At 50.0% G+C, this 135,287-nt stretch overlaps 85 non-coding genes across 85 annotated transcripts; 63 read left to right on the forward strand and 22 right to left on the reverse strand.

The window, feature by feature from the left end:
- Positions 1-383: 383 nt before the first annotated feature.
- Trnai-aau (transfer RNA isoleucine (anticodon AAU)) lies at positions 384-457 on the forward strand. The gene has a single exon. It is a non-coding gene; the product is annotated as a tRNA-Ile (tRNA).
- A 594-nt stretch (positions 458-1,051) lies between these two features.
- Trnag-ucc (transfer RNA glycine (anticodon UCC)) lies at positions 1,052-1,123 on the reverse strand. Its single transcript has one exon. It is a non-coding gene; the product is annotated as a tRNA-Gly (tRNA).
- A 345-nt stretch (positions 1,124-1,468) lies between these two features.
- On the forward strand, positions 1,469-1,539 carry Trnag-gcc (transfer RNA glycine (anticodon GCC)). The gene has a single exon. It is a non-coding gene; the product is annotated as a tRNA-Gly (tRNA).
- A 380-nt stretch (positions 1,540-1,919) lies between these two features.
- Trnam-cau (transfer RNA methionine (anticodon CAU)) lies at positions 1,920-1,992 on the forward strand. The gene has a single exon. It is a non-coding gene; the product is annotated as a tRNA-Met (tRNA).
- A 2,324-nt stretch (positions 1,993-4,316) lies between these two features.
- Positions 4,317-4,390, forward strand: Trnai-aau (transfer RNA isoleucine (anticodon AAU)). Its single transcript has one exon. It is a non-coding gene; the product is annotated as a tRNA-Ile (tRNA).
- Positions 4,391-4,984: 594 nt separating this feature from the next.
- On the reverse strand, positions 4,985-5,056 carry Trnag-ucc (transfer RNA glycine (anticodon UCC)). Its single transcript has one exon. It is a non-coding gene; the product is annotated as a tRNA-Gly (tRNA).
- A 345-nt stretch (positions 5,057-5,401) lies between these two features.
- Positions 5,402-5,472, forward strand: Trnag-gcc (transfer RNA glycine (anticodon GCC)). Its single transcript has one exon. It is a non-coding gene; the product is annotated as a tRNA-Gly (tRNA).
- A 6,540-nt stretch (positions 5,473-12,012) lies between these two features.
- Trnam-cau (transfer RNA methionine (anticodon CAU)) lies at positions 12,013-12,085 on the forward strand. Its single transcript has one exon. It is a non-coding gene; the product is annotated as a tRNA-Met (tRNA).
- Positions 12,086-14,414: 2,329 nt separating this feature from the next.
- On the forward strand, positions 14,415-14,488 carry Trnai-aau (transfer RNA isoleucine (anticodon AAU)). The gene has a single exon. It is a non-coding gene; the product is annotated as a tRNA-Ile (tRNA).
- Positions 14,489-15,082: 594 nt separating this feature from the next.
- Positions 15,083-15,154, reverse strand: Trnag-ucc (transfer RNA glycine (anticodon UCC)). Its single transcript has one exon. It is a non-coding gene; the product is annotated as a tRNA-Gly (tRNA).
- Positions 15,155-15,499: 345 nt separating this feature from the next.
- On the forward strand, positions 15,500-15,570 carry Trnag-gcc (transfer RNA glycine (anticodon GCC)). Its single transcript has one exon. It is a non-coding gene; the product is annotated as a tRNA-Gly (tRNA).
- Positions 15,571-15,950: 380 nt separating this feature from the next.
- On the forward strand, positions 15,951-16,023 carry Trnam-cau (transfer RNA methionine (anticodon CAU)). Its single transcript has one exon. It is a non-coding gene; the product is annotated as a tRNA-Met (tRNA).
- A 2,327-nt stretch (positions 16,024-18,350) lies between these two features.
- On the forward strand, positions 18,351-18,425 carry Trnai-aau (transfer RNA isoleucine (anticodon AAU)). The gene has a single exon. It is a non-coding gene; the product is annotated as a tRNA-Ile (tRNA).
- Positions 18,426-19,019: 594 nt separating this feature from the next.
- Positions 19,020-19,091, reverse strand: Trnag-ucc (transfer RNA glycine (anticodon UCC)). The gene has a single exon. It is a non-coding gene; the product is annotated as a tRNA-Gly (tRNA).
- A 350-nt stretch (positions 19,092-19,441) lies between these two features.
- Positions 19,442-19,512, forward strand: Trnag-gcc (transfer RNA glycine (anticodon GCC)). Its single transcript has one exon. It is a non-coding gene; the product is annotated as a tRNA-Gly (tRNA).
- Positions 19,513-19,892: 380 nt separating this feature from the next.
- On the forward strand, positions 19,893-19,965 carry Trnam-cau (transfer RNA methionine (anticodon CAU)). The gene has a single exon. It is a non-coding gene; the product is annotated as a tRNA-Met (tRNA).
- A 2,326-nt stretch (positions 19,966-22,291) lies between these two features.
- Trnai-aau (transfer RNA isoleucine (anticodon AAU)) lies at positions 22,292-22,366 on the forward strand. Its single transcript has one exon. It is a non-coding gene; the product is annotated as a tRNA-Ile (tRNA).
- A 594-nt stretch (positions 22,367-22,960) lies between these two features.
- Trnag-ucc (transfer RNA glycine (anticodon UCC)) lies at positions 22,961-23,032 on the reverse strand. Its single transcript has one exon. It is a non-coding gene; the product is annotated as a tRNA-Gly (tRNA).
- A 350-nt stretch (positions 23,033-23,382) lies between these two features.
- Positions 23,383-23,453, forward strand: Trnag-gcc (transfer RNA glycine (anticodon GCC)). Its single transcript has one exon. It is a non-coding gene; the product is annotated as a tRNA-Gly (tRNA).
- Positions 23,454-23,833: 380 nt separating this feature from the next.
- On the forward strand, positions 23,834-23,906 carry Trnam-cau (transfer RNA methionine (anticodon CAU)). The gene has a single exon. It is a non-coding gene; the product is annotated as a tRNA-Met (tRNA).
- A 2,330-nt stretch (positions 23,907-26,236) lies between these two features.
- Trnai-aau (transfer RNA isoleucine (anticodon AAU)) lies at positions 26,237-26,310 on the forward strand. Its single transcript has one exon. It is a non-coding gene; the product is annotated as a tRNA-Ile (tRNA).
- A 594-nt stretch (positions 26,311-26,904) lies between these two features.
- Trnag-ucc (transfer RNA glycine (anticodon UCC)) lies at positions 26,905-26,976 on the reverse strand. Its single transcript has one exon. It is a non-coding gene; the product is annotated as a tRNA-Gly (tRNA).
- A 350-nt stretch (positions 26,977-27,326) lies between these two features.
- Trnag-gcc (transfer RNA glycine (anticodon GCC)) lies at positions 27,327-27,397 on the forward strand. The gene has a single exon. It is a non-coding gene; the product is annotated as a tRNA-Gly (tRNA).
- Positions 27,398-27,777: 380 nt separating this feature from the next.
- On the forward strand, positions 27,778-27,850 carry Trnam-cau (transfer RNA methionine (anticodon CAU)). Its single transcript has one exon. It is a non-coding gene; the product is annotated as a tRNA-Met (tRNA).
- Positions 27,851-30,180: 2,330 nt separating this feature from the next.
- On the forward strand, positions 30,181-30,254 carry Trnai-aau (transfer RNA isoleucine (anticodon AAU)). Its single transcript has one exon. It is a non-coding gene; the product is annotated as a tRNA-Ile (tRNA).
- A 594-nt stretch (positions 30,255-30,848) lies between these two features.
- Positions 30,849-30,920, reverse strand: Trnag-ucc (transfer RNA glycine (anticodon UCC)). Its single transcript has one exon. It is a non-coding gene; the product is annotated as a tRNA-Gly (tRNA).
- Positions 30,921-31,270: 350 nt separating this feature from the next.
- On the forward strand, positions 31,271-31,341 carry Trnag-gcc (transfer RNA glycine (anticodon GCC)). The gene has a single exon. It is a non-coding gene; the product is annotated as a tRNA-Gly (tRNA).
- A 380-nt stretch (positions 31,342-31,721) lies between these two features.
- Positions 31,722-31,794, forward strand: Trnam-cau (transfer RNA methionine (anticodon CAU)). Its single transcript has one exon. It is a non-coding gene; the product is annotated as a tRNA-Met (tRNA).
- A 2,331-nt stretch (positions 31,795-34,125) lies between these two features.
- On the forward strand, positions 34,126-34,199 carry Trnai-aau (transfer RNA isoleucine (anticodon AAU)). The gene has a single exon. It is a non-coding gene; the product is annotated as a tRNA-Ile (tRNA).
- A 609-nt stretch (positions 34,200-34,808) lies between these two features.
- Positions 34,809-34,880, reverse strand: Trnag-ucc (transfer RNA glycine (anticodon UCC)). Its single transcript has one exon. It is a non-coding gene; the product is annotated as a tRNA-Gly (tRNA).
- Positions 34,881-35,230: 350 nt separating this feature from the next.
- On the forward strand, positions 35,231-35,301 carry Trnag-gcc (transfer RNA glycine (anticodon GCC)). Its single transcript has one exon. It is a non-coding gene; the product is annotated as a tRNA-Gly (tRNA).
- Positions 35,302-35,681: 380 nt separating this feature from the next.
- Trnam-cau (transfer RNA methionine (anticodon CAU)) lies at positions 35,682-35,754 on the forward strand. The gene has a single exon. It is a non-coding gene; the product is annotated as a tRNA-Met (tRNA).
- A 2,331-nt stretch (positions 35,755-38,085) lies between these two features.
- Trnai-aau (transfer RNA isoleucine (anticodon AAU)) lies at positions 38,086-38,159 on the forward strand. The gene has a single exon. It is a non-coding gene; the product is annotated as a tRNA-Ile (tRNA).
- A 592-nt stretch (positions 38,160-38,751) lies between these two features.
- On the reverse strand, positions 38,752-38,823 carry Trnag-ucc (transfer RNA glycine (anticodon UCC)). Its single transcript has one exon. It is a non-coding gene; the product is annotated as a tRNA-Gly (tRNA).
- A 350-nt stretch (positions 38,824-39,173) lies between these two features.
- On the forward strand, positions 39,174-39,244 carry Trnag-gcc (transfer RNA glycine (anticodon GCC)). The gene has a single exon. It is a non-coding gene; the product is annotated as a tRNA-Gly (tRNA).
- Positions 39,245-39,624: 380 nt separating this feature from the next.
- On the forward strand, positions 39,625-39,697 carry Trnam-cau (transfer RNA methionine (anticodon CAU)). The gene has a single exon. It is a non-coding gene; the product is annotated as a tRNA-Met (tRNA).
- A 2,332-nt stretch (positions 39,698-42,029) lies between these two features.
- On the forward strand, positions 42,030-42,103 carry Trnai-aau (transfer RNA isoleucine (anticodon AAU)). The gene has a single exon. It is a non-coding gene; the product is annotated as a tRNA-Ile (tRNA).
- A 594-nt stretch (positions 42,104-42,697) lies between these two features.
- Trnag-ucc (transfer RNA glycine (anticodon UCC)) lies at positions 42,698-42,769 on the reverse strand. Its single transcript has one exon. It is a non-coding gene; the product is annotated as a tRNA-Gly (tRNA).
- A 350-nt stretch (positions 42,770-43,119) lies between these two features.
- Trnag-gcc (transfer RNA glycine (anticodon GCC)) lies at positions 43,120-43,190 on the forward strand. Its single transcript has one exon. It is a non-coding gene; the product is annotated as a tRNA-Gly (tRNA).
- Positions 43,191-43,570: 380 nt separating this feature from the next.
- On the forward strand, positions 43,571-43,643 carry Trnam-cau (transfer RNA methionine (anticodon CAU)). Its single transcript has one exon. It is a non-coding gene; the product is annotated as a tRNA-Met (tRNA).
- Positions 43,644-45,974: 2,331 nt separating this feature from the next.
- Positions 45,975-46,048, forward strand: Trnai-aau (transfer RNA isoleucine (anticodon AAU)). The gene has a single exon. It is a non-coding gene; the product is annotated as a tRNA-Ile (tRNA).
- Positions 46,049-46,627: 579 nt separating this feature from the next.
- On the reverse strand, positions 46,628-46,699 carry Trnag-ucc (transfer RNA glycine (anticodon UCC)). Its single transcript has one exon. It is a non-coding gene; the product is annotated as a tRNA-Gly (tRNA).
- Positions 46,700-47,044: 345 nt separating this feature from the next.
- Positions 47,045-47,115, forward strand: Trnag-gcc (transfer RNA glycine (anticodon GCC)). The gene has a single exon. It is a non-coding gene; the product is annotated as a tRNA-Gly (tRNA).
- A 380-nt stretch (positions 47,116-47,495) lies between these two features.
- Trnam-cau (transfer RNA methionine (anticodon CAU)) lies at positions 47,496-47,568 on the forward strand. The gene has a single exon. It is a non-coding gene; the product is annotated as a tRNA-Met (tRNA).
- A 2,328-nt stretch (positions 47,569-49,896) lies between these two features.
- On the forward strand, positions 49,897-49,970 carry Trnai-aau (transfer RNA isoleucine (anticodon AAU)). Its single transcript has one exon. It is a non-coding gene; the product is annotated as a tRNA-Ile (tRNA).
- Positions 49,971-50,564: 594 nt separating this feature from the next.
- Trnag-ucc (transfer RNA glycine (anticodon UCC)) lies at positions 50,565-50,636 on the reverse strand. Its single transcript has one exon. It is a non-coding gene; the product is annotated as a tRNA-Gly (tRNA).
- A 345-nt stretch (positions 50,637-50,981) lies between these two features.
- Positions 50,982-51,052, forward strand: Trnag-gcc (transfer RNA glycine (anticodon GCC)). Its single transcript has one exon. It is a non-coding gene; the product is annotated as a tRNA-Gly (tRNA).
- Positions 51,053-51,432: 380 nt separating this feature from the next.
- Trnam-cau (transfer RNA methionine (anticodon CAU)) lies at positions 51,433-51,505 on the forward strand. The gene has a single exon. It is a non-coding gene; the product is annotated as a tRNA-Met (tRNA).
- Positions 51,506-53,834: 2,329 nt separating this feature from the next.
- Positions 53,835-53,908, forward strand: Trnai-aau (transfer RNA isoleucine (anticodon AAU)). Its single transcript has one exon. It is a non-coding gene; the product is annotated as a tRNA-Ile (tRNA).
- Positions 53,909-54,502: 594 nt separating this feature from the next.
- On the reverse strand, positions 54,503-54,574 carry Trnag-ucc (transfer RNA glycine (anticodon UCC)). The gene has a single exon. It is a non-coding gene; the product is annotated as a tRNA-Gly (tRNA).
- A 345-nt stretch (positions 54,575-54,919) lies between these two features.
- On the forward strand, positions 54,920-54,990 carry Trnag-gcc (transfer RNA glycine (anticodon GCC)). The gene has a single exon. It is a non-coding gene; the product is annotated as a tRNA-Gly (tRNA).
- A 380-nt stretch (positions 54,991-55,370) lies between these two features.
- On the forward strand, positions 55,371-55,443 carry Trnam-cau (transfer RNA methionine (anticodon CAU)). Its single transcript has one exon. It is a non-coding gene; the product is annotated as a tRNA-Met (tRNA).
- Positions 55,444-57,772: 2,329 nt separating this feature from the next.
- On the forward strand, positions 57,773-57,846 carry Trnai-aau (transfer RNA isoleucine (anticodon AAU)). The gene has a single exon. It is a non-coding gene; the product is annotated as a tRNA-Ile (tRNA).
- Positions 57,847-58,440: 594 nt separating this feature from the next.
- On the reverse strand, positions 58,441-58,512 carry Trnag-ucc (transfer RNA glycine (anticodon UCC)). Its single transcript has one exon. It is a non-coding gene; the product is annotated as a tRNA-Gly (tRNA).
- Positions 58,513-58,857: 345 nt separating this feature from the next.
- Positions 58,858-58,928, forward strand: Trnag-gcc (transfer RNA glycine (anticodon GCC)). The gene has a single exon. It is a non-coding gene; the product is annotated as a tRNA-Gly (tRNA).
- Positions 58,929-59,308: 380 nt separating this feature from the next.
- Trnam-cau (transfer RNA methionine (anticodon CAU)) lies at positions 59,309-59,381 on the forward strand. Its single transcript has one exon. It is a non-coding gene; the product is annotated as a tRNA-Met (tRNA).
- A 2,332-nt stretch (positions 59,382-61,713) lies between these two features.
- Trnai-aau (transfer RNA isoleucine (anticodon AAU)) lies at positions 61,714-61,787 on the forward strand. Its single transcript has one exon. It is a non-coding gene; the product is annotated as a tRNA-Ile (tRNA).
- A 594-nt stretch (positions 61,788-62,381) lies between these two features.
- On the reverse strand, positions 62,382-62,453 carry Trnag-ucc (transfer RNA glycine (anticodon UCC)). The gene has a single exon. It is a non-coding gene; the product is annotated as a tRNA-Gly (tRNA).
- A 345-nt stretch (positions 62,454-62,798) lies between these two features.
- Trnag-gcc (transfer RNA glycine (anticodon GCC)) lies at positions 62,799-62,869 on the forward strand. The gene has a single exon. It is a non-coding gene; the product is annotated as a tRNA-Gly (tRNA).
- Positions 62,870-63,249: 380 nt separating this feature from the next.
- Trnam-cau (transfer RNA methionine (anticodon CAU)) lies at positions 63,250-63,322 on the forward strand. Its single transcript has one exon. It is a non-coding gene; the product is annotated as a tRNA-Met (tRNA).
- Positions 63,323-65,654: 2,332 nt separating this feature from the next.
- Trnai-aau (transfer RNA isoleucine (anticodon AAU)) lies at positions 65,655-65,728 on the forward strand. Its single transcript has one exon. It is a non-coding gene; the product is annotated as a tRNA-Ile (tRNA).
- A 594-nt stretch (positions 65,729-66,322) lies between these two features.
- Positions 66,323-66,394, reverse strand: Trnag-ucc (transfer RNA glycine (anticodon UCC)). Its single transcript has one exon. It is a non-coding gene; the product is annotated as a tRNA-Gly (tRNA).
- Positions 66,395-66,739: 345 nt separating this feature from the next.
- Positions 66,740-66,810, forward strand: Trnag-gcc (transfer RNA glycine (anticodon GCC)). The gene has a single exon. It is a non-coding gene; the product is annotated as a tRNA-Gly (tRNA).
- A 380-nt stretch (positions 66,811-67,190) lies between these two features.
- Trnam-cau (transfer RNA methionine (anticodon CAU)) lies at positions 67,191-67,263 on the forward strand. The gene has a single exon. It is a non-coding gene; the product is annotated as a tRNA-Met (tRNA).
- A 2,330-nt stretch (positions 67,264-69,593) lies between these two features.
- Positions 69,594-69,667, forward strand: Trnai-aau (transfer RNA isoleucine (anticodon AAU)). The gene has a single exon. It is a non-coding gene; the product is annotated as a tRNA-Ile (tRNA).
- A 594-nt stretch (positions 69,668-70,261) lies between these two features.
- Positions 70,262-70,333, reverse strand: Trnag-ucc (transfer RNA glycine (anticodon UCC)). The gene has a single exon. It is a non-coding gene; the product is annotated as a tRNA-Gly (tRNA).
- Positions 70,334-70,678: 345 nt separating this feature from the next.
- Positions 70,679-70,749, forward strand: Trnag-gcc (transfer RNA glycine (anticodon GCC)). Its single transcript has one exon. It is a non-coding gene; the product is annotated as a tRNA-Gly (tRNA).
- A 380-nt stretch (positions 70,750-71,129) lies between these two features.
- On the forward strand, positions 71,130-71,202 carry Trnam-cau (transfer RNA methionine (anticodon CAU)). Its single transcript has one exon. It is a non-coding gene; the product is annotated as a tRNA-Met (tRNA).
- A 2,330-nt stretch (positions 71,203-73,532) lies between these two features.
- Positions 73,533-73,606, forward strand: Trnai-aau (transfer RNA isoleucine (anticodon AAU)). The gene has a single exon. It is a non-coding gene; the product is annotated as a tRNA-Ile (tRNA).
- Positions 73,607-74,192: 586 nt separating this feature from the next.
- Positions 74,193-74,264, reverse strand: Trnag-ucc (transfer RNA glycine (anticodon UCC)). Its single transcript has one exon. It is a non-coding gene; the product is annotated as a tRNA-Gly (tRNA).
- Positions 74,265-74,609: 345 nt separating this feature from the next.
- Trnag-gcc (transfer RNA glycine (anticodon GCC)) lies at positions 74,610-74,680 on the forward strand. Its single transcript has one exon. It is a non-coding gene; the product is annotated as a tRNA-Gly (tRNA).
- A 380-nt stretch (positions 74,681-75,060) lies between these two features.
- On the forward strand, positions 75,061-75,133 carry Trnam-cau (transfer RNA methionine (anticodon CAU)). Its single transcript has one exon. It is a non-coding gene; the product is annotated as a tRNA-Met (tRNA).
- A 2,333-nt stretch (positions 75,134-77,466) lies between these two features.
- Trnai-aau (transfer RNA isoleucine (anticodon AAU)) lies at positions 77,467-77,540 on the forward strand. Its single transcript has one exon. It is a non-coding gene; the product is annotated as a tRNA-Ile (tRNA).
- Positions 77,541-78,134: 594 nt separating this feature from the next.
- Trnag-ucc (transfer RNA glycine (anticodon UCC)) lies at positions 78,135-78,206 on the reverse strand. Its single transcript has one exon. It is a non-coding gene; the product is annotated as a tRNA-Gly (tRNA).
- Positions 78,207-78,551: 345 nt separating this feature from the next.
- Trnag-gcc (transfer RNA glycine (anticodon GCC)) lies at positions 78,552-78,622 on the forward strand. The gene has a single exon. It is a non-coding gene; the product is annotated as a tRNA-Gly (tRNA).
- A 380-nt stretch (positions 78,623-79,002) lies between these two features.
- On the forward strand, positions 79,003-79,075 carry Trnam-cau (transfer RNA methionine (anticodon CAU)). Its single transcript has one exon. It is a non-coding gene; the product is annotated as a tRNA-Met (tRNA).
- A 2,330-nt stretch (positions 79,076-81,405) lies between these two features.
- Trnai-aau (transfer RNA isoleucine (anticodon AAU)) lies at positions 81,406-81,479 on the forward strand. The gene has a single exon. It is a non-coding gene; the product is annotated as a tRNA-Ile (tRNA).
- Positions 81,480-82,073: 594 nt separating this feature from the next.
- Trnag-ucc (transfer RNA glycine (anticodon UCC)) lies at positions 82,074-82,145 on the reverse strand. The gene has a single exon. It is a non-coding gene; the product is annotated as a tRNA-Gly (tRNA).
- Positions 82,146-82,490: 345 nt separating this feature from the next.
- On the forward strand, positions 82,491-82,561 carry Trnag-gcc (transfer RNA glycine (anticodon GCC)). Its single transcript has one exon. It is a non-coding gene; the product is annotated as a tRNA-Gly (tRNA).
- Positions 82,562-82,941: 380 nt separating this feature from the next.
- On the forward strand, positions 82,942-83,014 carry Trnam-cau (transfer RNA methionine (anticodon CAU)). Its single transcript has one exon. It is a non-coding gene; the product is annotated as a tRNA-Met (tRNA).
- Positions 83,015-85,343: 2,329 nt separating this feature from the next.
- Trnai-aau (transfer RNA isoleucine (anticodon AAU)) lies at positions 85,344-85,417 on the forward strand. The gene has a single exon. It is a non-coding gene; the product is annotated as a tRNA-Ile (tRNA).
- Positions 85,418-85,999: 582 nt separating this feature from the next.
- Positions 86,000-86,071, reverse strand: Trnag-ucc (transfer RNA glycine (anticodon UCC)). The gene has a single exon. It is a non-coding gene; the product is annotated as a tRNA-Gly (tRNA).
- A 6,487-nt stretch (positions 86,072-92,558) lies between these two features.
- On the forward strand, positions 92,559-92,631 carry Trnam-cau (transfer RNA methionine (anticodon CAU)). Its single transcript has one exon. It is a non-coding gene; the product is annotated as a tRNA-Met (tRNA).
- Positions 92,632-92,959: 328 nt separating this feature from the next.
- Trnae-uuc (transfer RNA glutamic acid (anticodon UUC)) lies at positions 92,960-93,031 on the forward strand. The gene has a single exon. It is a non-coding gene; the product is annotated as a tRNA-Glu (tRNA).
- A 15,799-nt stretch (positions 93,032-108,830) lies between these two features.
- Trnag-ucc (transfer RNA glycine (anticodon UCC)) lies at positions 108,831-108,902 on the reverse strand. Its single transcript has one exon. It is a non-coding gene; the product is annotated as a tRNA-Gly (tRNA).
- Positions 108,903-135,287: the final 26,385 nt, after the last annotated feature.

Raw genomic sequence — 135,287 nt, forward strand, 5'->3', positions numbered from 1 at the left:
GAACCCCGTCTTTAAAAGCATTTTTAACTTCACCAGCGCTTAAAATGAAGGTTCTGTCTTAGTCTTTGTTTTAGAATTCTGGAGGGAGCCCCCACCATTAACCTATTAAAAAAAAAAAAAAAAAAAAGTGGCTAGGATACCTGGCTTTCACCCAGGAGGCCCGGGTTCGATTCCCGGTACCGGAACGGAATTTTTTCCACACGAATCGTGACAAGTTTGAGCTGTCCGAGCGGCCGTTTCCCGTCCTGCTCGCAATATAGCTACTGTTTCGTGACCGTCAGCAGAATATAGACTAGGGAAGCAGACACACGACGACCATAGAAATGGTGTATGGCTTCATGCCACCTGTTTCCAGCGTAGGGCTGAGCAACTGCATCTGCCGAGGCCCGTTAGCTCAGTTGGTTAGAGCGTCGTGCTAATAACGCGAAGGTCGTGGGTTCGAGCCCCCCACGGGCCACTACTCTTTTACTACTGCGAAAAGGCAGCGCCGATTTCAGCTGGCGAGTGTGATGAGCAAAAGATCATCACCCTGCGTGGAAGTTGACAGAGGATCCGAACCCGACTCGTCGGGAAGCACTACAGCATTCACTCGGCAATGGCCATAATATCTTGAATACACTGGTTCTCAACCGATAAAGAGAAAATAAAAGAAAATGTCCGATTGCCGATGCGTAACAACTTTGGCCCTTGTCAGTACTTGCGCGGGTGAGCGCATGGGAACACAGGGCACTATTGGCAGTTTTACTTCCTATTTTTGTTTCTCCTTTGTTTTCGGAGCTACAGCCCGATTCGGTCAGGGAGACGCCACCGTGAAATGAAGGGGGCGTGCTGTGTGTCCATCGCCTCGCTTCTCCTTAGCCTCTCTCAGTCGTTTCTCGTGCTTGTCGTTTTGATATAGGCCGATTTGAGAGCGTCAGCTCTCGCGTCAGCTGAGCAAAGTCGAGACAAGTCGAGACACACTAAGGGCTGGTATGCAGCGAGTAAGAGGGCGAAAAAACAATAATTTAAGAGCGCGTGGCAAAAGTACTCATACGCCTAATTAAAAGCCTGCTGCGGTGGCCGGGAATCGAACCCGGATCAACTGCTTGGAAGGCAACTATGCTGACCATTACACCACCACCGCACAAGCGAGCGCCCCGCCTCCGCGCTGTGTCGGCTTCCCGCGTGTCGGCAGCGGCCGAAGATGATCGTACCGGCAGGCGCATTTCGAGGCAGGCTAGGGGAGCACATCCAGACGCATTGGGACAGCGTATCCGCGCACATTTCGCATCCTTTGGCAAGAGTCGGCGCCGGCGACGCAAGAGTACGCAGAGGACCGCGTTCTGGCGGCATTTTTAAGCAGTGCAGTGCAGTGCAGGATTCAGCGTCGGCAGCATCTCCTCCACAGAATGCTACGCCGCTTGACGGCAGTCCCACTTTCCCTTGAGACATCTGCTCGGGAAGCAGCGTGAAGTTGCCGCTGGCCCGAGCATCGGGGGTTCAGTGGTAGAATGCTCGCCTGCCACGCGGGCGGCCCGGGTTCGATTCCCGGCCGATGCATCATTTTGCTTTTCCCGCGATAATGCTGCCGCGTGGCTTGCGCGCTTGAGATGCACGATCCACAAGAATGTATAGCTGGATTCCCTTGAGAAGAACCGAGAACGCAGCACTCGCGGGTCCCCACTAGGACGCTCGCATCATGTTCTACAGACTAGCGTCGGCCTGGCCTCACAAGTTGCTGTGTCCGGGTGCCTCCGAGGCACTGAACTTTAACGACAAGGAGTGCTGCCTATCGTTGCAACAGCTGCAGCAACACCGCAATCAACTGGGCCGGCAGTGCACGTGTAGCAACAGAACACGTTATCCAGGAAGTACAGTGTCTCTACGTCTAATATTGGGTACGGTATTTACCCAGTTTCCAGGACAAGCGGTTCACCCGTGCCTCGGTAGCGCAGTAGGCAGCGCGTAAGTCTCATAATCTTAAGGTCGCGAGTTCGATCCTCACCCGGGGCATTTAATTTTCTGTGACTGATGGTGGTGCCGTTGCTAGGGCGCCAACGTATTTCTTGTTTGTTATCTTCAACGCTTCAGCGGGAAAATGTTTACTTGCTGTTATTGCTACTTACAGCTTCCCTTTTCCTCTTCTCCCAGCAGAGCATGAAGCGAAAAGCATTGCTCTGCGACGTTTGAGGTGCGCGCCTTGCCAGTCAGCATGTGCAAAGATGCTCGCAAAGAGAGAGGGGCGCCGACGCGGCACTCGACACGAAATGCGACAAGCGACCGTACGAACGGTCGAATGGAACGGCCACATCCGGTGTGGTCTAGTGGCTTTAGAAGATCCAATACATGATCCTTGTAACCCGATAACACACGTGAGTCTATACCGACGATTACCACTACACCACGATGGCACACTCATCAGATGAGAAGGAAACTAGGCAAGAATTAAATCAACTCTTAGAATCCTTCGCCACTATCAGAGATGAAACCAACCCTACGATATCCAGGTCCACATTCGCCAAAAAGGAAGGATGGAACGATGATAAGTGCAAGGAGATAGCCAAACAACGGAATTTCCCAAGCTCTCTTCGAACCTGTTCTGTTCAGAAACAAGTTTTAATTAGATTCTTCAACTTTTATTGCAAAGGAGAGCGGCAAAGAGGATTTGAAGTATCAGACATCATTCTCGCAGCCATCGGTCAAATGCCTGGATCGGCTTGCTCCACGGCTATGGATGTAATGTGGGATGAGAGTGATTATACTGACAGTCAAGATACCAATCTGTTAACATGTCTCACCTCCCCTCGCTTAGACCCAGGGGAAATGGATGACACACAAGAGTTAGAAGACTCATAGGCTCCCCCTTCTCCAACGGAGATCAAGTTGGTTGAGAAAACAGGGTCCATCCCAACTATTGCTTTATCTTCCGAATCAGAGGCTGGAGCTTCGGGGGTTATGGCATCAGATCCTTCAAGTCCAGCGGAGCCACCACCGAATATTAACAAAGATTTATTGTTTTCATACTCCGACAATAGTCTTCAGGCTTTTCTAGATGGTGTCCGAAAGATCTTAGAGAAAGTCCCTGCAACCAGTGCACAAAGCACTGGGGTCATCATACTAAGACGAGTTGCCGGCTATGTAGCCATGACACTTATGAGAGGCCTTGTTAAAGATACAAATCAGTTGAGTGCCGCCTTCTTGAAGAAACAATACCGTACGAATATTCTAAATCTACTCAGGTTACAAAACATCGAGTATGCTCCACCCTGCTCAGCAGCCATACAGGAAGCCACCGATTACTTGAATAAAAATGATCCAAGAGTAATTACCGTCTTTTGCAAAATTGTAAAACAATGGATGCATTACGCGTCATCCACTGATTCGGGATCTGCCGCCATCTTTGCGGCATCAGTATTAACTCATACAGCATACAACGGAATGCAAATGATACACATGGTGAGTGAACTTTGTAGTATCTTAAGTGTTGGGTGGTATGACCTGTGTGAGTTAACCCTCTGGGACAAGACAAAACAATCATGGACCAACATCTCTCGTTATATGCACCAATACGAAAGGAGAACTCAGCCTCAAAGATCAGCTCCCTGGGCCAGGGTCATCGATGATGGCTATTTTTCTGAACTCAGACCAATTGCCAACGTAGTGCTAGCCAGCGTCATCGTCAATGCATTAGTATATTCTTCAGAAAATAATCAGGGTGCACTAGAGGCCGTCTGGGTTAAAGACAGAAGAGCTCAAGTAGATGCACTCCAGAATTACGGAAGGAGTGTCGTCAATGTCTTGACTACCAGCCCCTCTGACATGATAGGTGTAGGGAAAACATCTCTGGTTGAGAAAGAAGCCAACAGGCTCGAGGAAGCTAGGTATGCAGATAAAGAGGACGCAAGAAGGACAATCCAGAGAGAAGATGACAGCGACGACAGCGACACTAGCGGAGAGAACCCCGTCTTTAAAAGCATTTTTAACTTCACCAGCGCTTAAAATGAAGGTTCTGTCTTAGTCTTTGTTTTAGAATTCTGGAGGGAGCCCCCACCATTAACCTATTAAAAAAAAAAAAAAAAAAGTGGCTAGGATACCTGGCTTTCACCCAGGAGGCCCGGGTTCGATTCCCGGTACCGGAACGGAATTTTTTCCACACGAATCGTGACAAGTTTGAGCTGTCCGAGCGGCCGTTTCCCGTCCTGCTCGCAATATAGCTACTGTTTCGTGACCGTCAGCAGAATATAGACTAGGGAAGCAGACACACGACGACCATAGAAATGGTGTATGGCTTCATGCCACCTGTTTCCAGCGTAGGGCTGAGCAACTGCATCTGCCGAGGCCCGTTAGCTCAGTTGGTTAGAGCGTCGTGCTAATAACGCGAAGGTCGTGGGTTCGAGCCCCCCACGGGCCACTACTCTTTTACTACTGCGAAAAGGCAGCGCCGATTTCAGCTGGCGAGTGTGATGAGCAAAAGATCATCACCCTGCGTGGAAGTTGACAGAGGATCCGAACCCGACTCGTCGGGAAGCACTACAGCATTCACTCGGCAATGGCCATAATATCTTGAATACACTGGTTCTCAACCGATAAAGAGAAAATAAAAGAAAATGTCCGATTGCCGATGCGTAACAACTTTGGCCCTTGTCAGTACTTGCGCGGGTGAGCGCATGGGAACACAGGGCACTATTGGCAGTTTTACTTCCTATTTTTGTTTCTCCTTTGTTTTCGGAGCTACAGCCCGATTCGGTCAGGGAGACGCCACCGTGAAATGAAGGGGGCGTGCTGTGTGTCCATCGCCTCGCTTCTCCTTAGCCTCTCTCAGTCGTTTCTCGTGCTTGTCGTTTTGATATAGGCCGATTTGAGAGCGTCAGCTCTCGCGTCAGCTGAGCAAAGTCGAGACAAGTCGAGACACACTAAGGGCTGGTATGCAGCGAGTAAGAGGGCGAAAAAACAATAATTTAAGAGCGCGTGGCAAAAGTACTCATACGCCTAATTAAAAGCCTGCTGCGGTGGCCGGGAATCGAACCCGGATCAACTGCTTGGAAGGCAACTATGCTGACCATTACACCACCACCGCACAAGCGAGCGCCCCGCCTCCGCGCTGTGTCGGCTTCCCGCGTGTCGGCAGCGGCCGAAGATGATCGTACCGGCAGGCGCATTTCGAGGCAGGCTAGGGGAGCACATCCAGACGCATTGGGACAGCGTATCCGCGCACATTTCGCATCCTTTGGCAAGAGTCGGCGCCGGCGACGCAAGAGTACGCAGAGGACCGCGTTCTGGCGGCATTTTTAAGCAGTGCAGTGCAGTGCAGGATTCAGCGTCGGCAGCATCTCCTCCACAGAATGCTACGCCGCTTGACGGCAGTCCCACTTTCCCTTGAGACATCTGCTCGGGAAGCAGCGTGAAGTTGCCGCTGGCCCGAGCATCGGGGGTTCAGTGGTAGAATGCTCGCCTGCCACGCGGGCGGCCCGGGTTCGATTCCCGGCCGATGCATCATTTTGCTTTTCCCGCGATAATGCTGCCGCGTGGCTTGCGCGCTTGAGATGCACGATCCACAAGAATGTATAGCTGGATTCCCTTGAGAAGAACCGAGAACGCAGCACTCGCGGGTCCCCACTAGGACGCTCGCATCATGTTCTACAGACTAGCGTCGGCCTGGCCTCACAAGTTGCTGTGTCCGGGTGCCTCCGAGGCACTGAACTTTAACGACAAGGAGTGCTGCCTATCGTTGCAACAGCTGCAGCAACACCGCAATCAACTGGGCCGGCAGTGCACGTGTAGCAACAGAACACGTTATCCAGGTTGGTTGGTTGTTGGTATGTTTAAGGGGGACTAAACAGCGAAGGTCATCAGTCCCCCGTTCCAAAATCAGGCGAGCCGAAAATCTACGAAGCAGATAAAAACCAAAGGGGGAGGAGACGTCCCCCCAGGCGCTAAAAGAACACAAATGCAGCAACGAACACTACAGACAAGAACAGGACAGAGGAACACCAGACGGAAAGAAACAGAAGAAAGGAAGAGGGCCGGAGACTGGTTGACTGACCACGAGATCAAAAAAGGGAAAGAGTCAACCATCTCACGGCCTGCCAAAACAGCAACAGACACGAGGACAAAAGACACAGAAAGGGAAAGGCGCAGGACCTCCCTAAATCGAACCATAAAAAGGACTACCACGGATAAAATTTAAAACGTCATTAGCCATGGAGGCATCGTCAGATAAAACCAAACCCAAAGTGCCCGGGAGATTAAAAGATTGCCGGAGTGTGCGCAGTCGAGGACACTCCAGCAAAATGTGGCCGACCGTCAGCCGGGACCCACACCGACACAAGGGGGGATCCTCCTGACGCAAGAGATGGCCGTGCGTCAGGTACGTATGGCCGATGCGCAGCCGACACAGGACTACCGAGTCCCTGCGAGAAGCCCGCAGGGAAGAACGCCACACATCGATCGTCCCCTTGACAGCCCGTAGTTTATTCGGGGCTGTCATGCCACGCCACTCAGCAGCCCACATCCCAAGTACCTTACGGCGCAACACCAGCTGCTGGTCGCGAGCCGGAAGGCCGATCCCCAAAGCCGGGGCGTCGATCGCCCCTTTGGCCAGCCTGTCTACGCGTTCGTTCCCTGGGATGCCAACATGACCGGGCGTCCAAACCAGGACCACTGAACCACCAGAACGGGCAATGGCGGAAACAGCCTCCTGAATGGAGGACACCAGAGGAGAGGAGGGATAGCAGCGGTCGATGGCCTGAAGGCTGCTCAGGGAGTCACTGCAGATGACAACGGACCTACCTGAGCAGAAACGCATGTGCTCAAGAGCGCGCAAGATGGCCACCAGCTCTGCAGTAAAAATACTGCAGCCAGCCGGCAAGGAGCGTTGCTCAACATGGTCAGAGTGAGCAAAGGCGTAGGCAGTGCGACCATCAACCAGGGAACCATCAGTGTAGACAGGCTCACAGCCCGGAAATGATTCGAGGAGCGCAAGAAAACGGCGACGGAGGGCCACAGGCGGAACCGAGTCCTTAGGGCCCTGTGCCAAATCCAGACGGACAGACGGCCGGGACAAACACCAGGGAGGCGTAGGTGTACGGACCCGGAAGGGAGGCAGAAGAGGGAATGACCCCAGTTCTGACAGCAGGGACTGGACACGGACAGCTACGGAAAGCCCAGACCTAGGTCGCCGTTCGGGCAGATGGAGGACCATGGCAGGGAAAAGCAGGCGACGATTGGGATGGCCTGGCGAGCAATGCACGTGGACAGCATAATCGGCGAGCAGTCGATGGCGGCGAAACCGCAGCGGGGGAACCCCGGCCTCCACCAGTAGACTATCCACGGGGCTCGTACGAAAAGCGCCAGTTGCAAGCCGGACCCCACAGTGGTGTATGGGGTCTAACAACTTCAACACTGAGGGTGATGCAGACCCATAGGCCAGGCTCCCATAATCAAGCCGAGACTGCACAAGGGCTCTGTACAACCGCAGCAGCGTGCAGCGATCTGCACCCCAAGACGTGTGGCTAAGGCAGCGGAGGGCGTTGAGGTGCCGCCAGCAGTTTTGCTTCAGCTGAGTAACATGAGGAACCCATGTGAGCCGGGCATCAAACACGAGTCCCAAGAAGCGGCAAGTGTCCACCACTGCAAGCAGGTGGCCGTCGAGGTAAAGGTCAGGATGAGGGTGGACCGTCCGACGCCTGCAGAAGTGCATAACCCGAGTCTTGGCAGCAGAGAACTGAAAACCATGAGCCAGAGCCCATGATGCCGCCTTGCGAACGGCGACTTGCAACCTGCGTTCGGCGACTCCCGTAGTCGTGGAGCTAAATGAGATGCAGAAGTCGTCGGCATACAAAGAAGGAGACACCGACGACCCCACTGCTGCAGCCAGACCATTAATGGCCACTAGAAATAACGAGACGCTCAACACCGAGCCCTGCGGGACCCCATTTTCCTGTATATAAGAGGAACTAGAGGTGGGTCCGACTTGCACCCGGAAAGAGCGGCGCAATAAAAAGCTTTGGAGAAAAGCCGGGAGCCGACCACGAAGACCCCACCCATGCAACGTGGCGAGGATGTGATGCCTCCATGTGGTGTCATACGCCTTCCGCAGATCGAAAAATACAGCAACAAGGTGCTGACGTCGGGCAAAAGCCGTACGGACAGCAGATTCCAGCCGCACCAAATTGTCCACCGCAGACCGGCCCCGATGGAAGCCACCCTGGGACGGAGCGAGGAGACCGCGCGACTCAAGGACCCAACACAAACGCCGCCCCACCATACGTTCGAGCAATTTGCACAAAACGTTGGTGAGGGTAATGGGACGATAGCTGTCCACCGCCAGTGGGTCCGCACCGGGCTTCACGATGGGGACAATAAGACCCTCTCGCCATTGCGACGGGAACACGCCCTCGCTCCAAATACGGTTAAAGATGGTGAGGATGTGTCTCTGGCAGTCCCTGGAGAGATGCTTCAGCATCTGCGCGTGGATGCAGTCAGGTCCTGGTGCTGTATCAGGGCAATCGGCGAGGGCAGCGAGGAGTTCCCTCTCGCTGAAAGGAGCATTGTATGTTTCATAATGACGCGTGTGGAATGAGAACGGCGTCCGCTCGGCTCGCTCCTTTAGAGAGCGAAAGGCGGGGGGATAGGATGCAGTCGCAGAGCTCTGAGCAAAGTGCGCGGCTAGCCGTTCAGCAATGGCGGCAGCGTCCGTGCAGACAGCACCGTCCAAGGAGAGCCCAGGGACACCCACAGGGGTCTGGGAGCCATAAATCCGCCGGATCCGGGACCACACGTGCGAGGACGAGACACGGGAGCCCAGGGAGGAGACGTACCTCTCCCAGCACTCCTGCTTACGCCGTGCAATAAGTCGACGGGCGAAGGCACGGAGCCTCTTAAAGGCGATGAGGGTCTCCAGAGACGGATGCCGCCTATGACGCTGGAGAGCCCGCCTACGGTCGCGAATAGCCTCAGCAATCTCCGGCGACCACCAGGGGACAGCCTTCCGCCGAGGGAGGCCAGAGGAACGGGGGATGGTAGCCTCGGCCGCTGAAATGATGGACGTGGTTAAAACACAGACCACCTCGTCAATGTCACCCTGTGGGGGAGACGCAATGGTTACAGCGGAAGTAAAAGCTGGCCAGTCAGCCCTGTGGAGAGCCCAGCGGGGCAAGCGCCCAGAAGAATGACACTGTGGCAGTGACAAATAGATGGGAAAATGGTCACTACCACACAGGTCAGGATGCACCCTCCAGTGGAGGGATGGGACAAGTCCAGGGCTGCAAATAGAGAGATCGATGGCCGAGAACGAGCCGTGGGCCACACTGAAATGCGTGGGAGCACCGGTGTTCAAGAGGCTAAGGTCGAGCTGAGCCAACACATGCTCCACGGCCCGACCACGATCATCGGAGACACTCCCACCCCATAGAGGGTTGTGGGCATTGAAATCGCCCAGCAGCAAAAAAGGTGGCGGCAGTTGTGCTATCAGAGCAGCCAGGACATGCTGCGCGACAGTACCATCAGGTGGAAGGTAAATACTGCAGACGGTAATGGCCTGGGGCGTCCACACCCGAACAGCGACAGCCTCTAAAGCTGTTTGTAGAGGCACAAACTCGCTGTGAAGAGAGTTCAGGACATAAATACAGACGCCACCAGACACCCTTTCGTAAGTTGCCCGGTTCTTAAAATAACCCCGATAGCCACGGAGGGCGGGGGTTCGCATTGCTGGAAACCAAGTTTCCTGCAGAGCAATGCAAAGGAAAGGATGACGGCTGATAAGGTGGCGGAGCTCAGCTAGATGGTGGAAGAAACCGCTGCAGTTCCACTGGAGGATGTTATCAGCCATGGATGGGAAAGGCGTGAAGGGACTGGGGAGGCAGACTACGCCTCCGGGGCCCCTGCTGCTACAGAGTCACCACCTGGAAAACAGCCATCTACTGCATCCGAGGGACTGGCGAGATCCATGTCCTCAGCGGACGCCAGAATCTCCACCTCATCCTCAGACGCAGAGCTTGTAGGAAGCGGTGGAATGGGTGCCACCGCAATGTCGGTAGCCTTGGGGAGTTTCTTCTTCTGCTGCTTCTCGCGCCGTGCCTTTGGTGGCGCAGGCTGGGAGGGCGCAACTGGGGCGGTCTCAGGGACAGACGATGACCGTGTGTCCCGACGACCAGGGACTGGCGGTTGTTTGAGCCACTTGCGGCCGTCGGCTTTGGAACCGGTCGGAGCGTGCGAAGGAAGGTCCCCAAGGGACCCCTTCCTTACGAGAGGAGCCGAAGAAGTCTTACGCTTCTCCGGCTGGGAAGGGGGGACTGATGTCCCCGATGGTTGGGGGGGTGTTGCTCCTGAAGTAGATGGAGCAGGAGCAACAGGAGGTTTAGTGCCCCCCACCATCAAGGGGGCAGGTGTGGGACTTCGACTCTGGGAGCTGACTGGTGCGGATGGAATTGTAGAAGGAGTGACAGTTGCGGCATATGAAGCTGTCATGCGCACCGGATGAAGTCGATCATATTTTCGCTTCGCCTCAGTGTACGTCAGGCGGTCGAGAGTCTTTATTTCCATGATCTTTCGCTCCTTCTGCAGAATCGGACAGTCTGGCGAGCAAGGCGGATGGTGCGCGCCACAGTTCACACAGATTGGAGGCGGCGCACAGGGATGATCAGGATGGGAAGGTCGACCGCAATCGCGACAGACGAGGTCGGACGCACAGCGGGAAGACATGTGGCCGAACTTCCAACACTTGAAGCACCGCATCGGGGGAGGGATATACGGCTTGACATCACAACGGTACACCATCACCTTGACCTTCTCAGGTAACGTGGCACCCTCGAAGGCCAAGATGAAGGCACCGGTGGCAACTTGACGATCCCTCGGACCCCGGTGGACGCGCCGGACGAAATGGACACCTCGGCGCTCCAAGTTGGCGCGCAGCTCGTCGTCGGACTGTAAAAGCAGATCCCTGTGAAAGATAATGCCCTGGACCATGTTCAGACTCTTATGGGGCGTGATAGTGACAGAGACATCCCCCAGCTTAGTACAAGCGAGCAAGGCCCGTGACTGCGCGGAGGATGCCGTTTTGATCAACACCGATCCGGACCGCATCTTGGACAAGCCCTCCACCTCCCCAAACGTGTCCTCTAAATGCTCCACAAAGAACTGAGGCTTCACGGACATAAAAGATTCCCCGTCAGCTCTGGTACAGACGAGATACCGGGGCGAGTATCTTTCGCTCTCATTCATAGCCCTTCGTTCCTCCCATGGTGTGGCCAGGGAGGGGAACGATTTGGGGTCATACACATTAGCCTTGAAGTGAGCCTTGGAACGCTTAGAGACTGCTGACGGCTGGCCGCCAGCAAGAGATGATGTACCACGCTTCATTGCGGGTCATCCGCCCTGATGCCACCTACTCCGACCAAGGGCCCTCCCCACGGGCGCCACCCAGCCACAGCAAAGGCCACCTGGCAGGATGGCCATTGCCGGGAGTCCCGATGCCCCAGGGAGATGGGCATCTACTCCTTGGCATACGTGGGGAGTGAACGGCGCAGGCATCAGTAGAGCGATCCCTGTGTTGTCAGGGGGCTACAACCAAAAGGGTACATGGCGACCCCACCACAACGGACTGGCTACCGTGCTGGATCTTAGGTGCAAAAACGGCCAAAGTCGTCGTCACAGTTATAAGAAACACTGCAGAGTGCAGCGTGGTAATCGCCCATGAGATCGAAAACGAGCGGGACACCATTGCAACGACGAGAAAGACGGCAATAGGTCTAATTGCACGAAGGATACAGTGCACCATGTAAGGTGCCCTTCCCCAATTGGCTCGCTCTTCGGAATAATTTGGATAGATGGAGGTCAAACCCGAGAGGGGACCATCACATAAGGCCGAAACGTTTGAGACTCCTTTTAGTCGCCTCTTACGACAGGCAGGAATACCGCGGGCCTATTCTAACCCCCGAACCCGCAGGGGGGCACGTTATCCAGGAAGTACAGTGTCTCTACGTCTAATATTGGGTACGGTATTTACCCAGTTTCCAGGACAAGCGGTTCACCCGTGCCTCGGTAGCGCAGTAGGCAGCGCGTAAGTCTCATAATCTTAAGGTCGCGAGTTCGATCCTCACCCGGGGCATTTAATTTTCTGTGACTGATGGTGGTGCCGTTGCTAGGGCGCCAACGTATTTCTTGTTTGTTATCTTCAACGCTTCAGCGGGAAAATGTTTACTTGCTGTTATTGCTACTTACAGCTTCCCTTTTCCTCTTCTCCCAGCAGAGCATGAAGCGAAAAGCATTGCTCTGCGACGTTTGAGGTGCGCGCCTTGCCAGTCAGCATGTGCAAAGATGCTCGCAAAGAGAGAGGGGCGCCGACGCGGCACTCGACACGAAATGCGACAAGCGACCGTACGAACGGTCGAATGGAACGGCCACATCCGGTGTGGTCTAGTGGCTTTAGAAGATCCAATACATGATCCTTGTAACCCGATAACACACGTGAGTCTATACCGACGATTACCACTACACCACGATGGCACACTCATCAGATGAGAAGGAAACTAGGCAAGAATTAAATCAACTCTTAGAATCCTTCGCCACTATCAGAGATGAAACCAACCCTACGATATCCAGGTCCACATTCGCCAAAAAGGAAGGATGGAACGATGATAAGTGCAAGGAGATAGCCAAACAACGGAATTTCCCAAGCTCTCTTCGAACCTGTTCTGTTCAGAAACAAGTTTTAATTAGATTCTTCAACTTTTATTGCAAAGGAGAGCGGCAAAGAGGATTTGAAGTATCAGACATCATTCTCGCAGCCATCGGTCAAATGCCTGGATCGGCTTGCTCCACGGCTATGGATGTAATATGGGATGAGAGTGATTATACTGACAGTCAAGATACCAATCTGTTAACATGTCTCACCTCCCCTCGCTTAGACCCAGGGGAAATGGATGACACACAAGAGTTAGAAGACTCATAGGCTCCCCCTTCTCCAACGGAGATCAAGTTGGTTGAGAAAACAGGGTCCATCCCAACTATTGCTTTATCTTCCGAATCAGAGGCTGGAGCTTCGGGGGTTATGGCATCAGATCCTTCAAGTCCAGCGGAGCCACCACCGAATATTAACAAAGATTTATTGTTTTCATACTCCGACAATAGTCTTCAGGCTTTTCTAGATGGTGTCCGAAAGATCTTAGAGAAAGTCCCTGCAACCAGTGCACAAAGCACTGGGGTCATCATACTAAGACGAGTTGCCGGCTATGTAGCCATGACACTTATGAGAGGCCTTGTTAAAGATACAAATCAGTTGAGTGCCGCCTTCTTGAAGAAACAATACCGTACGAATATTCTAAATCTACTCAGGTTACAAAACATCGAGTATGCTCCACCCTGCTCAGCAGCCATACAGGAAGCCACCGATTACTTGAATAAAAATGATCCAAGAGTAATTACCGTCTTTTGCAAAATTGTAAAACAATGGATGCATTACGCGTCATCCACTGATTCGGGATCTGCCGCCATCTTTGCGGCATCAGTATTAACTCATACAGCATACAACGGAATGCAAATGATACACATGGTGAGTGAACTTTGTAGTATCTTAAATGTTGGGTGGTATGACCTGTGTGAGTTAACCCTCTGGGACAAGACAAAACAATCATGGACCAACATCTCTCGTTATATGCACCAATACGAAAGGAGAACTCAGCCTCAAAGATCAGCTCCCTGGGCCAGGGTCATCGATGATGGCTATTTTTCTGAACTCAGACCAATTGCCAACGTAGTGCTAGCCAGCGTCATCGTCAATGCATTAGTATATTCTTCAGAAAATAATCAGGGTGCACTAGAGGCCGTCTGGGTTAAAGACAGAAGAGCTCAAGTAGATGCACTCCAGAATTACGGAAGGAGTGTCGTCAATGTCTTGACTACCAGCCCCTCTGACATGATAGGTGTAGGGAAAACATCTCTGGTTGAGAAAGAAGCCAACAGGCTCGAGGAAGCTAGGTATGCAGATAAAGAGGACGCAAGAAGGACAATCCAGAGAGAAGATGACAGCGACGACAGCGACACTAGCGGAGAGAACCCCGTCTTTAAAAGCATTTTTAACTTCACCAGCGCTTAAAATGAAGGTTCTGTCTTAGTCTTTGTTTTAGAATTCTGGAGGGAGCCCCCACCATTAACCTATTAAAAAAAAAAAAAAAAAAAAAAAGTGGCTAGGATACCTGGCTTTCACCCAGGAGGCCCGGGTTCGATTCCCGGTACCGGAACGGAATTTTTTCCACACGAATCGTGACAAGTTTGAGCTGTCCGAGCGGCCGTTTCCCGTCCTGCTCGCAATATAGCTACTGTTTCGTGACCGTCAGCAGAATATAGACTAGGGAAGCAGACACACGACGACCATAGAAATGGTGTATGGCTTCATGCCACCTGTTTCCAGCGTAGGGCTGAGCAACTGCATCTGCCGAGGCCCGTTAGCTCAGTTGGTTAGAGCGTCGTGCTAATAACGCGAAGGTCGTGGGTTCGAGCCCCCCACGGGCCACTACTCTTTTACTACTGCGAAAAGGCAGCGCCGATTTCAGCTGGCGAGTGTGATGAGCAAAAGATCATCACCCTGCGTGGAAGTTGACAGAGGATCCGAACCCGACTCGTCGGGAAGCACTACAGCATTCACTCGGCAATGGCCATAATATCTTGAATACACTGGTTCTCAACCGATAAAGAGAAAATAAAAGAAAATGTCCGATTGCCGATGCGTAACAACTTTGGCCCTTGTCAGTACTTGCGCGGGTGAGCGCATGGGAACACAGGGCACTATTGGCAGTTTTACTTCCTATTTTTGTTTCTCCTTTGTTTTCGGAGCTACAGCCCGATTCGGTCAGGGAGACGCCACCGTGAAATGAAGGGGGCGTGCTGTGTGTCCATCGCCTCGCTTCTCCTTAGCCTCTCTCAGTCGTTTCTCGTGCTTGTCGTTTTGATATAGGCCGATTTGAGAGCGTCAGCTCTCGCGTCAGCTGAGCAAAGTCGAGACAAGTCGAGACACACTAAGGGCTGGTATGCAGCGAGTAAGAGGGCGAAAAAACAATAATTTAAGAGCGCGTGGCAAAAGTACTCATACGCCTAATTAAAAGCCTGCTGCGGTGGCCGGGAATCGAACCCGGATCAACTGCTTGGAAGGCAACTATGCTGACCATTACACCACCACCGCACAAGCGAGCGCCCCGCCTCCGCGCTGTGTCGGCTTCCCGCGTGTCGGCAGCGGCCGAAGATGATCGTACCGGCAGGCGCATTTCGAGGCAGGCTAGGGGAGCACATCCAGACGCATTGGGACAGCGTATCCGCGCACATTTCGCATCCTTTGGCAAGAGTCGGCGCCGGCGACGCAAGAGTACGCAGAGGACCGCGTTCTGGCGGCATTTTTAAGCAGTGCAGTGCAGTGCAGGATTCAGCGTCGGCAGCATCTCCTCCACAGAATGCTACGCCGCTTGACGGCAGTCCCACTTTCCCTTGAGACATCTGCTCGGGAAGCAGCGTGAAGTTGCCGCTGGCCCGAGCATCGGGGGTTCAGTGGTAGAATGCTCGCCTGCCACGCGGGCGGCCCGGGTTCGATTCCCGGCCGATGCATCATTTTGCTTTTCCCGCGATAATGCTGCCGCGTGGCTTGCGCGCTTGAGATGCACGATCCACAAGAATGTATAGCTGGATTCCCTTGAGAAGAACCGAGAACGCAGCACTCGCGGGTCCCCACTAGGACGCTCGCATCATGTTCTACAGACTAGCGTCGGCCTGGCCTCACAAGTTGCTGTGTCCGGGTGCCTCCGAGGCACTGAACTTTAACGACAAGGAGTGCTGCCTATCGTTGCAACAGCTGCAGCAACACCGCAATCAACTGGGCCGGCAGTGCACGTGTAGCAACAGAACACGTTATCCAGGAAGTACAGTGTCTCTACGTCTAATATTGGGTACGGTATTTACCCAGTTTCCAGGACAAGCGGTTCACCCGTGCCTCGGTAGCGCAGTAGGCAGCGCGTAAGTCTCATAATCTTAAGGTCGTGAGTTCGATCCTCACCCGGGGCATTTAATTTTCTGTGACTGATGGTGGTGCCGTTGCTAGGGCGCCAACGTATTTCTTGTTTGTTATCTTCAACGCTTCAGCGGGAAAATGTTTACTTGCTGTTATTGCTACTTACAGCTTCCCTTTTCCTCTTCTCCCAGCAGAGCATGAAGCGAAAAGCATTGCTCTGCGACGTTTGAGGTGCGCGCCTTGCCAGTCAGCATGTGCAAAGATGCTCGCAAAGAGAGAGAGGGGCGCCGACGCGGCACTCGACACGAAATGCGACAAGCGACCGTACGAACGGTCGAATGGAACGGCCACATCCGGTGTGGTCTAGTGGCTTTAGAAGATCCAATACATGATCCTTGTAACCCGATAACACACGTGAGTCTATACCGACGATTACCACTACACCACGATGGCACACTCATCAGATGAGAAGGAAACTAGGCAAGAATTAAATCAACTCTTAGAATCCTTCGCCACTATCAGAGATGAAACCAACCCTACGATATCCAGGTCCACATTCGCCAAAAAGGAAGGATGGAACGATGATAAGTGCAAGGAGATAGCCAAACAACGGAATTTCCCAAGCTCTCTTCGAACCTGTTCTGTTCAGAAACAAGTTTTAATTAGATTCTTCAACTTTTATTGCAAAGGAGAGCGGCAAAGAGGATTTGAAGTATCAGACATCATTCTCGCAGCCATCGGTCAAATGCCTGGATCGGCTTGCTCCACGGCTATGGATGTAATATGGGATGAGAGTGATTATACTGACAGTCAAGATACCAATCTTTTAACATGTCTCACCTCCCCTCGCTTAGACCCAGGGGAAATGGATGACACACAAGAGTTAGAAGACTCATAGGCTCCCCCTTCTCCAACGGAGATCAAGTTGGTTGAGAAAACAGGGTCCATCCCAACTATTGCTTTATCTTCCGAATCAGAGGCTGGAGTTTCGGGGGTTATGGCATCAGATCCTTCAAGTCCAGCGGAGCCACCACCGAATATTAACAAAGATTTATTGTTTTCATACTCCGACAATAGTCTTCAGGCTTTTCTAGATGGTGTCCGAAAGATCTTAGAGAAAGTCCCTGCAACCAGTGCACAAAGCACTGGGGTCATCATACTAAGACGAGTTGCCGGCTATGTAGCCATGACACTTATGAGAGGCCTTGTTAAAGATACAAATCAGTTGAGTGCCGCCTTCTTGAAGAAACAATACCGTACGAATATTCTAAATCTACTCAGGTTACAAAACATCGAGTATGCTCCACCCTGCTCAGCAGCCATACAGGAAGCCACCGATTACTTGAATAAAAATGATCCAAGAGTAATTACCGTCTTTTGCAAAATTGTAAAACAATGGATGCATTACGCGTCATCCACTGATTCGGGATCTGCCGCCATCTTTGCGGCATCAGTATTAACTCATACAGCATACAACGGAATGCAAATGATACACATGGTGAGTGAACTTTGTAGTATCTTAAATGTTGGGTGGTATGACCTGTGTGAGTTAACCCTCTGGGACAAGACAAAACAATCATGGACCAACATCTCTCGTTATATGCACCAATACGAAAGGAGAACTCAGCCTCAAAGATCAGCTCCCTGGGCCAGGGTCATCGATGATGGCTATTTTTCTGAACTCAGACCAATTGCCAACGTAGTGCTAGCCAGCGTCATCGTCAATGCATTAGCATATTCTTCAGAAAATAATCAGGGTGCACTAGAGGCCGTCTGGGTTAAAGACAGAAGAGCTCAAGTAGATGCACTCCAGAATTACGGAAGGAGTGTCGTCAATGTCTTGACTACCAGCCCCTCTGACATGATAGGTGTAGGGAAAACATCTCTGGTTGAGAAAGAAGCCAACAGGCTCGAGGAAGCTAGGTATGCAGATAAAGAGGACGCAAGAAGGACAATCCAGAGAGAAGATGACAGCGACGACAGCGACACTAGCGGAGAGAACCCCGTCTTTAAAAGCATTTTTAACTTCACCAGCGCTTAAAATGAAGGTTCTGTCTTAGTCTTTGTTTTAGAATTCTGGAGGGAGCCCCCACCATTAACCTATTAAAAAAAAAAAAAAAAAAAGTGGCTAGGATACCTGGCTTTCACCCAGGAGGCCCGGGTTCGATTCCCGGTACCGGAACGGAATTTTTTCCACACGAATCGTGACAAGTTTGAGCTGTCCGAGCGGCCGTTTCCCGTCCTGCTCGCAATATAGCTACTGTTTCGTGACCGTCAGCAGAATATAGACTAGGGAAGCAGACACACGACGACCATAGAAATGGTGTATGGCTTCATGCCACCTGTTTCCAGCGTAGGGCTGAGCAACTGCATCTGCCGAGGCCCGTTAGCTCAGTTGGTTAGAGCGTCGTGCTAATAACGCGAAGGTCGTGGGTTCGAGCCCCCCCACGGGCCACTACTCTTTTACTACTGCGAAAAGGCAGCGCCGATTTCAGCTGGCGAGTGTGATGAGCAAAAGATCATCACCCTGCGTGGAAGTTGACAGAGGATCCGAACCCGACTCGTCGGGAAGCACTACAGCATTCACTCGGCAATGGCCATAATATCTTGAATACACTGGTTCTCAACCGATAAAGAGAAAATAAAAGAAAATGTCCGATTGCCGATGCGTAACAACTTTGGCCCTTGTCAGTACTTGCGCGGGTGAGCGCATGGGAACACAGGGCACTATTGGCAGTTTTACTTCCTATTTTTGTTTCTCCTTTGTTTTCGGAGCTACAGCCCGATTCGGTCAGGGAGACGCCACCGTGAAATGAAGGGGGCGTGCTGTGTGTCCATCGCCTCGCTTCTCCTTAGCCTCTCTCAGTCGTTTCTCGTGCTTGTCGTTTTGATATAGGCCGATTTGAGAGCGTCAGCTCTCGCGTCAGCTGAGCAAAGTCGAGACAAGTCGAGACACACTAAGGGCTGGTATGCAGCGAGTAAGAGGGCGAAAAAACAATAATTTAAGAGCGCGTGGCAAAAGTACTCATACGCCTAATTAAAAGCCTGCTGCGGTGGCCGGGAATCGAACCCGGATCAACTGCTTGGAAGGCAACTATGCTGACCATTACACCACCACCGCACAAGCGAGCGCCCCGCCTCCGCGCTGTGTCGGCTTCCCGCGTGTCGGCAGCGGCCGAAGATGATCGTACCGGCAGGCGCATTTCGAGGCAGGCTAGGGGAGCACATCCAGACGCATTGGGACAGCGTATCCGCGCACATTTCGCATCCTTTGGCAAGAGTCGGCGCCGGCGACGCAAGAGTACGCAGAGGACCGCGTTCTGGCGGCATTTTTAAGCAGTGCAGTGCAGTGCAGTGCAGGATTCAGCGTCGGCAGCATCTCCTCCACAGAATGCTACGCCGCTTGACGGCAGTCCCACTTTCCCTTGAGACATCTGCTCGGGAAGCAGCGTGAAGTTGCCGCTGGCCCGAGCATCGGGGGTTCAGTGGTAGAATGCTCGCCTGCCACGCGGGCGGCCCGGGTTCGATTCCCGGCCGATGCATCATTTTGCTTTTCCCGCGATAATGCTGCCGCGTGGCTTGCGCGCTTGAGATGCACGATCCACAAGAATGTATAGCTGGATTCCCTTGAGAAGAACCGAGAACGCAGCACTCGCGGGTCCCCACTAGGACGCTCGCATCATGTTCTACAGACTAGCGTCGGCCTGGCCTCACAAGTTGCTGTGTCCGGGTGCCTCCGAGGCACTGAACTTTAACGACAAGGAGTGCTGCCTATCGTTGCAACAGCTGCAGCAACACCGCAATCAACTGGGCCGGCAGTGCACGTGTAGCAACAGAACACGTTATCCAGGAAGTACAGTGTCTCTACGTCTAATATTGGGTACGCTATTTACCCAGTTTCCAGGACAAGCGGTTCACCCGTGCCTCGGTAGCGCAGTAGGCAGCGCGTAAGTCTCATAATCTTAAGGTCGTGAGTTCGATCCTCACCCGGGGCATTTAATTTTCTGTGACTGATGGTGGTGCCGTTGCTAGGGCGCCAACGTATTTCTTGTTTGTTATCTTCAACGCTTCAGCGGGAAAATGTTTACTTGCTGTTATTGCTACTTACAGCTTCCCTTTTCCTCTTCTCCCAGCAGAGCATGAAGCGAAAAGCATTGCTCTGCGACGTTTGAGGTGCGCGCCTTGCCAGTCAGCATGTGCAAAGATGCTCGCAAAGAGAGAGAGGGGCGCCGACGCGGCACTCGACACGAAATGCGACAAGCGACCGTACGAACGGTCGAATGGAACGGCCACATCCGGTGTGGTCTAGTGGCTTTAGAAGATCCAATACATGATCCTTGTAACCCGATAACACACGTGAGTCTATACCGACGATTACCACTACACCACGATGGCACACTCATCAGATGAGAAGGAAACTAGGCAAGAATTAAATCAACTCTTAGAATCCTTCGCCACTATCAGAGATGAAACCAACCCTACGATATCCAGGTCCACATTCGCCAAAAAGGAAGGATGGAACGATGATAAGTGCAAGGAGATAGCCAAACAACGGAATTTCCCAAGCTCTCTTCGAACCTGTTCTGTTCAGAAACAAGTTTTAATTAGATTCTTCAACTTTTATTGCAAAGGAGAGCGGCAAAGAGGATTTGAAGTATCAGACATCATTCTCGCAGCCATCGGTCAAATGCCTGGATCGGCTTGCTCCACGGCTATGGATGTAATATGGGATGAGAGTGATTATACTGACAGTCAAGATACCAATCTTTTAACATGTCTCACCTCCCCTCGCTTAGACCCAGGGGAAATGGATGACACACAAGAGTTAGAAGACTCATAGGCTCCCCCTTCTCCAACGGAGATCAAGTTGGTTGAGAAAACAGGGTCCATCCCAACTATTGCTTTATCTTCCGAATCAGAGGCTGGAGTTTCGGGGGTTATGGCATCAGATCCTTCAAGTCCAGCGGAGCCACCACCGAATATTAACAAAGATTTATTGTTTTCATACTCCGACAATAGTCTTCAGGCTTTTCTAGATGGTGTCCGAAAGATCTTAGAGAAAGTCCCTGCAACCAGTGCACAAAGCACTGGGGTCATCATACTAAGACGAGTTGCCGGCTATGTAGCCATGACACTTATGAGAGGCCTTGTTAAAGATACAAATCAGTTGAGTGCCGCCTTCTTGAAGAAACAATACCGTACGAATATTCTAAATCTACTCAGGTTACAAAACATCGAGTATGCTCCACCCTGCTCAGCAGCCATACAGGAAGCCACCGATTACTTGAATAAAAATGATCCAAGAGTAATTACCGTCTTTTGCAAAATTGTAAAACAATGGATGCATTACGCGTCATCCACTGATTCGGGATCTGCCGCCATCTTTGCGGCATCAGTATTAACTCATACAGCATACAACGGAATGCAAATGATACACATGGTGAGTGAACTTTGTAGTATCTTAAATGTTGGGTGGTATGACCTGTGTGAGTTAACCCTCTGGGACAAGACAAAACAATCATGGACCAACATCTCTCGTTATATGCACCAATACGAAAGGAGAACTCAGCCTCAAAGATCAGCTCCCTGGGCCAGGGTCATCGATGATGGCTATTTTTCTGAACTCAGACCAATTGCCAACGTAGTGCTAGCCAGCGTCATCGTCAATGCATTAGCATATTCTTCAGAAAATAATCAGGGTGCACTAGAGGCCGTCTGGGTTAAAGACAGAAGAGCTCAAGTAGATGCACTCCAGAATTACGGAAGGAGTGTCGTCAATGTCTTGACTACCAGCCCCTCTGACATGATAGGTGTAGGGAAAACATCTCTGGTTGAGAAAGAAGCCAACAGGCTCGAGGAAGCTAGGTATGCAGATAAAGAGGACGCAAGAAGGACAATCCAGAGAGAAGATGACAGCGACGACAGCGACACTAGCGGAGAGAACCCCGTCTTTAAAAGCATTTTTAACTTCACCAGCGCTTAAAATGAAGGTTCTGTCTTAGTCTTTGTTTTAGAATTCTGGAGGGAGCCCCCACCATTAACCTATTAAAAAAAAAAAAAAAAAAGTGGCTAGGATACCTGGCTTTCACCCAGGAGGCCCGGGTTCGATTCCCGGTACCGGAACGGAATTTTTTCCACACGAATCGTGACAAGTTTGAGCTGTCCGAGCGGCCGTTTCCCGTCCTGCTCGCAATATAGCTACTGTTTCGTGACCGTCAGCAGAATATAGACTAGGGAAGCAGACACACGACGACCATAGAAATGGTGTATGGCTTCATGCCACCTGTTTCCAGCGTAGGGCTGAGCAACTGCATCTGCCGAGGCCCGTTAGCTCAGTTGGTTAGAGCGTCGTGCTAATAACGCGAAGGTCGTGGGTTCGAGCCCCCCCACGGGCCACTACTCTTTTACTACTGCGAAAAGGCAGCGCCGATTTCAGCTGGCGAGTGTGATGAGCAAAAGATCATCACCCTGCGTGGAAGTTGACAGAGGATCCGAACCCGACTCGTCGGGAAGCACTACAGCATTCACTCGGCAATGGCCATAATATCTTGAATACACTGGTTCTCAAGCGATAAAGAGAAAATAAAAGAAAATGTCCGATTGCCGATGCGTAACAACTTTGGCCCTTGTCAGTACTTGCGCGGGTGAGCGCATGGGAACACAGGGCACTATTGGCAGTTTTACTTCCTATTTTTGTTTCTCCTTTGTTTTCGGAGCTACAGCCCGATTCGGTCAGGGAGACGCCACCGTGAAATGAAGGGGGCGTGCTGTGTGTCCATCGCCTCGCTTCTCCTTAGCCTCTCTCAGTCGTTTCTCGTGCTTGTCGTTTTGATATAGGCCGATTTGAGAGCGTCAGCTCTCGCGTCAGCTGAGCAAAGTCGAGACAAGTCGAGACACACTAAGGGCTGGTATGCAGCGAGTAAGAGGGCGAAAAAACAATAATTTAAGAGCGCGTGGCAAAAGTACTCATACGCCTAATTAAAAGCCTGCTGCGGTGGCCGGGAATCGAACCCGGATCAACTGCTTGGAAGGCAACTATGCTGACCATTACACCACCACCGCACAAGCGAGCGCCCCGCCTCCGCGCTGTGTCGGCTTCCCGCGTGTCGGCAGCGGCCGAAGATGATCGTACCGGCAGGCGCATTTCGAGGCAGGCTAGGGGAGCACATCCAGACGCATTGGGACAGCGTATCCGCGCACATTTCGCATCCTTTGGCAAGAGTCGGCGCCGGCGACGCAAGAGTACGCAGAGGACCGCGTTCTGGCGGCATTTTTAAGCAGTGCAGTGCAGTGCAGTGCAGGATTCAGCGTCGGCAGCATCTCCTCCACAGAATGCTACGCCGCTTGACGGCAGTCCCACTTTCCCTTGAGACATCTGCTCGGGAAGCAGCGTGAAGTTGCCGCTGGCCCGAGCATCGGGGGTTCAGTGGTAGAATGCTCGCCTGCCACGCGGGCGGCCCGGGTTCGATTCCCGGCCGATGCATCATTTTGCTTTTCCCGCGATAATGCTGCCGCGTGGCTTGCGCGCTTGAGATGCACGATCCACAAGAATGTATAGCTGGATTCCCTTGAGAAGAACCGAGAACGCAGCACTCGCGGGTCCCCACTAGGACGCTCGCATCATGTTCTACAGACTAGCGTCGGCCTGGCCTCACAAGTTGCTGTGTCCGGGTGCCTCCGAGGCACTGAACTTTAACGACAAGGAGTGCTGCCTATCGTTGCAACAGCTGCAGCAACACCGCAATCAACTGGGCCGGCAGTGCACGTGTAGCAACAGAACACGTTATCCAGGAAGTACAGTGTCTCTACGTCTAATATTGGGTACGGTATTTACCCAGTTTCCAGGACAAGCGGTTCACCCGTGCCTCGGTAGCGCAGTAGGCAGCGCGTAAGTCTCATAATCTTAAGGTCGTGAGTTCGATCCTCACCCGGGGCATTTAATTTTCTGTGACTGATGGTGGTGCCGTTGCTAGGGCGCCAACGTATTTCTTGTTTGTTATCTTCAACGCTTCAGCGGGAAAATGTTTACTTGCTGTTATTGCTACTTACAGCTTCCCTTTTCCTCTTCTCCCAGCAGAGCATGAAGCGAAAAGCATTGCTCTGCGACGTTTGAGGTGCGCGCCTTGCCAGTCAGCATGTGCAAAGATGCTCGCAAAGAGAGAGGGGCGCCGACGCGGCACTCGACACGAAATGCGACAAGCGACCGTACGAACGGTCGAATGGAACGGCCACATCCGGTGTGGTCTAGTGGCTTTAGAAGATCCAATACATGATCCTTGTAACCCGATAACACACGTGAGTCTATACCGACGATTACCACTACACCACGATGGCACACTCATCAGATGAGAAGGAAACTAGGCAAGAATTAAATCAACTCTTAGAATCCTTCGCCACTATCAGAGATGAAACCAACCCTACGATATCCAGGTCCACATTCGCCAAAAAGGAAGGATGGAACGATGATAAGTGCAAGGAGATAGCCAAACAACGGAATTTCCCAAGCTCTCTTCGAACCTGTTCTGTTCAGAAACAAGTTTTAATTAGATTCTTCAACTTTTATTGCAAAGGAGAGCGGCAAAGAGGATTTGAAGTATCAGACATCATTCTCGCAGCCATCGGTCAAATGCCTGGATCGGCTTGCTCCACGGCTATGGATGTAATATGGGATGAGAGTGATTATACTGACAGTCAAGATACCAATCTTTTAACATGTCTCACCTCCCCTCGCTTAGACCCAGGGGAAATGGATGACACACAAGAGTTAGAAGACTCATAGGCTCCCCCTTCTCCAACGGAGATCAAGTTGGTTGAGAAAACAGGGTCCATCCCAACTATTGCTTTATCTTCCGAATCAGAGGCTGGAGCTTCGGGGGTTATGGCATCAGATCCTTCAAGTCCAGCGGAGCCACCACCGAATATTAACAAAGATTTATTGTTTTCATACTCCGACAATAGTCTTCAGGCTTTTCTAGATGGTGTCCGAAAGATCTTAGAGAAAGTCCCTGCAACCAGTGCACAAAGCACTGGGGTCATCATACTAAGACGAGTTGCCGGCTATGTAGCCATGACACTTATGAGAGGCCTTGTTAAAGATACAAATCAGTTGAGTGCCGCCTTCTTGAAGAAACAATACCGTACGAATATTCTAAATCTACTCAGGTTACAAAACATCGAGTATGCTCCACCCTGCTCAGCAGCCATACAGGAAGCCACCGATTACTTGAATAAAAATGATCCAAGAGTAATTACCGTCTTTTGCAAAATTGTAAAACAATGGATGCATTACGCGTCATCCACTGATTCGGGATCTGCCGCCATCTTTGCGGCATCAGTATTAACTCATACAGCATACAACGGAATGCAAATGATACACATGGTGAGTGAACTTTGTAGTATCTTAAATGTTGGGTGGTATGACCTGTGTGAGTTAACCCTCTGGGACAAGACAAAACAATCATGGACCAACATCTCTCGTTATATGCACCAATACGAAAGGAGAACTCAGCCTCAAAGATCAGCTCCCTGGGCCAGGGTCATCGATGATGGCTATTTTTCTGAACTCAGACCAATTGCCAACGTAGTGCTAGCCAGCGTCATCGTCAATGCATTAGTATATTCTTCAGAAAATAATCAGGGTGCACTAGAGGCCGTCTGGGTTAAAGACAGAAGAGCTCAAGTAGATGCACTCCAGAATTACGGAAGGAGTGTCGTCAATGTCTTGACTACCAGCCCCTCCGACATGATAGGTGTAGGGAAAACATCTCTGGTTGAGAAAGAAGCCAACAGGCTCGAGGAAGCTAGGTATGCAGATAAAGAGGACGCAAGAAGGACAATCCAGAGAGAAGATGACAGCGACGACAGCGACACTAGCGGAGAGAACCCCGTCTTTAAAAGCATTTTTAACTTCACCAGCGCTTAAAATGAAGGTTCTGTCTTAGTCTTTGTTTTAGAATTCTGGAGGGAGCCCCCACCATTAACCTATTAAAAAAAAAAAAAAAAAAAAAAAAGTGGCTAGGATACCTGACTTTCACCCAGGAGGCCCGGGTTCGATTCCCGGTACCGGAACGGAATTTTTTCCACACGAATCGTGACAAGTTTGAGCTGTCCGAGCGGCCGTTTCCCGTCCTGCTCGCAATATAGCTACTGTTTCGTGACCGTCAGCAGAATATAGACTAGGGAAGCAGACACACGACGACCATAGAAATGGTGTATGGCTTCATGCCACCTGTTTCCAGCGTAGGGCTGAGCAACTGCATCTGCCGAGGCCCGTTAGCTCAGTTGGTTAGAGCGTCGTGCTAATAACGCGAAGGTCGTGGGTTCGAGCCCCCCACGGGCCACTACTCTTTTACTACTGCGAAAAGGCAGCGCCGATTTCAGCTGGCGAGTGTGATGAGCAAAAGATCATCACCCTGCGTGGAAGTTGACAGAGGATCCGAACCCGACTCGTCGGGAAGCACTACAGCATTCACTCGGCAATGGCCATAATATCTTGAATACACTGGTTCTCAACCGATAAAGAGAAAATAAAAGAAAATGTCCGATTGCCGATGCGTAACAACTTTGGCCCTTGTCAGTACTTGCGCGGGTGAGCGCATGGGAACACAGGGCACTATTGGCAGTTTTACTTCCTATTTTTGTTTCTCCTTTGTTTTCGGAGCTACAGCCCGATTCGGTCAGGGAGACGCCACCGTGAAATGAAGGGGGCGTGCTGTGTGTCCATCGCCTCGCTTCTCCTTAGCCTCTCTCAGTCGTTTCTCGTGCTTGTCGTTTTGATATAGGCCGATTTGAGAGCGTCAGCTCTCGCGTCAGCTGAGCAAAGTCGAGACAAGTCGAGACACACTAAGGGCTGGTATGCAGCGAGTAAGAGGGCGAAAAAACAATAATTTAAGAGCGCGTGGCAAAAGTACTCATACGCCTAATTAAAAGCCTGCTGCGGTGGCCGGGAATCGAACCCGGATCAACTGCTTGGAAGGCAACTATGCTGACCATTACACCACCACCGCACAAGCGAGCGCCCCGCCTCCGCGCTGTGTCGGCTTCCCGCGTGTCGGCAGCGGCCGAAGATGATCGTACCGGCAGGCGCATTTCGAGGCAGGCTAGGGGAGCACATCCAGACGCATTGGGACAGCGTATCCGCGCACATTTCGCATCCTTTGGCAAGAGTCGGCGCCGGCGACGCAAGAGTACGCAGAGGACCGCGTTCTGGCGGCATTTTTAAGCAGTGCAGTGCAGTGCAGTGCAGGATTCAGCGTCGGCAGCATCTCCTCCACAGAATGCTACGCCGCTTGACGGCAGTCCCACTTTCCCTTGAGACATCTGCTCGGGAAGCAGCGTGAAGTTGCCGCTGGCCCGAGCATCGGGGGTTCAGTGGTAGAATGCTCGCCTGCCACGCGGGCGGCCCGGGTTCGATTCCCGGCCGATGCATCATTTTGCTTTTCCCGCGATAATGCTGCCGCGTGGCTTGCGCGCTTGAGATGCACGATCCACAAGAATGTATAGCTGGATTCCCTTGAGAAGAACCGAGAACGCAGCACTCGCGGGTCCCCACTAGGACGCTCGCATCATGTTCTACAGACTAGCGTCGGCCTGGCCTCACAAGTTGCTGTGTCCGGGTGCCTCCGAGGCACTGAACTTTAACGACAAGGAGTGCTGCCTATCGTTGCAACAGCTGCAGCAACACCGCAATCAACTGGGCCGGCAGTGCACGTGTAGCAACAGAACACGTTATCCAGGAAGTACAGTGTCTCTACGTCTAATATTGGGTACGGTATTTACCCAGTTTCCAGGACAAGCGGTTCACCCGTGCCTCGGTAGCGCAGTAGGCAGCGCGTAAGTCTCATAATCTTAAGGTCGTGAGTTCGATCCTCACCCGGGGCATTTAATTTTCTGTGACTGATGGTGGTGCCGTTGCTAGGGCGCCAACGTATTTCTTGTTTGTTATCTTCAACGCTTCAGCGGGAAAATGTTTACTTGCTGTTATTGCTACTTACAGCTTCCCTTTTCCTCTTCTCCCAGCAGAGCATGAAGCGAAAAGCATTGCTCTGCGACGTTTGAGGTGCGCGCCTTGCCAGTCAGCATGTGCAAAGATGCTCGCAAAGAGAGAGGGGCGCCGACGCGGCACTCGACACGAAATGCGACAAGCGACCGTACGAACGGTCGAATGGAACGGCCACATCCGGTGTGGTCTAGTGGCTTTAGAAGATCCAATACATGATCCTTGTAACCCGATAACACACGTGAGTCTATACCGACGATTACCACTACACCACGATGGCACACTCATCAGATGAGAAGGAAACTAGGCAAGAATTAAATCAACTCTTAGAATCCTTCGCCACTATCAGAGATGAAACCAACCCTACGATATCCAGGTCCACATTCGCCAAAAAGGAAGGATGGAACGATGATAAGTGCAAGGAGATAGCCAAACAACGGAATTTCCCAAGCTCTCTTCGAACCTGTTCTGTTCAGAAACAAGTTTTAATTAGATTCTTCAACTTTTATTGCAAAGGAGAGCGGCAAAGAGGATTTGAAGTATCAGACATCATTCTCGCAGCCATCGGTCAAATGCCTGGATCGGCTTGCTCCACGGCTATGGATGTAATATGGGATGAGAGTGATTATACTGACAGTCAAGATACCAATCTTTTAACATGTCTCACCTCCCCTCGCTTAGACCCAGGGGAAATGGATGACACACAAGAGTTAGAAGACTCATAGGCTCCCCCTTCTCCAACGGAGATCAAGTTGGTTGAGAAAACAGGGTCCATCCCAACTATTGCTTTATCTTCCGAATCAGAGGCTGGAGCTTCGGGGGTTATGGCATCAGATCCTTCAAGTCCAGCGGAGCCACCACCGAATATTAACAAAGATTTATTGTTTTCATACTCCGACAATAGTCTTCAGGCTTTTCTAGATGGTGTCCGAAAGATCTTAGAGAAAGTCCCTGCAACCAGTGCACAAAGCACTGGGGTCATCATACTAAGACGAGTTGCCGGCTATGTAGCCATGACACTTATGAGAGGCCTTGTTAAAGATACAAATCAGTTGAGTGCCGCCTTCTTGAAGAAACAATACCGTACGAATATTCTAAATCTACTCAGGTTACAAAACATCGAGTATGCTCCACCCTGCTCAGCAGCCATACAGGAAGCCACCGATTACTTGAATAAAAATGATCCAAGAGTAATTACCGTCTTTTGCAAAATTGTAAAACAATGGATGCATTACGCGTCATCCACTGATTCGGGATCTGCCGCCATCTTTGCGGCATCAGTATTAACTCATACAGCATACAACGGAATGCAAATGATACACATGGTGAGTGAACTTTGTAGTATCTTAAATGTTGGGTGGTATGACCTGTGTGAGTTAACCCTCTGGGACAAGACAAAACAATCATGGACCAACATCTCTCGTTATATGCACCAATACGAAAGGAGAACTCAGCCTCAAAGATCAGCTCCCTGGGCCAGGGTCATCGATGATGGCTATTTTTCTGAACTCAGACCAATTGCCAACGTAGTGCTAGCCAGCGTCATCGTCAATGCATTAGTATATTCTTCAGAAAATAATCAGGGTGCACTAGAGGCCGTCTGGGTTAAAGACAGAAGAGCTCAAGTAGATGCACTCCAGAATTACGGAAGGAGTGTCGTCAATGTCTTGACTACCAGCCCCTCCGACATGATAGGTGTAGGGAAAACATCTCTGGTTGAGAAAGAAGCCAACAGGCTCGAGGAAGCTAGGTATGCAGATAAAGAGGACGCAAGAAGGACAATCCAGAGAGAAGATGACAGCGACGACAGCGACACTAGCGGAGAGAACCCCGTCTTTAAAAGCATTTTTAACTTCACCAGCGCTTAAAATGAAGGTTCTGTCTTAGTCTTTGTTTTAGAATTCTGGAGGGAGCCCCCACCATTAACCTATTAAAAAAAAAAAAAAAAAAAAAAAAGTGGCTAGGATACCTGACTTTCACCCAGGAGGCCCGGGTTCGATTCCCGGTACCGGAACGGAATTTTTTCCACACGAATCGTGACAAGTTTGAGCTGTCCGAGCGGCCGTTTCCCGTCCTGCTCGCAATATAGCTACTGTTTCGTGACCGTCAGCAGAATATAGACTAGGGAAGCAGACACACGACGACCATAGAAATGGTGTATGGCTTCATGCCACCTGTTTCCAGCGTAGGGCTGAGCAACTGCATCTGCCGAGGCCCGTTAGCTCAGTTGGTTAGAGCGTCGTGCTAATAACGCGAAGGTCGTGGGTTCGAGCCCCCCACGGGCCACTACTCTTTTACTACTGCGAAAAGGCAGCGCCGATTTCAGCTGGCGAGTGTGATGAGCAAAAGATCATCACCCTGCGTGGAAGTTGACAGAGGATCCGAACCCGACTCGTCGGGAAGCACTACAGCATTCACTCGGCAATGGCCATAATATCTTGAATACACTGGTTCTCAACCGATAAAGAGAAAATAAAAGAAAATGTCCGATTGCCGATGCGTAACAACTTTGGCCCTTGTCAGTACTTGCGCGGGTGAGCGCATGGGAACACAGGGCACTATTGGCAGTTTTACTTCCTATTTTTGTTTCTCCTTTGTTTTCGGAGCTACAGCCCGATTCGGTCAGGGAGACGCCACCGTGAAATGAAGGGGGCGTGCTGTGTGTCCATCGCCTCGCTTCTCCTTAGCCTCTCTCAGTCGTTTCTCGTGCTTGTCGTTTTGATATAGGCCGATTTGAGAGCGTCAGCTCTCGCGTCAGCTGAGCAAAGTCGAGACAAGTCGAGACACACTAAGGGCTGGTATGCAGCGAGTAAGAGGGCGAAAAAACAATAATTTAAGAGCGCGTGGCAAAAGTACTCATACGCCTAATTAAAAGCCTGCTGCGGTGGCCGGGAATCGAACCCGGATCAACTGCTTGGAAGGCAACTATGCTGACCATTACACCACCACCGCACAAGCGAGCGCCCCGCCTCCGCGCTGTGTCGGCTTCCCGCGTGTCGGCAGCGGCCGAAGATGATCGTACCGGCAGGCGCATTTCGAGGCAGGCTAGGGGAGCACATCCAGACGCATTGGGACAGCGTATCCGCGCACATTTCGCATCCTTTGGCAAGAGTCGGCGCCGGCGACGCAAGAGTACGCAGAGGACCGCGTTCTGGCGGCATTTTTAAGCAGTGCAGTGCAGTGCAGTGCAGGATTCAGCGTCGGCAGCATCTCCTCCACAGAATGCTACGCCGCTTGACGGCAGTCCCACTTTCCCTTGAGACATCTGCTCGGGAAGCAGCGTGAAGTTGCCGCTGGCCCGAGCATCGGGGGTTCAGTGGTAGAATGCTCGCCTGCCACGCGGGCGGCCCGGGTTCGATTCCCGGCCGATGCATCATTTTGCTTTTCCCGCGATAATGCTGCCGCGTGGCTTGCGCGCTTGAGATGCACGATCCACAAGAATGTATAGCTGGATTCCCTTGAGAAGAACCGAGAACGCAGCACTCGCGGGTCCCCACTAGGACGCTCGCATCATGTTCTACAGACTAGCGTCGGCCTGGCCTCACAAGTTGCTGTGTCCGGGTGCCTCCGAGGCACTGAACTTTAACGACAAGGAGTGCTGCCTATCGTTGCAACAGCTGCAGCAACACCGCAATCAACTGGGCCGGCAGTGCACGTGTAGCAACAGAACACGTTATCCAGGAAGTACAGTGTCTCTACGTCTAATATTGGGTACGGTATTTACCCAGTTTCCAGGACAAGCGGTTCACCCGTGCCTCGGTAGCGCAGTAGGCAGCGCGTAAGTCTCATAATCTTAAGGTCGTGAGTTCGATCCTCACCCGGGGCATTTAATTTTCTGTGACTGATGGTGGTGCCGTTGCTAGGGCGCCAACGTATTTCTTGTTTGTTATCTTCAACGCTTCAGCGGGAAAATGTTTACTTGCTGTTATTGCTACTTACAGCTTCCCTTTTCCTCTTCTCCCAGCAGAGCATGAAGCGAAAAGCATTGCTCTGCGACGTTTGAGGTGCGCGCCTTGCCAGTCAGCATGTGCAAAGATGCTCGCAAAGAGAGAGGGGCGCCGACGCGGCACTCGACACGAAATGCGACAAGCGACCGTACGAACGGTCGAATGGAACGGCCACATCCGGTGTGGTCTAGTGGCTTTAGAAGATCCAATACATGATCCTTGTAACCCGATAACACACGTGAGTCTATACCGACGATTACCACTACACCACGATGGCACACTCATCAGATGAGAAGGAAACTAGGCAAGAATTAAATCAACTCTTAGAATCCTTCGCCACTATCAGAGATGAAACCAACCCTACGATATCCAGGTCCACATTCGCCAAAAAGGAAGGATGGAACGATGATAAGTGCAAGGAGATAGCCAAACAACGGAATTTCCCAAGCTCTCTTCGAACCTGTTCTGTTCAGAAACAAGTTTTAATTAGATTCTTCAACTTTTATTGCAAAGGAGAGCGGCAAAGAGGATTTGAAGTATCAGACATCATTCTCGCAGCCATCGGTCAAATGCCTGGATCGGCTTGCTCCACGGCTATGGATGTAATATGGGATGAGAGTGATTATACTGACAGTCAAGATACCAATCTTTTAACATGTCTCACCTCCCCTCGCTTAGACCCAGGGGAAATGGATGACACACAAGAGTTAGAAGACTCATAGGCTCCCCCTTCTCCAACGGAGATCAAGTTGGTTGAGAAAACAGGGTCCATCCCAACTATTGCTTTATCTTCCGAATCAGAGGCTGGAGCTTCGGGGGTTATGGCATCAGATCCTTCAAGTCCAGCGGAGCCACCACCGAATATTAACAAAGATTTATTGTTTTCATACTCCGACAATAGTCTTCAGGCTTTTCTAGATGGTGTCCGAAAGATCTTAGAGAAAGTCCCTGCAACCAGTGCACAAAGCACTGGGGTCATCATACTAAGACGAGTTGCCGGCTATGTAGCCATGACACTTATGAGAGGCCTTGTTAAAGATACAAATCAGTTGAGTGCCGCCTTCTTGAAGAAACAATACCGTACGAATATTCTAAATCTACTCAGGTTACAAAACATCGAGTATGCTCCACCCTGCTCAGCAGCCATACAGGAAGCCACCGATTACTTGAATAAAAATGATCCAAGAGTAATTACCGTCTTTTGCAAAATTGTAAAACAATGGATGCATTACGCGTCATCCACTGATTCGGGATCTGCCGCCATCTTTGCGGCATCAGTATTAACTCATACAGCATACAACGGAATGCAAATGATACACATGGTGAGTGAACTTTGTAGTATCTTAAATGTTGGGTGGTATGACCTGTGTGAGTTAACCCTCTGGGACAAGACAAAACAATCATGGACCAACATCTCTCGTTATATGCACCAATACGAAAGGAGAACTCAGCCTCAAAGATCAGCTCCCTGGGCCAGGGTCATCGATGATGGCTATTTTTCTGAACTCAGACCAATTGCCAACGTAGTGCTAGCCAGCGTCATCGTCAATGCATTAGTATATTCTTCAGAAAATAATCAGGGTGCACTAGAGGCCGTCTGGGTTAAAGACAGAAGAGCTCAAGTAGATGCACTCCAGAATTACGGAAGGAGTGTCGTCAATGTCTTGACTACCAGCCCCTCCGACATGATAGGTGTAGGGAAAACATCTCTGGTTGAGAAAGAAGCCAACAGGCTCGAGGAAGCTAGGTATGCAGATAAAGAGGACGCAAGAAGGACAATCCAGAGAGAAGATGACAGCGACGACAGCGACACTAGCGGAGAGAACCCCGTCTTTAAAAGCATTTTTAACTTCACCAGCGCTTAAAATGAAGGTTCTGTCTTAGTCTTTGTTTTAGAATTCTGGAGGGAGCCCCCACCATTAACCTATTAAAAAAAAAAAAAAAAAAAAAAAAAGTGGCTAGGATACCTGACTTTCACCCAGGAGGCCCGGGTTCGATTCCCGGTACCGGAACGGAATTTTTTCCACACGAATCGTGACAAGTTTGAGCTGTCCGAGCGGCCGTTTCCCGTCCTGCTCGCAATATAGCTACTGTTTCGTGACCGTCAGCAGAATATAGACTAGGGAAGCAGACACACGACGACCATAGAAATGGTGTATGGCTTCATGCCACCTGTTTCCAGCGTAGGGCTGAGCAACTGCATCTGCCGAGGCCCGTTAGCTCAGTTGGTTAGAGCGTCGTGCTAATAACGCGAAGGTCGTGGGTTCGAGCCCCCCACGGGCCACTACTCTTTTACTACTGCGAAAAGGCAGCGCCGATTTCAGCTGGCGAGTGTGATGAGCAAAAGATCATCACCCTGCGTGGAAGTTGACAGAGGATCCGAACCCGACTCGTCGGGAAGCACTACAGCATTCACTCGGCAATGGCCATAATATCTTGAATACACTGGTTCTCAACCGATAAAGAGAAAATAAAAGAAAATGTCCGATTGCCGATGCGTAACAACTTTGGCCCTTGTCAGTACTTGCGCGGGTGAGCGCATGGGAACACAGGGCACTATTGGCAGTTTTACTTCCTATTTTTGTTTCTCCTTTGTTTTCGGAGCTACAGCCCGATTCGGTCAGGGAGACGCCACCGTGAAATGAAGGGGGCGTGCTGTGTGTCCATCGCCTCGCTTCTCCTTAGCCTCTCTCAGTCGTTTCTCGTGCTTGTCGTTTTGATATAGGCCGATTTGAGAGCGTCAGCTCTCGCGTCAGCTGAGCAAAGTCGAGACAAGTCGAGACGAGACAAGTCGAGACACACTAAGGGCTGGTATGCAGCGAGTAAGAGGGCGAAAAAACAATAATTTAAGAGCGCGTGGCAAAAGTACTCATACGCCTAATTAAAAGCCTGCTGCGGTGGCCGGGAATCGAACCCGGATCAACTGCTTGGAAGGCAACTATGCTGACCATTACACCACCACCGCACAAGCGAGCGCCCCGCCTCCGCGCTGTGTCGGCTTCCCGCGTGTCGGCAGCGGCCGAAGATGATCGTACCGGCAGGCGCATTTCGAGGCAGGCTAGGGGAGCACATCCAGACGCATTGGGACAGCGTATCCGCGCACATTTCGCATCCTTTGGCAAGAGTCGGCGCCGGCGACGCAAGAGTACGCAGAGGACCGCGTTCTGGCGGCATTTTTAAGCAGTGCAGTGCAGTGCAGTGCAGGATTCAGCGTCGGCAGCATCTCCTCCACAGAATGCTACGCCGCTTGACGGCAGTCCCACTTTCCCTTGAGACATCTGCTCGGGAAGCAGCGTGAAGTTGCCGCTGGCCCGAGCATCGGGGGTTCAGTGGTAGAATGCTCGCCTGCCACGCGGGCGGCCCGGGTTCGATTCCCGGCCGATGCATCATTTTGCTTTTCCCGCGATAATGCTGCCGCGTGGCTTGCGCGCTTGAGATGCACGATCCACAAGAATGTATAGCTGGATTCCCTTGAGAAGAACCGAGAACGCAGCACTCGCGGGTCCCCACTAGGACGCTCGCATCATGTTCTACAGACTAGCGTCGGCCTGGCCTCACAAGTTGCTGTGTCCGGGTGCCTCCGAGGCACTGAACTTTAACGACAAGGAGTGCTGCCTATCGTTGCAACAGCTGCAGCAACACCGCAATCAACTGGGCCGGCAGTGCACGTGTAGCAACAGAACACGTTATCCAGGAAGTACAGTGTCTCTACGTCTAATATTGGGTACGGTATTTACCCAGTTTCCAGGACAAGCGGTTCACCCGTGCCTCGGTAGCGCAGTAGGCAGCGCGTAAGTCTCATAATCTTAAGGTCGTGAGTTCGATCCTCACCCGGGGCATTTAATTTTCTGTGACTGATGGTGGTGCCGTTGCTAGGGCGCCAACGTATTTCTTGTTTGTTATCTTCAACGCTTCAGCGGGAAAATGTTTACTTGCTGTTATTGCTACTTACAGCTTCCCTTTTCCTCTTCTCCCAGCAGAGCATGAAGCGAAAAGCATTGCTCTGCGACGTTTGAGGTGCGCGCCTTGCCAGTCAGCATGTGCAAAGATGCTCGCAAAGAGAGAGGGGCGCCGACGCGGCACTCGACACGAAATGCGACAAGCGACCGTACGAACGGTCGAATGGAACGGCCACATCCGGTGTGGTCTAGTGGCTTTAGAAGATCCAATACATGATCCTTGTAACCCGATAACACACGTGAGTCTATACCGACGATTACCACTACACCACGATGGCACACTCATCAGATGAGAAGGAAACTAGGCAAGAATTAAATCAACTCTTAGAATCCTTCGCCACTATCAGAGATGAAACCAACCCTACGATATCCAGGTCCACATTCGCCAAAAAGGAAGGATGGAACGATGATAAGTGCAAGGAGATAGCCAAACAACGGAATTTCCCAAGCTCTCTTCGAACCTGTTCTGTTCAGAAACAAGTTTTAATTAGATTCTTCAACTTTTATTGCAAAGGAGAGCGGCAAAGAGGATTTGAAGTATCAGACATCATTCTCGCAGCCATCGGTCAAATGCCTGGATCGGCTTGCTCCACGGCTATGGATGTAATATGGGATGAGAGTGATTATACTGACAGTCAAGATACCAATCTTTTAACATGTCTCACCTCCCCTCGCTTAGACCCAGGGGAAATGGATGACACACAAGAGTTAGAAGACTCATAGGCTCCCCCTTCTCCAACGGAGATCAAGTTGGTTGAGAAAACAGGGTCCATCCCAACTATTGCTTTATCTTCCGAATCAGAGGCTGGAGCTTCGGGGGTTATGGCATCAGATCCTTCAAGTCCAGCGGAGCCACCACCGAATATTAACAAAGATTTATTGTTTTCATACTCCGACAATAGTCTTCAGGCTTTTCTAGATGGTGTCCGAAAGATCTTAGAGAAAGTCCCTGCAACCAGTGCACAAAGCACTGGGGTCATCATACTAAGACGAGTTGCCGGCTATGTAGCCATGACACTTATGAGAGGCCTTGTTAAAGATACAAATCAGTTGAGTGCCGCCTTCTTGAAGAAACAATACCGTACGAATATTCTAAATCTACTCAGGTTACAAAACATCGAGTATGCTCCACCCTGCTCAGCAGCCATACAGGAAGCCACCGATTACTTGAATAAAAATGATCCAAGAGTAATTACCGTCTTTTGCAAAATTGTAAAACAATGGATGCATTACGCGTCATCCACTGATTCGGGATCTGCCGCCATCTTTGCGGCATCAGTATTAACTCATACAGCATACAACGGAATGCAAATGATACACATGGTGAGTGAACTTTGTAGTATCTTAAATGTTGGGTGGTATGACCTGTGTGAGTTAACCCTCTGGGACAAGACAAAACAATCATGGACCAACATCTCTCGTTATATGCACCAATACGAAAGGAGAACTCAGCCTCAAAGATCAGCTCCCTGGGCCAGGGTCATCGATGATGGCTATTTTTCTGAACTCAGACCAATTGCCAACGTAGTGCTAGCCAGCGTCATCGTCAATGCATTAGTATATTCTTCAGAAAATAATCAGGGTGCACTAGAGGCCGTCTGGGTTAAAGACAGAAGAGCTCAAGTAGATGCACTCCAGAATTACGGAAGGAGTGTCGTCAATGTCTTGACTACCAGCCCCTCCGACATGATAGGTGTAGGGAAAACATCTCTGGTTGAGAAAGAAGCCAACAGGCTCGAGGAAGCTAGGTATGCAGATAAAGAGGACGCAAGAAGGACAATCCAGAGAGAAGATGACAGCGACGACAGCGACACTAGCGGAGAGAACCCCGTCTTTAAAAGCATTTTTAACTTCACCAGCGCTTAAAATGAAGGTTCTGTCTTAGTCTTTGTTTTAGAATTCTGGAGGGAGCCCCCACCATTAACCTATTAAAAAAAAAAAAAAAAAAAAAAAAAGTGGCTAGGATACCTGACTTTCACCCAGGAGGCCCGGGTTCGATTCCCGGTACCGGAACGGAATTTTTTCCACACGAATCGTGACAAGTTTGAGCTGTCCGAGCGGCCGTTTCCCGTCCTGCTCGCAATATAGCTACTGTTTCGTGACCGTCAGCAGAATATAGACTAGGGAAGCAGACACACGACGACCATAGAAATGGTGTATGGCTTCATGCCACCTGTTTCCAGCGTAGGGCTGAGCAACTGCATCTGCCGAGGCCCGTTAGCTCAGTTGGTTAGAGCGTCGTGCTAATAACGCGAAGGTCGTGGGTTCGAGCCCCCCACGGGCCACTACTCTTACTACTGCGAAAAGGCAGCGCCGATTTCAGCTGGCGAGTGTGATGAGCAAAAGATCATCACCCTGCGTGGAAGTTGACAGAGGATCCGAACCCGACTCGTCGGGAAGCACTACAGCATTCACTCGGCAATGGCCATAATATCTTGAATACACTGGTTCTCAACCGATAAAGAGAAAATAAAAGAAAATGTCCGATTGCCGATGCGTAACAACTTTGGCCCTTGTCAGTACTTGCGCGGGTGAGCGCATGGGAACACAGGGCACTATTGGCAGTTTTACTTCCTATTTTTGTTTCTCCTTTGTTTTCGGAGCTACAGCCCGATTCGGTCAGGGAGACGCCACCGTGAAATGAAGGGGGCGTGCTGTGTGTCCATCGCCTCGCTTCTCCTTAGCCTCTCTCAGTCGTTTCTCGTGCTTGTCGTTTTGATATAGGCCGATTTGAGAGCGTCAGCTCTCGCGTCAGCTGAGCAAAGTCGAGACAAGTCGAGACACACTAAGGGCTGGTATGCAGCGAGTAAGAGGGCGAAAAAACAATAATTTAAGAGCGCGTGGCAAAAGTACTCATACGCCTAATTAAAAGCCTGCTGCGGTGGCCGGGAATCGAACCCGGATCAACTGCTTGGAAGGCAACTATGCTGACCATTACACCACCACCGCACAAGCGAGCGCCCCGCCTCCGCGCTGTGTCGGCTTCCCGCGTGTCGGCAGCGGCCGAAGATGATCGTACCGGCAGGCGCATTTCGAGGCAGGCTAGGGGAGCACATCCAGACGCATTGGGACAGCGTATCCGCGCACATTTCGCATCCTTTGGCAAGAGTCGGCGCCGGCGACGCAAGAGTACGCAGAGGACCGCGTTCTGGCGGCATTTTTAAGCAGTGCAGTGCAGTGCAGTGCAGGATTCAGCGTCGGCAGCATCTCCTCCACAGAATGCTACGCCGCTTGACGGCAGTCCCACTTTCCCTTGAGACATCTGCTCGGGAAGCAGCGTGAAGTTGCCGCTGGCCCGAGCATCGGGGGTTCAGTGGTAGAATGCTCGCCTGCCACGCGGGCGGCCCGGGTTCGATTCCCGGCCGATGCATCATTTTGCTTTTCCCGCGATAATGCTGCCGCGTGGCTTGCGCGCTTGAGATGCACGATCCACAAGAATGTATAGCTGGATTCCCTTGAGAAGAACCGAGAACGCAGCACTCGCGGGTCCCCACTAGGACGCTCGCATCATGTTCTACAGACTAGCGTCGGCCTGGCCTCACAAGTTGCTGTGTCCGGGTGCCTCCGAGGCACTGAACTTTAACGACAAGGAGTGCTGCCTATCGTTGCAACAGCTGCAGCAACACCGCAATCAACTGGGCCGGCAGTGCACGTGTAGCAACAGAACACGTTATCCAGGAAGTACAGTGTCTCTACGTCTAATATTGGGTACGGTATTTACCCAGTTTCCAGGACAAGCGGTTCACCCGTGCCTCGGTAGCGCAGTAGGCAGCGCGTAAGTCTCATAATCTTAAGGTCGTGAGTTCGATCCTCACCCGGGGCATTTAATTTTCTGTGACTGATGGTGGTGCCGTTGCTAGGGCGCCAACGTATTTCTTGTTTGTTATCTTCAACGCTTCAGCGGGAAAATGTTTACTTGCTGTTATTGCTACTTACAGCTTCCCTTTTCCTCTTCTCCCAGCAGAGCATGAAGCGAAAAGCATTGCTCTGCGACGTTTGAGGTGCGCGCCTTGCCAGTCAGCATGTGCAAAGATGCTCGCAAAGAGAGAGGGGCGCCGACGCGGCACTCGACACGAAATGCGACAAGCGACCGTACGAACGGTCGAATGGAACGGCCACATCCGGTGTGGTCTAGTGGCTTTAGAAGATCCAATACATGATCCTTGTAACCCGATAACACACGTGAGTCTATACCGACGATTACCACTACACCACGATGGCACACTCATCAGATGAGAAGGAAACTAGGCAAGAATTAAATCAACTCTTAGAATCCTTCGCCACTATCAGAGATGAAACCAACCCTACGATATCCAGGTCCACATTCGCCAAAAAGGAAGGATGGAACGATGATAAGTGCAAGGAGATAGCCAAACAACGGAATTTCCCAAGCTCTCTTCGAACCTGTTCTGTTCAGAAACAAGTTTTAATTAGATTCTTCAACTTTTATTGCAAAGGAGAGCGGCAAAGAGGATTTGAAGTATCAGACATCATTCTCGCAGCCATCGGTCAAATGCCTGGATCGGCTTGCTCCACGGCTATGGATGTAATATGGGATGAGAGTGATTATACTGACAGTCAAGATACCAATCTTTTAACATGTCTCACCTCCCCTCGCTTAGACCCAGGGGAAATGGATGACACACAAGAGTTAGAAGACTCATAGGCTCCCCCTTCTCCAACGGAGATCAAGTTGGTTGAGAAAACAGGGTCCATCCCAACTATTGCTTTATCTTCCGAATCAGAGGCTGGAGCTTCGGGGGTTATGGCATCAGATCCTTCAAGTCCAGCGGAGCCACCACCGAATATTAACAAAGATTTATTGTTTTCATACTCCGACAATAGTCTTCAGGCTTTTCTAGATGGTGTCCGAAAGATCTTAGAGAAAGTCCCTGCAACCAGTGCACAAAGCACTGGGGTCATCATACTAAGACGAGTTGCCGGCTATGTAGCCATGACACTTATGAGAGGCCTTGTTAAAGATACAAATCAGTTGAGTGCCGCCTTCTTGAAGAAACAATACCGTACGAATATTCTAAATCTACTCAGGTTACAAAACATCGAGTATGCTCCACCCTGCTCAGCAGCCATACAGGAAGCCACCGATTACTTGAATAAAAATGATCCAAGAGTAATTACCGTCTTTTGCAAAATTGTAAAACAATGGATGCATTACGCGTCATCCACTGATTCGGGATCTGCCGCCATCTTTGCGGCATCAGTATTAACTCATACAGCATACAACGGAATGCAAATGATACACATGGTGAGTGAACTTTGTAGTATCTTAAATGTTGGGTGGTATGACCTGTGTGAGTTAACCCTCTGGGACAAGACAAAACAATCATGGACCAACATCTCTCGTTATATGCACCAATACGAAAGGAGAACTCAGCCTCAAAGATCAGCTCCCTGGGCCAGGGTCATCGATGATGGCTATTTTTCTGAACTCAGACCAATTGCCAACGTAGTGCTAGCCAGCGTCATCGTCAATGCATTAGTATATTCTTCAGAAAATAATCAGGGTGCACTAGAGGCCGTCTGGGTTAAAGACAGAAGAGCTCAAGTAGATGCACTCCAGAATTACGGAAGGAGTGTCGTCAATGTCTTGACTACCAGCCCCTCCGACATGATAGGTGTAGGGAAAACATCTCTGGTTGAGAAAGAAGCCAACAGGCTCGAGGAAGCTAGGTATGCAGATAAAGAGGACGCAAGAAGGACAATCCAGAGAGAAGATGACAGCGACGACAGCGACACTAGCGGAGAGAACCCCGTCTTTAAAAGCATTTTTAACTTCACCAGCGCTTAAAATGAAGGTTCTGTCTTAGTCTTTGTTTTAGAATTCTGGAGGGAGCCCCCACCATTAACCTATTAAAAAAAAAAAAAAAAAAAAAAAAAAGTGGCTAGGATACCTGACTTTCACCCAGGAGGCCCGGGTTCGATTCCCGGTACCGGAACGGAATTTTTTCCACACGAATCGTGACAAGTTTGAGCTGTCCGAGCGGCCGTTTCCCGTCCTGCTCGCAATATAGCTACTGTTTCGTGACCGTCAGCAGAATATAGACTAGGGAAGCAGACACACGACGACCATAGAAATGGTGTATGGCTTCATGCCACCTGTTTCCAGCGTAGGGCTGAGCAACTGCATCTGCCGAGGCCCGTTAGCTCAGTTGGTTAGAGCGTCGTGCTAATAACGCGAAGGTCGTGGGTTCGAGCCCCCCACGGGCCACTACTCTTTTACTACTGCGAAAAGGCAGCGCCGATTTCAGCTGGCGAGTGTGATGAGCAAAAGATCATCACCCTGCGTGGAAGTTGACAGAGGATCCGAACCCGACTCGTCGGGAAGCACTACAGCATTCACTCGGCAATGGCCATAATATCTTGAATACACTGGTTCTCAACCGATAAAGAGAAAATAAAAGAAAATGTCCGATTGCCGATGCGTAACAACTTTGGCCCTTGTCAGTACTTGCGCGGGTGAGCGCATGGGAACACAGGGCACTATTGGCAGTTTTACTTCCTATTTTTGTTTCTCCTTTGTTTTCGGAGCTACAGCCCGATTCGGTCAGGGAGACGCCACCGTGAAATGAAGGGGGCGTGCTGTGTGTCCATCGCCTCGCTTCTCCTTAGCCTCTCTCAGTCGTTTCTCGTGCTTGTCGTTTTGATATAGGCCGATTTGAGAGCGTCAGCTCTCGCGTCAGCTGAGCAAAGTCGAGACAAGTCGAGACACACTAAGGGCTGGTATGCAGCGAGTAAGAGGGCGAAAAAACAATAATTTAAGAGCGCGTGGCAAAAGTACTCATACGCCTAATTAAAAGCCTGCTGCGGTGGCCGGGAATCGAACCCGGATCAACTGCTTGGAAGGCAACTATGCTGACCATTACACCACCACCGCACAAGCGAGCGCCCCGCCTCCGCGCTGTGTCGGCTTCCCGCGTGTCGGCAGCGGCCGAAGATGATCGTACCGGCAGGCGCATTTCGAGGCAGGCTAGGGGAGCACATCCAGACGCATTGGGACAGCGTATCCGCGCACATTTCGCATCCTTTGGCAAGAGTCGGCGCCGGCGACGCAAGAGTACGCAGAGGACCGCGTTCTGGCGGCATTTTTAAGCAGTGCAGTGCAGTGCAGTGCAGGATTCAGCGTCGGCAGCATCTCCTCCACAGAATGCTACGCCGCTTGACGGCAGTCCCACTTTCCCTTGAGACATCTGCTCGGGAAGCAGCGTGAAGTTGCCGCTGGCCCGAGCATCGGGGGTTCAGTGGTAGAATGCTCGCCTGCCACGCGGGCGGCCCGGGTTCGATTCCCGGCCGATGCATCATTTTGCTTTTCCCGCGATAATGCTGCCGCGTGGCTTGCGCGCTTGAGATGCACGATCCACAAGAATGTATAGCTGGATTCCCTTGAGAAGAACCGAGAACGCAGCACTCGCGGGTCCCCACTAGGACGCTCGCATCATGTTCTACAGACTAGCGTCGGCCTGGCCTCACAAGTTGCTGTGTCCGGGTGCCTCCGAGGCACTGAACTTTAACGACAAGGAGTGCTGCCTATCGTTGCAACAGCTGCAGCAACACCGCAATCAACTGGGCCGGCAGTGCACGTGTAGCAACAGAACACGTTATCCAGGAAGTACAGTGTCTCTACGTCTAATATTGGGTACGGTATTTACCCAGTTTCCAGGACAAGCGGTTCACCCGTGCCTCGGTAGCGCAGTAGGCAGCGCGTAAGTCTCATAATCTTAAGGTCGTGAGTTCGATCCTCACCCGGGGCATTTAATTTTCTGTGACTGATGGTGGTGCCGTTGCTAGGGCGCCAACGTATTTCTTGTTTGTTATCTTCAACGCTTCAGCGGGAAAATGTTTACTTGCTGTTATTGCTACTTACAGCTTCCCTTTTCCTCTTCTCCCAGCAGAGCATGAAGCGAAAAGCATTGCTCTGCGACGTTTGAGGTGCGCGCCTTGCCAGTCAGCATGTGCAAAGATGCTCGCAAAGAGAGAGGGGCGCCGACGCGGCACTCGACACGAAATGCGACAAGCGACCGTACGAACGGTCGAATGGAACGGCCACATCCGGTGTGGTCTAGTGGCTTTAGAAGATCCAATACATGATCCTTGTAACCCGATAACACACGTGAGTCTATACCGACGATTACCACTACACCACGATGGCACACTCATCAGATGAGAAGGAAACTAGGCAAGAATTAAATCAACTCTTAGAATCCTTCGCCACTATCAGAGATGAAACCAACCCTACGATATCCAGGTCCACATTCGCCAAAAAGGAAGGATGGAACGATGATAAGTGCAAGGAGATAGCCAAACAACGGAATTTCCCAAGCTCTCTTCGAACCTGTTCTGTTCAGAAACAAGTTTTAATTAGATTCTTCAACTTTTATTGCAAAGGAGAGCGGCAAAGAGGATTTGAAGTATCAGACATCATTCTCGCAGCCATCGGTCAAATGCCTGGATCGGCTTGCTCCACGGCTATGGATGTAATATGGGATGAGAGTGATTATACTGACAGTCAAGATACCAATCTTTTAACATGTCTCACCTCCCCTCGCTTAGACCCAGGGGAAATGGATGACACACACAAGAGTTAGAAGACTCATAGGCTCCCCCTTCTCCAACGGAGATCAAGTTGGTTGAGAAAACAGGGTCCATCCCAACTATTGCTTTATCTTCCGAATCAGAGGCTGGAGCTTCGGGGGTTATGGCATCAGATCCTTCAAGTCCAGCGGAGCCACCACCGAATATTAACAAAGATTTATTGTTTTCATACTCCAACAATAGTCTTCAGGCTTTTCTAGATGGTGTCCGAAAGATCTTAGAGAAAGTCCCTGCAACCAGTGCACAAAGCACTGGGGTCATCATACTAAGACGAGTTGCCGGCTATGTAGCCATGACACTTATGAGAGGCCTTGTTAAAGATACAAATCAGTTGAGTGCCGCCTTCTTGAAGAAACAATACCGTACGAATATTCTAAATCTACTCAGGTTACAAAACATCGAGTATGCTCCACCCTGCTCAGCAGCCATACAGGAAGCCACCGATTACTTGAATAAAAATGATCCAAGAGTAATTACCGTCTTTTGCAAAATTGTAAAACAATGGATGCATTACGCGTCATCCACTGATTCGGGATCTGCCGCCATCTTTGCGGCATCAGTATTAACTCATACAGCATACAACGGAATGCAAATGATACACATGGTGAGTGAACTTTGTAGTATCTTAAATGTTGGGTGGTATGACCTGTGTGAGTTAACCCTCTGGGACAAGACAAAACAATCATGGACCAACATCTCTCGTTATATGCACCAATACGAAAGGAGAACTCAGCCTCAAAGATCAGCTCCCTGGGCCAGGGTCATCGATGATGGCTATTTTTCTGAACTCAGACCAATTGCCAACGTAGTGCTAGCCAGCGTCATCGTCAATGCATTAGTATATTCTTCAGAAAATAATCAGGGTGCACTAGAGGCCGTCTGGGTTAAAGACAGAAGAGCTCAAGTAGATGCACTCCAGAATTACGGAAGGAGTGTCGTCAATGTCTTGACTACCAGCCCCTCTGACATGATAGGTGTAGGGAAAACATCTCTGGTTGAGAAAGAAGCCAACAGGCTCGAGGAAGCTAGGTATGCAGATAAAGAGGACGCAAGAAGGACAATCCAGAGAGAAGATGACAGCGACGACAGCGACACTAGCGGAGAGAACCCCGTCTTTAAAAGCATTTTTAACTTCACCAGCGCTTAAAATGAAGGTTCTGTCTTAGTCTTTGTTTTAGAATTCTGGAGGGAGCCCCCACCATTAACCTATTAAAAAAAAAAAAAAAAAAAAAAAGTGGCTAGGATACCTGGCTTTCACCCAGGAGGCCCGGGTTCGATTCCCGGTACCGGAACGGAATTTTTTCCACACGAATCGTGACAAGTTTGAGCTGTCCGAGCGGCCGTTTCCCGTCCTGCTCGCAATATAGCTACTGTTTCGTGACCGTCAGCAGAATATAGACTAGGGAAGCAGACACACGACGACCATAGAAATGGTGTATGGCTTCATGCCACCTGTTTCCAGCGTAGGGCTGAGCAACTGCATCTGCCGAGGCCCGTTAGCTCAGTTGGTTAGAGCGTCGTGCTAATAACGCGAAGGTCGTGGGTTCGAGCCCCCCACGGGCCACTACTCTTTTACTACTGCGAAAAGGCAGCGCCGATTTCAGCTGGCGAGTGTGATGAGCAAAAGATCATCACCCTGCGTGGAAGTTGACAGAGGATCCGAACCCGACTCGTCGGGAAGCACTACAGCATTCACTCGGCAATGGCCATAATATCTTGAATACACTGGTTCTCAACCGATAAAGAGAAAATAAAAGAAAATGTCCGATTGCCGATGCGTAACAACTTTGGCCCTTGTCAGTACTTGCGCGGGTGAGCGCATGGGAACACAGGGCACTATTGGCAGTTTTACTTCCTATTTTTGTTTCTCCTTTGTTTTCGGAGCTACAGCCCGATTCGGTCAGGGAGACGCCACCGTGAAATGAAGGGGGCGTGCTGTGTGTCCATCGCCTCGCTTCTCCTTAGCCTCTCTCAGTCGTTTCTCGTGCTTGTCGTTTTGGTATAGGCCGATTTGAGAGCGTCAGCTCTCGCGTCAGCTGAGCAAAGACACACTAAGGGCTGGTATGCAGCGAGTAAGAGGGCGAAAAAACAATAATTTAAGAGCGCGTGGCAAAAGTACTCATACGCCTAATTAAAAGCCTGCTGCGGTGGCCGGGAATCGAACCCGGATCAACTGCTTGGAAGGCAACTATGCTGACCATTACACCACCACCGCACAAGCGAGCGCCCCGCCTCCGCGCTGTGTCGGCTTCCCGCGTGTCGGCAGCGGCCGAAGATGATCGTACCGGCAGGCGCATTTCGAGGCAGGCTAGGGGAGCACATCCAGACGCATTGGGACAGCGTATCCGCGCACATTTCGCATCCTTTGGCAAGAGTCGGCGCCGGCGACGCAAGAGTACGCAGAGGACCGCGTTCTGGCGGCATTTTTAAGCAGTGCAGTGCAGTGCAGGATTCAGCGTCGGCAGCATCTCCTCCACAGAATGCTACGCCGCTTGACGGCAGTCCCACTTTCCCTTGAGACATCTGCTCGGGAAGCAGCGTGAAGTTGCCGCTGGCCCGAGCATCGGGGGTTCAGTGGTAGAATGCTCGCCTGCCACGCGGGCGGCCCGGGTTCGATTCCCGGCCGATGCATCATTTTGCTTTTCCCGCGATAATGCTGCCGCGTGGCTTGCGCGCTTGAGATGCACGATCCACAAGAATGTATAGCTGGATTCCCTTGAGAAGAACCGAGAACGCAGCACTCGCGGGTCCCCACTAGGACGCTCGCATCATGTTCTACAGACTAGCGTCGGCCTGGCCTCACAAGTTGCTGTGTCCGGGTGCCTCCGAGGCACTGAACTTTAACGACAAGGAGTGCTGCCTATCGTTGCAACAGCTGCAGCAACACCGCAATCAACTGGGCCGGCAGTGCACGTGTAGCAACAGAACACGTTATCCAGGAAGTACAGTGTCTCTACGTCTAATATTGGGTACGGTATTTACCCAGTTTCCAGGACAAGCGGTTCACCCGTGCCTCGGTAGCGCAGTAGGCAGCGCGTAAGTCTCATAATCTTAAGGTCGTGAGTTCGATCCTCACCCGGGGCATTTAATTTTCTGTGACTGATGGTGGTGCCGTTGCTAGGGCGCCAACGTATTTCTTGTTTGTTATCTTCAACGCTTCAGCGGGAAAATGTTTACTTGCTGTTATTGCTACTTACAGCTTCCCTTTTCCTCTTCTCCCAGCAGAGCATGAAGCGAAAAGCATTGCTCTGCGACGTTTGAGGTGCGCGCCTTGCCAGTCAGCATGTGCAAAGATGCTCGCAAAGAGAGAGGGGCGCCGACGCGGCACTCGACACGAAATGCGACAAGCGACCGTACGAACGGTCGAATGGAACGGCCACATCCGGTGTGGTCTAGTGGCTTTAGAAGATCCAATACATGATCCTTGTAACCCGATAACACACGTGAGTCTATACCGACGATTACCACTACACCACGATGGCACACTCATCAGATGAGAAGGAAACTAGGCAAGAATTAAATCAACTCTTAGAATCCTTCGCCACTATCAGAGATGAAACCAACCCTACGATATCCAGGTCCACATTCGCCAAAAAGGAAGGATGGAACGATGATAAGTGCAAGGAGATAGCCAAACAACGGAATTTCCCAAGCTCTCTTCGAACCTGTTCTGTTCAGAAACAAGTTTTAATTAGATTCTTCAACTTTTATTGCAAAGGAGAGCGGCAAAGAGGATTTGAAGTATCAGACATCATTCTCGCAGCCATCGGTCAAATGCCTGGATCGGCTTGCTCCACGGCTATGGATGTAATATGGGATGAGAGTGATTATACTGACAGTCAAGATACCAATCTTTTAACATGTCTCACCTCCCCTCGCTTAGACCCAGGGGAAATGGATGACACACACAAGAGTTAGAAGACTCATAGGCTCCCCCTTCTCCAACGGAGATCAAGTTGGTTGAGAAAACAGGGTCCATCCCAACTATTGCTTTATCTTCCGAATCAGAGGCTGGAGCTTCGGGGGTTATGGCATCAGATCCTTCAAGTCCAGCGGAGCCACCACCGAATATTAACAAAGATTTATTGTTTTCATACTCCGACAATAGTCTTCAGGCTTTTCTAGATGGTGTCCGAAAGATCTTAGAGAAAGTCCCTGCAACCAGTGCACAAAGCACTGGGGTCATCATACTAAGACGAGTTGCCGGCTATGTAGCCATGACACTTATGAGAGGCCTTGTTAAAGATACAAATCAGTTGAGTGCCGCCTTCTTGAAGAAACAATACCGTACGAATATTCTAAATCTACTCAGGTTACAAAACATCGAGTATGCTCCACCCTGCTCAGCAGCCATACAGGAAGCCACCGATTACTTGAATAAAAATGATCCAAGAGTAATTACCGTCTTTTGCAAAATTGTAAAACAATGGATGCATTACGCGTCATCCACTGATTCGGGATCTGCCGCCATCTTTGCGGCATCAGTATTAACTCATACAGCATACAACGGAATGCAAATGATACACATGGTGAGTGAACTTTGTAGTATCTTAAATGTTGGGTGGTATGACCTGTGTGAGTTAACCCTCTGGGACAAGACAAAACAATCATGGACCAACATCTCTCGTTATATGCACCAATACGAAAGGAGAACTCAGCCTCAAAGATCAGCTCCCTGGGCCAGGGTCATCGATGATGGCTATTTTTCTGAACTCAGACCAATTGCCAACGTAGTGCTAGCCAGCGTCATCGTCAATGCATTAGTATATTCTTCAGAAAATAATCAGGGTGCACTAGAGGCCGTCTGGGTTAAAGACAGAAGAGCTCAAGTAGATGCACTCCAGAATTACGGAAGGAGTGTCGTCAATGTCTTGACTACCAGCCCCTCTGACATGATAGGTGTAGGGAAAACATCTCTGGTTGAGAAAGAAGCCAACAGGCTCGAGGAAGCTAGGTATGCAGATAAAGAGGACGCAAGAAGGACAATCCAGAGAGAAGATGACAGCGACGACAGCGACACTAGCGGAGAGAACCCCGTCTTTAAAAGCATTTTTAACTTCACCAGCGCTTAAAATGAAGGTTCTGTCTTAGTCTTTGTTTTAGAATTCTGGAGGGAGCCCCCACCATTAACCTATTAAAAAAAAAAAAAAAAAAAAGTGGCTAGGATACCTGGCTTTCACCCAGGAGGCCCGGGTTCGATTCCCGGTACCGGAACGGAATTTTTTCCACACGAATCTTGACAAGTTTGAGCTGTCCGAGCGGCCGTTTCCCGTCCTGCTCGCAATATAGCTACTGTTTCGTGACCGTCAGCAGAATATAGACTAGGGAAGCAGACACACGACGACCATAGAAATGGTGTATGGCTTCATGCCACCTGTTTCCAGCGTAGGGCTGAGCAACTGCATCTGCCGAGGCCCGTTAGCTCAGTTGGTTAGAGCGTCGTGCTAATAACGCGAAGGTCGTGGGTTCGAGCCCCCCACGGGCCACTACTCTTTTACTACTGCGAAAAGGCAGCGCCGATTTCAGCTGGCGAGTGTGATGAGCAAAAGATCATCACCCTGCGTGGAAGTTGACAGAGGATCCGAACCCGACTCGTCGGGAAGCACTACAGCATTCACTCGGCAATGGCCATAATATCTTGAATACACTGGTTCTCAACCGATAAAGAGAAAATAAAAGAAAATGTCCGATTGCCGATGCGTAACAACTTTGGCCCTTGTCAGTACTTGCGCGGGTGAGCGCATGGGAACACAGGGCACTATTGGCAGTTTTACTTCCTATTTTTGTTTCTCCTTTGTTTTCGGAGCTACAGCCCGATTCGGTCAGGGAGACGCCACCGTGAAATGAAGGGGGCGTGCTGTGTGTCCGTCGCCTCGCTTCTCCTTAGCCTCTCTCAGTCGTTTCTCGTGCTTGTCGTTTTGATATAGGCCGATTTGAGAGCGTCAGCTCTCGCGTCAGCTGAGCAAAGTCGAGACAAGTCGAGACACACTAAGGGCTGGTATGCAGCGAGTAAGAGGGCGAAAAAACAATAATTTAAGAGCGCGTGGCAAAAGTACTCATACGCCTAATTAAAAGCCTGCTGCGGTGGCCGGGAATCGAACCCGGATCAACTGCTTGGAAGGCAACTATGCTGACCATTACACCACCACCGCACAAGCGAGCGCCCCGCCTCCGCGCTGTGTCGGCTTCCCGCGTGTCGGCAGCGGCCGAAGATGATCGTACCGGCAGGCGCATTTCGAGGCAGGCTAGGGGAGCACATCCAGACGCATTGGGACAGCGTATCCGCGCACATTTCGCATCCTTTGGCAAGAGTCGGCGCCGGCGACGCAAGAGTACGCAGAGGACCGCGTTCTGGCGGCATTTTTAAGCAGTGCAGTGCAGTGCAGGATTCAGCGTCGGCAGCATCTCCTCCACAGAATGCTACGCCGCTTGACGGCAGTCCCACTTTCCCTTGAGACATCTGCTCGGGAAGCAGCGTGAAGTTGCCGCTGGCCCGAGCATCGGGGGTTCAGTGGTAGAATGCTCGCCTGCCACGCGGGCGGCCCGGGTTCGATTCCCGGCCGATGCATCATTTTGCTTTTCCCGCGATAATGCTGCCGCGTGGCTTGCGCGCTTGAGATGCACGATCCACAAGAATGTATAGCTGGATTCCCTTGAGAAGAACCGAGAACGCAGCACTCGCGGGTCCCCACTAGGACGCTCGCATCATGTTCTACAGACTAGCGTCGGCCTGGCCTCACAAGTTCCTGTGTCCGGGTGCCTCCGAGGCACTGAACTTTAACGACAAGGAGTGCTGCCTATCGTTGCAACAGCTGCAGCAACACCGCAATCAACTGGGCCGGCAGTGCACGTGTAGCAACAGAACACGTTATCCAGGAAGTACAGTGTCTCTACGTCTAATATTGGGTACGGTATTTACCCAGTTTCCAGGACAAGCGGTTCACCCGTGCCTCGGTAGCGCAGTAGGCAGCGCGTAAGTCTCATAATCTTAAGGTCGTGAGTTCGATCCTCACCCGGGGCATTTAATTTTCTGTGACTGATGGTGGTGCCGTTGCTAGGGCGCCAACGTATTTCTTGTTTGTTATCTTCAACGCTTCAGCGGGAAAATGTTTACTTGCTGTTATTGCTACTTACAGCTTCCCTTTTCCTCTTCTCCCAGCAGAGCATGAAGCGAAAAGCATTGCTCTGCGACGTTTGAGGTGCGCGCCTTGCCAGTCAGCATGTGCAAAGATGCTCGCAAAGAGAGAGGGGCGCCGACGCGGCACTCGACACGAAATGCGACAAGCGACCGTACGAACGGTCGAATGGAACGGCCACATCCGGTGTGGTCTAGTGGCTTTAGAAGATCCAATACATGATCCTTGTAACCCGATAACACACGTGAGTCTATACCGACGATTACCACTACACCACGATGGCACACTCATCAGATGAGAAGGAAACTAGGCAAGAATTAAATCAACTCTTAGAATCCTTCGCCACTATCAGAGATGAAACCAACCCTACGATATCCAGGTCCACATTCGCCAAAAAGGAAGGATGGAACGATGATAAGTGCAAGGAGATAGCCAAACAACGGAATTTCCCAAGCTCTCTTCGAACCTGTTCTGTTCAGAAACAAGTTTTAATTAGATTCTTCAACTTTTATTGCAAAGGAGAGCGGCAAAGAGGATTTGAAGTATCAGACATCATTCTCGCAGCCATCGGTCAAATGCCTGGATCGGCTTGCTCCACGGCTATGGATGTAATATGGGATGAGAGTGATTATACTGACAGTCAAGATACCAATCTTTTAACATGTCTCACCTCCCCTCGCTTAGACCCAGGGGAAATGGATGACACACAAGAGTTAGAAGACTCATAGGCTCCCCCTTCTCCAACGGAGATCAAGTTGGTTGAGAAAACAGGGTCCATCCCAACTATTGCTTTATCTTCCGAATCAGAGGCTGGAGCTTCGGGGGTTATGGCATCAGATCCTTCAAGTCCAGCGGAGCCACCACCGAATATTAACAAAGATTTATTGTTTTCATACTCCGACAATAGTCTTCAGGCTTTTCTAGATGGTGTCCGAAAGATCTTAGAGAAAGTCCCTGCAACCAGTGCACAAAGCACTGGGGTCATCATACTAAGACGAGTTGCCGGCTATGTAGCCATGACACTTATGAGAGGCCTTGTTAAAGATACAAATCAGTTGAGTGCCGCCTTCTTGAAGAAACAATACCGTACGAATATTCTAAATCTACTCAGGTTACAAAACATCGAGTATGCTCCACCCTGCTCAGCAGCCATACAGGAAGCCACCGATTACTTGAATAAAAATGATCCAAGAGTAATTACCGTCTTTTGCAAAATTGTAAAACAATGGATGCATTACGCGTCATCCACTGATTCGGGATCTGCCGCCATCTTTGCGGCATCAGTATTAACTCATACAGCATACAACGGAATGCAAATGATACACATGGTGAGTGAACTTTGTAGTATCTTAAATGTTGGGTGGTATGACCTGTGTGAGTTAACCCTCTGGGACAAGACAAAACAATCATGGACCAACATCTCTCGTTATATGCACCAATACGAAAGGAGAACTCAGCCTCAAAGATCAGCTCCCTGGGCCAGGGTCATCGATGATGGCTATTTTTCTGAACTCAGACCAATTGCCAACGTAGTGCTAGCCAGCGTCATCGTCAATGCATTAGTATATTCTTCAGAAAATAATCAGGGTGCACTAGAGGCCGTCTGGGTTAAAGACAGAAGAGCTCAAGTAGATGCACTCCAGAATTACGGAAGGAGTGTCGTCAATGTCTTGACTACCAGCCCCTCCGACATGATAGGTGTAGGGAAAACATCTCTGGTTGAGAAAGAAGCCAACAGGCTCGAGGAAGCTAGGTATGCAGATAAAGAGGACGCAAGAAGGACAATCCAGAGAGAAGATGACAGCGACGACAGCGACACTAGCGGAGAGAACCCCGTCTTTAAAAGCATTTTTAACTTCACCAGCGCTTAAAATGAAGGTTCTGTCTTAGTCTTTGTTTTAGAATTCTGGAGGGAGCCCCCACCATTAACCTATTAAAAAAAAAAAAAAAAAAAAAAAGTGGCTAGGATACCTGACTTTCACCCAGGAGGCCCGGGTTCGATTCCCGGTACCGGAACGGAATTTTTTCCACACGAATCGTGACAAGTTTGAGCTGTCCGAGCGGCCGTTTCCCGTCCTGCTCGCAATATAGCTACTGTTTCGTGACCGTCAGCAGAATATAGACTAGGGAAGCAGACACACGACGACCATAGAAATGGTGTATGGCTTCATGCCACCTGTTTCCAGCGTAGGGCTGAGCAACTGCATCTGCCGAGGCCCGTTAGCTCAGTTGGTTAGAGCGTCGTGCTAATAACGCGAAGGTCGTGGGTTCGAGCCCCCCACGGGCCACTACTCTTTTACTACTGCGAAAAGGCAGCGCCGATTTCAGCTGGCGAGTGTGATGAGCAAAAGATCATCACCCTGCGTGGAAGTTGACAGAGGATCCGAACCCGACTCGTCGGGAAGCACTACAGCATTCACTCGGCAACGGCCATAATATCTTGAATACACTGGTTCTCAACCGATAAAGAGAAAATAAAAGAAAATGTCCGATTGCCGATGCGTAACAACTTTGGCCCTTGTCAGTACTTGCGCGGGTGAGCGCATGGGAACACAGGGCACTATTGGCAGTTTTACTTCCTATTTTTGTTTCTCCTTTGTTTTCGGAGCTACAGCCCGATTCGGTCAGGGAGACGCCACCGTGAAATGAAGGGGGCGTGCTGTGTGTCCGTCGCCTCGCTTCTCCTTAGCCTCTCTCAGTCGTTTCTCGTGCTTGTCGTTTTGATATAGGCCGATTTGAGAGCGTCAGCTCTCGCGTCAGCTGAGCAAAGTCGAGACAAGTCGAGACACACTAAGGGCTGGTATGCAGCGAGTAAGAGGGCGAAAAAACAATAATTTAAGAGCGCGTGGCAAAAGTACTCATACGCCTAATTAAAAGCCTGCTGCGGTGGCCGGGAATCGAACCCGGATCAACTGCTTGGAAGGCAACTATGCTGACCATTACACCACCACCGCACAAGCGAGCGCCCCGCCTCCGCGCTGTGTCGGCTTCCCGCGTGTCGGCAGCGGCCGAAGATGATCGTACCGGCAGGCGCATTTCGAGGCAGGCTAGGGGAGCACATCCAGACGCATTGGGACAGCGTATCCGCGCACATTTCGCATCCTTTGGCAAGAGTCGGCGCCGGCGACGCAAGAGTACGCAGAGGACCGCGTTCTGGCGGCATTTTTAAGCAGTGCAGTGCAGTGCAGGATTCAGCGTCGGCAGCATCTCCTCCACAGAATGCTACGCCGCTTGACGGCAGTCCCACTTTCCCTTGAGACATCTGCTCGGGAAGCAGCGTGAAGTTGCCGCTGGCCCGAGCATCGGGGGTTCAGTGGTAGAATGCTCGCCTGCCACGCGGGCGGCCCGGGTTCGATTCCCGGCCGATGCATCATTTTGCTTTTCCCGCGATAATGCTGCCGCGTGGCTTGCGCGCTTGAGATGCACGATCCACAAGAATGTATAGCTGGATTCCCTTGAGAAGAACCGAGAACGCAGCACTCGCGGGTCCCCACTAGGACGCTCGCATCATGTTCTACAGACTAGCGTCGGCCTGGCCTCACAAGTTCCTGTGTCCGGGTGCCTCCGAGGCACTGAACTTTAACGACAAGGAGTGCTGCCTATCGTTGCAACAGCTGCAGCAACACCGCAATCAACTGGGCCGGCAGTGCACGTGTAGCAACAGAACACGTTATCCAGGAAGTACAGTGTCTCTACGTCTAATATTGGGTACGGTATTTACCCAGTTTCCAGGACAAGCGGTTCACCCGTGCCTCGGTAGCGCAGTAGGCAGCGCGTAAGTCTCATAATCTTAAGGTCGTGAGTTCGATCCTCACCCGGGGCATTTAATTTTCTGTGACTGATGGTGGTGCCGTTGCTAGGGCGCCAACGTATTTCTTGTTTGTTATCTTCAACGCTTCAGCGGGAAAATGTTTACTTGCTGTTATTGCTACTTACAGCTTCCCTTTTCCTCTTCTCCCAGCAGAGCATGAAGCGAAAAGCATTGCTCTGCGACGTTTGAGGTGCGCGCCTTGCCAGTCAGCATGTGCAAAGATGCTCGCAAAGAGAGAGGGGCGCCGACGCGGCACTCGACACGAAATGCGACAAGCGACCGTACGAACGGTCGAATGGAACGGCCACATCCGGTGTGGTCTAGTGGCTTTAGAAGATCCAATACATGATCCTTGTAACCCGATAACACACGTGAGTCTATACCGACGATTACCACTACACCACGATGGCACACTCATCAGATGAGAAGGAAACTAGGCAAGAATTAAATCAACTCTTAGAATCCTTCGCCACTATCAGAGATGAAACCAACCCTACGATATCCAGGTCCACATTCGCCAAAAAGGAAGGATGGAACGATGATAAGTGCAAGGAGATAGCCAAACAACGGAATTTCCCAAGCTCTCTTCGAACCTGTTCTGTTCAGAAACAAGTTTTAATTAGATTCTTCAACTTTTATTGCAAAGGAGAGCGGCAAAGAGGATTTGAAGTATCAGACATCATTCTCGCAGCCATCGGTCAAATGCCTGGATCGGCTTGCTCCACGGCTATGGATGTAATATGGGATGAGAGTGATTATACTGACAGTCAAGATACCAATCTTTTAACATGTCTCACCTCCCCTCGCTTAGACCCAGGGGAAATGGATGACACACAAGAGTTAGAAGACTCATAGGCTCCCCCTTCTCCAACGGAGATCAAGTTGGTTGAGAAAACAGGGTCCATCCCAACTATTGCTTTATCTTCCGAATCAGAGGCTGGAGCTTCGGGGGTTATGGCATCAGATCCTTCAAGTCCAGCGGAGCCACCACCGAATATTAACAAAGATTTATTGTTTTCATACTCCGACAATAGTCTTCAGGCTTTTCTAGATGGTGTCCGAAAGATCTTAGAGAAAGTCCCTGCAACCAGTGCACAAAGCACTGGGGTCATCATACTAAGACGAGTTGCCGGCTATGTAGCCATGACACTTATGAGAGGCCTTGTTAAAGATACAAATCAGTTGAGTGCCGCCTTCTTGAAGAAACAATACCGTACGAATATTCTAAATCTACTCAGGTTACAAAACATCGAGTATGCTCCACCCTGCTCAGCAGCCATACAGGAAGCCACCGATTACTTGAATAAAAATGATCCAAGAGTAATTACCGTCTTTTGCAAAATTGTAAAACAATGGATGCATTACGCGTCATCCACTGATTCGGGATCTGCCGCCATCTTTGCGGCATCAGTATTAACTCATACAGCATACAACGGAATGCAAATGATACACATGGTGAGTGAACTTTGTAGTATCTTAAATGTTGGGTGGTATGACCTGTGTGAGTTAACCCTCTGGGACAAGACAAAACAATCATGGACCAACATCTCTCGTTATATGCACCAATACGAAAGGAGAACTCAGCCTCAAAGATCAGCTCCCTGGGCCAGGGTCATCGATGATGGCTATTTTTCTGAACTCAGACCAATTGCCAACGTAGTGCTAGCCAGCGTCATCGTCAATGCATTAGTATATTCTTCAGAAAATAATCAGGGTGCACTAGAGGCCGTCTGGGTTAAAGACAGAAGAGCTCAAGTAGATGCACTCCAGAATTACGGAAGGAGTGTCGTCAATGTCTTGACTACCAGCCCCTCCGACATGATAGGTGTAGGGAAAACATCTCTGGTTGAGAAAGAAGCCAACAGGCTCGAGGAAGCTAGGTATGCAGATAAAGAGGACGCAAGAAGGACAATCCAGAGAGAAGATGACAGCGACGACAGCGACACTAGCGGAGAGAACCCCGTCTTTAAAAGCATTTTTAACTTCACCAGCGCTTAAAATGAAGGTTCTGTCTTAGTCTTTGTTTTAGAATTCTGGAGGGAGCCCCCACCATTAACCTATTAAAAAAAAAAAAAAAAAAAAAAAGTGGCTAGGATACCTGACTTTCACCCAGGAGGCCCGGGTTCGATTCCCGGTACCGGAACGGAATTTTTTCCACACGAATCGTGACAAGTTTGAGCTGTCCGAGCGGCCGTTTCCCGTCCTGCTCGCAATATAGCTACTGTTTCGTGACCGTCAGCAGAATATAGACTAGGGAAGCAGACACACGACGACCATAGAAATGGTGTATGGCTTCATGCCACCTGTTTCCAGCGTAGGGCTGAGCAACTGCATCTGCCGAGGCCCGTTAGCTCAGTTGGTTAGAGCGTCGTGCTAATAACGCGAAGGTCGTGGGTTCGAGCCCCCCACGGGCCACTACTCTTTTACTACTGCGAAAAGGCAGCGCCGATTTCAGCTGGCGAGTGTGATGAGCAAAAGATCATCACCCTGCGTGGAAGTTGACAGAGGATCCGAACCCGACTCGTCGGGAAGCACTACAGCATTCACTCGGCAACGGCCATAATATCTTGAATACACTGGTTCTCAACCGATAAAGAGAAAATAAAAGAAAATGTCCGATTGCCGATGCGTAACAACTTTGGCCCTTGTCAGTACTTGCGCGGGTGAGCGCATGGGAACACAGGGCACTATTGGCAGTTTTACTTCCTATTTTTGTTTCTCCTTTGTTTTCGGAGCTACAGCCCGATTCGGTCAGGGAGACGCCACCGTGAAATGAAGGGGGCGTGCTGTGTGTCCGTCGCCTCGCTTCTCCTTAGCCTCTCTCAGTCGTTTCTCGTGCTTGTCGTTTTGATATAGGCCGATTTGAGAGCGTCAGCTCTCGCGTCAGCTGAGCAAAGTCGAGACAAGTCGAGACACACTAAGGGCTGGTATGCAGCGAGTAAGAGGGCGAAAAAACAATAATTTAAGAGCGCGTGGCAAAAGTACTCATACGCCTAATTAAAAGCCTGCTGCGGTGGCCGGGAATCGAACCCGGATCAACTGCTTGGAAGGCAACTATGCTGACCATTACACCACCACCGCACAAGCGAGCGCCCCGCCTCCGCGCTGTGTCGGCTTCCCGCGTGTCGGCAGCGGCCGAAGATGATCGTACCGGCAGGCGCATTTCGAGGCAGGCTAGGGGAGCACATCCAGACGCATTGGGACAGCGTATCCGCGCACATTTCGCATCCTTTGGCAAGAGTCGGCGCCGGCGACGCAAGAGTACGCAGAGGACCGCGTTCTGGCGGCATTTTTAAGCAGTGCAGTGCAGTGCAGGATTCAGCGTCGGCAGCATCTCCTCCACAGAATGCTACGCCGCTTGACGGCAGTCCCACTTTCCCTTGAGACATCTGCTCGGGAAGCAGCGTGAAGTTGCCGCTGGCCCGAGCATCGGGGGTTCAGTGGTAGAATGCTCGACTGCCACGCGGGCGGCCCGGGTTCGATTCCCGGCCGATGCATCATTTTGCTTTTCCCGCGATAATGCTGCCGCGTGGCTTGCGCGCTTGAGATGCACGATCCACAAGAATGTATAGCTGGATTCCCTTGAGAAGAACCGAGAACGCAGCACTCGCGGGTCCCCACTAGGACGCTCGCATCATGTTCTACAGACTAGCGTCGGCCTGGCCTCACAAGTTCCTGTGTCCGGGTGCCTCCGAGGCACTGAACTTTAACGACAAGGAGTGCTGCCTATCGTTGCAACAGCTGCAGCAACACCGCAATCAACTGGGCCGGCAGTGCACGTGTAGCAACAGAACACGTTATCCAGGAAGTACAGTGTCTCTACGTCTAATATTGGGTACGGTATTTACCCAGTTTCCAGGACAAGCGGTTCACCCGTGCCTCGGTAGCGCAGTAGGCAGCGCGTAAGTCTCATAATCTTAAGGTCGTGAGTTCGATCCTCACCCGGGGCATTTAATTTTCTGTGACTGATGGTGGTGCCGTTGCTAGGGCGCCAACGTATTTCTTGTTTGTTATCTTCAACGCTTCAGCGGGAAAATGTTTACTTGCTGTTATTGCTACTTACAGCTTCCCTTTTCCTCTTCTCCCAGCAGAGCATGAAGCGAAAAGCATTGCTCTGCGACGTTTGAGGTGCGCGCCTTGCCAGTCAGCATGTGCAAAGATGCTCGCAAAGAGAGAGGGGCGCCGACGCGGCACTCGACACGAAATGCGACAAGCGACCGTACGAACGGTCGAATGGAACGGCCACATCCGGTGTGGTCTAGTGGCTTTAGAAGATCCAATACATGATCCTTGTAACCCGATAACACACGTGAGTCTATACCGACGATTACCACTACACCACGATGGCACACTCATCAGATGAGAAGGAAACTAGGCAAGAATTAAATCAACTCTTAGAATCCTTCGCCACTATCAGAGATGAAACCAACCCTACGATATCCAGGTCCACATTCGCCAAAAAGGAAGGATGGAACGATGATAAGTGCAAGGAGATAGCCAAACAACGGAATTTCCCAAGCTCTCTTCGAACCTGTTCTGTTCAGAAACAAGTTTTAATTAGATTCTTCAACTTTTATTGCAAAGGAGAGCGGCAAAGAGGATTTGAAGTATCAGACATCATTCTCGCAGCCATCGGTCAAATGCCTGGATCGGCTTGCTCCACGGCTATGGATGTAATATGGGATGAGAGTGATTATACTGACAGTCAAGATACCAATCTTTTAACATGTCTCACCTCCCCTCGCTTAGACCCAGGGGAAATGGATGACACACACAAGAGTTAGAAGACTCATAGGCTCCCCCTTCTCCAACGGAGATCAAGTTGGTTGAGAAAACAGGGTCCATCCCAACTATTGCTTTATCTTCCGAATCAGAGGCTGGAGCTTCGGGGGTTATGGCATCAGATCCTTCAAGTCCAGCGGAGCCACCACCGAATATTAACAAAGATTTATTGTTTTCATACTCCGACAATAGTCTTCAGGCTTTTCTAGATGGTGTCCGAAAGATCTTAGAGAAAGTCCCTGCAACCAGTGCACAAAGCACTGGGGTCATCATACTAAGACGAGTTGCCGGCTATGTAGCCATGACACTTATGAGAGGCCTTGTTAAAGATACAAATCAGTTGAGTGCCGCCTTCTTGAAGAAACAATACCGTACGAATATTCTAAATCTACTCAGGTTACAAAACATCGAGTATGCTCCACCCTGCTCAGCAGCCATACAGGAAGCCACCGATTACTTGAATAAAAATGATCCAAGAGTAATTACCGTCTTTTGCAAAATTGTAAAACAATGGATGCATTACGCGTCATCCACTGATTCGGGATCTGCCGCCATCTTTGCGGCATCAGTATTAACTCATACAGCATACAACGGAATGCAAATGATACACATGGTGAGTGAACTTTGTAGTATCTTAAATGTTGGGTGGTATGACCTGTGTGAGTTAACCCTCTGGGACAAGACAAAACAATCATGGACCAACATCTCTCGTTATATGCACCAATACGAAAGGAGAACTCAGCCTCAAAGATCAGCTCCCTGGGCCAGGGTCATCGATGATGGCTATTTTTCTGAACTCAGACCAATTGCCAACGTAGTGCTAGCCAGCGTCATCGTCAATGCATTAGTATATTCTTCAGAAAATAATCAGGGTGCACTAGAGGCCGTCTGGGTTAAAGACAGAAGAGCTCAAGTAGATGCACTCCAGAATTACGGAAGGAGTGTCGTCAATGTCTTGACTACCAGCCCCTCCGACATGATAGGTGTAGGGAAAACATCTCTGGTTGAGAAAGAAGCCAACAGGCTCGAGGAAGCTAGGTATGCAGATAAAGAGGACGCAAGAAGGACAATCCAGAGAGAAGATGACAGCGACGACAGCGACACTAGCGGAGAGAACCCCGTCTTTAAAAGCATTTTTAACTTCACCAGCGCTTAAAATGAAGGTTCTGTCTTAGTCTTTGTTTTAGAATTCTGGAGGGAGCCCCCACCATTAACCTATTAAAAAAAAAAAAAAAAAAAAAAAAGTGGCTAGGATACCTGACTTTCACCCAGGAGGCCCGGGTTCGATTCCCGGTACCGGAACGGAATTTTTTCCACACGAATCGTGACAAGTTTGAGCTGTCCGAGCGGCCGTTTCCCGTCCTGCTCGCAATATAGCTACTGTTTCGTGACCGTCAGCAGAATATAGACTAGGGAAGCAGACACACGACGACCATAGAAATGGTGTATGGCTTCATGCCACCTGTTTCCAGCGTAGGGCTGAGCAACTGCATCTGCCGAGGCCCGTTAGCTCAGTTGGTTAGAGCGTCGTGCTAATAACGCGAAGGTCGTGGGTTCGAGCCCCCCACGGGCCACTACTCTTTTACTACTGCGAAAAGGCAGCGCCGATTTCAGCTGGCGAGTGTGATGAGCAAAAGATCATCACCCTGCGTGGAAGTTGACAGAGGATCCGAACCCGACTCGTCGGGAAGCACTACAGCATTCACTCGGCAACGGCCATAATATCTTGAATACACTGGTTCTCAACCGATAAAGAGAAAATAAAAGAAAATGTCCGATTGCCGATGCGTAACAACTTTGGCCCTTGTCAGTACTTGCGCGGGTGAGCGCATGGGAACACAGGGCACTATTGGCAGTTTTACTTCCTATTTTTGTTTCTCCTTTGTTTTCGGAGCTACAGCCCGATTCGGTCAGGGAGACGCCACCGTGAAATGAAGGGGGCGTGCTGTGTGTCCATCGCCTCGCTTCTCCTTAGCCTCTCTCAGTCGTTTCTCGTGCTTGTCGTTTTGATATAGGCCGATTTGAGAGCGTCAGCTCTCGCGTCAGCTGAGCAAAGTCGAGACAAGTCGAGACACACTAAGGGCTGGTATGCAGCGAGTAAGAGGGCGAAAAAACAATAATTTAAGAGCGCGTGGCAAAAGTACTCATACGCCTAATTAAAAGCCTGCTGCGGTGGCCGGGAATCGAACCCGGATCAACTGCTTGGAAGGCAACTATGCTGACCATTACACCACCACCGCACAAGCGAGCGCCCCGCCTCCGCGCTGTGTCGGCTTCCCGCGTGTCGGCAGCGGCCGAAGATGATCGTACCGGCAGGCGCATTTCGAGGCAGGCTAGGGGAGCACATCCAGACGCATTGGGACAGCGTATCCGCGCACATTTCGCATCCTTTGGCAAGAGTCGGCGCCGGCGACGCAAGAGTACGCAGAGGACCGCGTTCTGGCGGCATTTTTAAGCAGTGCAGTGCAGTGCAGGATTCAGCGTCGGCAGCATCTCCTCCACAGAATGCTACGCCGCTTGACGGCAGTCCCACTTTCCCTTGAGACATCTGCTCGGGAAGCAGCGTGAAGTTGCCGCTGGCCCGAGCATCGGGGGTTCAGTGGTAGAATGCTCGCCTGCCACGCGGGCGGCCCGGGTTCGATTCCCGGCCGATGCATCATTTTGCTTTTCCCGCGATAATGCTGCCGCGTGGCTTGCGCGCTTGAGATGCACGATCCACAAGAATGTATAGCTGGATTCCCTTGAGAAGAACCGAGAACGCAGCACTCGCGGGTCCCCACTAGGACGCTCGCATCATGTTCTACAGACTAGCGTCGGCCTGGCCTCACAAGTTCCTGTGTCCGGGTGCCTCCGAGGCACTGAACTTTAACGACAAGGAGTGCTGCCTATCGTTGCAACAGCTGCAGCAACACCGCAATCAACTGGGCCGGCAGTGCACGTGTAGCAACAGAACACGTTATCCAGGAAGTACAGTGTCTCTACGTCTAATATTGGGTACGGTATTTACCCAGTTTCCAGGACAAGCGGTTCACCCGTGCCTCGGTAGCGCAGTAGGCAGCGCGTAAGTCTCATAATCTTAAGGTCGTGAGTTCGATCCTCACCCGGGGCATTTAATTTTCTGTGACTGATGGTGGTGCCGTTGCTAGGGCGCCAACGTATTTCTTGTTTGTTATCTTCAACGCTTCAGCGGGAAAATGTTTACTTGCTGTTATTGCTACTTACAGCTTCCCTTTTCCTCTTCTCCCAGCAGAGCATGAAGCGAAAAGCATTGCTCTGCGACGTTTGAGGTGCGCGCCTTGCCAGTCAGCATGTGCAAAGATGCTCGCAAAGAGAGAGGGGCGCCGACGCGGCACTCGACACGAAATGCGACAAGCGACCGTACGAACGGTCGAATGGAACGGCCACATCCGGTGTGGTCTAGTGGCTTTAGAAGATCCAATACATGATCCTTGTAACCCGATAACACACGTGAGTCTATACCGACGATTACCACTACACCACGATGGCACACTCATCAGATGAGAAGGAAACTAGGCAAGAATTAAATCAACTCTTAGAATCCTTCGCCACTATCAGAGATGAAACCAACCCTACGATATCCAGGTCCACATTCGCCAAAAAGGAAGGATGGAACGATGATAAGTGCAAGGAGATAGCCAAACAACGGAATTTCCCAAGCTCTCTTCGAACCTGTTCTGTTCAGAAACAAGTTTTAATTAGATTCTTCAACTTTTATTGCAAAGGAGAGCGGCAAAGAGGATTTGAAGTATCAGACATCATTCTCGCAGCCATCGGTCAAATGCCTGGATCGGCTTGCTCCACGGCTATGGATGTAATATGGGATGAGAGTGATTATACTGACAGTCAAGATACCAATCTTTTAACATGTCTCACCTCCCCTCGCTTAGACCCAGGGGAAATGGATGACACACACAAGAGTTAGAAGACTCATAGGCTCCCCCTTCTCCAACGGAGATCAAGTTGGTTGAGAAAACAGGGTCCATCCCAACTATTGCTTTATCTTCCGAATCAGAGGCTGGAGCTTCGGGGGTTATGGCATCAGATCCTTCAAGTCCAGCGGAGCCACCACCGAATATTAACAAAGATTTATTGTTTTCATACTCCGACAATAGTCTTCAGGCTTTTCTAGATGGTGTCCGAAAGATCTTAGAGAAAGTCCCTGCAACCAGTGCACAAAGCACTGGGGTCATCATACTAAGACGAGTTGCCGGCTATGTAGCCATGACACTTATGAGAGGCCTTGTTAAAGATACAAATCAGTTGAGTGCCGCCTTCTTGAAGAAACAATACCGTACGAATATTCTAAATCTACTCAGGTTACAAAACATCGAGTATGCTCCACCCTGCTCAGCAGCCATACAGGAAGCCACCGATTACTTGAATAAAAATGATCCAAGAGTAATTACCGTCTTTTGCAAAATTGTAAAACAATGGATGCATTACGCGTCATCCACTGATTCGGGATCTGCCGCCATCTTTGCGGCATCAGTATTAACTCATACAGCATACAACGGAATGCAAATGATACACATGGTGAGTGAACTTTGTAGTATCTTAAATGTTGGGTGGTATGACCTGTGTGAGTTAACCCTCTGGGACAAGACAAAACAATCATGGACCAACATCTCTCGTTATATGCACCAATACGAAAGGAGAACTCAGCCTCAAAGATCAGCTCCCTGGGCCAGGGTCATCGATGATGGCTATTTTTCTGAACTCAGACCAATTGCCAACGTAGTGCTAGCCAGCGTCATCGTCAATGCATTAGTATATTCTTCAGAAAATAATCAGGGTGCACTAGAGGCCGTCTGGGTTAAAGACAGAAGAGCTCAAGTAGATGCACTCCAGAATTACGGAAGGAGTGTCGTCAATGTCTTGACTACCAGCCCCTCCGACATGATAGGTGTAGGGAAAACATCTCTGGTTGAGAAAGAAGCCAACAGGCTCGAGGAAGCTAGGTATGCAGATAAAGAGGACGCAAGAAGGACAATCCAGAGAGAAGATGACAGCGACGACAGCGACACTAGCGGAGAGAACCCCGTCTTTAAAAGCATTTTTAACTTCACCAGCGCTTAAAATGAAGGTTCTGTCTTAGTCTTTGTTTTAGAATTCTGGAGGGAGCCCCCACCATTAACCTATTAAAAAAAAAAAAAAAAAAAAAAAAGTGGCTAGGATACCTGACTTTCACCCAGGAGGCCCGGGTTCGATTCCCGGTACCGGAACGGAATTTTTTCCACACGAATCGTGACAAGTTTGAGCTGTCCGAGCGGCCGTTTCCCGTCCTGCTCGCAATATAGCTACTGTTTCGTGACCGTCAGCAGAATATAGACTAGGGAAGCAGACACACGACGACCATAGAAATGGTGTATGGCTTCATGCCACCTGTTTCCAGCGTAGGGCTGAGCAACTGCATCTGCCGAGGCCCGTTAGCTCAGTTGGTTAGAGCGTCGTGCTAATAACGCGAAGGTCGTGGGTTCGAGCCCCCCACGGGCCACTACTCTTTTACTACTGCGAAAAGGCAGCGCCGATTTCAGCTGGCGAGTGTGATGAGCAAAAGATCATCACCCTGCGTGGAAGTTGACAGAGGATCCGAACCCGACTCGTCGGGAAGCACTACAGCATTCACTCGGCAACGGCCATAATATCTTGAATACACTGGTTCTCAACCGATAAAGAGAAAATAAAAGAAAATGTCCGATTGCCGATGCGTAACAACTTTGGCCCTTGTCAGTACTTGCGCGGGTGAGCGCATGGGAACACAGGGCACTATTGGCAGTTTTACTTCCTATTTTTGTTTCTCCTTTGTTTTCGGAGCTACAGCCCGATTCGGTCAGGGAGACGCCACCGTGAAATGAAGGGGGCGTGCTGTGTGTCCATCGCCTCGCTTCTCCTTAGCCTCTCTCAGTCGTTTCTCGTGCTTGTCGTTTTGATATAGGCCGATTTGAGAGCGTCAGCTCTCGCGTCAGCTGAGCAAAGTCGAGACAAGTCGAGACACACTAAGGGCTGGTATGCAGCGAGTAAGAGGGCGAAAAAACAATAATTTAAGAGCGCGTGGCAAAAGTACTCATACGCCTAATTAAAAGCCTGCTGCGGTGGCCGGGAATCGAACCCGGATCAACTGCTTGGAAGGCAACTATGCTGACCATTACACCACCACCGCACAAGCGAGCGCCCCGCCTCCGCGCTGTGTCGGCTTCCCGCGTGTCGGCAGCGGCCGAAGATGATCGTACCGGCAGGCGCATTTCGAGGCAGGCTAGGGGAGCACATCCAGACGCATTGGGACAGCGTATCCGCGCACATTTCGCATCCTTTGGCAAGAGTCGGCGCCGGCGACGCAAGAGTACGCAGAGGACCGCGTTCTGGCGGCATTTTTAAGCAGTGCAGTGCAGTGCAGGATTCAGCGTCGGCAGCATCTCCTCCACAGAATGCTACGCCGCTTGACGGCAGTCCCACTTTCCCTTGAGACATCTGCTCGGGAAGCAGCGTGAAGTTGCCGCTGGCCCGAGCATCGGGGGTTCAGTGGTAGAATGCTCGCCTGCCACGCGGGCGGCCCGGGTTCGATTCCCGGCCGATGCATCATTTTGCTTTTCCCGCGATAATGCTGCCGCGTGGCTTGCGCGCTTGAGATGCACGATCCACAAGAATGTATAGCTGGATTCCCTTGAGAAGAACCGAGAACGCAGCACTCGCGGGTCCCCACTAGGACGCTCGCATCATGTTCTACAGACTAGCGTCGGCCTGGCCTCACAAGTTCCTGTGTCCGGGTGCCTCCGAGGCACTGAACTTTAACGACAAGGAGTGCTGCCTATCGTTGCAACAGCTGCAGCAACACCGCAATCAACTGGGCCGGCAGTGCACGTGTAGCAACAGAACACGTTATCCAGGAAGTACAGTGTCTCTACGTCTAATATTGGGTACGGTATTTACCCAGTTTCCAGGACAAGCGGTTCACCCGTGCCTCGGTAGCGCAGTAGGCAGCGCGTAAGTCTCATAATCTTAAGGTCGTGAGTTCGATCCTCACCCGGGGCATTTAATTTTCTGTGACTGATGGTGGTGCCGTTGCTAGGGCGCCAACGTATTTCTTGTTTGTTATCTTCAACGCTTCAGCGGGAAAATGTTTACTTGCTGTTATTGCTACTTACAGCTTCCCTTTTCCTCTTCTCCCAGCAGAGCATGAAGCGAAAAGCATTGCTCTGCGACGTTTGAGGTGCGCGCCTTGCCAGTCAGCATGTGCAAAGATGCTCGCAAAGAGAGAGGGGCGCCGACGCGGCACTCGACACGAAATGCGACAAGCGACCGTACGAACGGTCGAATGGAACGGCCACATCCGGTGTGGTCTAGTGGCTTTAGAAGATCCAATACATGATCCTTGTAACCCGATAACACACGTGAGTCTATACCGACGATTACCACTACACCACGATGGCACACTCATCAGATGAGAAGGAAACTAGGCAAGAATTAAATCAACTCTTAGAATCCTTCGCCACTATCAGAGATGAAACCAACCCTACGATATCCAGGTCCACATTCGCCAAAAAGGAAGGATGGAACGATGATAAGTGCAAGGAGATAGCCAAACAACGGAATTTCCCAAGCTCTCTTCGAACCTGTTCTGTTCAGAAACAAGTTTTAATTAGATTCTTCAACTTTTATTGCAAAGGAGAGCGGCAAAGAGGATTTGAAGTATCAGACATCATTCTCGCAGCCATCGGTCAAATGCCTGGATCGGCTTGCTCCACGGCTATGGATGTAATATGGGATGAGAGTGATTATACTGACAGTCAAGATACCAATCTTTTAACATGTCTCACCTCCCCTCGCTTAGACCCAGGGGAAATGGATGACACACAAGAGTTAGAAGACTCATAGGCTCCCCCTTCTCCAACGGAGATCAAGTTGGTTGAGAAAACAGGGTCCATCCCAACTATTGCTTTATCTTCCGAATCAGAGGCTGGAGCTTCGGGGGTTATGGCATCAGATCCTTCAAGTCCAGCGGAGCCACCACCGAATATTAACAAAGATTTATTGTTTTCATACTCCGACAATAGTCTTCAGGCTTTTCTAGATGGTGTCCGAAAGATCTTAGAGAAAGTCCCTGCAACCAGTGCACAAAGCACTGGGGTCATCATACTAAGACGAGTTGCCGGCTATGTAGCCATGACACTTATGAGAGGCCTTGTTAAAGATACAAATCAGTTGAGTGCCGCCTTCTTGAAGAAACAATACCGTACGAATATTCTAAATCTACTCAGGTTACAAAACATCGAGTATGCTCCACCCTGCTCAGCAGCCATACAGGAAGCCACCGATTACTTGAATAAAAATGATCCAAGAGTAATTACCGTCTTTTGCAAAATTGTAAAACAATGGATGCATTACGCGTCATCCACTGATTCGGGATCTGCCGCCATCTTTGCGGCATCAGTATTAACTCATACAGCATACAACGGAATGCAAATGATACACATGGTGAGTGAACTTTGTAGTATCTTAAATGTTGGGTGGTATGACCTGTGTGAGTTAACCCTCTGGGACAAGACAAAACAATCATGGACCAACATCTCTCGTTATATGCACCAATACGAAAGGAGAACTCAGCCTCAAAGATCAGCTCCCTGGGCCAGGGTCATCGATGATGGCTATTTTTCTGAACTCAGACCAATTGCCAACGTAGTGCTAGCCAGCGTCATCGTCAATGCATTAGTATATTCTTCAGAAAATAATCAGGGTGCACTAGAGGCCGTCTGGGTTAAAGACAGAAGAGCTCAAGTAGATGCACTCCAGAATTACGGAAGGAGTGTCGTCAATGTCTTGACTACCAGCCCCTCCGACATGATAGGTGTAGGGAAAACATCTCTGGTTGAGAAAGAAGCCAACAGGCTCGAGGAAGCTAGGTATGCAGATAAAGAGGACGCAAGAAGGACAATCCAGAGAGAAGATGACAGCGACGACAGCGACACTAGCGGAGAGAACCCCGTCTTTAAAAGCATTTTTAACTTCACCAGCGCTTAAAATGAAGGTTCTGTCTTAGTCTTTGTTTTAGAATTCTGGAGGGAGCCCCCACCATTAACCTATTAAAAAAAAAAAAAAAAAAAAAAAAGTGGCTAGGATACCTGACTTTCACCCAGGAGGCCCGGGTTCGATTCCCGGTACCGGAACGGAATTTTTTCCACACGAATCGTGACAAGTTTGAGCTGTCCGAGCGGCCGTTTCCCGTCCTGCTCGCAATATAGCTACTGTTTCGTGACCGTCAGCAGAATATAGACTAGGGAAGCAGACACACGACGACCATAGAAATGGTGTATGGCTTCATGCCACCTGTTTCCAGCGTAGGGCTGAGCAACTGCATCTGCCGAGGCCCGTTAGCTCAGTTGGTTAGAGCGTCGTGCTAATAACGCGAAGGTCGTGGGTTCGAGCCCCCCACGGGCCACTACTCTTTTACTACTGCGAAAAGGCAGCGCCGATTTCAGCTGGCGAGTGTGATGAGCAAAAGATCATCACCCTGCGTGGAAGTTGACAGAGGATCCGAACCCGACTCGTCGGGAAGCACTACAGCATTCACTCGGCAACGGCCATAATATCTTGAATACACTGGTTCTCAACCGATAAAGAGAAAATAAAAGAAAATGTCCGATTGCCGATGCGTAACAACTTTGGCCCTTGTCAGTACTTGCGCGGGTGAGCGCATGGGAACACAGGGCACTATTGGCAGTTTTACTTCCTATTTTTGTTTCTCCTTTGTTTTCGGAGCTACAGCCCGATTCGGTCAGGGAGACGCCACCGTGAAATGAAGGGGGCGTGCTGTGTGTCCATCGCCTCGCTTCTCCTTAGCCTCTCTCAGTCGTTTCTCGTGCTTGTCGTTTTGATATAGGCCGATTTGAGAGCGTCAGCTCTCGCGTCAGCTGAGCAAAGTCGAGACAAGTCGAGACACACTAAGGGCTGGTATGCAGCGAGTAAGAGGGCGAAAAAACAATAATTTAAGAGCGCGTGGCAAAAGTACTCATACGCCTAATTAAAAGCCTGCTGCGGTGGCCGGGAATCGAACCCGGATCAACTGCTTGGAAGGCAACTATGCTGACCATTACACCACCACCGCACAAGCGAGCGCCCCGCCTCCGCGCTGTGTCGGCTTCCCGCGTGTCGGCAGCGGCCGAAGATGATCGTACCGGCAGGCGCATTTCGAGGCAGGCTAGGGGAGCACATCCAGACGCATTGGGACAGCGTATCCGCGCACATTTCGCATCCTTTGGCAAGAGTCGGCGCCGGCGACGCAAGAGTACGCAGAGGACCGCGTTCTGGCGGCATTTTTAAGCAGTGCAGTGCAGTGCAGGATTCAGCGTCGGCAGCATCTCCTCCACAGAATGCTACGCCGCTTGACGGCAGTCCCACTTTCCCTTGAGACATCTGCTCGGGAAGCAGCGTGAAGTTGCCGCTGGCCCGAGCATCGGGGGTTCAGTGGTAGAATGCTCGCCTGCCACGCGGGCGGCCCGGGTTCGATTCCCGGCCGATGCATCATTTTGCTTTTCCCGCGATAATGCTGCCGCGTGGCTTGCGCGCTTGAGATGCACGATCCACAAGAATGTATAGCTGGATTCCCTTGAGAAGAACCGAGAACGCAGCACTCGCGGGTCCCCACTAGGACGCTCGCATCATGTTCTACAGACTAGCGTCGGCCTGGCCTCACAAGTTCCTGTGTCCGGGTGCCTCCGAGGCACTGAACTTTAACGACAAGGAGTGCTGCCTATCGTTGCAACAGCTGCAGCAACACCGCAATCAACTGGGCCGGCAGTGCACGTGTAGCAACAGAACACGTTATCCAGGAAGTACAGTGTCTCTACGTCTAATATTGGGTACGGTATTTACCCAGTTTCCAGGACAAGCGGTTCACCCGTGCCTCGGTAGCGCAGTAGGCAGCGCGTAAGTCTCATAATCTTAAGGTCGTGAGTTCGATCCTCACCCGGGGCATTTAATTTTCTGTGACTGATGGTGGTGCCGTTGCTAGGGCGCCAACGTATTTCTTGTTTGTTATCTTCAACGCTTCAGCGGGAAAATGTTTACTTGCTGTTATTGCTACTTACAGCTTCCCTTTTCCTCTTCTCCCAGCAGAGCATGAAGCGAAAAGCATTGCTCTGCGACGTTTGAGGTGCGCGCCTTGCCAGTCAGCATGTGCAAAGATGCTCGCAAAGAGAGAGGGGCGCCGACGCGGCACTCGACACGAAATGCGACAAGCGACCGTACGAACGGTCGAATGGAACGGCCACATCCGGTGTGGTCTAGTGGCTTTAGAAGATCCAATACATGATCCTTGTAACCCGATAACACACGTGAGTCTATACCGACGATTACCACTACACCACGATGGCACACTCATCAGATGAGAAGGAAACTAGGCAAGAATTAAATCAACTCTTAGAATCCTTCGCCACTATCAGAGATGAAACCAACCCTACGATATCCAGGTCCACATTCGCCAAAAAGGAAGGATGGAACGATGATAAGTGCAAGGAGATAGCCAAACAACGGAATTTCCCAAGCTCTCTTCGAACCTGTTCTGTTCAGAAACAAGTTTTAATTAGATTCTTCAACTTTTATTGCAAAGGAGAGCGGCAAAGAGGATTTGAAGTATCAGACATCATTCTCGCAGCCATCGGTCAAATGCCTGGATCGGCTTGCTCCACGGCTATGGATGTAATATGGGATGAGAGTGATTATACTGACAGTCAAGATACCAATCTTTTAACATGTCTCACCTCCCCTCGCTTAGACCCAGGGGAAATGGATGACACACAAGAGTTAGAAGACTCATAGGCTCCCCCTTCTCCAACGGAGATCAAGTTGGTTGAGAAAACAGGGTCCATCCCAACTATTGCTTTATCTTCCGAATCAGAGGCTGGAGCTTCGGGGGTTATGGCATCAGATCCTTCAAGTCCAGCGGAGCCACCACCGAATATTAACAAAGATTTATTGTTTTCATACTCCGACAATAGTCTTCAGGCTTTTCTAGATGGTGTCCGAAAGATCTTAGAGAAAGTCCCTGCAACCAGTGCACAAAGCACTGGGGTCATCATACTAAGACGAGTTGCCGGCTATGTAGCCATGACACTTATGAGAGGCCTTGTTAAAGATACAAATCAGTTGAGTGCCGCCTTCTTGAAGAAACAATACCGTACGAATATTCTAAATCTACTCAGGTTACAAAACATCGAGTATGCTCCACCCTGCTCAGCAGCCATACAGGAAGCCACCGATTACTTGAATAAAAATGATCCAAGAGTAATTACCGTCTTTTGCAAAATTGTAAAACAATGGATGCATTACGCGTCATCCACTGATTCGGGATCTGCCGCCATCTTTGCGGCATCAGTATTAACTCATACAGCATACAACGGAATGCAAATGATACACATGGTGAGTGAACTTTGTAGTATCTTAAATGTTGGGTGGTATGACCTGTGTGAGTTAACCCTCTGGGACAAGACAAAACAATCATGGACCAACATCTCTCGTTATATGCACCAATACGAAAGGAGAACTCAGCCTCAAAGATCAGCTCCCTGGGCCAGGGTCATCGATGATGGCTATTTTTCTGAACTCAGACCAATTGCCACCGTAGTGCTAGCCAGCGTCATCGTCAATGCATTAGTATATTCTTCAGAAAATAATCAGGGTGCACTAGAGGCCGTCTGGGTTAAAGACAGAAGAGCTCAAGTAGATGCACTCCAGAATTACGGAAGGAGTGTCGTCAATGTCTTGACTACCAGCCCCTCCGACATGATAGGTGTAGGGAAAACATCTCTGGTTGAGAAAGAAGCCAACAGGCTCGAGGAAGCTAGGTATGCAGATAAAGAGGACGCAAGAAGGACAATCCAGAGAGAAGATGACAGCGACGACAGCGACACTAGCGGAGAGAACCCCGTCTTTAAAAGCATTTTTAACTTCACCAGCGCTTAAAATGAAGGTTCTGTCTTAGTCTTTGTTTTAGAATTCTGGAGGGAGCCCCCACCATTAACCTATTAAAAAAAAAAAAAAAAAAAAAAAAGTGGCTAGGATACCTGACTTTCACCCAGGAGGCCCGGGTTCGATTCCCGGTACCGGAACGGAATTTTTTCCACACGAATCGTGACAAGTTTGAGCTGTCCGAGCGGCCGTTTCCCGTCCTGCTCGCAATATAGCTACTGTTTCGTGACCGTCAGCAGAATATAGACTAGGGAAGCAGACACACGACGACCATAGAAATGGTGTATGGCTTCATGCCACCTGTTTCCAGCGTAGGGCTGAGCAACTGCATCTGCCGAGGCCCGTTAGCTCAGTTGGTTAGAGCGTCGTGCTAATAACGCGAAGGTCGTGGGTTCGAGCCCCCCACGGGCCACTACTCTTTTACTACTGCGAAAAGGCAGCGCCGATTTCAGCTGGCGAGTGTGATGAGCAAAAGATCATCACCCTGCGTGGAAGTTGACAGAGGATCCGAACCCGACTCGTCGGGAAGCACTACAGCATTCACTCGGCAATGGCCATAATATCTTGAATACACTGGTTCTCAACCGATAAAGAGAAAATAAAAGAAAATGTCCGATTGCCGATGCGTAACAACTTTGGCCCTTGTCAGTACTTGCGCGGGTGAGCGCATGGGAACACAGGGCACTATTGGCAGTTTTACTTCCTATTTTTGTTTCTCCTTTGTTTTCGGAGCTACAGCCCGATTCGGTCAGGGAGACGCCACCGTGAAATGAAGGGGGCGTGCTGTGTGTCCATCGCCTCGCTTCTCCTTAGCCTCTCTCAGTCGTTTCTCGTGCTTGTCGTTTTGATATAGGCCGATTTGAGAGCGTCAGCTCTCGCGTCAGCTGAGCAAAGTCGAGACACACACTAAGGGCTGGTATGCAGCGAGTAAGAGGGCGAAAAAACAATAATTTAAGAGCGCGTGGCAAAAGTACTCATACGCCTAATTAAAAGCCTGCTGCGGTGGCCGGGAATCGAACCCGGATCAACTGCTTGGAAGGCAACTATGCTGACCATTACACCACCACCGCACAAGCGAGCGCCCCGCCTCCGCGCTGTGTCGGCTTCCCGCGTGTCGGCAGCGGCCGAAGATGATCGTACCGGCAGGCGCATTTCGAGGCAGGCTAGGGGAGCACATCCAGACGCATTGGGACAGCGTATCCGCGCACATTTCGCATCCTTTGGCAAGAGTCGGCGCCGGCGACGCAAGAGTACGCAGAGGACCGCGTTCTGGCGGCATTTTTAAGCAGTGCAGTGCAGTGCAGGATTCAGCGTCGGCAGCATCTCCTCCACAGAATGCTACGCCGCTTGACGGCAGTCCCACTTTCCCTTGAGACATCTGCTCGGGAAGCAGCGTGAAGTTGCCGCTGGCCCGAGCATCGGGGGTTCAGTGGTAGAATGCTCGCCTGCCACGCGGGCGGCCCGGGTTCGATTCCCGGCCGATGCATCATTTTGCTTTTCCCGCGATAATGCTGCCGCGTGGCTTGCGCGCTTGAGATGCACGATCCACAAGAATGTATAGCTGGATTCCCTTGAGAAGAACCGAGAACGCAGCACTCGCGGGTCCCCACTAGGACGCTCGCATCATGTTCTACAGACTAGCGTCGGCCTGGCCTCACAAGTTGCTGTGTCCGGGTGCCTCCGAGGCACTGAACTTTAACGACAAGGAGTGCTGCCTATCGTTGCAACAGCTGCAGCAACACCGCAATCAACTGGGCCGGCAGTGCACGTGTAGCAACAGAACACGTTATCCAGGAAGTACAGTGTCTCTACGTCTAATATTGGGTACGGTATTTACCCAGTTTCCAGGACAAGCGGTTCACCCGTGCCTCGGTAGCGCAGTAGGCAGCGCGTAAGTCTCATAATCTTAAGGTCGTGAGTTCGATCCTCACCCGGGGCATTTAATTTTCTGTGACTGATGGTGGTGCCGTTGCTAGGGCGCCAACGTATTTCTTGTTTGTTATCTTCAACGCTTCAGCGGGAAAATGTTTACTTGCTGTTATTGCTACTTACAGCTTCCCTTTTCCTCTTCTCCCAGCAGAGCATGAAGCGAAAAGCATTGCTCTGCGACGTTTGAGGTGCGCGCCTTGCCAGTCAGCATGTGCAAAGATGCTCGCAAAGAGAGAGGGGCGCCGACGCGGCACTCGACACGAAATGCGACAAGCGACCGTACGAACGGTCGAATGGAACGGCCACATCCGGTGTGGTCTAGTGGCTTTAGAAGATCCAATACATGATCCTTGTAACCCGATAACACACGTGAGTCTATACCGACGATTACCACTACACCACGATGGCACACTCATCAGATGAGAAGGAAACTAGGCAAGAATTAAATCAACTCTTAGAATCCTTCGCCACTATCAGAGATGAAACCAACCCTACGATATCCAGGTCCACATTCGCCAAAAAGGAAGGATGGAACGATGATAAGTGCAAGGAGATAGCCAAACAACGGAATTTCCCAAGCTCTCTTCGAACCTGTTCTGTTCAGAAACAAGTTTTAATTAGATTCTTCAACTTTTATTGCAAAGGAGAGCGGCAAAGAGGATTTGAAGTATCAGACATCATTCTCGCAGCCATCGGTCAAATGCCTGGATCGGCTTGCTCCACGGCTATGGATGTAATATGGGATGAGAGTGATTATACTGACAGTCAAGATACCAATCTTTTAACATGTCTCACCTCCCCTCGCTTAGACCCAGGGGAAATGGATGACACACAAGAGTTAGAAGACTCATAGGCTCCCCCTTCTCCAACGGAGATCAAGTTGGTTGAGAAAACAGGGTCCATCCCAACTATTGCTTTATCTTCCGAATCAGAGGCTGGAGCTTCGGGGGTTATGGCATCAGATCCTTCAAGTCCAGCGGAGCCACCACCGAATATTAACAAAGATTTATTGTTTTCATACTCCGACAATAGTCTTCAGGCTTTTCTAGATGGTGTCCGAAAGATCTTAGAGAAAGTCCCTGCAACCAGTGCACAAAGCACTGGGGTCATCATACTAAGACGAGTTGCCGGCTATGTAGCCATGACACTTATGAGAGGCCTTGTTAAAGATACAAATCAGTTGAGTGCCGCCTTCTTGAAGAAACAATACCGTACGAATATTCTAAATCTACTCAGGTTACAAAACATCGAGTATGCTCCACCCTGCTCAGCAGCCATACAGGAAGCCACCGATTACTTGAATAAAAATGATCCAAGAGTAATTACCGTCTTTTGCAAAATTGTAAAACAATGGATGCATTACGCGTCATCCACTGATTCGGGATCTGCCGCCATCTTTGCGGCATCAGTATTAACTCATACAGCATACAACGGAATGCAAATGATACACATGGTGAGTGAACTTTGTAGTATCTTAAATGTTGGGTGGTATGACCTGTGTGAGTTAACCCTCTGGGACAAGACAAAACAATCATGGACCAACATCTCTCGTTATATGCACCAATACGAAAGGAGAACTCAGCCTCAAAGATCAGCTCCCTGGGCCAGGGTCATCGATGATGGCTATTTTTCTGAACTCAGACCAATTGCCAACGTAGTGCTAGCCAGCGTCATCGTCAATGCATTAGTATATTCTTCAGAAAATAATCAGGGTGCACTAGAGGCCGTCTGGGTTAAAGACAGAAGAGCTCAAGTAGATGCACTCCAGAATTACGGAAGGAGTGTCGTCAATGTCTTGACTACCAGCCCCTCCGACATGATAGGTGTAGGGAAAACATCTCTGGTTGAGAAAGAAGCCAACAGGCTCGAGGAAGCTAGGTATGCAGATAAAGAGGACGCAAGAAGGACAATCCAGAGAGAAGATGACAGCGACGACAGCGACACTAGCGGAGAGAACCCCGTCTTTAAAAGCATTTTTAACTTCACCAGCGCTTAAAATGAAGGTTCTGTCTTAGTCTTTGTTTTAGAATTCTGGAGGGAGCCCCCACCATTAACCTATTAAAAAAAAAAAAAAAAAAAAAAAAAAAGTGGCTAGGATACCTGACTTTCACCCAGGAGGCCCGGGTTCGATTCCCGGTACCGGAACGGAATTTTTTCCACACGAATCGTGACAAGTTTGAGCTGTCCGAGCGGCCGTTTCCCGTCCTGCTCGCAATATAGCTACTGTTTCGTGACCGTCAGCAGAATATAGACTAGGGAAGCAGACACACGACGACCATAGAAATGGTGTATGGCTTCATGCCACCTGTTTCCAGCGTAGGGCTGAGCAACTGCATCTGCCGAGGCCCGTTAGCTCAGTTGGTTAGAGCGTCGTGCTAATAACGCGAAGGTCGTGGGTTCGAGCCCCCCACGGGCCACTACTCTTTTACTACTGCGAAAAGGCAGCGCCGATTTCAGCTGGCGAGTGTGATGAGCAAAAGATCATCACCCTGCGTGGAAGTTGACAGAGGATCCGAACCCGACTCGTCGGGAAGCACTACAGCATTCACTCGGCAATGGCCATAATATCTTGAATACACTGGTTCTCAACCGATAAAGAGAAAATAAAAGAAAATGTCCGATTGCCGATGCGTAACAACTTTGGCCCTTGTCAGTACTTGCGCGGGTGAGCGCATGGGAACACAGGGCACTATTGGCAGTTTTACTTCCTATTTTTGTTTCTCCTTTGTTTTCGGAGCTACAGCCCGATTCGGTCAGGGAGACGCCACCGTGAAATGAAGGGGGCGTGCTGTGTGTCCATCGCCTCGCTTCTCCTTAGCCTCTCTCAGTCGTTTCTCGTGCTTGTCGTTTTGATATAGGCCGATTTGAGAGCGTCAGCTCTCGCGTCAGCTGAGCAAAGTCGAGACAAGTCGAGACACACTAAGGGCTGGTATGCAGCGAGTAAGAGGGCGAAAAAACAATAATTTAAGAGCGCGTGGCAAAAGTACTCATACGCCTAATTAAAAGCCTGCTGCGGTGGCCGGGAATCGAACCCGGATCAACTGCTTGGAAGGCAACTATGCTGACCATTACACCACCACCGCACAAGCGAGCGCCCCGCCTCCGCGCTGTGTCGGCTTCCCGCGTGTCGGCAGCGGCCGAAGATGATCGTACCGGCAGGCGCATTTCGAGGCAGGCTAGGGGAGCACATCCAGACGCATTGGGACAGCGTATCCGCGCACATTTCGCATCCTTTGGCAAGAGTCGGCGCCGGCGACGCAAGAGTACGCAGAGGACCGCGTTCTGGCGGCATTTTTAAGCAGTGCAGTGCAGTGCAGGATTCAGCGTCGGCAGCATCTCCTCCACAGAATGCTACGCCGCTTGACGGCAGTCCCACTTTCCCTTGAGACATCTGCTCGGGAAGCAGCGTGAAGTTGCCGCTGGCCCGAGCATCGGGGGTTCAGTGGTAGAATGCTCGCCTGCCACGCGGGCGGCCCGGGTTCGATTCCCGGCCGATGCATCATTTTGCTTTTCCCGCGATAATGCTGCCGCGTGGCTTGCGCGCTTGAGATGCACGATCCACAAGAATGTATAGCTGGATTCCCTTGAGAAGAACCGAGAACGCAGCACTCGCGGGTCCCCACTAGGACGCTCGCATCATGTTCTACAGACTAGCGTCGGCCTGGCCTCACAAGTTGCTGTGTCCGGGTGCCTCCGAGGCACTGAACTTTAACGACAAGGAGTGCTGCCTATCGTTGCAACAGCTGCAGCAACACCGCAATCAACTGGGCCGGCAGTGCACGTGTAGCAACAGAACACGTTATCCAGGAAGTACAGTGTCTCTACGTCTAATATTGGGTACGGTATTTACCCAGTTTCCAGGACAAGCGGTTCACCCGTGCCTCGGTAGCGCAGTAGGCAGCGCGTAAGTCTCATAATCTTAAGGTCGTGAGTTCGATCCTCACCCGGGGCATTTAATTTTCTGTGACTGATGGTGGTGCCGTTGCTAGGGCGCCAACGTATTTCTTGTTTGTTATCTTCAACGCTTCAGCGGGAAAATGTTTACTTGCTGTTATTGCTACTTACAGCTTCCCTTTTCCTCTTCTCCCAGCAGAGCATGAAGCGAAAAGCATTGCTCTGCGACGTTTGAGGTGCGCGCCTTGCCAGTCAGCATGTGCAAAGATGCTCGCAAAGAGAGAGGGGCGCCGACGCGGCACTCGACACGAAATGCGACAAGCGACCGTACGAACGGTCGAATGGAACGGCCACATCCGGTGTGGTCTAGTGGCTTTAGAAGATCCAATACATGATCCTTGTAACCCGATAACACACGTGAGTCTATACCGACGATTACCACTACACCACGATGGCACACTCATCAGATGAGAAGGAAACTAGGCAAGAATTAAATCAACTCTTAGAATCCTTCGCCACTATCAGAGATGAAACCAACCCTACGATATCCAGGTCCACATTCGCCAAAAAGGAAGGATGGAACGATGATAAGTGCAAGGAGATAGCCAAACAACGGAATTTCCCAAGCTCTCTTCGAACCTGTTCTGTTCAGAAACAAGTTTTAATTAGATTCTTCAACTTTTATTGCAAAGGAGAGCGGCAAAGAGGATTTGAAGTATCAGACATCATTCTCGCAGCCATCGGTCAAATGCCTGGATCGGCTTGCTCCACGGCTATGGATGTAATATGGGATGAGAGTGATTATACTGACAGTCAAGATACCAATCTTTTAACATGTCTCACCTCCCCTCGCTTAGACCCAGGGGAAATGGATGACACACAAGAGTTAGAAGACTCATAGGCTCCCCCTTCTCCAACGGAGATCAAGTTGGTTGAGAAAACAGGGTCCATCCCAACTATTGCTTTATCTTCCGAATCAGAGGCTGGAGCTTCGGGGGTTATGGCATCAGATCCTTCAAGTCCAGCGGAGCCACCACCGAATATTAACAAAGATTTATTGTTTTCATACTCCGACAATAGTCTTCAGGCTTTTCTAGATGGTGTCCGAAAGATCTTAGAGAAAGTCCCTGCAACCAGTGCACAAAGCACTGGGGTCATCATACTAAGACGAGTTGCCGGCTATGTAGCCATGACACTTATGAGAGGCCTTGTTAAAGATACAAATCAGTTGAGTGCCGCCTTCTTGAAGAAACAATACCGTACGAATATTCTAAATCTACTCAGGTTACAAAACATCGAGTATGCTCCACCCTGCTCAGCAGCCATACAGGAAGCCACCGATTACTTGAATAAAAATGATCCAAGAGTAATTACCGTCTTTTGCAAAATTGTAAAACAATGGATGCATTACGCGTCATCCACTGATTCGGGATCTGCCGCCATCTTTGCGGCATCAGTATTAACTCATACAGCATACAACGGAATGCAAATGATACACATGGTGAGTGAACTTTGTAGTATCTTAAATGTTGGGTGGTATGACCTGTGTGAGTTAACCCTCTGGGACAAGACAAAACAATCATGGACCAACATCTCTCGTTATATGCACCAATACGAAAGGAGAACTCAGCCTCAAAGATCAGCTCCCTGGGCCAGGGTCATCGATGATGGCTATTTTTCTGAACTCAGACCAATTGCCAACGTAGTGCTAGCCAGCGTCATCGTCAATGCATTAGTATATTCTTCAGAAAATAATCAGGGTGCACTAGAGGCCGTCTGGGTTAAAGACAGAAGAGCTCAAGTAGATGCACTCCAGAATTACGGAAGGAGTGTCGTCAATGTCTTGACTACCAGCCCCTCCGACATGATAGGTGTAGGGAAAACATCTCTGGTTGAGAAAGAAGCCAACAGGCTCGAGGAAGCTAGGTATGCAGATAAAGAGGACGCAAGAAGGACAATCCAGAGAGAAGATGACAGCGACGACAGCGACACTAGCGGAGAGAACCCCGTCTTTAAAAGCATTTTTAACTTCACCAGCGCTTAAAATGAAGGTTCTGTCTTAGTCTTTGTTTTAGAATTCTGGAGGGAGCCCCCACCATTAACCTATTAAAAAAAAAAAAAAAAAAAAAAAAGTGGCTAGGATACCTGACTTTCACCCAGGAGGCCCGGGTTCGATTCCCGGTACCGGAACGGAATTTTTTCCACACGAATCGTGACAAGTTTGAGCTGTCCGAGCGGCCGTTTCCCGTCCTGCTCGCAATATAGCTACTGTTTCGTGACCGTCAGCAGAATATAGACTAGGGAAGCAGACACACGACGACCATAGAAATGGTGTATGGCTTCATGCCACCTGTTTCCAGCGTAGGGCTGAGCAACTGCATCTGCCGAGGCCCGTTAGCTCAGTTGGTTAGAGCGTCGTGCTAATAACGCGAAGGTCGTGGGTTCGAGCCCCCCACGGGCCACTACTCTTTTACTACTGCGAAAAGGCAGCGCCGATTTCAGCTGGCGAGTGTGATGAGCAAAAGATCATCACCCTGCGTGGAAGTTGACAGAGGATCCGAACCCGACTCGTCGGGAAGCACTACAGCATTCACTCGGCAACGGCCATAATATCTTGAATACACTGGTTCTCAACCGATAAAGAGAAAATAAAAGAAAATGTCCGATTGCCGATGCGTAACAACTTTGGCCCTTGTCAGTACTTGCGCGGGTGAGCGCATGGGAACACAGGGCACTATTGGCAGTTTTACTTCCTATTTTTGTTTCTCCTTTGTTTTCGGAGCTACAGCCCGATTCGGTCAGGGAGACGCCACCGTGAAATGAAGGGGGCGTGCTGTGTGTCCGTCGCCTCGCTTCTCCTTAGCCTCTCTCAGTCGTTTCTCGTGCTTGTCGTTTTGATATAGGCCGATTTGAGAGCGTCAGCTCTCGCGTCAGCTGAGCAAAGTCGAGACAAGTCGAGACACACTAAGGGCTGGTATGCAGCGAGTAAGAGGGCGAAAAAACAATAATTTAAGAGCGCGTGGCAAAAGTACTCATACGCCTAATTAAAAGCCTGCTGCGGTGGCCGGGAATCGAACCCGGATCAACTGCTTGGAAGGCAACTATGCTGACCATTACACCACCACCGCACAAGCGAGCGCCCCGCCTCCGCGCTGTGTCGGCTTCCCGCGTGTCGGCAGCGGCCGAAGATGATCGTACCGGCAGGCGCATTTCGAGGCAGGCTAGGGGAGCACATCCAGACGCATTGGGACAGCGTATCCGCGCACATTTCGCATCCTTTGGCAAGAGTCGGCGCCGGCGACGCAAGAGTACGCAGAGGACCGCGTTCTGGCGGCATTTTTAAGCAGTGCAGTGCAGTGCAGGATTCAGCGTCGGCAGCATCTCCTCCACAGAATGCTACGCCGCTTGACGGCAGTCCCACTTTCCCTTGAGACATCTGCTCGGGAAGCAGCGTGAAGTTGCCGCTGGCCCGAGCATCGGGGGTTCAGTGGTAGAATGCTCGCCTGCCACGCGGGCGGCCCGGGTTCGATTCCCGGCCGATGCATCATTTTGCTTTTCCCGCGATAATGCTGCCGCGTGGCTTGCGCGCTTGAGATGCACGATCCACAAGAATGTATAGCTGGATTCCCTTGAGAAGAACCGAGAACGCAGCACTCGCGGGTCCCCACTAGGACGCTCGCATCATGTTCTACAGACTAGCGTCGGCCTGGCCTCACAAGTTCCTGTGTCCGGGTGCCTCCGAGGCACTGAACTTTAACGACAAGGAGTGCTGCCTATCGTTGCAACAGCTGCAGCAACACCGCAATCAACTGGGCCGGCAGTGCACGTGTAGCAACAGAACACGTTATCCAGGAAGTACAGTGTCTCTACGTCTAATATTGGGTACGGTATTTACCCAGTTTCCAGGACAAGCGGTTCACCCGTGCCTCGGTAGCGCAGTAGGCAGCGCGTAAGTCTCATAATCTTAAGGTCGTGAGTTCGATCCTCACCCGGGGCATTTAATTTTCTGTGACTGATGGTGGTGCCGTTGCTAGGGCGCCAACGTATTTCTTGTTTGTTATCTTCAACGCTTCAGCGGGAAAATGTTTACTTGCTGTTATTGCTACTTACAGCTTCCCTTTTCCTCTTCTCCCAGCAGAGCATGAAGCGAAAAGCATTGCTCTGCGACGTTTGAGGTGCGCGCCTTGCCAGTCAGCATGTGCAAAGATGCTCGCAAAGAGAGAGGGGCGCCGACGCGGCACTCGACACGAAATGCGACAAGCGACCGTACGAACGGTCGAATGGAACGGCCACATCCGGTGTGGTCTAGTGGCTTTAGAAGATCCAATACATGATCCTTGTAACCCGATAACACACGTGAGTCTATACCGACGATTACCACTACACCACGATGGCACACTCATCAGATGAGAAGGAAACTAGGCAAGAATTAAATCAACTCTTAGAATCCTTCGCCACTATCAGAGATGAAACCAACCCTACGATATCCAGGTCCACATTCGCCAAAAAGGAAGGATGGAACGATGATAAGTGCAAGGAGATAGCCAAACAACGGAATTTCCCAAGCTCTCTTCGAACCTGTTCTGTTCAGAAACAAGTTTTAATTAGATTCTTCAACTTTTATTGCAAAGGAGAGCGGCAAAGAGGATTTGAAGTATCAGACATCATTCTCGCAGCCATCGGTCAAATGCCTGGATCGGCTTGCTCCACGGCTATGGATGTAATATGGGATGAGAGTGATTATACTGACAGTCAAGATACCAATCTTTTAACATGTCTCACCTCCCCTCGCTTAGACCCAGGGGAAATGGATGACACACAAGAGTTAGAAGACTCATAGGCTCCCCCTTCTCCAACGGAGATCAAGTTGGTTGAGAAAACAGGGTCCATCCCAACTATTGCTTTATCTTCCGAATCAGAGGCTGGAGCTTCGGGGGTTATGGCATCAGATCCTTCAAGTCCAGCGGAGCCACCACCGAATATTAACAAAGATTTATTGTTTTCATACTCCGACAATAGTCTTCAGGCTTTTCTAGATGGTGTCCGAAAGATCTTAGAGAAAGTCCCTGCAACCAGTGCACAAAGCACTGGGGTCATCATACTAAGACGAGTTGCCGGCTATGTAGCCATGACACTTATGAGAGGCCTTGTTAAAGATACAAATCAGTTGAGTGCCGCCTTCTTGAAGAAACAATACCGTACGAATATTCTAAATCTACTCAGGTTACAAAACATCGAGTATGCTCCACCCTGCTCAGCAGCCATACAGGAAGCCACCGATTACTTGAATAAAAATGATCCAAGAGTAATTACCGTCTTTTGCAAAATTGTAAAACAATGGATGCATTACGCGTCATCCACTGATTCGGGATCTGCCGCCATCTTTGCGGCATCAGTATTAACTCATACAGCATACAACGGAATGCAAATGATACACATGGTGAGTGAACTTTGTAGTATCTTAAATGTTGGGTGGTATGACCTGTGTGAGTTAACCCTCTGGGACAAGACAAAACAATCATGGACCAACATCTCTCGTTATATGCACCAATACGAAAGGAGAACTCAGCCTCAAAGATCAGCTCCCTGGGCCAGGGTCATCGATGATGGCTATTTTTCTGAACTCAGACCAATTGCCACCGTAGTGCTAGCCAGCGTCATCGTCAATGCATTAGTATATTCTTCAGAAAATAATCAGGGTGCACTAGAGGCCGTCTGGGTTAAAGACAGAAGAGCTCAAGTAGATGCACTCCAGAATTACGGAAGGAGTGTCGTCAATGTCTTGACTACCAGCCCCTCTGACATGATAGGTGTAGGGAAAACATCTCTGGTTGAGAAAGAAGCCAACAGGCTCGAGGAAGCTAGGTATGCAGATAAAGAGGACGCAAGAAGGACAATCCAGAGAGAAGATGACAGCGACGACAGCGACACTAGCGGAGAGAACCCCGTCTTTAAAAGCATTTTTAACTTCACCAGCGCTTAAAATGAAGGTTCTGTCTTAGTCTTTGTTTTAGAATTCTGGAGGGAGCCCCCACCATTAACCTATTAAAAAAAAAAAAAAAAAAAAAAAGTGGCTAGGATACCTGGCTTTCACCCAGGAGGCCCGGGTTCGATTCCCGGTACCGGAACGGAATTTTTTCCACACGAATCGTGACAAGTTTGAGCTGTCCGAGCGGCCGTTTCCCGTCCTGCTCGCAATATAGCTACTGTTTCGTGACCGTCAGCAGAATATAGACTAGGGAAGCAGACACACGACGACCATAGAAATGGTGTATGGCTTCATGCCACCTGTTTCCAGCGTAGGGCTGAGCAACTGCATCTGCCGAGGCCCGTTAGCTCAGTTGGTTAGAGCGTCGTGCTAATAACGCGAAGGTCGTGGGTTCGAGCCCCCCACGGGCCACTACTCTTTTACTACTGCGAAAAGGCAGCGCCGATTTCAGCTGGCGAGTGTGATGACCAAAAGATCATCACCCTGCGTGGAAGTTGACAGAGGATCCGAACCCGACTCGTCGGGAAGCACTACAGCATTCACTCGGCAATGGCCATAATATCTTGAATACACTGGTTCTCAACCGATAAAGAGAAAATAAAAGAAAATGTCCGATTGCCGATGCGTAACAACTTTGGCCCTTGTCAGTACTTGCGCGGGTGAGCGCATGGGAACACAGGGCACTATTGGCAGTTTTACTTCCTATTTTTGTTTCTCCTTTGTTTTCGGAGCTACAGCCCGATTCGGTCAGGGAGACGCCACCGTGAAATGAAGGGGGCGTGCTGTGTGTCCATCGCCTCGCTTCTCCTTAGCCTCTCTCAGTCGTTTCTCGTGCTTGTCGTTTTGATATAGGCCGATTTGAGAGCGTCAGCTGAGCAAAGTCGAGACAAGTCGAGACACACTAAAGGCTGGTATGCAGCGAGTAAGAGGGCGAAAAAACAATAATTTAAGAGCGCGTGGCAAAAGTACTCATACGCGTAATTAGAAGCCTGCTGCGGTGGCCGGGAATCGAACCCGGATCAACTGCTTGGAAGGCAACTATGCTGACCATTACACCACCACCGCACAAGCGAGCGCCCCGCCTCCGCGCTGTGTCGGCTTCCCGCGTGTCGGCAGCGGCCGAAGGTGATCGTACCTGGCAGGCGCATCTCGAGGTAGGCTAGGGGAGCACATCCAGACGCATTGGGACAGCGCATCCGCGCGATGTGCGGGGCTGTTGCGGCTTTGTTTACGTCGCCGGGACTTAGGCGCTTCGTTCTTCGTGATTTTTGCTTTGAAGATTTGTAAGTAATAAAATGTCGACATTTTCGAGAGCTAACACCGCTCATTGTGTCTTTGATAGAAGTACTGTCCGCCCTACCGCATTTGAAATACACGAATGGTTATTCGACGACTTAAAGATACCGGAAGAAATCGTAGACACCTTTCAATTGGACTATGTTCAGTACTGCTTGTTCTTGAAATTTGCGTCCGGGGACATGTGTGAAAAATTTGTTGCTAAATTTGGTGACAGTCGCCGGTTTAAACATGCAGACGGCAGTATTAGTAATGCGCAAATTGTGGCGTCAGGGTTTGAAATTCTAACTGTCTCTGTTTTTAATGTACCACCTGAATGCCCTGATCAAGTTTTATCTCGTGCCTTTTCGCGATTTGGTGACGTTCTGAACATTACGATGGAGAAATGGTCTAGTGCATACCGTTATAAAGTTGCTAGTGGTGTCCGTAGTGTACGGATGGATCTGAAACAACATATTCCTTCCTACTTTGTAATCGGTGGGGTTCGTGCACAGGTCTCATATATCGGGCAACCGCCGACATGTGCCGTATGTCATTCCACGGAACATTTATAGGGTGACTGCCCTCGGCGGCGGCCAGTTCAGTTACCACGCATAGATGTTGTGGGTGGTAGCGATAAATTTGTGCCCCTTATGAGTGAGACTGTAGCAGGAACATCCTTTACCGGTCCGACCGACCGAGCGAGCGAGCGACCGACGGCCGTTGCTTCCGTCGACGACAGGTCCGTCGCGGAACATAGTAACACGACTGTCTGGCAGGAGGAAATGGAGGTTGTCCAGGACCCGCCTGCCCCGACCGACCGGCTTTATGACAAAAGGGACGTACGCCCTGTTAATACTGATGCCGTTCCATCGAAGTCGGTGGAGGCAACAGATGCTTCCTTACCCCCGCCGCCCCTCCCGGTGCCAACTTCTGCCGATACTGTAACGCCTTCAGCGGAAAGTAAAAAGCAACGTCGCCAGCGGGGCAAGGGTAAACAGGTCAAGGATCCGAACCCGGCCGCCCTCGCGAATCCGCTAGCCACGGAGAGTGGCAGTGAAAGTGAGACAATGTCACAGGGTTCCTCCCGTCATAGCAGCCCCGCCAGGACAGAGAAGATTCGAGCACACACTGCACACTTGAAACAATTTCTCAGTGCCGGGAAGGAACAGGACATTGCTGCTGCAAAGCGTAAATTATAACAGGGCAGTGAGCAGTTGCCACAGCGCCCGCGCAAATATTCGGTGCCGTCACAGCCGGCCGTAACATCGCGCGGCGGCCAGGCGGAAGCCGCCCAGTCGTCGGGCGACGCACGACCACCCCCGCCACCTGATAGTCACAGCCCGTGGTGGCAGCAGCAGGAGGACGAGGGTGGCCAGTAGACATGTGCGCAGACCCACATCGTTGTCATGAGTCCACCTACATTGCATTTGACCTGGAAACTACTGTGTCTTGTACTGCGTCCAGTGTATTGTCGTGCCATGTTTTTGTAGAATTGCTACTAACCACTATAGTGTTTTAAGACCTATTGAAATTTCCATTTTTATGCCAGCTGCTGTTCGTTTAAGTATAAGTCCGGCATTTTATCACTTCGTTGGTGTTTCTTCTCTTGCTCTGTATTGTCCATCTGCTTAAAATGTCAACGCACCCACAACCAACGAGTATGTTTTCTGTTTTGGCATTAAACGTTGCCGTTATCTCAGCGGTGCACAAGGTAGCAGCTTTTACAGACATTTTATTTCATGGAAATTTTAGTATTGCCATTCTCCAAGAGGTATCTAGTGACGTTTTTAGCAATATCCCAGGTTATGATGTTGTTTACAATCTGAATAGTGATAATAATTGTGGCACTGCGATTTTATATAAGTCGTCTTTTGAACCTACGGACGTCCAACTTCTCCCCAATGGTCGTGTCTTAGCGTGTGTCACTGAGGGAGTCCAATTTGTCAACGTCTATGTGCCCTTCGGGGACTGATCAAAACGCACACGCGCTCGTTTTTTTACCACGGACGTATGCCCCTTTTTGGCTACGGCTCGCCCCATCATCTTGGGTGGCGATTTTAATTGTGTTGTTGCCTCTGCAGACCAATACCCCACCCCCACCCCCACTAAATGTGCTGAACTGACTACCCTTTTAAATGCAGTGGACTTGCGTGATACGTGGCGTCACTACCATCCCATTATGACGCAGTATACGCAAAAATGGTTCAAATGGCTCTGAGCACTATGGGACTCAACTGCTGAGGTCATTAGTCCCCTAGAACTTAGGTTAGTTAGGTTTAACTAGTTCTAATGACATCACAAACATCCATGCCCGAGGCAGGATTCGAACCTGCGACCGTAGCGGTCTTGCGGTTCCAGACTGCAGCGCCTTTAACCGCACGGCCACTTCGGCCGGCCAGTATACGCACTTTTCTACTAGGGGGGCCAGTCGAATTGATAGGATCTACGTTTCACGGGAGCTCACAGACGCTTTATGTGCAGTCGAAGTTATGCCTGTCGACGTGAGTGATCACTGTGGCTACGTGTGCGTTTTGCGGTTGCAGTGCTGTCGCACGAAATCTCTTCCGGCATCTTGGAAATTCAATACCGGCCATCTGGGTGCCGAAGGGCTCCGTGCGGAGATACGTGTAGCATGGCAGCAGTGTTTAGCAAAGTTCCACACTTACGGATCCTGCATCGAGTGGTGGGTGGCGCATGCCAAACCGATTTTGCGGACGGCGGCGCAATTATATAGTCGCGAAGCGAGTTACTGGCACAGGCGTACGTTAGCATTTTATCAGCAGTGCTTACAGGATGCTATCACTGCACCTGTTGGCCCCGACGCCAACATTAGACTCCGCCTGAGCAAAATTAAAACCCAGATTCTGAGGCTGCACCGGGAAATGTCGAGAGGTTTAACGGTTCGGAGCCGTCCGTTATGCCACATCGATGACGAGGAGTGTTCGCTCTATAATCTGGCCAGGGAGAAGCAACAGGCTCGCAAAAAGTATATTGATGCGCTAGAAACTGATGCGGGGATTGTCTTATCGCAACGGCACGAAATTGTACGTCATATCTCCGACTATTATACTTCCTCTTTCACGATACTACCGAGGACGGAGAGGCCACGCGACTTTTATTACATGACTTAGTCGACTGCATGTCCGGACCTGACCGTGAAGAGCTGGTTGCAGAGGTGTCTAATCAGGACGTGTTACAGATCTTGAAAGCCAGCACGACAGGCAAGTCGCCTGGACCCGACGGTCTTCCTACAGACTTTTATATTACTTTCTGGGATATTGTAGGGGACAAGTTTACGGTACTGGTGAACGAAGTGCTTCGCGGCTTCGTCATCCCGAGTCAGTTTCTCGCAGGGCACATTGTTCTTATCCCCAAAAAACGGGGTCCGTGTCGTGTCACCGATCTGCGGCCAATTACGCTGCTGAATGCTGCTTACAAGTTGGCGGCCAGATGTGTTGCAGCGAAGTTACAGGCAGTCATGGACAAAGTCATCTGTCCATTTCAATCCTGCGGCGTTAAGAGGCGGACTATTTTCAATGCAGCGTCTACCTATCGTGACATCATCGCTTACTCCGCCGTCCATCGGCTTTCAGCCGGTGTTCTTTCTCTGGACTTTGCCAACGCGTTTGACAGGATGAGCCACGATTATTTGATGTATGTTATGGAAAGGATGGGCTTTGGCCTCCGCTTCATTTGCGTGATTCGCCATTTCCTGACAGGAGCCAGTTCGGTGGTGACAATTAATGGACGGAGAACACCACCTATAGTTCTTCGTAGGTCGGTGCGACAGGGCTGTCCCTTATCTATGTACCTTTTTGTCATTTCTTTGGACCCACTGCTGCGTGCGCTCGACCGCACGATAGGCGGCGTGGATATTCATCTTGCCACTGAAATGTCTCGCTTACGCTGATGACGTAGGTGTTTTTATCGGCGACGACAACGATTTTCATCACATCCGGCCCTTACTGAGGAGGTATGAACGTGCGTGGGGTGCCCTGATAAATCCAAGGATGACCGTAATGATTCCTTTAGGAAATTGTGAAGTTGATCCCGATCAGACTTGGTTTCGCGTAGTCCGTCATCACATTATCTTGGGCCTTAATGTTACTGCTAATTCACAACAGATGCGGGCGCGCACCTGGAGCCGGCTGCTAAATCATGTCAAAGGCCTTTGTAAGACTTACGCCAGCCGACGCCTCACCCTCCTCCAGAAGGTCGACCTAATTAACAGCGCCATGTATTCCAAGGCGTGGTACGTGGCACAACTCCTGGACGTTCCACGACCACTCACCCGATCATTTTCGCAGGCCGCGTACTGGCTCCTGTGGTGCCACGAAATCTTCAAGGTTCGGGCGGCAACGTACGTCCTCGACACCACCTTCGGAGGACTCGGCCTCGTCGATTTTTCCAGGAAGTGTTCGGCGCTGCTGGTGCACCGCATGGCCACCTTGCAAGCTAACAGCCCTGATGGTACGGCGGCGGCCATGCTCGTCGCTTACCGGCCGCCCTCCGAGTGCGCACCGGTGTCCGTGCTGGGCATTCCGTATCAACTCGGCTACGTCAGAGCGTACTACCTGCAGCGGAGCTACGTACTGGAAACGGCGCTGGACAGGAACAGGAATGTTCGCCGACTGTATGCGGCAATGGTGGGGAGGCCACTCCCTCACAAGCTCGCTCTTCGCTTCCCCGCGACCAACTGGCGGCAAGTGTGGCTGAATATTCATCACTCCGTGTTGCCCTCCGGCGTTCGGTCCCAGTGGTATAAACTGGTCAACAATACGGTGGCCACAAACCAACGTCTCGCGGACATCCGCCTGCTGCCGTCTGCCAACTGTGGTGCTTGCGGCGTTCCAGACACACGGGAGCATCGCTTTCAATGTGGCCTTGTGTCGGCCATCTGGGAACTGTTTAGGGTCATGGTGGCTCTGATCAACAGGACGACACCCCCGCACGTGACTCTCAATGATGTTCTTGCGCCAGGGTTTAAGCCCTTCCCTCGCGCGAAGCACAATACCATGGTGTGGCTCTTAGGTCACACAGTCTTCGCCATTCTCGACTGCCAAGTCAAGGACGTACATACTTATTTAGCATACTTGTGGGATGCACATTCCCATGTACAGCGGCTGAAACATTATAACGAACTCTTTGCCAATTTTCTGTGTGTGGCGTTACAACATGGTTACGCGAAGACGTTCAATCATTGATACATTGAAAACTCCATTTAAGTCTGAAGATGCTATCTATTATTTTTCGTTTCAATCATTTTTGTTTGAATTTGACCCGATTGTTTTGATGGATCTGTGAGACGATTATGCGCTACAGAAGAAGATTATCTTTTATTTCTTTAATTTGACTTATAGCAGTGAAGCATTTCGTTTTTCACATGGAAGTGCCAATATTATTTTCATTGCCTTTTACTATCTTCTTCTCATGATCTTCGGAGTGAGTTTTTCGTTTGTCTTCTCCACGCGCATCCATTTCTCCAACAATGGACATGGAATTTATTGTGTTTCTTTAAAGAAGAACTCTCCTACGACTTTTCGTTACTCGTCGCCTGTGGCTTCTTTTAGGATGGATATTTTAATTTTGCAATTTCATCGTTTGAAGAGGTACAGTGTCTTTTATTGTGCATTCCATGGACGGACGGAAGATTTGATTTTGTGGAAGAATTTTCATTTATTTCTCGATTTTCACACCGTGATCCAAGCCAGCAGCCGTCGGCGACGCGCGTATACCACAACAGATACGAGTATGATAGCGTTGAAGATCGCCGATGAAGGCATATTCGGTGAGAGCAAGGAGGGCTATAAGGGGAGTTGGGAGGCAAAAAAAAAAAGTGGTAGAATGCTCGCCCGGCACGAGGGCGGCCCGGGTTCGATTCCCGGCCGATGCATCATTTTGCTTCTCTCGCGATAATGCTGCCGTGTGGCTTGCGCGCTTGACATGCACGATCCACAAGAATGTACAGCTGGATTTCCCTCGAGAAGGACCGAGAACGCAGCACTCGCGGGTCCCCACTAGGACGCTCGCATCATGTTCTACAGTCTAGCGTCGGCCTGGCCTCACAAGTTGCTGTGTCCCAGTGCCTCCGAGGCACTGAACTTTAACGACAAAGAGTGCTGCCTATCGTTGCAAAAGCTGCAGCAACACCGCAATCAACTGGACCGGCAATGCACGTGTAACAACAGAACACGTTATCCAGGAAGTACAGTGTCTCTACGTCTAACATTGGGTACGGTACTTACTCAGTTTCCAGGACAAGCGGTTCACCCGTGCCTCGGTAGCGCAGTAGGCAGCGCGTAAGTCTCATAATCTTAAGGTCGTGAGTTCGATCCTCACCTGGGGCATGTAATTTTCTGTCACTGATGGTGGTGGTGGTGGTGGTGGTGGTGGTGCTGCTGCTGCTGCTAGGGCGCCAACGTATTTGTTTGTTATCCACGACGTTTCAACGCTTCAGCGGGAAAATGTTTACTTCCTGTTATTGCTACTTACAGCTTCCCTTTTCCTCTTCTCCCAGCAGAGCATGAAGCCAAAAGCATTGCTCTGTGACATTTGAGGTGCGCGCCTTGCCAGTCAGTATGCGCTAAGATGCTCGCAAAGAGAGCGGGGCGCCGACGCGGGACTCGACACGAAATGCGACAAGCGACCGTCCGAACCGTCGAAGAAACGCCCACGTCCGGTGTGGTCTAGTGGCTAGGATACCTGGCTTTCACCCAGGAGGCCCGGGTTCGATTCCCGGTACCGGAACGGAATTTTTTCCACACGAATCTTGACAAGTTTGAGCTGTCCGAGCGGCCGTTTCCCATCCTGCTCGCAATATAGCTACTGTTTCGTGACCGTCAGCAGAATGTAGACTAGGGAAACAGACTCACGACGACCACAGAAATGGTGTACGGCTTCATGCCACCTGTTTCCAGCGTAGGGCTGAGCAACTGCATCTGCATCTGCCGAGGCCCGTTAGCTCAGTTGGCAGTAAAGGTTACTGCTGTGATGGTATAGGAATGTGCATTGGAGATATAATATTGCACTATGTTTTGTTTTGAATTTTGTGTTTGTGTGCGTAAAAAATGCGTGTCAAGGAATCATTTTTACTTGTTCCTCTGCATTGTTTACTGAAGGTCTGCGATTTTGTGCAATTGCAGTCATGTTTAATTTGACGAAAGAGAAATCTTCAGCTGATTAAACACTTCAGAACTTAGCAGATTCATATGGTATCAAAGAGGAGTTTGGTTGTTTGTCAACTAGCGGCCTTACGAGGCTTCAGTCCACCGATGCTCCAAAGAAAGAAAAGGAAGCAGTACAACCGCAGCAGCAGGATCAGTTGCAGCCATTATGCCTTAAGCAAAACCAAACTGATAATGTGCAGAAGGAAAGCAGCTTTGCTCATTCTAGAGAAAGGTCGGTGTCTAACTCAGGAAGAGAAAGTAGCAGTGACCGAACACAGAAGTTTCCATACAATGCTGAAGACATGAGAAGTATAATGAGTGAACCATATACATATTTCTAGATAGGACTCGCAGTCGAGCAGCCGACCCGAGCGGAACGCTGCTCTCTGCACCTGGCGTAGCTGCCCGCGGACAGCTCCTTGGAGTGGTCTCTAATAAGCTACAACTGGCGTAGCTGCCAGTGACGCTCTTCTGAGCGGCACGAACCCGCGCAAGCTGCTTAACGCTTTCGGGCGCTAAGTGGCAAGAGCTTCGGCTCCACTTCCTGCAACTTCGGTTGCAAATCTCCCCAGCGGGACTCTCCAGTTCTTTGGTAGGGTAATCTCAGTGTCAGGGGCCCGTTCACGTCGGATAACCCCGCGCACTGTAGGCCGCTCTCTTCAACCCGCGCTCTCTTGCGCCGCGCATTGCACTCCGCGCAGATAGGTCGTAGGGACACCCCTCTTCTCTAGGAACAAGGTACACAGCGCTTTCGCTAAAAAGCATTATTGTCGCTCCTTAAAAAGAGCAAAATTGTCGTGTTCCATCCTTCCCTATCCAAATAAATAATTACTCCTGAAACAGCGAAGATGTCCGATCTTTCCTGTGCTTCCCCACCACTCACCCGCAGCAAAGCTGCAGCACAAGAGGCGGTAATGCCGGCTACTCCCGCCATCATTTCCGTCCCACTGTCCACCTTCCAGGAGCAGGTTGCCCTGAAGGACCAGCAGATCGCGGAACAGCTGGAGCTGATCGCAGAGCTGATGGGCAGCGAAAACACACGAACAGAAACACCCACACCACACACACAGGCACCTGCTGAACAACAGAAGGAAATGCCCCCTATTTCACCTCTGGCGGCCCAGGCACCGACGGAACCGGATCCAGAGCCGACAGAGGACACAACAAACACAGATGAAGACGGGCCGTGGCAGCAGGTCGGCCCAAGGCGCAAACAGCAGCCAACTACGCAAACAAGTGAGCCCACAAACTCACGAGGCAACGGCCGAGCGCTGCTGCCAACACCATCCACGCCGCGAACAAACAATAACAACACAGGGACCAACACAAACAACCCTGCGACTGCAGCAACCACAAACATACACGCAGCTACGCAGAACACAAACAACACCGCGACTGGCTTCCCACCGGTCATCATTCACAACTATGGAGACCTAAGTCTCCTAAACAAAGAATTTAACAGTAAGCACAGCCCCACAATATACTACTCTAAACTCACCGGGGAACACGCCGCACTGTACGTGGCGAACAAGGCAGACTACACGAATCTACTGGCCTTTCTCAAAGAAAGGAAGGTAGAACACTTCACGTACAGGACAGTCTTGGAAAAAACACAACAGTACGTGATTGAGGGGATAGACTCACGAACCCCGACCGACACGGTACACAACGAACTCTCTGCTCTCGGGTGGGAGTGCATTCGGGTAAACCGGATGCCAGAGTTCGGCACAGCGAGACCGTCACATAACTACATGGCGGAGCTGGCCGACACAGCCAAATCCCGTGACCTGCTGAAGTTAAAATTATTTCTTCACATGGTCGTTAATGTAGAGGTGTACAACACGCCGCGCACCCCCCAACAATGCCACAACTGCCAGCGCTATGCGCACGCGGGTATCAGATGCGGTCTCGCACCCCGCTGCCGCATTTGCGCTGGCGGTCACACAACCCAACGCTGCAAACTCCCCAATACAGCACCTCGCAAGTGCGCCAACTGTGGTGCTGCCCATCCGGCAAACTACAGAGGGTGCATTGCATACAAAGCAGCTCTGAGACGCAAAATCGCGAAACATGCGAAACCAACCGCCATCACAGTTCCAAAACCGCCCCCGCGCCCAGTAAGAAGTGGAATATCCTTCGCTGGAGCGGTCGCTGGCAGCCCCAGCAGCGCGGGACGCTCAGAGGAGCCCCAGAGCTCAGAACACGCTCAGCAAACACCCCCAGCAACAGACACACAACAGACAAGCACAACAAATGACACCACACCCGCACCGGGCACACCACACGAAACAAGCAACAACACCACCCTACCCCCTGAGATCGCGAACTGCAGCCCACCACAGGCTACAGAAAACGCACCCACACAGGGACAACCACAGCGCCAGAGGAGGAGGAGGAGGAGGAGGAGGAGAAGGAGAAACAGCCGCAGCACGAGGAACACGACCGCACCACAACAAGTACACAGTCAACAGAACACCAACACCCACGAACACATCCCGGACACCAACTCAACAACCCACATAACACACCCACTCACCTCAGAAAATACACAGGCGCCCACAACTGCCACACGAACAACCGACTCGCAGGCCAGCCCTCACCAAACGCCAACACTGGAACAAGCGGCCGCTAACACGACCAACAACTCCCAGGCCGACATGACCAACATCACAACAACATTCCAGAGAATAATGGAAACATTATTCCCCGGACGCACGACCACCGAAATAGTCACGAAGATTATGGGGTGTGTCTCACAACTCTTCATGCAGTTCATGTCGGGTACGCTCAACTGGACTAGCTTCCAAGCCACTATCACACCGCTCTTTACACTACTACATGGATAATACACCACACCAGCCCCGAAACGCAGACTTAAACACAATCACACAGATCCTGTTTTGGAATGCCAACGGGATCGCAAACAAAAAAGCCGAGATGGCCGCGTTCATGGAGCGAAAGGGTATCCGAATCGCTCTTGTGAACGAAACACTGCTTACGCCTCGCAAACAACTAAACCTCCCAGGTTATTGCGTCTATCGTACCGACCGAGCGGATGGCAGGAGGGGAGGCGGCACGGCAATCATTGCACACAGAGACATAGACCACACGAACATCGAGCTCCCAGCACTTGAAAGACTAGAGGCTACGGTCGTCAGGGTCAAGTTCAACGGAGCCAACACCACACTGGTATCGCTATACAATCCTCCTAATCACATAGTAACATGCGATATCAGCACAGTACTCAACATAGCACCGCGGGTAATAGCCGCTGGAGACCTCAACGCAAAACACCCCGATTGGAACTCACGAATACGAACCTCCAACGGCAAGAAACTGTACGAACACGCGCTAGGCCGAAACTACATTATACTTGGGCCGGACGTTCCCACGTTCGTCCCGACATAGGCCAGACGTGTTAGACATAGCCCTCATAAAGGGCATCACATGCACACTCAACCTAACGGTTGAAAACGATCTGGACTCAGACCACATGCCTGTAATACTGCACATGGAAGAGACACTGCAGGACATCGAACCACGCAGGATGCTTAACTACAAGCGTGCGAACTGGACACTGTTCAAGGAAACGCTTGATAATCGCATTCCTGACACCCACGAAATTAACAACACACAGCAAATCGATGAGGCTGTGGAGGCTCTCACAACTGCCGTCCAAGACGCAATGACTGACGCCATTCCATTTACAACACCAAGACAACACTCGACGGCCCTGCCCCAGGAAATCCTGGGCCTTATCTCAATGAGGAACCGCCTCAGGAGATACTGGCAGCGTACCAGGCGCCCGTTCTATAAACTGCACGTCAACAGACTCCAGGGCATAATACGGAATAAAATCCAAACATTCAGAAACGAACAATGGGGACAGAAACTCGCTCGGCTGGATACCACACGTCCTGGCGTGTGGCAGCTGGCCAGACACTTCACCGGGGAGAAACATTACATTCCCACGTTACAAGGACCAGACGGCCCAGCCTACTCCGCGACGGAGAAGGTAGAGCTTATGGCCACAACACTTGCAGCGTCCTTCATGCCGAATCTGGTTCCCTCAGACCCAGCATTCACACTTGAAACGGACCAGGAGGTTACACGACTTGTAGCCCAGCCCTCGCGCGACGAAATCAGACGTGCTAGCACAAATGAAGTCACATGGGCTATCAAGCACACCAACGCTAGAAAAGCCCCTGGGCCTGATGGCATTCAAAACCGTGTCCTCCAGGAGTTCACGGATAAAGCCGTAGAATACCTCACACACCTAACGAATGCCATCCTGACACACCAACACTTCCCTGACTTTTGGAAGGCGGCCAAGGTCCTGATGTTCAGGAAGCCAGGGAAAGACCACTTCCTCCCACAAAATTACCGACCCATCAGTCTGCTGTGCTCGCTCAGCAAGATTGTTGAGAAGGTAATACTAAAACGTATCACTAGGCATTGCATCGCCAACGACACCCTAAGACCGGAGCAATTCGGCTTTAGGAATCACCACTCGACAACACAACAACTCCTCCGCGTAGTCGAACATATAACACACGGCTACAACATGAACAAAGCCACAGGGGCCGTGTTCCTAGACATCGAAAAGGCTTTCGATCGTCTCTGGCAAACTAAGCGAAGCTGGTTTCCCAGACGGACTCGTACGTCTCATACACTCATATCTCACGAACAGATGTTTCAACACTAACGTGCAGGATAAACAATCAACACAACACGGTATCCAAGCTGGAGTACCCCAAGGAAGCATTCTGGGGCCCATCTTGTTTAACCTGTACATTAATGACTACCCAGCGACACGAAACACGACGTTAGCCGTCTACGCGGATGACACAGCCATCCTCGCGCAAGACTGGAAACCGTCGAACATCAACTCACGAATACAGACAGCACTCAGAACAGCTGAGCCTTGGCTGGAGCGATGGCCTATTAAAGTAAACGTCGACAAGTGCGAAGCAGTTCTGTTCACACGCAGACCGAAACTACTGCGCAAACACCAACACTGTAGACCGATAACACTACATACACGCCCAATACGTTTCCGAGAGAAAGTCAGATACCTTGGCGTCTGGCTGGACCGGAAACTTACATGGGGGGACCACATCGAATACGTTGCCAACCGAGCGCACGCGAGGCTCAAACAGCTCTACCCAATGCTCAACAGGGAAAGCACACTGAATAGGAGGGTGTCGAGGTCCTTATACACGACACTGATTAGACCTCTGATGACGTACGCAGCTCCCGTCTGAGGATATGCAGCTCCCACACGACTGCGCCGCCTGCAGATCATACAGAACAAAGTGCTACGAATCATTAGCAATGCTCCACGCTACACACGCACCGTGGATCTTCACCATGAATACCGCCTTGATACCCTCAAGGAAGTATTCAAGAAACACGCCACACGACTATACAGGAACTCGAGACACTCGAACAACCCTTTCATCCTCACTCTGGGAAACTACGATCACAACCACAGGTGGAAACACAAGCGACCAAAGACACTGCTAGCTAGGGCATAACCACCTATGGTAAACTAACATACGCAAACAGCGACAAACGTCGGTAAGCCCCTGCATATCAGCAATACTGACTGGCAACTACCAGCTGCTATTAGAGCCGACCAACAGGCCACAGCAGGGACACCGACGAGCTCGCCCACAGACGCACGAACAATCTCCCAACACTCCCTCACACTGTGCCTCCGGTATATGACCTATCGGACACAAGACCGATAACAAACATAACTGTTGCAGGTTGCAGGACGCTGAACGAGGACTCTGTACCAGCACCCAGCGCCAGCCGCCGAGCAGCACAAACGCACAACGTCAAGGTATCGACATGCATGATACCCACTACTAACAAAGCCTATCCTTGCACAACCTATCGCAGGCAGCAAGACAACCGCTACTGCTCTTGCCGCCCGACCTAACTTTCGCAGAGGTTTTTTTCCCTTGGCTCTTGCCTTGGCACTTTTTTTCCTCTGCCCTTCAAACCGCTACCCTTCCTCAGATTTCGACCAATCTATCTCCAGATGAGCGCGTATTAATGGTTAATCCTAACCAGACGTACGCAAACATCGCAGTACCCACATCCTGCGACACCTCACTTTAGTGAATACTAACCCTCATGCAGAGATGGCAGTAGACCTTTTGTGTTGGCCATCATGCCGGTGTGGGCGTGGAGGGGCTCCACCTCTTGTTAAAAAAAAACATATTTCTACTCTGGAACACCAACTATGGTTCCGCCATACACGCAGTATAAGGAGGAATATGATAGGATAATAGAGAGGACGTTATCTAGTGGAATTTCTCAGTCTCACGGTGCAGTGAGTAAGGAACCTTTCAATAATCCAAGTGTAGTGAATAAAGTGACGGCCGGCCGAAGTGGCCGCGCGGTTCTGGCGCTGCAGTCGGGACCCGCGAGACCGCTACGGTCGCAGGTTCGAATCCTGCCTCGGGCATGGCTGTGTGTGATGACCTTAGGTTAGTTAGGTTTAACAAGTTTTCAGTTCTAGGGCACTAATGACCTCAGCAGTTCAGTCCCATAGTGCTCAGAGCCAATAAAGTGACACCTGCAAAACTGAGTTCAGATGCTCGTGCATTGGCAGCCAAAAGGACTCACCCTTGCAATGTGTGTGGGAAGTCCTTCACAAAAGTGTACAGCTTGACTACCCATCAGAGAATCCACACCGGTGAGAGGCCATACTCTTGTCTAGAGTGTGGCAAGGCCTTCACAGAAGGGAGCAAACTGACTAAACACAGGCGCATCCATTCTGGAGACTGGCCTTATACTTGCCCACAGTGTGGCAAAGGATTCTCAGATTCCTACAACCTCGCTCGTCACCGTCGCAGTCACACAGGAGAGCGGTTGGTTGGTTGGTTGGTTAGGGGATTAAAGGGACCAGACTACTATGGTCATCGGTCCCTTTTTCCAAAGACAAAGAACACCCACAGAGAATAAAAACGAGGAACAGATCACAGACGATACAGAACAGGAGAGACTGAGACAAAGACAAGACAAAACGAACGAAAACCACATAGAGATTGACGGTGGTTGGCCGACCATAGAAATAAAAAAGGAAAAGCCAACCACTTAGAAACACATTAAAAATCAGTGTAAAATCATAGGCCAAAGGCCAGAATCAACACAAAACAATAAAATAAAACAAACACTCAGATTAAATGATAAAATCCCCCTGCCCGAATAAAACGTAAAACTAAGTCAGCCATAGCGGAGTCGTCTGTTAAAAGGGCAGGGAGCGTATCAGGCAGCGCAAATGTCTGCCTGACCACAGCTAAAAGGGGGCAGGCCAACAGAATGTGGGCCACTGTCAAAGCCGCCCCGCAGCGACATACAGGAGGGTCCTCCCTGCGCAGTAAATAACTGTGTGTCAGCAGGGAGTGGCCAATGCGGAGCCGGCAAAGAACTACCGAGTCCCTGCGAGTGGCTCGCAGGGATGACCGCCACACAGCCGTCGTCTCCTTGACAGCACGGAGTTTATTGGACATTGTCAGTTCGCGCCATTCATCGTCCCATAGCGCCAAGATTTTGCGGCGGAAGACTGCCCGCAAATCAGTCTCAGGGAGGCCAAGGTCCAGAGCTGGCTTGCTGGTGGCCTCTTTCGCCAGGCGGTCAACATGTTCGTTACCCGGGATACCGACATGACCGGGGGTCCACACAAAGACCACAGAGCGGCCGCAACAGGCAAGAGTATGCAGAGACTCGTGGATAGCCATCACCAGACGAGAACGAGGGAAACACTGGTCGAGAGCTCGTAAACCGCTCAGGGAATCGCTACAGATAACGAAGGACTCACCTGAGCAGGAGCGGATATACTCTAGGGCACGAAGGATGGCGACCAATTCAGCAGTGTAAACGCTGCAGCCATCCTGCAAGGAACGTTGTTCGGAACGGTCCCCTAGAGTGAGCGCATACCCGACACGACCAGCAACCATCGAACCGTCAGTGTAGACAATACCAGAGCCCTGATACGTGGCCAGGAGAGAATAAAAGCGGCGGCGGAAGGCCTCTGGAGGGACTGAGTCCTTCGGGCCCTGTGCCAGGTCCAGCCGAAGGCAAGGGCGACGAACACACCATGGGGGTGTATGCAAGGTAGCCCGGAAAGTAGGTGGAACAGTGAAAACCTGAAGCCCAGAGAGAAGCTCTTTGACGCGGACCGCTATTGTACAACCAGACCGGGGCCGACGATCTGGCAGATGGACGACCGATCGCGGGAACAGGAGACGATAATTTGGATGCCCGGGCGAGCTTAGAACATGGGCAGCATAAGCGGCCAGCAAACGTTGGCGTCGGAACCGCAGGGGAGGTACACCTGCCTCCACTAGTACGCTGTCCACGGGGCTGGTGCGGAAAGCACCAGTGGCAAGGCGTATCCCGCTGTGGAGAATTGGGTCCAGCACCTGTAACGCAGATGGGGATGCTGAGCCATAAGCCAGGCTCCCATAATCCAGACGGGACTGGATTAACGCCTGGTAGAGCCGCAACAGTGTAGAGCGGTCGGCGCCCCAGCGGGTGTTGCCCAAGCATCTCAGAGCGTTTAGATGCCGCCAACACGTCTGTTTCAGCTGCCGGATATGAGGCTGCCAAGTCAACTGGGCATCGAAAACCACCCCCAAAAACCTGTGGGTCTCCACCACAGCAAGGAGTTCGTCGGCAAGATAAAGCCGCGGCTCTGGATGGACTGTTCGGCGCCGGCAGAAATGCATAACGCAGGTCTTGGCTGCCGAAAACTGAAACCCATGCGCTACAGCCCAAGACTGCGCCTTACGGATAGCGCCCTGTAGCTGACGTTCAACAGCTGCAATGCCAGTAGAGCTGTAATAAAGGCAGAAGTCGTCAGCATACAGGGAAGCGGAGACAGAATTTCCCACGGCCGCAGCAAGCCCGTTAATGGCTATTAAAAACAGACAGACACTTAAAACAGAGCCCTGTGGCACACCGTTCTCCTGGACGTGGGAGGAACTATACGAGGCCGCGACTTGCACGCGGAAGGTACGACACGACAGAAAATTGCGGATAAAAATCGGCAGAGGACCCCGAAGACCCCATCCATGAAGCGTAGAAAGAATGTGATGACGCCATGTCGTATCGTACGCCTTCCGCATGTCGAAAAAGACAGCGACCAGGTGCTGACGGCGGGCAAAAGCAGTACGGATGGCCGACTCCAGACTCACCAGATTGTCGGTGGCGGAGCGGCCTTTACGGAACCCACCCTGAGACGGAGCCAGAAGGCCCCGAGACTCCAGTACCCAATGCAAGCGCTGGCTAACCATCCGTTCAAGCAACTTCCAAAGAACGTTGGTGAGGCTAATGGGACGGTAGCTGTCCACCTCCAGAGGGGTCTTCCCAGGTTTCAAAACGGGGATGACAATGCCTTCCCGCCATTGCGACGGAAACTCCCCCTCGACCCAAAGACGGTTGTAAAGATCGAGAAGGCGCCGCTGGCAGTCCACTGAAAGGTGTTTCAGCATCTGACAGTGGATGCCATCTGGCCCAGGAGCGGTATCAGGGCAAGCAGCTAGGGCACTGCGAAATTCCCACTCACTGAATGGAGCATTGTAAGATTCCGGGTGGTTGCTGCGAAACGAAAGGCTCCGACGTTCCAGCCGCTCTTTAATGGAGCGGAAGGCCTGGGGGTAATTCGCAGAAGCGGAACTCATAGCAAAATGCTCTGCTAAGCGATTTGCAATGACGTCGGAGTCGGTACAAACGGCTCCATTCAGTGAGAGCGCAGGGACGCTGGCAGGGGTCCGATAGCCGTAGACGCGTCGAATCTTGGCCCAGACCTGCGAGGGAGTGACATGGAGGCCAATGGTGGACACATACCGCTCCCAGCACTCCTCCTTGCCTTGGCGGATAAGGAGGCGGGCCCGCGCACGCAGCCGTTTGAAGGCGATAAGGTGGTCGAGGGAGGGATGTCGCTTGTGACGCTGGAGCGCCCGCCGGCGATCTTTAATCGCTTCAGCGATCTCAGGCGACCACCAAGGCACAGCCTTCCGCCGAGGGGACCCACAGGAATGGGGAATGGCAGATTCGGCGGCAGTAACGATGCCGGTGGTGACCGATTGAACCACCGCATCAATGTCATCGGTAGCGAGATGCTCAAAAGCGGCAGTGGAGGAGAACAAGTCCCAGTCAGCCTTATTCATAGCCCATCTGCTAGGGCGCCCAGAAGAGTGGCGCTGTGGTAGTGACAAAATGATCGGAAAATGGTCACTACCACACAGGTCGTCATGCACACTCCAATGGACAGACGGTAAGAGGCTATGGCTACAAATTGAAAGGTCAATGGCGGAGTAGGTGCCATGCGCCACACTGAAGTGTGTGAAGGCACCATCATTTAACAGCGAGAGATCGAGCTGCGACAATAAATGCTCAACGATGGCGCCTCGACCTGTTGCCACGGACCCACCCCACAGAGGGTTATGGGCGTTGAAGTCGCCCAATAGCAAGAAAGGTGGCGGCAATTGGGCGACCAGTGCAGCCAGGACATGCTGCGAGACATCACCATCCGGCGGAATGTAAAGACTGCAGACGGTAACAGCCTGTGGCGTCCACACGCGTACAGCGACAGCCTCTAAAGGCGTCTGGAGAGGGACAGACTCGCTGTGCAGAGTGTGAAGAACATATATGCAGACGCCACCAGACACCCTTTCATAAGCTGCTCGGTTCTTGTAATAACCCCGATAGCCACGGAGGGCGGGGGTTCGCATCGCTGGAAACCAAGTTTCCTGGAGAGCAATGCAGAAGAAAGGGCGAAGGCTGAGAAGTTGGCGGAGCTCAGCTAAATGGTGGAAAAAACCGCCGCAGTTCCACTGGAGGATGGTATTGTCCATGGCTGAGAAAGGCGTGAAAGGACTGGGAAGGCAATTTACGCCGCTTGTTCACTCACTGCCACCGATTCAGTACCCGTACGAGAGGCATCCATGGCGTCTGAGGGACCAGCGAGATCAAGGTCCTCAGCGGACGCTAGAATCTCGACTTCATCCTCAGACGCAGAGCGCGAAAGGTGCGGTGGGGTTGGTGCCACCGCAAGTTCTTTGGCCTTAGAGGTCTTTCTCTTGGACTTCTCTCGCTGAACCTTGGGTTTCACCGGCTGGGAAGGCTTCACCGATTCAGTCTCCGGGACAGAGGAGGATCGTGAAGCCCTACGCCCGGCTGCTGGTGAGGACTTATGCCACTGGTGGCCGTCATCCTTCCCGCTGGTGGAACCCTGGGAAGGGAGGGTCCCAAGGGAACTCTTACGGGCGAGAGTAGCCGAAGAGGTTAGACGCTTCTCCGGCTGAGAAGCGGGGACGGACGTCCCCGACGGGTGGGAGGAGGTTGCTCCTGAGGTAGGTGGTGCAGGAGCAACCGGTTGGGGAGAGCCCCCCACGGGCAAGGGGGCAGGAGGAGTCTTACTGCTTATCGAGCTGGCTGGAAGTCTCGAAACTGATGGAGCTAGCACAGTAGTTGTAGCAGCTGCATACGAAGACGTCATTCTCACAGGATGGAGTCTGTCATATTTCCGTTTGGCCTCAGTATAGGTCAGCCGGTCCAGGGTATTATATTCCATGATTTTGCGCTCTTTCTGAAAGACTTTGCAGTCAGGCGAGCAAGGTGAATGGTGCTCCCCGCAGTTGACGCAGATGGGAGGCGGGGCACATGGAGTATCGGGATGAGACGGGCGTCTGCAATCGCGACATGTGAGGCTGGAAGTGCAGCGGGAAGACATACGGCCGAACTTCCAGCACTTGAAGCACCGCATCGGGGGAGGGACATAGGGCTGGACGTCACATCGGTAGACCATCACCTTGACCTTTTCCGGTAACGTATCACCCTCGAAGGCCAAGATGAAGGCACCGGTAGCAACCTGATTGTCCCTCGGACCCCGATGAACGCGCCGGACGAAATGAACACCTCTACGTTCTAAGTTGGCGCGCAGCTCGTCATCAGACTGCAAAAGGAGATCCCTATGGAAAATAACACCCTGGACCATATTTAAACTCTTATGTGGTGTAATAGAAACGTTAACATCCCCCAACTTGTCACAAGCAAGTAACCTGCGGGACTGGGCGGAGGATGCCGTTTGTATCAGTACTGACCCAGAGCGCATTTTAAACAAGCCCTCCACCTCCCCAAACTTGTCCTCTAAATGCTCGACGAAGAACTGAGGCTTTGTGGAGAGAAAAGACTCCCCATCAGCTCTCGTGCAAACTAAGAATCGGGGCGAATAACTGTGAACTCCATCCTGAGACTTACGCTCTTCCCACGGCGTGGCCAGGGAGGGGAACGTTTTCGGATCGTACTTCTGAGCATTAAATTGAGCCCGAGAACGCTTAGAGACTGCTGGCGGCTGGCCGCCAGCGAGAGATGATGTACCACGCTTCATTGCGGGTCATCCGCCCTGATGCCACCTACTCCGACCAAGGGCCCTCCCCACGGGCGCCACCCAGCCACAGCAATAGCCACCTGGCAGGATGGCCATTGCCGGGAGTCCTGATGCCCCAGGGAGATGGGCATCTACTCCTTGGCATACGTGGGGAGTGAACGGCGCAGGCATCAGTAGAGCGATCCCTGTGTTGTCAGGGGGCTACAACCAAGAGGGTACATGGCGGCCCCACCACAACGGACTGGCTACCGTGCTGGATCTTAGGTGCAAAAATGGCCAAGGTCGTCGTCACAGTTAAAAGAAACACTGCAGAGTGCAATGTGGTAATCGCCCAAGAGATCGAAAACGAGCGGGACACCCTTGCAACGACGAGAAAGACGGCTAAAGGTCTAATTGCACGACTGATACAGTGCACCATGTAAGGCGCCCTTCCCCAATTGGCTCGCTCTTCGGAATAATTTAGAAAAATGGAGGTCAAACCCGAGAGGGGACCATCACATAAGGCCGAAACATTTGAGACTCCTTTTAGTCGCCTCTTACGACAGGCAGGAATACCGCGGGCCTATTCGAACCCCCGAAGCCGCAGGGGGTCACAGGAGAGCGGCCTTACAGGTGTGAAGAGTGTGGTAAGGCTTTCTCCCGAACTTCGCAGTTGACAGAGCACCGCCGCATCCATACCGGTGAGAGGCCCTACCAGTGTCAGCAATGTGGAAAGTGCTTCTCACGGTCAGGAAAACTTACTAAGCATAAGCGGGCTCACAGCAGTGGAGTAGGAAGTGGAGGCAGTGGTGACAGACCTTCAAGCGCTATCAGTTGTGAGCCTGTGAATGCACTAAGCAAGCCGAAACTGAGCACTTCACAACACCCAGTCCCACCCATCACTGGCGAGAGGCCTTTTCCTTGTCACAAATGTGGGCTGACATTTGCGCGTTCGGACTTTCTAAGGCATGTTACGTCCTATCATTTGGGTCTTCAGCAGACATAACACAAATGACATGTAATAACAGAGGATTATGCTAACAAGAATTTTAAGTATGAACCAAAGAACTTTGTGAGGTAACAACCTTTATGAATGCAAATGGATGACACTCAAAACAACATAGTGAACCAATTCACAAAGATTCAAGTGCACTTTAAGTTCTTGTCATTGTCTCATTGTATAACCGTTATCATAACATAGTTTGCTTAATTTAGCCTTTAGCAAATAATTATGTGTGTAATTACTAAAGAAGAAATGTTTATTGTCTGTGTGTACCATTGTGCAGCGACTCCACTGCATAACAAGTAATTATCTTTACTCAAGATTTCTGAGGTTTCATATGTAAATAACCCCCTTTTACCCCAGTACACTTTGAATTGTTGTGCTCTTTACGTTTACAGTATTAGGTGTTGAAACTTTGTGAAATATTTAAGAAATGTGATGTTAGAGAAGTAATGTGATCTGATTCATAATGGATTAGAAAAAAAAAAAGATCGTAGTTGAAGATATTATGTCTAAGAGAAGTAATGTGATCTGATTCATAATGGATTAGAAAAAAAAAAGATCGTAGTTGAAGATATTATGTCTAAGAATTCATAGACTTTTCCCCATCATTTTACAATATATATTGACACAGGATTAGCAGAGTGCGTTCACTTTTGGAATCTCTGCAGTAGTTACCATGTTGCTTGGTAGATAATTATTTATAACAACTTGTTATTATGGAATGGACATTTTTTGTGTGTTCCGTCTTTGCAGGCACCCTTTGTTTAATTTTGTGTTACCGCCATTTGTAGTGTCAGTCTACATTATACCATTTTAAACTTGCTATTTATTTGTTTATATTTTAACACAAAAAGTAGAGACCTATCTACAGTCAAACTGTAAACCAAATAATATGTAGAGCTGCATTTGTGTCAGTTACTTCACTCCATACTTCAAAACAGGATAGTTGCAGCCATAATGACTTATTACACTTGAATCTTGTGAAATTGGTCATGTCATGGATTTGCCTACAGTGTTTGGAGTGTAAGTTTGTATGGAGTTGTGTGAAATCTGTAATTTTTATAAGCCTCACATTAAAATAATACTGTTGCATGTGTAATGCAGTTTTGTTACTTGTGTATTTTATATCAAATGGTGGGAAAAATGGACAAATCCACCACAACTCTTGTGTTATTGTTTTTTTATTACTGTTTTCTCATTACTTACATGAAGTGTGGTCACTCAGGAATTAATTGAATCATTTGTTCCTCGAGGTGTTAAATGTTGTGAAATTTGTAATTTTTTATGCCTGTAGTTCAGTTTGTAAGTAAAATTGGTTTAAATAACAAAAATAAGTTGGTTAGAGCGTCGTGCTAATAACGCGAAGGTCGTGGGTTCGATCCCCCCACGGGCCACTACTCTTTTACTACTACGGAAAAGGCAGCGTCGATTTCAGCTGGCGAGTGTAATGACCAAAAGATCATCACTCTGCGTGGAAGTTGACAGAGGATCCGAACCCGACTTGTCGGGAAGCGCTACAGCATTCACTCGGCAATGGCCATAATATCTTGAATACACTGGTTCTCAACCGTAAAAGAGAAAATGAAGGAAAATGTCTGATTGCCGATGCGTAACAACTTTGGCCCTGGTCAGTACTTGGGCGGGTGAGCGCATGGGAACACAGGGTACTATTGGCAGTTTTACTTCCTATTTTTCTTTCTCCTTTGTTTTCGGAGCTACAGCCCGATTCGGTTAGGGAGACGCCACCGTGAAATGAAGGGGCGTGCTGTGTGTGTCCATCGCCTCGCCTCACCTCACCTCTCTCAGTCGTTTCTCGTGCTTGTTTTGATATAGGCCGATTTGAGAGCGTCAGCTGAGCAAAGTCGAGACGACTCGAGACGAGTAGGCTGGTCTGCAGCGAGTAAGAGGGAGAAAAATGAAAAAAAAAAAAAACATTAATTTAAGGGCGCGTGTCAAAAGTACTCATACGCAAAATTTAACGCCGGATGCGGTGGCCGGGAATCGAACCCGGCTCAACTGCTTGGAAGGCAACTATGCTGACCATTACACCACCACCGCACAAGCGAGCGCCCCGCCTCCGCGCTGTGTCGGCTTCCCGCCAGTCGGCAGCGGCCGAAGGTGGTCGTACCTGGCCCGGCGCATTTCGAGGTAGGCTAGGGGAGCACATCCAGACGCATTCGCACAGCGTATCCATGCACATTTCGCATCCTTTGGCAAGAATCGGCGCCGGCGACGCAAGAGTACGCAGAGGACCGCGTTCTGGCGGCATTTTTAAGCAGTGCAGTGCAGTGCACGATTCTGCGTCTGCAGCAGCTTCTCGACAGAATGCTACGGCGCTTGACGGCAGTCCCACTTTCCCTTGAGACGTCTGCGCGGAAAGCACCAGGCAGCACGTTGCGCGGAGCTCCGCTGCCTTCGTCGGACTGTTTACATCGTGGGGCGGCGCTCGACAATTACTAGGGCAAACACCGCACAGTTTGTGTTTGATAGAAATGCTTTGCGGCCCACCGCTTTTGAAATCCACGAATTTATATTCGAAGATTTGAAAATCCCGGAAGATCCTAGTAGACACGTTTCAATTGGATTTCGTGCAATATTCACTATTTTTGAAGTTCTTTTCAGGAGACATCTATGAAAAATTTATTGAGAAATTTGGCGGAGTGCGTAAATTTAGGCACGTCAATGGAACAGTCAGTGATGTGCAAATTGTGCCCTCAGGTTATGGTGTTAGAACGGTTCGAGTATTTAATGTGCCTCCTGAATGTGGCAATGATTTAATTGCACGTCCTCTAACTCAGTACGGCGTGGTCTTGTCGGTAGTTAACGAGAAGTGGTCTAGTGGGTACCGGTACCAGGTTAATAGCGGCGTACGAAGTGTACGCATTGACTTAAAGAGACATATTCCATCTTACGTTATGATTGCGGGCTGTAGGGCTCGAGTGACTTATATCGGCCAGCCACCCACATGCTGAATTTGTCATTCAACTGAGCATTTAGGTGTTGATTGTACCCGTAGACGACCCGTGCAGCTCCCACGCAGTGACGCTGCGGTTACTGGCGGCCACTTTGTGCCACTAATGAGTGAAATAGTAGCGGGCACTGTATCACAACCCCGACCTGCCGACCCCATTCGTGCTGAGGACGTACCAAGTGAGGTGAATCTTACTGTAGACGCGCCACAGGATCGAATGGAGGACGCTCCCATTTTGTCCTCGGCTGTGGTAGAATCAGATTCAGTTGCTAAGGAGGTCCCAGATGTTTCGGATAATACACCAGTTGCTATTTCGGAAGAGATGGACACCTCCTTACCACCGCCTCCCCCGCCTGAAGAGGTTCCCCTGGCACCGAGGAAAGGGCGTACAAAGGAAAGTAAAAAACAAAAGGGTACTAGGAGCCAGCAGTCTGATGATTTACCGAGCACCCCTGTATCAGAGAGTGAGAGTGGGGTTCAGACATCTTGCACCCCTCCCTCTGAAAGTTCCGAGCGCCAGGAGCGTATAAGGGAACAAACTGCACATCTCAAGGTGTTCTTAAATACGGCACGCGAACAGGGTGCGCATGCTGCGAAGCGCAAAAGCGAGCAAAGTAGCGAGCAAAGTAGCGAGCAGCTGCCGCAGCGCACGCGCAGGCATTCGGCGACGTCGGCCGCCGGTACAGCAACAACACAGGCGGACGAGGCCACGTACACAGACACCGCTGGTGGTCGCGCCCAACAGACCGACCGACCAGCGGAGACGCCCTGGTGGAAGCAGGAGGAGGACGACCCTGGATCCAACTACCGGCTCTTTAGGCAGAACAGCTGCAATTTGTGCCCCGTCTACAATAGTGTCAACTTCTGATGTCCTTGCACAATAAGGTTGTCTCCTGCACACTATTGTGCACGACTTATTTTATGTATTTCATTGCCGTGTGATAGTTTTTCATTGGTGTGACCACGATGCAGCATCTGCAGCTTACACTTCCTTTTTTCTTGCTACTACTTGAGTGTATGTTTTTAAATGGTCGCCGCTCGCCAGCAACTATCAGTTTTTTCAGTTTTATCACTTAGTGTTAATCGCATGGTAACAGAGCATAAAATAGCATGCTTTATTGACTGACTATGGGCGGGTATGATATAGCACTGATCCGAGAAGTCACTGCTAAGCGCTTTGATTAAATCTGTGGCTACGATGTCATTTATAATATCAATGTTGAAGGTAAATGTGGCACCGCTGTCGTTTATAAAACTGTACTCCAACCAACTGACATTCAACTTTTACCAAATGGCGGCGCCTTTCGTCACAGGGTTATTTGGTAAGCGTGACAGCGTTACAGAGATGTTTAGCAAGCTCAAGTGGCAGACTCTGCAAGAGGTGCTCTGCATCGCGGTGTAACTTGCTGTCCGGGTTTCGAGAGGGTGCGTTTCTGGATGAGGTATCGAATATATTGCTTCCCCCCACTTATACCTCCCGAGTAGATCACGAATGTAAAATTAGAGAGATTCGAGCGCTCACGGAGGCTTTCCCGAAGTCTTTCTTCCCGCGAACCATACGCGACTGGAACAGGAAAGTGAGGTAATGACGGTGGCCCGAAAAGTCCCCTCCGCCACACACCGTTGGGTGGCTTGCGGAGTATAAATGTAGATGTAATTGCATGTACCATCCAGCACGTCACATTTATTAATATTTACGCGCCGACTGGCACCGATCACAAGAGTACTCTGTCCGTATTTTTTTTAATCAAGATGTGACTTCCTTCTTTGCGTCGACTTCAAATGTGTTAATATCTCAGTCAATAATTTCCCACGGCTACCATGTGTCCGGAACTTTCTCAATTAATTATAACCAATGACTTAATTGATCTTTGGCGTCATTTTCATCCTGCCACGACGATGTACCATTTTTATCAGAACGGTGCCAGCGGGATCGATCGCATTTGTGTGTCGCGGCCACTTCAAACCTATCTTCAGAGAGTAGCGGTACATCCCGTCGCTTTTAGTGATCACTGCGGTGTTGTGTGTGAAGTGCAATTACAGGCCACTCGGCAGCCGCCACCTTCCCGCGCTTGGAAATTAAATACCCATCATCTTTCTGCCGTCGGATTACTTTTCGAGATTCAGAGCATGTGGCAACATTGTTCCGAAAAACGTGGTAACTACGACTCGGTATTACAATGGTGGATCGACATAGCAAACCGCACTAGAGCAGGGTCGCGATATGGTGTGCACGAGAGGAGTCGTTTTGGTAGAGGTACACCATTGCATTTTATCAACAGTGTCTCCAGGATGCACCCGTCGGCCCTGCTCAGAAACTTCGTGCACGCTTAAATAGAATAAAAAGAAAGATCTTATGTCCTCAACTCCAAAAGGCAAAAGGTATTCTGATACGCAAGCGACCCACTTGTGAGATCACTGACGAGGTGCCATCACTATCACTTGGCACGCGAAGAAGGGCTGGTGCGGAGGAAAGTGATTACCAACTTCTCAACGGACCCTGATGCTCGTCTCGCTGAGAAGCATGAGCTCGTTGCTCACGTCTCCGACTATTTTCGACAGTTATTCCGACGGACTGACGCCGACGACATGGCGCTTACTTTTCTGTTAGACGAGCTGGATTGTGTCCTGTCCGACTCGGACCGTCAGGCATCGGGCGAGAGGTTGTCACAGGATGACGTGCAAGCAGTTTTACACACTCTTCGCAAAGGGAAGTCTCCGGGACGTGATGGTGTTCCAGTTGAGTTTTATCTGAGTTACTGGGATGTCTTCTGTGAAATGCTGACGACCATGCTCAATGATATTGTTAGTGGTACTCCGGTTCCTTCGATGTTTCTTGAAGGACGCATTGTTGTACTACCGAAGTCACCGACAACTTGCCTTGTTGAAGCGTTATGCCCTATCACACTTTTAAATGTCGATTACAGACTTGCAGCACTGTGCCTTGAGACGAAACTCAGAATGGTAATGGACAAGATGATCTGTCCCTTCCAGTCATGTGGTGTGCAACATCGTAGCATTTTTCACGCTGCAGCTTCATATCGAGACTTAGTCGCCTTCACGGCCGGCAGTTGACTGTCAGCTGGCATTCTCTCGATTGACTTTGCAAATCCTTTCGACCGTATCGGGCATGACTATCTTCTGTCCGTCATGACTAAACTGGGTTTCGAGGGCATCTTTCTTCAGGCTCTCCGGAATCCTTTAACGGCGGCAAGATCAGTAATTGTCATCAGCGGTTGGCAGTCGACGCCAATTCCTATTGAAATATCCGTCAGGCAGGGCTGCCCTTTATCAGTGACCTTATTTGTCATTGCGCTCGACCCGTTCTTGAGAGCAGTTGGTCGCGTCATTAAAGATATTCTTGTCTGTCGCGTCTCCCTTAAGTGTGCTGCCTACGCTGACGACGTGGGAATCTTCATGGAATGGGCCCACCATTTGGATAGGGTCCACCCAATACGACCGTGCCTCCGGTGCAGTTCTGAACACACGGAAAACTGTGCTGGTCCCACTAGGACGGCGAGCAATGGACAATGAGCAGGACTGGTTCCGTATTGGGCGCAGCCATAGAATTTTAGGACTCTACGTTGCCGCGTGCCCACAAAAAATGCAAGTTCTAAACTGGAGGCGAATTCTTGTAACCGTGAAGATCCTATGTCGCAGCCACTCGGTTCGCCTACTCAACTTTCATCACCGCGTCGCTGCCACCTACACGTTCATTTTATATAATGCATGACATCGCCCAACTGCTCAGCGTTCCGAAGCCAATCGGTAGGCAGTTTCGCAAGAGGTCTACTGGCTCCTGTGGAGGCACGAAATTTTTAAAGTCAAGGCTTCGACCTGCGTCATCGACAGGCAGCTGGGCGGCCTCGGTTTCACCGACGTTCCACGCAAATGCGGCGCGCTGCTCGTCCACCGGACAGCCACCCTGCAGGCCGACAACCCGGCAGGAACCACCGCGGCACTCCCGGAGCTCTACCGCCCACACTGAAGCGGCGCCTGTCTCTCTCGCGGCCATCCCGTATAAGATGTCCTACATACCGGAGTACTTTTTAACGAGGAGCTACGCTCTGTCAACGGCTACCGACAGACACAGGACCGCCCGCGGACTACGTTGCCCTGACTGGACAACCTCCGCGTCATAAACTGGTGCTCCGGAAACCCACAGTGGAATGGGTGAAGGTGTGGGCAAACATCAACAACACGGTGTTGCCGTCGGACGTGAGTGCGCTCTGGTTTAAGATCGTCCACAATGCCCTGGCGACGAACCACCGGCTTGTGGAAATCCATCTCCTTCCCTCCGCCAACTGTGGAAGCTGTGGTGATCCGGACACACGTGAACATCGTTTCGAGTGCAGCTCTTTGTCGACGGTATGGCGTCTCTGTCAATAAAGGGTCGCCCACATTAACAGAACGCTTCCACACCTAGTCAATGTCGGTCCTGTGAGTGCGCCTGACTTCAAAGCCTTTCGCGGACAAAGGATAATGTCACCGTATGGATCTTAGGGCACACGATTTATGTAATTATAGATCTGAACGTTAGTGATACTGTGATATACCTGGATTATGTGTGGGCCCAGTAATTGAAAACGGAAGACTGTGTCAAACATCGCAAACTGTCTGCGAATTTTTTGAAGGCAGCCTTGGATTACGGCTCTGAGACGGCACTGCGGACCACACCTTGAACTGAGTTTTACTGAGTTGACACGGTCCAGTTGTTTTCATTACATTTTTTTCTTCATTTTCCTTGTTTCCTATGTGTTCTAGTTCAAGGTTTGCTCCACGGACTCACTACGGATCGTTCTATTTTTATCTCTTGGAGAAGAGTCTCACTTCAATTCTGAGGAATTTTTATTATGTTTTACAAGCCTTCATGGATATTCTGGAGGATACGACCCGCATGTCTGGAACGTTCATGGTTGCAGATGTGTTTTTCCAGTCTCTTCATTTCCGTTTCCGTACTGTCACAACTTCATTTTTTTAACTGTAGCTGTTTTTCTTTTCGTTCGTGTGATGAGCACATAGTCATCAACTCTGAGATGTGCAGTGTTCAGAGCTGTTTTTAAGACCTCTGTGATTCATCTGAGTGGATGACATTCTTCAAAAGGCAGAACAATTTATTCTAAGAGGAATATACTTTTGTTGAAGTACCTGAAGACTAGTTGCAACTGCGGACGAAAGAAGACCGTCCGCCACCTCAGCAGTACTATCGATTTTAGTTCTTGATTGTTCTGCAGAAGAGGACAATATCACGTCTCAGAAGATGATTTTGTTTTATGTTATCCCTTCGTTCAAGGAAGTTCGACAGTCCACGAAATTATAGCGTTGAAGCTCGCCGAAGAATGTGTTATTTGGTGAGAGCAAGGAGGGCTATAAGGGGAGTTAGGAGGCAAAAAAAAAAAGTGTAGAATGTTCGCCTGTCGCGCGAGTGGCCCGAGTTCGGCTCCAGGCCGATGCATCATTTTTGTTTTTCCTCGCGATTATGTTGCGCGTTTCTTTCGCTCTTGCGCTGTATGAGCTACGATATTTCGTTTTATTTTGTTTTAGGCCGCAGAAACAACCAGGGTCAGACGCCCAGCTACAAGAGTGAATAGTGGGATTCGCTGTGAAAAGAACCAAACATCAGCACGCACGACTCCTCATTTGGACGCTCGCGTGCCGTTCTGCAGACTAGCGTCGGCTTGACTGAGTCCAGGTGCCTCTGGGGCGATGTACTTTTACGACAAGCTGCAGTTTAATCTACTCAGCCGGAAATTTGACAGAACAAATTATTGAGGAAGTACACACGCTGTATCTCTAATGCTCGGCGCTTACCAAGACTCCAGGAGCTACAGCAGGCAGGTGCCTCGGTAGCGCAGTAGACATCGCGTAAGTCTCAATCTTATGGTCGTGAGTTGTATCCTCACTTGGGGCATTCAATTTATTCGTGGCCACAGCTAAATTGACGCCGGGTGCTGGTGATGAACAAATTCCTTTGTCGATTCTCAACTACAAGGTTGCAACGCCTCAGAGTGAAAGTGTTGACTTCCAGTTATTACTAGGTACTGTATTGCTTTTCCTCCTGCCCCAGTGAAACATGACGCCAAACTTCGTGGTGCGCAACTTGCCAGTCAGGACGCAAAAATAGGCACGCAAACAGAAGAGTGGTGACACCAGATTCGACACGAAATGTGATTGGAGGCCGTATAAACAATTTTAGAAACGCACTCGTCCGGTGGGGTCTACTGGCTAAGTTCCGGCTGAGACGCGGTCGCGTGCGGACCTTGGCAATTATGTTCATATGTGTGTGAAATCTTATGGACTTATCTGCTAAGGCCGTAAGTCCATAAGCTTACACACTACTTAACCTAAATTATCGTGCCGCACAGTCCATGACTGCAGCGCCTTAGACCGCTTTTTTGCCACTTTTTTCCTTTTGTTTTTACGCCTCACTTTCTTTTTATGCCTGAACACTGATTTCTGTTGTTTACCAACTTCTAATATATTTGTTTTTTTCCTTATGCAACTTTTTCCACCGCTCTATCAATTTTCTTTCATTATTTTTTAATAATTGTCCTTTACTGTATCTGTTTTATTTTTGCAGTTGTGTCTAAGGCTTTTATTTTTTTATGTTTTCGTTTCTGAAATTTTTAATTTTTTTGTAGTTTTTTTAAAATAATCAAATCCCCTCCTTTGGGGACCGCCATGAGCATTTTTTCAAGATGAACCAAAAAAAAGCAAAGATGTGTCATCTCGGATCCAAGTGTATTCTGGTGATCCATGTGCACTATTGGAGGGAGGTACAGAGGCGCAATGGCTGAAGTCAGGACACGAGGCAGAAGCAGTGGGGCCTCTTCGCGGCACTACAGGTGCTCCGCGTCCCAATCCACCCCTACACACCCGGTACACTACCCTGTTCCCATTTTCTTGAATACAATTTTAAGCATATTTCTAAAGTTCTTGCCATGATTCTTGTATTGAAGAGTTTTGTGAAATTCGATTGCCATATGCATTTTGAATGCGACAGGATCATCATCGCCAATTTTGTTAAAGATATAACTAGAATAATTACCCAGTAAGCAACTCACAGCGTTATTTTTCGTCTGTGGGTAAAACTTGAAATCAGGTCGATAGATCATCATCGCCTGGATATTGGCGGGAACACTGCGAGTGATAAGTGCGACTTGTTCCTGAATCCAGTTCCAGTTGTGGAGACGTTCCCCACAGGTGCATCTGTGCAGCACGGTATCTATGAGGTTGCAGTGAAGACAGATCGGCAGCACTCAGTCCTATTCGGTTGAGTCGCTCATTGGTACTTATTAAATTATTGACTGCTTTGTACCACGCAGTACGAGCATCCGAGCTCAAAACATTGGAAGCAACATTTCGCCATACTATATCCCATTGGACTCCACTATATTTGTTAACAATCGGATTCTCTCCTTCGTGTTCCCTCCTTTCCACCAAAATTGCTTTTGCCATTAAAGACTGAGTTTGCCGTAACATGTGACTAAGGTAGCTGAACTCGAGATAATACTCTGATATGTTTAAGCCGGCAACAAATGGGTTGTACATTCAGCGGAGGTTCAAGACTGTGTGGCCTGATAGCATGAAATAACTGTGCCGTAAGACCATGAGGTTCATTCTGTATGATTGCCGCCGTTCTTGACACGTACAGAGCCAGTGCTTTGCTACGTATGTCAACTAATACCATCCCTCCATGCGTAGGATGTAGCGCTGCTGTTCGTGCAGATACACGAAAGATCTCGCCTTTCCATAGAAAATTTGTAACCTTTGACATGATATTGTGAGCCACTCCCGCAGGAATAGGAAGAACCTGCGCCGTGTAGAAGGCCTTGGATAAAACACACGTATTAATCAACGTAATTCTGTCAAATTGGTTCAGACTTCTGTGGTAGTTATCAATTAATGCACCGTTGATTTTATAAGCCACATCCTTCCAATTCGCTGCCGCCATGTTTAACGTTGACGCCGTCAACACTATCCCTAGAGCTTTAATGTCACTGACGTGTGTGGCACATGAAATTTGAAGACGATCAAGTCCTCACAGGTTTAAAAACTTGCTTTTCCGTTCGTTGATGTGCGCTCCAGACGCCTGACAGTAGGTCTTGAGAACAGCCTCAAGCGTAGTGACGTCAGACACGTCTCTGATAACAATCCCAACATCATCCGCATAGGCTCCTGTTACTGACTTCACTCCTGAGATCGTTAAACAACTAAGCTTCGCCTGCAGTTGCTTGAGCAGCGGCTCTAGCAAAATTACGAACAGCAACAGATAAGGGGCTGCCCTGAGGAGCACCTCTGACGATTAGGAGCCGTTTCGTGAGTTGCGAGTTTACTGAAATTTGAGCAGTGATTCCGATGGCCACATTTTTTATTATTGCGCCGCAGTGTCTCTAGTAGGTACGTGTGATTAACAAGATCAAATGTCTTAAAAAAAATCGAGAAAGAACAGACCACATCTTACGTTGCTGGCGCCAGCTAGCGCAATAATATCCCTATAAGAAGCGACCGTTTGCAGTATAGTCCACCGAAAAGCACATGTTTGCTGTTTGCAAAGTATGTTGGAAGTGAGCGGCACAAGCCTCATCTTAACCGCACGAGCTACAATCTTGTAATTGGAATTCATTAGTGATATCGGCCGAAGATTTGTTACAGATTTTCCACCTCTGGTCTTAGGGAGGAGAACAATTTTACATTCTTTAAACTCTCCTGGAAGAGACTGCCCCTGCAAGACCTCGTTCACCATGTCTGTGATCTTCTCTCCTAGTATGTGCCAGTACTTTTTATAAAATTCAATGGGAAGACCGTCAGGCCCAGGGGACTTGTTAGTAGAACTGCAGATGATGTCGAAAACGTCTTCGTGACAAACCCGAAGAAAGACTAACTTTCGTCCGCGGTTAGCCTCGAGGTAAGAACATCAAGGAGTTGAAAAGCGCTGTCTGCATGGGGAGCGCTTGAAGTATAAGTCCTGACAAAGTAGCTGTAAAGTTCTCTGACGATATCGCTTTGATTTGTGACCGTCGTGCCATCTTCGAGTTTAAGTTTAGCAATAAAAGCCCTCCTATTTTTCGCATGTTTTGCAAGGTGATACAATGCCACCGTTTCGTCTGCGCGTACTGATTTAACTTTGGATCGAACCTTAAGTCCTAACTGCTCCCGTTTCAGACTGATTAATTTAGCTTTGATCCTCTGAATTTCCTCTATTCTAGTAGACGTGGCATCCGCTCTGTCATACAAATCTTTTAATACGGAGTAATAAAATTACATTGTCCTTCGAATTCCAGTAGCCCGTTCAATACCAAAGGACAAAAGAACTCTGCGCAGTTTGAGCTTCGCTTTATAGGTCCACCATGCCATAATGCTAGGGAAGGCATGAATAGTGCGGAGGCACCGGTTCCAAGCACGCCTCACGGGCTTCTCCAGATCTGAGTCTGTTAATAAGGAAAGCTTAAGATGCCACTGATTTTTAAACCAGTGCGTGGGTTGTTGTAAGTTGATACACGCGACCACGCCACTGTGGTTTGAGAAGCTGGTAGGAATAGTTTCTACAATTAATAAGTTATTTGCTAAAGTTTCAGACACACAAATCCTGTCGATCCTGTTACAGGAATTTCCAACTATGTGTGTGTACCTCACTAAAGTTGGGTACCGAGCTTCCCAGGTGTCCGTGAGTTTAAGATCATAAACAAGACGGTTTAACTCAGGTGAATAATTAAAATGCGGTGTCTGATCTTTTCTGGACAATACACAGTTAAAATCACCTCCAATGATTAGCCGCGGAGGATTGTTCCGCAGTAAATAAATGATATTTTCCTTATAAAAGCGTGCTCTGTGAGCTCTACGAGTACTCCCGGAAGGCGCGTACAAATTAATAACAGTAACGCCAAAAATATTGACACTCAGTCCTCGACCGGATTCTAACCTTTCTATGTGGGCAACTGGAATACCTTCCCTAATTAAGACGGCAGTTCCCACGTTCGTTTCTGGGGAAGAATTGATTATTGCAACAAAACCGGTAAGATTTATTTGCTGCAAGGCCACCTCTTGCAATAGGGCGATGTCTGTATCCGACTCGTAAAGATATTGTTGTCGAGCACGCACCTTGACATCAGATCGGATCTTGTTAATATGCCTGTGACATACTGAGACCTATGCAGGAAGGGGGAGGAATTAATCATCACCAGCGGTCGAATCGTCATGTTATTCCATTTGTTTATCCGGTTGGAAAGCCAAGTCTTGCTCGTATTTCCCCCCGGCATCTTTATTCTTAGTTTTCTTGCGGACAACGTTCACATTTGGTTGGATTCTGTTCCTTCGGCGCCCACTATGAGCCATCTCTGCAGACGGCGGCGTGGGTGGATCGTGGGGAATGTCAACGGCAGACGACGGTCCCGACACTACTGCCGGAATCGCTCGCGGCGTGCCCTCCGGCTGCAGCCCAGCTGCGGAGGTACTTTCGCTGTCACCTCGTTTGTCATCAAACTCCACATGAAGTGTGTTGACACCTTCCGTCATCGACTGCTGTTTATGTTCGCGTTCCGTGTTACGAAAACATTCCTGTTGTGTTTCCACGTTGCGAGCTGCCGCCGTTGGCTGTGCGGCATCCTCAGCTAGAGGCGTGGTCTGTTTACGATCACAACTGTCTACGCTGTGGTGAACCCCTGCAGCAGCCTGCTGTTCATATGTCGGTCGATCCACCGGGACCTGTTGCTGTGGTTGGTTGGAGGGCCGACCATCCGTCCCCTGCGACGCCGTAACAGCAGCTGAAGTGGTACTATGTGGCATGCCGGAGGAAAAATCGTCTACTAGAACGGAACCTTTTACGAACTTAGTATCAGATCTACATTCCTGTGATTCTTGTCTCTTTAATTCTGGGGTATTGTATACTTCGTCCTCAGAACTACTACCGTCACAAGTTCTACGTCTTTTGTTGGTAGCAGTATCGCGTGTCGCAAGTGTCGGTCCGTCCGTACTTTTCCTAGACAGGGTCGGAAATTCCTCAATGCACACTACTTCCCGTTCATGCAACTCAGGTACACCACCGGCCGTAGCACTTTCTGCCGCTTGATTATAGGTAATCTCTGCGAGCGTTAGCCGTTTCCGTTGCTGTAATGAATTTAAGACGAAAACCCGTTTGGGACAATCTTGACGCATGTGGCCACTCTCATTACAGATGTGGCCCGTCAAAGTTTGACCAGTGTACGTAACTTGAACCCTGTAGTCGCAAACCATAATATGGGAAGGAATATTAACTTTTACATGCATGTCTACGGACCGAACACCACTGAAACACTGCAACCGATGTTGGCTAGACAGCGTTCATTTCGAATCTGCTTGACATCCCCATATTTGCTTAACACATCTATCAAATAATTATCAGTGCGGTAGCGTTCTCGCTTCCGGTTCCCGGGTTCGATTCCCGGCGGGGTCAGGGATTTTCTCTGCCTCGTGATGACTGGGTGTTGTGTGATGTCCTTAGGTTAGTTAGGTTTAAGTAGTTCTAAGTTCTAGGGGACTGATGACTATAGATGTTAAGTCCCATAGTGCTCAGAGCCATTTGAAAAATTATCAACTTCCGGGGGCAGATTAAAATTACGGACATGTTTATACTCAACGTCGGCATTAGTAACGGTGACAGTACTTACTGAGTTATCCCGATGTCGAAAATCAACTCTCTCGCCATATGAAACTTCCTGGCAGATTAAAACTGTGCGCCCGACCGAGACTCGAACTCCGGACCTTTCCCTTTCGCGGGTAAGTGCTCTACCAACTGAGCTACCGAAGCACGACTCCCGCCCATAACTTACAGCTTTACTTCTGCCAGAATCTCGTCTCCTCATTCTGGAAACGTCCCCCAGGCTGTGGCTAAGCCAAGTCTGCAGAATCCTTTCTTTCAGGAGTGCTAGTTCTGCAAGGTTCGCAGGAGAGCTTCTGTAAAGTTGCATGAGCTACGATATTTCGTTTTATTTTGTTTTAGGCCGCAGAAACAACCAGGGTCAGACGCGCAGCTACAAGAGTGAATAGTGGGATTCGCTGTGAAAAGAACCAAACATCAGCACGCACGACTCCTCATTTGGACGCTCGCGTGCCGTTCTACAGACTAGCGTCGGACTGGCTGAGTCCATGTGCCTCTGGGGCGATGTACTTTTACGACAAGCTGCAATTTAATCTACTCAGCCGGGAATTTAACAGAACAAATTATTCAGGAAGTACATCCGCTGTATCTCTAATGCTCGGCACTTACCAAGAGTCCAGGAGCTACAGCAGGCAGGTGCCTCGGTAGCACAGTAGACATCGCGTAAGTCTCAATCATATGGTCGTGAGTTGTATCCTCACTTGGAGCATTCAATTTACTTGTGGCCACGGCTGAATTGACGGCGGGTGCTGGTGATGACGAACGAATTCCTTTGTCGTTTCTCAACTACAAGGTTGCAACGCCTCAGAGTGAAAGTGTTGACTTCCAGTTATTACTAGCTACTGTATTTCTTTTCCTCCCGCCCACAGTGGAACATGACGCCAAACTTCGTGGTGCTCACCTTGCCAGTCACGGCGCAAAAAGAGGCACGCAAACAGAGAAGAGTGGTGACACCAGATTCGACACGAAATGTGATTGGAGGCCGCATAAACCACCATTGTAGGAACGCGCTAAGTTCCGGTTGAGACGCGGTCGCGTGCGGACCTTAGCCAAAAAATGGTTCAAATGGCGCTGAGCACTATGGGACTTAACATCTGAGGTCATCAGTCCCCTAGAACTACTTAAATATAACCAACCTAAGGACATCACACACATCCATGCCCGAGGTAGAATTCGAACCTGCGACCGTAGCGGTCGCGCGGTTCCGGACTGAAGCGCCTAGAACCGCTCGGCCACACCGGCCGGCAGGACCTTAGCCAGCGTTCCGGTGTAGAGCATTTGTTTACTTTGTGTTCGCGCACTTCGTGTGTGTCATTTGTTTAATTACAGTGTCAATGTGTGTGTCTGCCTATCAGTGTTCATTGAAGAGTATTTTGTGATACGTACAATTGACTCTTTGGGGTTAATTCGCAAAATGGATCCGATGATACCGCGGAAAAACACCCTGCAGTTTGAATTCGAGAACGACATGCGTGCTGTTCAGCCTACAGCCTACTTCACTGGAAGTTTATACCTGGATTGCCGACACCTTTGGAATCACCAGCGATCAGGTCCACTCTGCTTATTATGACACTGATTTGTACTGTTGCTTCGTCAAGCTGCTGAATCCTGTGCTGATGAAACGGCTGCTTTTGAAATACGGTGGTAGCGTGGAATTTCAACACCGTAATGGCACCGTGAGTACCGTCCAAGTTTCAAGCGTTGACAGAATAGAAGAATGTCCGTATATTTAACCCCTTCCAGAAGTGGATACAGTTATTTAAGGGAAACTGTAATGCAGTATGATGAAATCAACAGTATTAGGCTTTAAAAGTGGTCTAGCCTGCATAAACGTAAGTGTTAAAGTGGAGTTCGGTCACTAGAAATGTAGGTTAAGCTTAATATCCCTTCCCGGATCATGATTTGCGGGTACAGGGTACAAGTGACGTATCCAGGTGAGGTTTATCCTTGTTATTATTGTAACGAGAGTGGCACATGCGCGACGAGTGTCCGAAACGTGTTACTGTGCTTAAAACCACACTCTAGCAACGTCGTAAGCTAACGTTAGCTGACATGGTAACTGCCAATCCGATAGTAGCAAACACTCTCCCAGGGCCTTCCGTTACCGAAAATGAGAAAGGACCATCCTTCCGGTCAGAATTTCCCCAACTATCTCCTCATCTAGATGGCGATCATAACCCTTTAAAAACCATTTCTGCCGGCCGCTGTGGCCGAGGGGTTCTAGGCGCGTCAGTCCGGAACCGTGCTGCTGCTACGGTCGCAGGTTCGAATCCTGCCTCGGGCATGGATGTGTGTGATGTCCTTAGGTTAGTTAGGTTTAAGTAGTTCGAAGTTCTAGGGGACTGAGGACCTGAGATGGTAAGTCCGATAGTGCTTAGAGCAGAGCGAGTGGTCCAACAGCGATAAGGGCCGCCGTGTATACAACTTCTTCCCTGACATCCGGGAAAGACTAAAACATATCGATCCCAGCCGCGGTGTGGTACATTTCATCACAGGACATGGCCCATATCCCACGCACCTGTATCGCGTGAGTCTGCAGCAGACTAATAGATGCACATGCGGGGAAGAAGATTCCCCTGAACACACTGTCTTCTGCAGACAACGCACGAACACAAGACACACAGTACACATAAATCGCCTAAACACACAGAACGAACTACATGCCATAATACGCGACCCGGAAAGGTGGACTGAACTCAACAAACTGACGAAATCTCGAAGATCCAACAAATAGAATACTTGCGCAACAGACCCTACCGAAGGCAAGTCGGCCCAAACAGACGTCATGATGCCCAAGGGGACACAGACATGATTAGCACCACGAGTGATGACGAAGAAACAGATACAGACCAGGGCACCAACACAGATATTGAAGCGTCCAGCGCGGATGATCCATAGTGTCAACCAAGTCTACTTCAAAGAACAGTCTGGAACAACCGACAAGAGGTGCAGAAGTCACACACAATCCTAAAAACAGATTGCACCTTTTATGTAAATAGTTAAATAAGAGCTAAAAGCTAGGTACCTGTTCAAGGGACCTACGCCTTCCGTTAAGAGGCAGCGCACAGTTTGGATGGAAGGATCTTAATTGTGGTCCCTCTCTTTTGAGCCCAACCCGACGGATACCTATGGCAGATCGGGGAAAACCACCGTTCAGGTCGTGCTGTCGGCGGGGCCGGGAGGTACCTGCATCTGATGTACTCTACTAGGAACCTTGTAGGCTCAACACAAACCGTTAGCGTCATTACCTTTATCACTTTTACCACAAGTATCCTTTCATTAGCAACTTTGAGCCAAGCACAAAATCAGTTACCACTCTATTGTATATCGTAAAGAGTTTAGCAGGCTGGACATGGAGGTCTTAGTCTTAGTTTCTAGCTTTAACGTACCCTAATCTCTTCTAGTTAAGTTAGTTTTTAGGATGGTAGATGTTAAAGGCATGGTGAGCGATGGTCAGCGTCTTGAGGGTCATTCGAAGACCCGGGCCGCCGCCCACAACCAGGCGACGGGCAATACTATACCTATCTTTATTCAATTCTCTTCCTTCCTTCTAAATAATTTCGTTTTGTTTATTAATATCTCGCTTGATTTTGTATTAGTTACAAGTTTTTCTAATGCTGCACAAAAAAAAGATCAAATGGATGTAAAGAAATAGAGCCCGCCTCCACGTGGCGGGACACGGGCAACGGTGTGAGTAGGAACGGGAGCCGGTGTGGTGTTACTTTCAGTCACACCGGACCCCAAACCAAGTCACAGTGGCTAAGTGGCAACATACGACCCACCATAAGAAATTAGACGGTGGGTCAAAAATATAAGCAGCTAGTGAAAAAGTGCTTAGAGCCATTTGAAACCGTTTCTCCCTTCCGCAACCAACAAGACTCTTGTGATTCGAGTGGTAGTGAAGATGACACACACGAACCAGCTCGGCTTACGAAATCGGACCTCGCAACACCGACGGATAGCGTACAGGTAGCTAGTACGGATCTTCAGACTTCTACGATCCAACTTCAGAATTTCTACGCCGAAGTGAGTACGGGAGGATCTGTTGTCGAGCTTACTATACAGTCGGCTCCCCAGTCCCGCGTACCGCCGCAAGCAGCGCGGGACTCGTCACCCGTTATCAACACTCCCGCAGTCCGCCCCCGGTAGCTGTGTCGTCAGCGCGACAGACTGTCGATCCTAAGGGCCCGGATTCGATTCCCGGCTGGGTCGGAGATTTTCTCCGCTCAGGGACTGGGTGTTGTGTTGTCCTAATCATCATCATTTCATCCCTATCGACGCGCAAGTCGCCTACGTGGCGTCAAATCGAAAGACTTGCACCAGGCGAGCTGCCTACCCGACGGGAGGCCGTCGTCACACGCCATTATTATTAACACTCCCGCAGGGGAAGTGAGTGTATGTCAACAACTCGTGCCACCGGGAAAACAGCGCGAGAATACAGATAACAACGAACCTATATGCAGACAGCCTGATGTCAGCATCGCTGACAAACAGCTGGAAGTTGAAAGTGTCCACAGAGCTTCGCAGCAACAGACTCGCGATGTCGCGTGCACTGTTGTTCACACTGCTGCTGAGAATGTGAAATCCGTCCACCTCTTTCGACGGGACCCTCTGCTGAGAAATTTACCTCCAGAGGGAGGAACTAAAAGAAGGCACGTCCAAATGTCAATGTACCACGTAATAACACTAAAAGTAAAGATCCCGCAGCTGATCATACGGCTAGTCAAGAACCAGACCCTAAACTTGAGTCAACAATGGACTGGTTTCATGACAGCGATGGCCCGATCAGTTTGCAGTAATTCTTACAGTTAGATGTCCCAAGCCTATAAACTGTTGACTGTAAACGTCAACAACATCGATCTCCTGTGAAACTCGTCATGGTCAGACAATACATGTATGAATCTGAGGCTGATATTGTCTTTTTACAGGAAGTTTTGATTCTAAATATTATAGTCCCCGGTTTCGAAATCATAGAAAATGTAGCCCCTGATCTGCACACGGGTACGGCTATATTAGTTCGGGAAGGAATCCTCATAAAGGGATCGAAAAACTCGACTCCGGTCGTGGCATTGGTGGCAAAATTTTTATGTGACCTTTATCAATGTGTATGCACGTTCTGGTAGTACTCACATGTCGACAATTAGTGCGTTCTTTAAGGAAGATATTATCTATCCACTCAGACACAATGTGCCTAACCTAGTTCCCGGCGGAGATTTTAATTGTGTGTTGCACCCGAAAGACCAGAGGCTAAATTATAATTACTGTGAAGAGCTCAATGAACTTGTAACAAAAGCCCACCTAAAGAATTTGTGGGAGTTATATCATCCTACAGGTCGAAGTAGACAGGATATAAAATGTAGACTGGCAATGGCAAGAAAAGCGTTTCTGAAGAAGAGAAATTTGTTAACAGCGAGTATAAATTTAAGTGTCAGGAAGTCGTTTTTGAAAGTATTTGTATGGAGTGCAGCCATGTATGGAAGTGAAACATGGACGATAAACAGTTTGGACAAGAAGAGAATAGAAGCTTTCGAAATGTGGTGCTACAGAAGAATGCTGAAGATTAGATGGGTAGATCACGTAACTAATGAGGAGGTATTGAATAGAATTGGGGAGAAGAGGAGTTTGTGGCACAACCTGACAAGAAGAAGGGACCGGTTGGTAGGGCATGTTCTGAGGCATCAAGGGATCACCAATTTAGTATTGGAGGCCAGCGTGCCGGGTAAAAATCGTAAAGGGAGACCAAGAGATGAATACACTGAGCAGATTCCTAAGGATGTAGGCTGCAGTACGTATTGGGAGATGAAGCTTGCACAGGATAGAGTAGCATGGAGAGCTGCATCAAACCAGTCTCAGGACTGAAGACCACAACAACACTTTTGTGGAGTTCACCTTTTCTACCTCCATATCAAGCAGCCGACTTGATCGATTTTATGTACCGCAGCACCTAAGTGGACGAGTCGTAAACCCTGACGTAATTCCTGCTCCGTTTTCTGATCACTGCGCATATGTAGTGACATTAACAGTGCATAAGCAACCCACAATCCGCTTTCGAGGGCAGCGGATGCTAAACATTTCGCATCTCCAGGACGTAGGGCTTGAAGAAGTTGTCAGAACCACGTGGACACTCAATTTACGATCTCTAAATACACTCCTGGAAATGGAAAAAAGAACACATTGACACCGGTGTGTCAGACCCACCATACTTGCTCCGGACACTGCGAGAGGGCTGTACAAGCAATGATCACACGCACGGCACAGCGCACACACCAGGAACCGCGGTGTTGGCCGTCGAATGGCGCTAGCTGCGCAGCATTTGTGCACCGCCGCCGTCAGTGTCAGCCAGTTTGCCGTGGCATGCGGAGCTCCATCGCAGTCTTTAACACTGGTAGCATGCCGCGACAGCGTGGACGTGAACCGTATGTGCAGTTGACGGACTTTGAGCGAGGACGTATAGTGGGCATGCGGGAGGCCGGGTGGACGTACCGCCGAATTGCTCAACACGTGGGGCGTGAGGTCTCCACAGTACATCGATGTTGTCGCCAGTGGTCGGCGGAAGGTGCACGTGCCCGTCGACCTGGGACCGGACCGCAGCGACGCACGGATGCACGCCAAGACCGTAGGATCCTACGCAGTGCCGTAGGGGACCGCACCGCCACTTCCCAGCAAATTAGGGACACTGTTGCTCCTGGGGTATCGGCGAGGACCATTCGCAACCGTCTCCATGAAGCTGGGCTACGGTCCCGCACACCGTTAGGCCGTCTTCCGCTCACGCCCCAACATTGTGCAGCCCGCCTCCAGTGGTGTCGCGACAGGCGTGAATGGAGGGACGAATGGAGACGTGTCGTCTTCAGCGATGAGAGTCGCTTCTGCCTTGGTGCCAATGATGGTCGTATGCGTGTTTGGCGCCGTGCAGGTGAGCGCCACAATCAGGACTGCATACGACCGAGGCACACAGGGCCAACAGCCGGCATCATGGTGTGCGGAGCGATCTCCTACACTGGCCGTACACCACTGGTGATCGTCGAGGGGACACTGAATAGTGCACGGTACATCCAAACCGTCATCGAACCCATCGTTCTACCATTCCTAGACCGGCAAGGGAACTTGCTGTTCCAACAGGACAATGCACGTCCGCATGTATCCCGTGCCACCCAACGTGCTCTAGAAGGTGTAAGTCAACTACCCTGGCCAGCAAGATCTCCGGATCTGTCCCCCATTGAGCATGTTTGGGACTGGATGAAGCGTCGTCTCACGCGGTCTGCACGTCCAGCACGAACGCTGGTCCAACTGAGGCGCCAGGTGGAAATGGCATGGCAAGCCGTTCCACAGGACTACATCCAGCATCTCTACGATCGTCTCCATGGGAGATTAGCAGCCTGCATTGCTGCGAAAGGTGGATATACACTGTACTAGTGCCGACATTGTGCATGCTCTGTTGCCTGTGTCTATGTGCCTGTGGTTCTGTCAGTGTGATCATGTGATGTATTTGACCCCAGGAATGTGTCAATAAAGTTTCCCCTTCCTGGGACAATGAATTCACGGTGTTCTTATTTCAATTTCCAGGAGTGTAGATTCAGAACTAAACTCGAGTGGTGGGCATATGCTGAAGAAAGAAAATTGAGACTATCTTTAACCTCGTACTGCATACAAAAAGTAAAGGATAAAAAAGGACGACAGTTTTACTACTCCGTGCTACGGGAAATGTATGCCAGCGCCAATGGAACACATGCTCACCCAATTGAAATAAAGAATATCAAAGCACAAGTAGTCAAGCAACTAGAGAGACCAAAAATCAAATCGAAAGTGAAGTCGGTTAGCGAAGGAGAAGCGTCGTCCTTATTCCATCTCATCAAACATCGTGCCAATCGTGTTGGCACATTTATTGACAAAGTCACTACAGTAACCTGTGAGCAACTAGTGCTTCAGAAAGCTATCGAGTAGGAATTTCACCGTTACTTTGAAACTATGTATTCTGAAGTCCCGACCGACGACACTTTGGTGACGGAAACGATTCAGACACTCAATTGTGACGTTACAGCAGAGGAGAACGTGGAATTTCTGGCGGACTTTGATGCTAAGAGTGTTTTAGAATTCATCGCTCAATCACCAGAAACAAATCCCCTGGACCAGATGGTCTTCGTAAAGAGTTTTGTTACAAGCTCTGGCATATTATGGGCCACGTATTTACAGGTATATTAAATGAAATCATTCGTGGACATGAACTACCTGCCGAGCTGAAAGAGGATAAAATTGTACTCATACCGAAACGGCGAGGTCATTACACTGTTGACAACTTCCGGCCCATGATGTTATTAAATTTTGATTATAAAATTATAGCCAGGGCAATTAAAAGTAGGCTGTCGCCTATAGCAGAAACATTCATCCACCATCACCAGTCGTGTCCTCCATGGAGGACTACAGGGTGGTCCATTGATAGTGACCGGACCAAATATCTCACGAAATAAGCGTCAAACGAAAAAACTACAAAGTACGAAACTTGTCTAGCTTGAAGGGGGAAACCAGATGGCGCTATGGTTGGCCCGCTAGATGGTGCTGTCATAGGTCAAACGGATATCAACTGCGTTCTTTTAAATAGGAAGCCCCATTTTTATTACATATTCGTGTAGTACGTAAAGAAATATGAATGTTTTAGTTGGACCACTTTTTCGCTTTCTGATAGATGGCGCTGTAATAGTCACAAACATATGGCTCACAATTTTAGACGAACAGTTGGTAACAGGTAGGTTTTTTAAATTAAAATACAGAACGTAGGTACGTTTGAACATTTTATTTCGGTTGTTCCAATGTGATTGATGTACCTTTGTGAACTTATTTCTGAGAACGCATGCTGTTACAGCGTGATGACCTGTAAATACCACATTAATGTGAATGTATGCTTTCCCGGCGTATACAGCTGGCGAAGAGTTCTCGGGCTTCCAGCCGGGTGGCAGTGTCTTCAAACAGCGACGTTTCGACGAGTGACATACTCATCATCTTCTGGCCAGAAGATGATGAGTATGTCACTCGTCGAAACGTCGCTGTTTGAAGACACTGCCACCCGGCTGGAAGCCCGAGAACTCTTCGCCTACCACATTAATGTAATAAATGCTCAAAATGATGTCCGTCAACCTCAATGCATTTGGCAATACGTGTAACGACATTCCTCTCAACAGTGAGTAGTTCGCCTTCCGTAATTTTCGCACATGCATTGACAATGCGCTCACGCATATTGTCAGGTGTTGTCGGTGGATCACGACAGCAAATATCCTCCAACTTTCCCCACAGAAAGAAATCCGGGGACATCAGATCCGGTGAACGTGCGGGCTTCAGCGACCAATCCACCCGTTATAAAATATGCTATTCAATACCGCTTCAACCGCACGCGAGCTATGTGCCGGACATCCATCATGTTGGAAGAACATCGCCATTCTGTCATGCAGTGAAACATCTTGTAGTAACATCGGTAGATTATTACGTAGGAAATCAGCATGCATTGCACCATTTAGATTGCCATCGATAAAATGGGGGCCAATTATCCTTCCTCCCATAATGTCGCACCATACATTAACCCTCCAAGGTCTCTGATGTTCCACTTGTCGCAGCCATCGTGGATTTTCCGTTGCCCAATAGTGCATATTATTCCGGTTTACGTTATCGCTGTTGGTGAATGACGCTTCGTCGCTAAATAGAACGCGTGCAAAAAATCTGTCATCGTCCCGTAATTTCGCTTGTGCCCAGTGGCAGAACTGTACACGACGTTCAAAGTCGTCGCCATGCAATTCCTGGTGCATAGAAATATGGTACGGGTGCAATCGATGTTGATGTTCAAATGGCTCTAAGCACTATGAGATTTAACATCTGAGGTCATCAGTCCCCTAGAACTTAGAACTACTTAAACCTATCTAACCTAAGGACATCACACACATCCATGCCCGAGGCAGCATTCGAACCTGCGACCTGCGGTCGCGCGGTGTCAGACTGAAGCGCCTAGAACCACTCGGCCACTCCGGGCGGCGATGATGTACCATTCTCAACATCGAAGTTTTTGGGATTCCCGATTCTCGCGCAATTTGTCTGCTACTGATGTGCGGATTAGCCGCGACAGCAGCTAAAACACCTACTTGGGCATCATTTGTTGCAGGTCGTGGTTGACATTTCACATGTGGCTGAACACTTCCTGTTTCCTTAAATAACTTAACTATTCGGCGAACGGTCCGGGCACTTGTATGTCGTCGTCCAGGATACCGAGCAGCATACATAGAACACGCCCGTTGGGCATTTTGATCACAATAGCCATACATCAACACGATATCGACCTTTTCCGCAATTGGTAAACGATCCATTTTAACACAGGTGACTATTACAGCGCCATCTATCACAAAGCGAAAATAGTGGTCCAACTAAAACATTCATATTTCTTTACGTATTACACGAATATGTAATAAAAATGGGGGTTGCTATTTAAAAAAAAACGCAATTGATATCCGTTTGACCTATGGCAGCGCCATCTAGCGGGCCAACCATAGCGTCATCTGGTTTCCCCCTTCAAGCTAGACGAGCTTCGTCCTTTGTAGTTTTTTCGTTTGATGCTTATTTCGTGAGATATTTGGCCCAGTCACTATCAATGGGCCACCCTGTATAATGACCGAGACTTCAGAAATCAGGGATATCGTATCGATCACTGCATTAACATCTATTAAGGGTGCCTTATTGTTTGTTGATTTTTCTAAAGCTTTTGATAGAGTAAATCACCCGTACCTTCTGCGAGTCATGCAACGCATTTGTCTGGCCAACAAAGCAGTTCAAGTATTTCAGCACATTACCACGGGTATTACAGCCAGGACTGCCGTAAACGGACAATTGACGAAAGCCATACCACTCAGAAGAGGGGTCCCACAAGGAAGCCCACTTTCAATGATGGTCTTCGCCTTCTCTTTAGAACCTTTCCTCATCAGAATGCAGCGTAGCTAAACGGGCCTATCTTTATTTGGTGCATCTTTCGCTGTCAGGGCGTATACCGATGATGTTGCGGTCCTGATACGCAGTGACGACGTAGTAGCATCTACTAAAAGGGAGATTGACAAGTACTGTAAGGCATCGAGTGGGCAAATAAATGACAAGAAAAGTAAGTTATTTCCTCTGTGAGGGATTGACAAATTGCCCAGCTCATGGGCCCAGAAAGTTGAGAATCATAAAACACTTGGTATTAACATTGATAGATACCCACTAAAGATGGAGACCGCAAATTGGAAAGCGATAACCACAAGCATACAGGGTCTCCTCGTAAAAAGCAACTGGTTGGTCGTGTCATTGCTTGACAAAATTAAGACTGTTAATATATGTATGTTTTCAAAAGCTTATTACATGGCGTAAATATTCCTTGTGTCCAAATTGCAGGCCAGGAAAATGTTACAACTAGCAACCAAATTCGTGTGGAAAGGAGATATCTTTAAGCTGACGCCCAGCACCCTCACCAAATCCAGATCAGAAGGTGGATTAGAGCTGACTGACATTCAAATAATGACCACTGCTCTGTTCCTGCAACGCACCTCACAAATAATATATAATACTCCCCGCAACATAACTGCAAAGCTCTTCCAGATAATCCGTCCGGACAGTATAGCGCCGCCAGTCGGCATACACCAAATACCTTTCGAACTCAAGCATGCCCGTGAATTTTACATTGAAACAAGTTATGTAGGCGAAGCCCTCTTGCGGAGACCCCATGTCAATGCTAATGACATAATGCAGAAACCGCGTTGGAGGACTAACCCCTACACCGTTGAAACCAAGTATCCATGTTGTCACTGGAGGGCAATTTGGAAGAACATAGGCCTGAATATATACAGACTGGAAGTAGCCTCAACGTGGTACCAAGTGGTTCACAACACGATCGCCACGAATTAAAAATTCTGTTAATACGCACCACCGATAAATGTCAGACGTGTGGCCTCGTTGACACGTTATTACACCGCTTCACGTGCTGCGCTCATCTGCACAGTTGGCGATGTGTGGAACTAAAACTTGCCCTCCTCTCTAGGAGCTCGATCTCCAACTACAACCCTGCGACACTCACGAAGCCAAAAGAGCACATCTACCCAACTAACAAGAACAATACGGTGATGTGGCTCCTGGCACATTATGTATAGTCTTAGACAAAAACTGACCATCGGCCGGCCGCCACAGAGACTAAGTCCGAGTCGTTCAGTTAAGGTGGCCAATAAAACTGACCGCCCCTGACAACTCTAAGTCCGGCCATCTGCACAATCTGGCAACACTGTAAGATGCGGAAGTGTTAGGAGGAAGTGTTGTCTACTTCCGAGGTGATACGGAAGGAGTGAGCCCGTGGTCTTGCGGTAATCGTCGTGCATTCTAAACTTGGAGTCGCATGTTCGCGTCCAACTGTTTAAATTTTTTTTTTTTTTTACCACATTTCGGTCTAAAGTTATGAGTCTGATTGAACATCGAAGACAATTCGCTTAATATTCTACCCACCCGCAATAACAAGTATTCCAGATACAATTCCGCAGGACAGCTCGTGGCTGCGTCGCGATCATAACAGCTTACGCTCTAACGTTTCCTCGCGCTGCAGTGGCTACCGGCCACCGGCCAGACGCCACCCGCAGCCTGAAATCCGGCGCCGCCCATGTGAAGGCGGCGCCACGCTGTCAGTGTATGTATCAACGCCATTTTCGAATTTGAAGTTCTAGTTATTATCATGCAGTTAAGCATTGGATTTTGCATACTCGAAAAATCGTGGACTACATTGTAAAATTGAGTCGCAAGCGGAAAAAGGTGTAACATCTGCAACACAACGTTTACTTTTGGTATAACAGGGGGGGGGGGGGGGGGTGAATGTAGAGGAGGCAGCTAGAAAGATTTGAACTATGTTTGGAGCGAGTGCTTTTGGGGCAAATATGCCAGAAAAAGATATTCTCGTTTCAACAAAGATCGATCTGCCATGAATGGTTTTCCACATTAAGGAAGTCTCCACTACTGATATATGTGACAGATTACCATTTTACCATCATGCGACATTTGCATTCAACAGGCAAAGTCCAGAAGTCTGGTGTAGGAGTACTGCATGCTCTAATTCGAAACAACAAAAAACAACGGAGTTACTATTATTGAACGTCATCAGGTCGCTCATTGAGCATTCCTATGCAGTACTGTTACTGGTGACGTGTTATGATGCCTTTATCGTTAACTTCCTAAGAAGAAATGAAAGGCTGAGCCCCACCCAAAGATGTAGACTAGAGCAAAGAGTAGTGTGAACATAATATCTTACATCCGATAGCTCCGAAAGTGTGTTTTGGGCTACGAATTCTGCCCCAAGGGGTGTGTGCAACACAGCTGGAATTTATCAACAACTGAGACACCTTTCGGTCGCAGTGTAAGAAAATCGAGCAACAAAACTATCCAGAAGATTGATAGGAAAGTCGTCTCTCAGGCACTTGTATTGATAGGGAAGTCTTCTCTCAAGCACTTGCCCCTCTCGTCATATATTCGTAAAATTTTACGTTTCCCGCTCTTGATCGATCAACCGTCAAGGCAATTCATTTATACACGAAAATACTCGTAAAACTACATTGGTTTAATGACATCGTTAGAACCAGTGGGTTTCTACAGGCGTAGAATTTGCAAACAACTTCAGGATTGTCAGATTGTTTTGGATATCGTGAAAGAAAATTTAGCTGCTGATTAATTTCTCTTTGATTACTGTTGCGATTAGTAAACTAATGAAAAATGCAATTAAAATATTCACTGTACTAATACAAATTAAATTCAGCTTACTACAGAAACATCACGACGGCAGTCTATCTTAATAGAGCATTAA

Source organism: Schistocerca serialis, chromosome 2 (genome assembly GCF_023864345.2).
Source record: "Schistocerca serialis cubense isolate TAMUIC-IGC-003099 chromosome 2, iqSchSeri2.2, whole genome shotgun sequence".
Classification (NCBI taxonomy): Eukaryota; Metazoa; Arthropoda; class Insecta; order Orthoptera; family Acrididae; genus Schistocerca; species Schistocerca serialis.